The sequence below is a fragment of the Macaca nemestrina genome, chromosome 13 (genome assembly GCF_043159975.1).
Source record: "Macaca nemestrina isolate mMacNem1 chromosome 13, mMacNem.hap1, whole genome shotgun sequence".
Taxonomy (NCBI): domain Eukaryota; kingdom Metazoa; phylum Chordata; class Mammalia; order Primates; family Cercopithecidae; genus Macaca; species Macaca nemestrina.
Genome location: NC_092137.1, coordinates 19,855,169 through 19,969,301, shown reverse-complemented (window position 1 = coordinate 19,969,301; position 114,133 = coordinate 19,855,169). Strand labels below are relative to the sequence as shown.

The window sequence follows — 114,133 nt, the reverse complement described above, 5'->3', positions numbered from 1 at the left end:
AAAAATTAGCTGGGCGTGGTGGTGCGTGCCTGTAACCCCAGCTACTCGGGAGGCTGAGGCAGGAGAATCACTTGAACCTGGGAGGTGGAGGTTGCAGTGACCCTAGGTCACTCCACTGCACTCCAGCCTGGGTGACAGAGCGAGGCTCTGTCTCAAAAAAACAAAAAAAAAAAACCCACAAACCTTTGTTTTTCAAAAGCTATCTTCCTAGTGGACAGGTTTTTTTCATTTGTTTTTGCTTTTTTCTTTCAGTACTTTAACAATGTTACTTCACGGTCTTCTTGAACACATTGTTTCTGAGAAATTTACTGTCCTCCTTGACTTTCTTTCTCTGTATGGAACCTTTTTTTTGGGGGGGGTAATGAAAATTTTCTCTTACAGCTCTGATTTTGAACAATTTGTTTATGATGTTCCTTGATGCTGGCTTTTTGTTTTTTCATGCTTCTTGTTTTAAGGTTCATTGAGATTCTTAAATCTGTACGTTTATAGATTTCATCATGTTTGGAAAAATTTCAGTCATTATCTCTTCAAATATTTCCTCTGTCCTCTCTTCTCCCTCCTTGAGGGATCCTGTCTGGCTGGAAAAGGGAAGGTAAGCTTCCTACAGTGAGCAGATTTGAGATAGGCCTTGAGAGTTGGATAGGACTTGAAATGGTAGAGATGTCAATCAAAGACTTGGCAACTTAATATGAAAGGATCAAGAGAGGAAGGAGGTCATCAAGATTTTTCATGCCTGTATGGTCAGAAGATTAGTGGAATAAATGGGGGATAAAGGAGTGAGCTTTTTTTTTTTTTTTTTTTTTTAAAGAAAAAGGAAGATGAGTTCATTCTTGGTTATGATTGAGCATGAGGTATTTTTGTGACCTTTGAATAGAGGAGTCCAAAAGCAGAGTTAAAATTGTAGTTTTATTGCTCGGGATTAGGATTGGGACAAGAGACAGATCTGGAAATTAGCAATATAGAGATGGTAGCTGAAACCACACTGGTAGGCAAGACTCCTAACATAGATGGTACACAAGGTATCAAAGAAGATCTAGTCGTTTCATCCCTTCCATTTCTAGTAATTTCTTCTAGGGAAATAATAGTAATTCACAAAGATTCACAAAAAGAGATTCAGTGAAGCACAGCTTGCAATTAAAAACAAGTAGAAACTACATGTCCTACAATGGAAAATTGGTTAAGTAAGTGAAATATACAATGAAATATAGTACAGTCATTTAAAATGATGTATTTGAAGAATATAACAGAAAAGTGTTCACTGTATGTTAAGTACAGAAAGCAAGTTATAACCCTACAACATAGCATGGTCTCATTTTTAATAAAATGTATGAATATATAAGCAGAGACAAAAGAGATAATACCACATAGCTTACCTTTGGGTGCAGTCTATGGATGGTCTTTCCATTCTTTTGCTTATCTACATTTTCTCCATTCTATATAGTAAAGTATATGTTACTTTCATACTAAGAAAAAAAATCGATTTACCTTTTTAAAAACTGATTTAGAAAAAAGCCTGTGGATTTCCACACTGCATAGAGTGTGGAAAGAAGAAAAGGAAGTGGCAAATGAGAGACAGTGTAGAATCAGGACTACAGGACAACCTGGGACGAAGGAGCTAACACCGGAGCTCCTACCAACAACAGGGTGGTCTAAACTCTCAGAGGCCTCTGGGCTTGGTGATCTGAGCCATTATGCACTTAGGAGAGCACTTTCCTCAGGATAGTGCAGGGGAGGCAGGAAAAGCACTTTCCCCGAGATGGTACGGGGGAGGCAGGAAGAAATGGGTTAAGAAGTGGCAGCTGTTGAGAAGTGCGGTGTGGAGAGAAGGAGTAGGGAGGATAGTCACTCCCTGGCCCCAGGTGTGTCATGACCACAAATTCAGATGCTCAACAAGTCCCGTTCATAACAAAGACATGGGGCCACTGTGCAGTTTCCTTGCTGGTGGCCATTTCCTTGCACCTGCTCTTACTGCAGATACAGGCCTGTTGCCAAGATCATTTGAACCAGATACTGCAAACTGCAGGACAAACTCCCTCAGCATAGCAGTTGCCTCCTGATATGGTTTGGCTGTGTCCCCACACAAATCTCCCTTTGAATTGTAATAATCCCCACGTGTCAAGGGTGGGGCCAGGCAGAGATAATTTAATCATGGGGGCAGTTTCCCCCATACTGTTCTCATGGTAGTGAATAAGTCTCATGAGATGTGATGGTTTTATAAATGGGAGTTCCCCTGCACAAGTGCTCTTGCCTGCCACCACGTAACATGTGCCTTTGCTTCACCTTTGCCTCCTGCCATGATTATGCGGGCTCCCCAGCTATGTGAAACTGTAAGTCCATTAAACCTCTTTCCTTTATAAATTACCCAGTCTCAGGTATGCGTTTATTAGCAGCATGAGAACAGACTAATACAGTAAATTGGTACTGGTAGAATACCAGTACTGGTATTGGTATTGGTAAATTGCTGCTGAATAGATACTCAAAAATGCGGAAGTGACTTTGGAACTGGGTAACAGGCAGAGGTTGGAACAGTTTGGAGGGCTCAGAAGAAGACAAAAAAATGTGGGAAAGTGTGGAACTTCCTAGAGACTTGTTGAATGGCTTTGACAAAATTGCTGATAGTGATATGGACAATAAAATCCAGGCTGAGGTGGTCTCAGATGGAGATGAGGAACTTATTGGGAACTGTAGCAAAAGTGACTCTTGCTATGCTTTGGCAAAGAGACTGGTGGCATTTTCCCCCTGTCCTAGAGATTTTTGGAATTTTTAACTTGAGAAAGATGATTCAGGGCATCTGATGGAAGAAATTTCTAAGCAGCAGAGTGTTCAAGAGGTGACTTGGGTGCTGTTAAAAGTATTTTGTTTTATGTATTCACAAAGATATGGTTTGGAATAGGAACTTATATTTAAAAGGGAAGCAGAGCATGCAAGTTCCAAAAATTTGCAGCCTGATGATACAATACAAAAGAAAAACCCATTTCCTGAGGAGAAAATCAAACCACTGCAGAAATTTGCATAAGTGATGAGGAGCCAAATGTTAACCACCACAACAATGGGGAAAATATATCCAGGGCATGTCAGAGGTCTTCATGGCAGCCCCTTCCACCACAGGCCCAGAGGCCTAGGAGGAAAAAATGTTTTTGTGGCCCCAGCCCAGGGCCTTGCTGCTTTGTGCAGTCTGGGTACTTGGTGCCCTGCATCCCACCTGTGGCTAAAAGGGGCCAACATAGAGCTCAGGCCATTGCTTCAGATGGTGCAAGCCCCAAGCCTTGTTGGCTTCCATGTGGTGTTGAGCCTGCAGGTGCATAGAAATCAAGAATTGAGGTTTGAGAACCTCCACCTAGATTTCAGAGAATGTATGGAAATGCCTGGATGTCCAGATAAAAGTTTGCTGCAGGGGCAGGGCCCTCATGGAAAATTTCTACTAGGGCAGTGCAGAAGGGAAATGTGGGGTACGAGCCCCTACACAGAGTCCCCACTGGGGCACTGCCTAGTGGAGCTGTGAGAAGAGGGCTCTATCCTCCAGACCCCAGAATGGTAGATCCACTGACAGCTTGCGCTATGCACCCGGAAAAACTGCAGACACTCAGTGTCAGCCTGTGAGAGCAACCAAGAGGAGGCTGTACCCTGCAAAGCCATGGGGGTGGAGCTGCTCAAGACCATGGGAACCTACCTCTTGCATCAGTGTGACCTGGAATGTGAGACACAGAGTAAAAGGAGATCATTTTGGAGCTTTAAGATTTGACTACCCCTCCCCCAGATTTTGGACTTGCATGGGGCCTCTAGCCCTTTCATTTTGGTCAGTTTCTCCCATTTGGCACAGGTGTATTTACTCATTGTCTGTACCACCCTTGTATCTAGGAAGTAACTAAGTTGCTTTTGATCTTACAGGCTCATAGGCTGAAGGGACTTACCTTCTTTCAGATGAGACTTTGGACTGTGGACTTTTGAGTTAATGCTGAAATGAGTTAAAACTTTAGGGGACTGTTGGGAAGGCATGATTGGTTTTGAAATATGAGTACATGAGATTTGGGAGGGGCCAGGGGTGGAATGATATGGTTTGGCTGTGTCCCCACCCAAATCTTACCTTGAATTGTAATAATCCCCATGTGTTGAGGTTGGGGCCAGTCAGAGACAATTGAGTCATGGGAGTGGTTTCCCCCATACTGTTCTTGTAGTGAATAAGTCTCATGAGATCTGATGGTTTTATAAATTGGAGCTCCCCTGCATAAGCTTTCTTGCCTGCTACCATGTAAGATGTGCCTTTGCTTCTCTTTTAGCTTCTGCCATGATTGTGAGGGCTCCCCAGCCATGTGGAACTGTGAGTCCATTGAACCTCTTTTCTTTATAAATTGCCCAGTCTCACTCAGGTATGTCTTTATTAGCAGCATGAGAACAGACTAATACACCTCCAGAAACTGGAAATTCGTGGGTCCAGAACCCAACCATCTGATTCAGGACATATAGGGTGGGGCCCCAGGAATCTGTCTTTGATAAGGCCTCCCAGGTGATTCTCACAGTTCAGTGGCAGGACCACTGCATCAGGGCATGGGGACTACAGGCCTCCTTCCCCTTTGTTTCCTTTGCACCCAGGGTTGGACAAACTGAACCTCTGAGAGATATGAAAAGGCTTCCATTGGAGGTTTCTGTAAATAGCACAACTGCATGTTTTGTCATAAATTAGTAAGTCCAGGATGTGGAAAAAAAATATATCTTGGGATCCATGGCCTTGTGTGTGTCCTGGGAGATTTTAGAGCCAGGCTCTGCACAACCCGAAGTCAAGAAAGGGCATGACTCCTGGGAGTGACAACTTGTTGGAAGCAGATTCCAACCATGCTTCCCATGTGGCCTGAACTGAGAGCTAGCACGGTTTCCCTACTGGCAGGACACTAGTCAACAAGAACAAAGAAATTGCTCCACCAAGGCTATCTACTTACGAAGCTGAAAAACTGTTTGAAAGTGGTTAGGATTCGATCAGCCAGCATGAGTAGCCTCTTGAGGAGAAGCCAACCTGGAATGAGAGACGAAGGGTTCTTGAATCTTCTAAGAGAAGGGCCCTCTGAGGGCACCCATCTATGCCCATCATAAGCAATGTCTAAGTAAATTGTGCCAGATCCTGTTATAGTTTCCAAAATATTTGCCGTTTCTCCAGCAAAAAGTTGATATTAATATTCCCCAACTGCTGCCGTCAGGCTTGGCCACGTGCTTCAGCCAATAACGTGAGTGAAATTGATTTGCCACATTCTTGCAGATGCATGATTCCACCATCTTTTTTCCTTCCTTTGCCTCAAGAGCAGCACATTCCAGATTGGACCTGCTCCTGTGTCTGGGTGCCTGAATGAAGAAGCCATGGAGGAGAGCTGCAGCCAACCTATGCAGGACACATAACACAGCAAGCAATAAAGGTTCTTGGCTGGGCGCCAGTGGCTCGCTCCTCACTTTGGGAGGCCGAGATGGGCAGATCACGAGGTCAGGAGATTGAGACCATCCTGGCTAACACGTTGAAACCCCATCTCTACTAAAAATACCAAAAAAAATTAGCCAGGCATGGTGGCGGGCTCCTGTAGTACCAGCTACTCAGGAGGCTGAGGCAGGAGAATGGCGTGAACCGGGGAGGCAGAGCTTGCAGTGAGCCAAGATGGCACCACTGCACTCCAGACTGGGCAACAGAGCTAGACTCCGTCTCAAAAAAAAAAAAAAAAAGATTCGTTATAAGAACATGAGATGTGAGGCCATTGGTTACCATAGCATAACCTAGCCAAAGTTGACTAATAAATAGTTTTTTAGAATCGTAAGAAACATTATAGCAATATTACAGTGAATTTTTTTTTTTAAAGCAACTCTTATTACTTTCTAGCCTTGGTTAAACAGTTTTAATTTCCACAGATGCTCAGATGCCAATGTGCTGAAACAGACATTACACTTGAGGCTGCGTCTCCCCCGAACTCCTTCCCTAGAAGGAGCCTGGTGTTGGAGCAGGATCTCACTCCACTGCTGGAGAAGGCCAAGGAAGAGATGGTCTGTGGAGCCAATGCCCAGCACAGGGCAGTCTGTCGTCGGTCAGTGAAGCGAAACAGACCAAAGCCTTTCCTCGCCACCACTCGATTCCTGGAAAAAGTAGTGCCAAGCTGTTTCTCTTCCTACAAACAATCTATCATGCCTGTTGACTAGTCTGCCAAGGAAAGGCTGAATATCAGCTCTGTTCTATGATCTCCCATTTCCTGAAGTCTCAGTCCTAACACAGGTTGTGAACCTGCATGTGGTAAGGTAGAATTTCTTGGAATTTAGTAGCAAACAATGCAAGCATTGCCTCTGCCCTCCTGGAGCCTACACTCTAGTGCAGTCTGATGGAATAAATGCATTTAATACATATTAAATAATTACAAAGTGAGTAAGGCCCACTGAAGCAACAAACTGGACACTTGTAATAGATTGAAAGGGCAGAAGCAGCAGAAAAAAAATCTATTTAATACAGGGGTTTTCAAACATTAGTGAATCATGAATTCTATTTAGATGTTTATAGCCAGATTTTTAAGAAAATGAAATAGAAATGAATGGAGTTGAAAAAAATAGGAATCATTAGAGTGCATCACATATGTTGTCAATATTGCTTTATAAAACTCATTTCTGTTGTATATATGTATTATGTATTTGTGCAGTAATTGGCTCATAATATAAAATGTAGTTGTTATAGTGAATTGTGGTAAAACATTTGAAAAACCTAATTTACAATATGGTTTCAGAGAATCTGGGGAAGACATTACAGTGAATTGGCTGACTTGATAATTATATTTTTATTTACCAGTGAAACTTAATGCTCATGCTTGTACTTCTAAAATGAAACAATAAAAATTAAAACCAATCTTTTATTAAAGGAAGCAAAAGTGTTATGAGTTGCTCTTTCAAATATTGATTCTACTATTTTGAATAGAAGTATGTCTTAAGTTGTAAATGTTAGTTAATAATAGTAGGTCATTAATAGCCCTCTTCAGAACTTACTGGCAATGATGAAATGTGCTTGCTATGTTTCAGAAATAGTGTTTTTTTTTTCTTCTTTTTTTAGAGCAAGCCAAACTTTGCCTTCAACCTCATCTCACTCGCAGGCTACTCTCATATAGCTAAGAATTTCATATTAAAAATAGGCACAGGCCTTAATACAGAAGAGTTTAGATTTAGTTTCCATGTTTTCTGCTTATTCACAGAAACATTGACTGACTGATAGATTGAGACAGGGTCTCACTCTGTCGCCCAGGCTAGAGTGCAGTGCTACAATCATGGCTTACTGTAGCCTCAACCTCCTGAGCTGAAGCAGTCCTCCTACCTCAGTCTCCCGAGTAGTTGGGACCACAGGTGTGTGCCACCACATCCGGCTAATTTTTAAAAAATTTTTCATAAAGATGGAGTCTCACTATGTTGCCCAGGCTGGTCTTGAACTGCTGGGCTCAAGCGATCCTCCCACCTCCCAAAGTGCTGGGATTACAGGCATGAGCTACCACACCCAGTCTAGAAATATATATTTAATAGCATAAATATTAGTGTATAGTACCAATCCATAATTTGTACTATCTTAATCCCTGTGGCAATTAAGAAACAAAGATGGCAATACAACTTGTAGGCTATTGAACATATTCATTTTTCATAACTTTTTTTCAGGTGGGTAAGTTGCAAAAAACATAGGTAAAGAGTTCTATACTTTCTGGAAAAGACTTCCACTTTGGGACTGAGATAGTTTTGAAAATAAAACAAATTTTTTCTCCAAGTACATGGTCTGTCATTTATCAGATTTAAGAAGCCTTGGGACATCTTTTGACAACATTTTCTCCAATGCATCCATGGAATCGAAGGCCTTTTCAACTTGTTTGGGGGTAGGTTTTTTTGGTCTAAAGTTGGAAACATATGTCTTCCTTCAATAGAACAGTGGATGTCTGCACACGTATTTTTCAATGTTTACACCTACAAGTCTATGCACATGCAAGACATTGGCAACAGTGGTGTCATTGGCAAGCGTGGTTGGGATAGTTCCTTTTTACTGTATACTGTAATATATGCCACAGGTTAGCTGTCAACTCCCATTCCAATCCATGTTTTCCTTTGCCTTCTTCACTGTGGATCAAAGAAGCTAAAAACTTACCTTCCAAGACTCCCTTGTGGCCAGGCATGGCCATGAGATGTCAGCAGCAAACCTCTTTTGGTCCTTTGCTCTTTGGCCTTTGGCCTTCCCTCTTCCTTCATCCTGGAATGCCAACATGATACTTGGAGTTCCAGCAGCCCTGGGAACAAAATCCACACATTAAGGGCAGCAAAGCAGGAGAAAAGTGCTTCCTTAAGTAGCTTGCAAGTCTTATTCTACTGCTGAAATCTTAGTTGTGAGAAAAAGAATTCTCCCAACATGTTGAATGTATTGCTTGTAAGAAGTGATGCAAAGTTGAAAGTAATCCTAACATTTGGTTGGTTTCTTTTTTCAAAGTTTAGACGGAGTACATGTATTACCTATTTTAAAATAATAAAATTCTAAAAGCAATGTAAAGTGTATATATAAATCTTTATTGTATTTCTTAAATTTTTTAATAGTTCAAAAAACCTTTGTTTGGTTTTTTAATGACCTAAGTCTTTAGGTTATCAAAAAATTATTCTAGTCTTTATCTTGACCAAGTAGTATAAGATAATATGCAGTGGTAGAGAAACATAGCTTTTGCAGTATTCCCATGTAACCACCTGAAAGCAAAGTTACCATCTGGGCCAGCAGCCAGTTGAGTTGGTGACATGCAAGAAGACCCTGCAGCCACCTGAATTCCTCTGTTGGAAGAGCTACCTTTATTTTATTTTACAATCTTTGGACGTCAGATGTAAGACAACTGTCTTGCAGTGTGAACACTGGAGATACAAACTTATCAGACAATTTCTATGTCATTCAAGATGGCATGACTTTCATACACCAGCATCTGAAATTGTCTGAGTTATTGACAACGAATGTGTAGGGACATTCACCTAGGAGCTGAGATTTTTATTTTGAGCTCTTTAAAACAGTGCCCCCCAGTGGTATGCAATAGGAAAATATCACAAGATTAATATATCCTCATTGTTGGTGCGAACGGAACCCATTCCTGCTAGAATAAGCCGAAAAAGATGCTAAGCGTGGTGGCTCACATGTGTAATCCTAGCATTTTGGCAAACTGTGGTGGGAGGATCGCTTGAGCCCAGGAGTTCAAAATCAGCCTGGGCAACATAATTATACCCTGTCTCTACAAAGAATAAAAAAAAATTAGTTGGGCGTGGTGGTGCACACCTGTGGTCCCAGCTACTCGGGAGGCTGAGGCAGAAGAATTGCTTGAACCTGGGAGGTTGAGGTTGCAGTGAGCTCTGATGGCACCACTGCACTCCAGCCTGGGTGGCAGAATGAGACCCTATTTATAATAATAATAATAATAATAATAAAGAATAAACAGAAAAAGTATATATTAAGGGTATTATTTGCCCCACTACTAGCTCAAAGTGCAAATGGAAAAGCCAACCATTCCTCAGAAACATCACTCCCCAGTTGAAGTGGAATTCCAAATGTTATAACCAATATGTATTGACTACGAATGTGAAAAGTGCCCCTGTGAAGTTGTGCAGTGTACACCTGCACCATCCATATGTAGCCCTGGATAAAAGTGGGTCAAATAATTTCTGGAAAGGTTTAAGAATCAAACTTGGAAGCCACACAGTCATCAACCATTCCCAAAATTATATTGCAGGTTTGCTCTATGGGAGACCCAGAGTCACTGCTGCTTGGCATAGACACCACATATGATCGATGAAGTCTGGACCCCTTACGTACATCCCAGCTGCAAGAGACACTGGGGAAGCAAGTTCTTGGAGTCAACTTGGGGAGGTGCTGACTCATGAAGTTGGAAATCCCTAAATTTAGGAAGGTATTTGTGATGGTGAATTTTAATGTGTCATCTTGACGGGGCTAATGGATGCCCAGGTAGCTATTAAGTATTATTTCTGGGTGTGTCTGGGAGGATGTTTCTGGAAGAGATTAGCATTTGAATCAGTAGACTGAGCAAAGAAGATCACTTTCATCAATGTGAGTGGAGTGGGCATCATCCAATCTGTTGAGGGCCTGAATAGAGCAAAAAGACAGTGGAAGGTAAATGTGTTCTCTGCTCGAGCTGGGCCAACCACCTTCTCCTGTCCTTGGACATCAGCATTCCTGGTTCTTGGGTCTCTGGACTCAGACTGGGCCTTATGTCATTGGCTCTCTTGCTTTTGGGCCTTCAGGCTTGGACTGGACCACTGGCTTTCCTGGGCCCCCAGCTTGCAGACAGCAGATTGTGTACTTCTCAGCCTTCATAATTGCATGAGCCAATCCCTCGTAATCTCAATTACTCCCCCCACCCTCTCTATATATGTATGTATATATAAAATTTATTGGTTTCGTTTCTCTCAAGAACCCTGACTAATGAAGGGTTCAAAGGCTTTGGGGATCATCCTAAAAGCAAGACAAATGACAAATGTCCACCGGAGCTTGCAAATACCGTGTTTATCAATCCCTCTTCTTCTTGGCATAGTTTCTTTCAGACTTCTTAGTGTCCTTTTCCCATTATTACAAACTTCTCGTTTCTTCTAAGGTCCTTCTAAATTGGTGAGTTTTCACTGGGAGTTAAGCAACATTTTCTCTCAGGCAGTGACTATCACTGCCCAATGTCATTGATACATTATACAACTAACTCCCCATCCTCACTTCCCCTCAGCTCCTGGTAACCATTCTTTCTGTCTCTATGAATTTGGCTACTCTAGATTCCCCATATAAATGGAATCATACAGTATTTGTCTTTTTGTGACTAGCTTATTTCACTTAACATAATACCCTCAAGGTTCATCCATGCTGTAGCATGTGCCAAAATGTCCTCCCTTTTAAGGCTGAATAGTATTCCATTGTCCGTAGATACTGCATTTTGCTTTTCCATTCATACAAAGAGAGACACTGGGTTGCTTCCGCCTCTTGGCTATTGTGTATAATGCTACTACTAACGTGGGGTACAAATATGAGAAGTGAGGGTTAGGATCCTGCGAGGAGGATCGCTTGGAGAGGGGAAATAGTGAAATAGGACGACCAGATAGGTTCTGTTGGAACTCGCGCTCATTGTTTTAAGACTCGGCTCAAATGTCACCTGGTTTTAGAAGTCTTCCGGTCTCCGCAGGCAGTCAGTGTCTGTTTCCTAAATCCACCACGTTCCCGTAGACAGATACCGCATTTATGCAAATCTCCTTCTCATAGACAGTGAGTTCCATGGGGGTCCCCTGGCAGCCTCCAGCCCTGTACCATGATAACTCTTCCGGAGAGGAAATGGGGTCTCGGGAGAGCCTTTGAAGCCTGCGTTGGTACAGGCTGTCCTTCCAGCTAACGGGGCTCTCTGGGGAATGTATGTTTGACTTTCTATTCCCGGGAATATAAGTTCAAATGTTTGTGGATATTTGAAGCTCGGATGAAAGCGTTCTTATTCATGCCCCTAGAATCTGTGAGGCCTTTTCTTTCTTTTTTAAACCAAGAGCCCACAGCAAAACTTGGGTTACTTGGCTGAGAAAAAGAATGTAGAGTGAGGAACCGGGTTTCATCTTCAGCCCCAGGCGGGCGACCCAGTGGTGGAAGGGAAGGCAGAGCCCAGGGGTCCCCATCCTGGACCTGGGGCGCAGGCCCCGCTGGGGTGGGAGGGAGAGTGGAGGGCCGGGCAGGCTGCAGCAGCGGATGGCTGCCCCCACTGCCCTGGTGTTACTCGGCGGAGGGAGGTTGCGACAGCAGCCGAGCCCACCCAGCTGCAGCCAGCTCGGGGCTCAGGGCAGGGGCGGGAGGTGACCACCGCGCCGCTGGCCGCCTCGCTCGGACATTCCGTTTCTGCCGCTGGAATGCGCGGACGAGGCTCCTTGTTGGCCTTGGGCTGGGTTCCCCGGGCCTGCCTGGCGCTCTAGGCCCCGGGGCGGGGCTGGACGGGGCGGAGCCCGAGGCCGCGGGACCTTTAAATCTGCGCCTCGCGTGGGCTCCCGGCCCCCGACGGACACCGCCAGGCCCGCGGAGCCCACCATGCCGCGCCCGGCCCCCGCGCGCCGCCTCCCGGGACTCCTCCTGCTGCTCTGGCCGCTGCTGCTGCTGCTGCCCCTCGCCGCCCCCGACCCCGTGGCCCGCCCGGGCTTTCGGAGACTGGGGACCCGAGGTCCCGAGGGCAGCCCTGGACGCCGCCCCTCTTCTGTGGCTCCCGACGGCGCGCCCGCTTCCGGGGCCAGCGAGCCCGGCCGCGCCAGCGGTGCAGGTACAGGCGGGCAGCGGGAGGGACGTGTGAGCATCAAAGGAGGAGGAGAAGCCCGGGGCATCCACCAAGCGCGCTACATCCCGGCCTCAGGCCGACCGTGGTGCGGGAGAGAGAGGCCCCTCCCGGATGAATCCTGTAGGGGAAACTGAGGTCCAGAGAAGGGGAGGGAGATGCCTCGTATCACTCATGTGTCCAGGCTAGAATGTGGGTCTCCTGAAGCTCTCACTCCGGCAACCTCCCCTGTGATTTGGCCAGGAGCACAGGGCAGCTGGGGAGCGCAGGGGCTGCTGCCCAGCTCCGTCCCAATCCTGACCTCTCCATTCAGTGAGCAAACCCTTCCCGAGACTGCTGTTAGTTCTCATGGAATCCCTCTATCTCCATCCAATATCAGGGCGTGATCCTTCCTCCCCTCCCACAGCCCTCAGGCTGCCTCAGACTGGAAGGTAAAGGATGGGGGTGTGAGACCAGGAGGAGACCCGAGGAGCCGCTGGATACCCCAGGACCAAGACGTTCTGGGTCTTTGGCGAACAATTCTATTTCTCTTTTTGGTCAGCAATTGATTCTTGAAGCAGAGCAAAGCTCATAGTGCAGCGAAGCGGGCAGGTCGTTTGACACAGCCCCTGACAGCACATGAAGGGAAACTGAGGCGTATCAAGGTGAAGGGACTCTGTGAATCAGTGTCAGAGCCCACAATAAAATTTAGGGCTCCGAAATCCCAAGCAGGGTCTCTTTCTACCGCCCTAGCCTACCAACCTCTTAATATGGTTTACATAAGATTGTATCTTCATTTCCAAAAAGCCCAGCTTCAGTCTTGCTAAAGAGAGTCTGTGCCAGGCCATTTCTGGGTATGCAGTCTCATCTGGCCAGCCACGCTGCATGCCTCAGGCTGATTTGAATTGTCTATCCCCTACTGCATCTTTCTGGATAAGCTGAGAAGGAGCTCAAGGGACTTCTTCCTGACTCAAATACTCAGTCCCCGTATTTGAAGTGGCAGATTTGAAATGGCAAAAGCATTGCTGCTGAGGCAGGAGGTGCTGGGGTCCACAGGGTTAGATTCAGCTGGTGGCTGGTTGCTGCAGGCCGGGAATTGAGGGAAAGTCTTTCTTCTGGAAGTTAACCTTACTCTAGTCCTGACCCGCCTCCCTCTGGGATGGGACTGGAAAAGGAAGGAGAGATTCAGCATCAGGTGGCCATGACCCCCTGAGCTGCACTAGTCTTTTATTACCTGGAATTCGAAACTGATCATGAATGATAATCCCTTAATATATGCCAGATTCCAGCCTGGCGTCGTGGCTCACGCCTGTAATCCAAGCACTTTGGGAGGCTGAGGCAGGCAGATCACGAGGTCAGGAGATCAAGACCATCCTGGCTAACACGGTGAAACCCCATCTCTACTAAAAATACAAAAAATTAGCCGGGCGTCGTGGCCGGTGCCTGTAGCCCCAGCTACTCAGGAGGCTGAGGCGGGAGAATGGTGTGAACCCGGGAGGTGGAGCTTGCAGTGAGCTGAGATCTCACCACCGCACTCCAGCCTGGGCGACAGAGCGAGACTCTGTCTCAAAAAAAAATTTTAAAAAAAGCCAGATTCCACTCTGTTCCAAATTCTCTCCTTTTAGCAACCAGAAATTGCTAAGCTTTGCTATGGAAGCAGGACTATAAGGACTTAGTGGTATTGTGAGTATGGGAACATTTTAGGAGATTCAGATTCTTTCTTTGTTCTTGGGAATCAAATTGCTGCTATTTAGTAAATGGGAGTGAGATTCAAAAACAACTAATGACTGATGCCGAGTGAGTACCAATCAGGAAGGAACCAGATGTTCACAGAATTTTCTGCCACCCTGGTCAAGCCTCCCTCAGGTATTAGTTTTCTACGGCCGCTGTAACAACTTACCGTGAATTTAGTGGCTTAAAACAACACACATTTATTATCTGAGAGTTCTGTGGGTCAGAAGTCTGACACTGGTCTCACTGGGCTAAGATTAAGGTGTTGGCAGGGCTGCATTCCTTTCAGGAGTCTCTAGGGGAGACGCCATTTCCCTTCCCTTTCCAGCACATGAAGGCTGCTGAGTTCCTTAGCTTATGGCTTTTTTCTTCCATCATCAGAGCCAGCTAAAGCAGGTTGAGGCCTTCTCACATTGAGTTACTCACATTTCTTTCCTCTGCCTTCCTCTTCTACTTTATAATTACATTGACTCACTGAATAATCCAGGATAACCTCTCATGTAGAGGTCTTTAACTTAATCACACCTGCAAAGTCTCTGCCCTTTGCCATGTAAAAGCAACACGTTTCTGGAATTAGGATGTGGATGTCTTTGGGGGGGCATTATTCTGCATACCACACCCCGAATAGAGGATTCGGTGTGAATAACCAAGTGGAGAAGGAAGGAATCATGCACATGTAGTTATAAGAACATAGCTGTGATATTTATAAGGACACCATTTGGGTGTTGGTGAAAGCACTGTCAATTACGGAGTTCATATCTTCTTGTTGCCCCCATCCTTTCTTTTTCTAATTATGCAAAAATACTTTGACCCATCTCCAGGAAAGATTTTCAACATAATTCTTCATCCTAGCTCTAGATCTATGGAACTTTCCAGGAATGAAGTAAAATTCTGGAGTTTTTTTTTTTTTTTTTTTTTTTTTTGATATTTGAAGAGATTTATTCTGAGACAAACATGAGTGACCATGGCCCGTGACACAGCCCTCAAGAGTCCTGAGAACATGTGCCCAAGGTGGCCAGGGTGCAGCTTGTTTTTATACAATTTAAGGAGGCATGAGACATCAATCAAATACATTTAAGAAATACATTGGTTTGGTCCTAAAAGGTGGGACAACTCAAAGCCTGTGGTGGGTGGGGGGGCGGGGCTTCCAGGCTATAGGTAAATTTAAACATTTTCTGGTTGACAATTGGTTGAGTTTGTCTAAAGACCTGGGATCCATAAAAAGGAAATGTTCAGGTTAAGATAAAAGACTGTAGAGACCAAGGTTCTTTTGAAGTCTGATAGTGGCTAACCTTAGAGACAATAGATGACAAATATTTCCTATTCAGATCTTTATTATTATTATTATTTTACTTTAAGTTCTGGGATACATGTGCAGAATGTACATGTTTGTTACATAGTTATATATGTGCCCTGGTAGTTTGCTACACCTATCAACGCATCATCTAGGTTTTAAGCCCCACATAGATTAGGCATTTGTCCTAATGTTCTCCCTCCCCTTGTCCCCCACCCCTGACTGGCCCTGGTGTGTGATGTTCCCCTCCCTATGTCCATGTGTTCTCATTGTTCAACTCCCACTTATGAGTGAGAACATGTGGTATCTGTGACAGTCTGCTGAGAATGATGGCTTCCAGCCTTTATGTCCCTGCAAAGGACATGAACTCATTCTTTTTTATGGCTGCTGGAGTTTTTTTTTTTTTTAAAGAAAGAATTTTAATTCCTTTTTTTTTTTTTTTGCTTTTAGAGACAGGGTCTCATTCTATCATCCAGGCTGGAGTGCAGTGGTGCGATCGTGGCTCACTGCAGTCTTGATTCTCTAGCTTTAAGTGATCCTCCTGCCTCAGCCCCCTGAGAAGCTGGGACTACAGGTGCCTGCCACCATGCCTGGCTAATTTTTAAATTTTTTGTAGAGATGAGATCTCCCTATGTTGCCCAGACTGGTCTAGAACTCCTGAGCTCAAGTGATCCTTCTCCCTCGGCCTCTCAAAATGCTGGGATTACAGGCGCAAGCCATTGCGCCTGGGTTTAATTCCTTTTGACTTAACTAAATACATGACGTACAGCGTATTTCAGGGCTGTGGCTCAAAGTCAACAAGCAGGATGTTTACTGAATACATGAGAGAATGTTGACTTTTGTGGAGGAAAATGTTGCCTCAGAGAGAGGTAACTGGGATTCAGTAGCAAGCGCCCAGGGGCTTGGAGTCTGGAAACCTGGAGTCCAATCCATGCTCTACCACTTTCTAGTTCTCACAACTCCTTGAACCTCAGGTTTCTCACCTGTAAAATGGGTATAAAAACCACCTCTGCACCTCCAGTTTCACAGGGTTGATGTGTTGGTACCTTGTGATTCCTAAAGTGTTACTGAAAGGAAGATTTTATTTTTGTTAATTAAATACCTCCAAGCAGCAGGCTAAAAATAAGAAGATAATTTTCTGCTTTTAAAAGAAAACTAGACAGAGACATAAGGTCAGCTGTTCCAGGTAAGGTTTTATTTTTATTTTTATTTTTATTTTTTTCCTATAAAGTGCTTAGTCTAGGCATTAATTTTGAATCTACTTTTTTTTTCCTACTCACTAAGTAAATTACCTTCTTAGAGTAGCATCAACTTCTGCCTCCTTATTAGGAAAGGAAAGAGCCTTGAATGACACTTCATGCCCCAGGACCTCATTTCCATTGAGGGCTGCATGCATGTAACGCCTGTTTGCATGTGCATGTGTGTTGGGTGAGAAGGGGGAATGGCTTGAAAAAGAAGTTTAGGGCTGGGCACCGTGGCTCACACCTGTAATCCCAGCACTTTGGGAGGCCGAGGTGGGAGAATCATCTGAGGTAAGGAGTTTGAGCCAAGCCTGGCCAACATGGTGAAACCCCATCTCTACTAAAAACAAAAAAATTAGCTGGGTGTGGTGGTGCGCACCTGCAGTCCTAGCTACTCAGGAGGCTGAGGCAGGAGAATTGCTTGAACCCGGGAGGCAGAGGTTGCAGTGAGCCGAGACCGCATCACTGCACTCCAGTCTGGGTGACGGAGCAAGACTCCACCTCAAAAAAAAAAAAAAGAAAAGAGAAAAAGAAGTTTAGTAATTGGCTTTTTTCTTGTCTCGTCCTGACTTGTGGATTTGATTTTTGTATCGAGGAGAGAGGGTGTGCAAACAGGGGTTGGGGGAAACAGGAAAGACTGGGAAAGAATAGATGAACACTAAAACGTACTGATGTACTGTGATACTATAGTGTGTCAGGTACTTTTATGTAGAAAAGAGATAAGTTCCTTGAAGGTGGGGAATCTGGCTTATTTGCTTTTGTAGCTCCAGGACTTCGTACAGGTAGGCCCTCAAAAAATGTTTCTGGTGAATGAATACGTGAAAGAGAGATGACCAAGAGAGTTTGATGGGGCAGTAGGGTAGATACCAGATCACAATCCCTGCTTCTTACGAGACATGCTCACGAAGATGGAAGTGCACCAAACAGATACAAGATTAAGTTGGCATCCTTCTTTCTACCTTTTTTTTTTTTTTTTTTTGAGATGAAGTCTCGCTCTTGTCACCCAGGCTGGAGTGCAATGGCGTGATCTCAGCTCACTGCAACCTCCACCTCCCAGGTTCAAGCGATTCTCCTGCCTCAGTCTCTCGAGTAGCTGGGATTACAGGCGCATGCCACCATGCCCTGCTAATTTTTGTAGTTTTAGTAGAGACGGGGTTTCACCATGTTGGCCAGGCTGGTCTCGAACTCCTGACCTCAGCTGATCCACCCAGCCTCCCAAGTGCTGGGATTACAGACGTGAGCCACTGCACCCGGGTCCCTATTTCTACTTTTAATTAGGAAAGGAAAGAGCCTTGAGTGACAATTTTCAGGCTTCAGTCAGCCCCCAAATTCACTAAACAGGAATGATGGCCAGATGGAGGGGGGATTCAGGGATACTCTGGAGCAGTTTTCACCCACTTGGAAGTGGAGTAAAAGAGGGGGGCCACCAGAAGAGCCCCTGAGTGCCTTGCCTCAGACTTCCATTGCCTGAGGCCTGGGCACAGTGGTTGGCAGTGAGGCTGTCCCTGAGGGCCCAAGGCCTTTTACATGGTTCAGGGACACATTGTCCAATTGCTCCAGATAGCCAAGGTGCTTAAGAAACATCTAGAATCCTTTAATTCTCAGGAATCATGAGGGTCCTTGGGAGCAAAACTTAAGCAGAGGGATGAGGTTCTAAGTGAAATTTCAGGGTTCAGCCAGCCTGCAGGTGAGGTATTTGGGGAAACTTCACACCTCTAGGTGAATTCTCACTAGGGAATTCTGAAGTCCTTGGTGCTTTCAACACCCCAATGGTCTTGGGGAAGGTCGCAGGCAGTGGCGATATTGGGGTCAGGAGATGCTGCCTTGCCTGGCCTCCTGGAATCCCAGAGTTCTCTGGAAGGGAGGATTATCGCATTTCTAACTGTGGTCTGATCATTGCCTGGTCTTTTGCAGGTGTTTGTAAGAGCAGGCCCTTGGACCTGGTGTTTCTCATTGATAGTTCTCGTAGTGTACGGCCCCTGGAATTCACCAAAGTGAAAACTTTTGTCTCCCGGATAATTGACACTCTGGACATTGGGCCGGCTGACACGCGGGTGGCAGTGGTGAACTATGCTAGCACTGTGAAGATCGAGTTCCAACTCCAAGCCTACACAGATAAGCAGTCCCTGAAGCAGGCTGTGGGTCGAATCACACCTTTGTCAACAGGCACCATGTCAGGGCTGGCCATCCAGACAGCAATGGATGAAGTCTTTACAGCGGAGGCAGGGGCTCGAGGGCCCTCTTCTAACATCCCTAAGGTGGCCATTATTGTGACAGATGGTAGGCCCCAGGACCAGGTGAACGAGGTGGCGGCTCGGGCCCGAGCATCTGGTATTGAGCTCTACGCTGTGGGCGTGGACCGGGCAGACATGCAGTCCCTAAAGATGATGGCCAGTGAGCCCCTAGAAGAGCATGTTTTCTACGTGGAGACTTATGGGGTCATTGAGAAACTTTCCTCTAGATTCCAGGAAACCTTCTGTGGTAAGTTGGTCAGTCTTTGCTTCCAACTAGAAAGGATGTTATGTTCAGACATTATGTACCCAGAGAAAAAGAGTATTATTCTTTTTGTGTGTGTGTGTGGAAATTTAATGAAAAACTTAAATATATCCTGTGTGTGTGTATGTGCGTGTGCGCGTGCACACATGTGTGTGACCAACCTGAACACACACTATTGGTTTAGGAATATAGAGCTGCATTATATGGAATTTGGTTTGCTCATAAAATCTTCATGTTTGCGTTAGAACTGTGAAGGTCTGCAAATATCCAGGATAAATGACCCTGCTGTTCCCTGTCAGGGTCAGGAAAAACAAAACTCAAGATGCCTGTCCTGTCCCCTCTGCCCCACCACTACGTTTTTTCCCCCGATACATATTTTTTTAGTTTTACCATCTCTAGATCTAACAGAACTCTGTTTGTTCTCCTGCAGAAGACAGGGAGCAGCGTCTGTCCCTGGGGGAGTCAGCAGGCCTCTATTCCAATGTCACCGTCAGCCCGAGCGTGCATTGAGTGAATGCTCTGGTTTTCAGACTGGGCTCTTTATCTGATTACTCTTTTTTTTTTTTTTTTTTTTTTTTTGAGACGGAGTCTCGCTCTGTCGCCCAGGCTGGAGTGCAGTGGCGCTATCTCGGCTCACTGCAAGCTCCGCCTCCCGGGTTTACGCCATTCTCCTGCCTCAGCCTCCTGAGTAGCTGGGACTACAGGTGCCCGCCACCTCGCCCGGCTAATTTTTTTGTATTTTTAGTAGAGACGGGGTTTCATTGTGTTAGCCAGGATGGTCTCGATCTCCTGACCTCGTGATCCGCCCGTCTCGGCCTCCCAAAGTGCTGGGATTACAGGCTTGAGCCACCGCGCCCGGCCTATCTGATTACTCTTTGTTGAAGAACAGGATTCAGGGAGCAGGCAGATTAGGGTTTCAGCTCACTTGAAAGAAAGCAAGGTGATCTTAAAAAATCATTCCGTTACTCTGCTACTCCTTCCATCCTTTAGGATGGAATTTGAATAAGAACATGCTAATTTTATTGGAATTTTTAGCATGAACTGACCAAATCTAGGACTACAGATCCATTTAATACTGGAATTTATTTTTAGTCACTGATCAGAATTATGATCTGTGGGACTCATGCTTTATTTTTTTATTACCTGGGGAGAATCTTTTGATGCCTCTATATGAATATCCAAGCAGTTGTGGACAAATTTCTACTTCAGGTGAATTTTTAAACACAGATACCTTTTTGCAATATAATTTATTCCACACTTATTTATTCAGCATGTATTTATTGATCTCTGATGATATAAAGATAAAGGTAATCCCTCCTTACCATTAAGTAACATTTTGGGGATGGAGATGAGACAAACAAATGAACCAATAATTAATTACAATTGTAAATTTCAAGGAGACTTTTAATCTAAGTTAATGTGAAACCCAGCCATCAATGGTTTGTCAGGAAAAGGGAGATGAAGTCTTGCTCTGGGGCAACGTTTGGCCTCATTGCAGTCAGACTCGGCTGGGATCCCCTTGTCTTTCCTGTCCCAGGACACTGGGCTTTCACAAGCCATCACTGGCTTTGGTGGCATCTACTTGGCATTCATTCATTTCCAAAAAGAAAGTGGCTTTCTTTCTCCCAGGAAATCACTCGTCTACTCCATGCTTGTGGGTGAGAGCTTTTCCATCAACATGTTGGTCTGTGGCAAAGTTGGGTTTCAAAGCTAGCACCTGGGGTTGGGCTTCGAAGGCTATAAAGTAACAAGTGGTGAGTGGCAATCTTTTCCTTCTGGTACAAAAGACCTGCTTGTTCTGGGGGAAAAAATGTCCTCTCTATGGAAAAAAGACTGAGTGGCAGCTTGTTGTAGTCAACGGGTTGGAAAGATCATTCCATGAAGAGGCCCTTCTTGGAAAAATATTAGCCTTGTCCTGTTGCCAAGGGCAGTGGAGGTTGGGTTACCTGCCACAGGAGGGCCCGCCTCCTCCAACAGTCCTCCTTGGTTTCTCAGAAATGACTAAATTCATTGATTCATCTTTCAAAAGCACTAGGAAAAAAATATCCAGTGAGATATAAATGGCTCCAGGAGCAACAAGATGGAGATGTAATTTAGCTAATGTAATCTCATTTATTTTGTTCTTTTAACTTGTTTGTATTAGCATATGAGTTCACTATGAATTTAGCATATGGATGACTTCACCCACCTTACATATTCAGAAGACAGTTACCCAGACTGTCCTCTACCATTTGTATGTTCAAAGATGTACCACTGCCCACCTGTGAGTTTATTCTAGGCTTAGACCCATACTTGTGTGAGAATTCTGTTTAGACACAGACTATAGAACCTTGGAAGTCAGATTCTGGCTGCCATGGGACAAGTAGCTTGCGTCACTTCAGGCTGTGCTTTATTGTTCTCCCATTTCTTGTGGTGGGGAAGCACAAATCTTTTTTTTTTCATGGGGAGGTGGATAAGCCAAATAAAACATCCAATCGCCTGGCCTATGTGCTTGGCTTCAGCTCCAAACTCCAAATTCCCTTTCTCCCTTGAGAAAGTCTATATAGCAAGATGTGTGCTTTTACATTAGTAACATTTCTAGTTTAAGAGGAGCATTTCTAATAAGCCAGAGGCAGAAAACAAATAACCCTTTTTTATAGTGAAGTAAAGATAGACTCAGAAAGGAGCCCGGAGAGCAATGTCTACTGACATGGAAGAAGGTATCTCAGATGTTTCCTAAGTGTCAGTGCTGACTGTTGTAAACTTCCTCTGCACAGCGTTGGACCCCTGTGTGCTTGGAACACACCAGTGCCAGCACGTCTGCATCAGTGATGGGGAAGGCAAGCACCACTGTGAGTGTAGCCAAGGATACACCTTGAATGCCGACAAGAAAACGTGTTCAGGTGAGACCTGTGTAGGGGGTCGTGACTGAATCAAATGCTTGGAAACCTATGCTCCAGGTTTTGGACTGGCCTTGTGCTGTGACTCTTTGACCCCTTTTTACCTAACTGCCTTTTGGCTGGTTTACTGTTGTTCATCAGCAGTTTTCCCTGAAAAGGAGCTTAGGGAGAAAAGTGAAATGATACATAAATCAGCTTATTTCCATACTTTTTAAGTTTTAAATAAAACCGTAGGCGGAAAGGCTACTAAGAAAGAGGTCCGGGCTGAGTGCGGTAGCTCAGGCCTGTAATTCCCGCATCTTGGGAGGGTGGAGCTGGTAGGATAGTTTGAGGCTAATTTGAGATTAGCCTGGGCAACATAGTGAGACCCCCATCTCTACAAAAAATAATAATTAAAAAAATAAGCCAGGTGTGGTGGTGCATGCCTGTAGTCCTAGTTACTTGGGAGGCTGAGGGGGGAGGATTGTTTGAGACCAGGAGACCGAGGCTGCAGTGAGCTATGGTAAAGCCTCTGCTGCACTGCCGCAGAGGGAGACCTTGTCTCACAGAAAACAAAAAGCAAAAAACACACACAAAAAAAGGAAAAGAAAAGGGTCCAAGATTCTTAGTCCTTTTGAGGGTTTGAAATTTTTCCTGGATTTTATTTAATTACATACAAGCTACCCTCTTCCTCTCTATAGTCATAGATGCTCATGGAATCTAGAAGTAGCAAAAAAGTTAGAGGGGTCCTCACTGGTCTGGTACATAGATACGTACATGAAGTAATGAAGAATGGGAATTAGATTTTTTTTTGTTTTTAATCCTAGAAAAAAGTTTTTGGGAGGAAGAAAGCTGAGAGATAACTTAATTTTATAGATAAGGAAATTGAGATGTACGTAAGGGAGAAAACGTACCCATGCCACAGGATCTCTTAGTGAAAGAGCCAAGACCAGAGGGTTGGCTCCCAACTCCCAGCTGCCCCTCCCTTGTTTCATTAGTGGGGGGTGTGTGTGTGTGTGTGTGTGTAAGTGGCGTGGCCCATAATTATTTATTTCTGCCATGCTCTGCATGCATTTACATTTGTCCCAATCATCTTTTGATAGCTCTTGATAAGTGTGCTCTTAACATCCACGGATGTGAGCACATCTGTGTGAACGACAGAAGTGGCTCTTATCATTGTGAGTGCTATGAAGGTTATACCTTGAATGAAGACAGGAAAACTTGTTCAGGTAAGTGAGGGAGGAGTCTTTACGACTGCTACTTAGCTGTCTGCCTACCTACCCAGTGATGAAAGGGCAGGTCACATTGACTGGGAAGTTGGTGTGTTTTCCTCTCTTGCTACCATAAGCTTTTCCCATTTTTAAGTTTTATCCAAAACGTCAGAAATGGTAACATGTATGTATCTCCGCCCAAATATATAAATGTGTTGCTCATTTCCTTCTCTGCATCCAGCCCAAACAATCTTTCCCAAATGCTACAGACAATTTAGTAGGTTGAAATCACATAACAACCCACAAGGTACTTGTTGCCTACAAAGGGAAATACAGTAACTTTACAGTGGAGAAATTGGCAGACATCACCTTAACCAAGTGATCAAAGTTAACATCATCAGTGATGACACATAGTGACATCATGGATGACCTGACAAGCTGGGCTCAATACTGTGGACACAACAGCACACCTGTAGTATTCTTGCTAAAAATTCAGGTCTCTTCATGAGGAAAGATTAGGCAAACCCAACCTGAGAGACATTCTCAGTTCACAAAATAGTTTTCCAGTACTTCTCAGAAGCATGAAAGTCATAAAAGATAAAGAAAGACTTAGGAAGTGTCCCAGATTAGAGAGGATGAAGGAGATGTGAAACTGAATGCAATGTGGAATCCTGGATTGGATCCTGGACCAGAAAAAGGACATTAATGGCAACGTTTGAATAAAGTCTGTAGATTAGTAAATCATATTGTATCAATGTTAATTTCTGGCTTGATAATCATACTATGGTTATGTAAATTACTGTTTGGGGAAACAAGGTGAAGTACAGGAATTTTTTGCACTGTTTTTACAACGTTTTTTTCTTTTTGAGATGGAGTCACCCAGGCTGGAGTGCAGTGGCGCGATCTCGGCTTACTGCAAGCTCCACCTCCCGGGTTCATGCCATTCTCCCGCCTCAGCCTCCTGAGTAGCTGGGACTACAGGCGCCTGCCACCAGGCCTGGCTAATTTTTTTTTTTTTGTATTTTTAGTAGAGATGGGGTTTCACTTTGTTAGCCAGGATGGTCTCCATCTCCTGACCTCGTGATCCGCCCTTCTCGGCCTCCCAAAGTGTTGGGATTACAGGCGTGAGCCACTGGGCCCGGCTGCAACTTTTTCATAAATCTGAAATTATCTCAGATGAAAAGTTTAAAAGTAAAAAATAGTTTAAAAATATATCAGGGCCGGGCGCGGTGGCTCAAGCCTGTAATCCCAGCACTTTGGGAGGCCAAGATGGGCGGATCACGAGGTCAGGAGATCGAGACCATCCTGGCTAACACGGTGAAACCCCGTCTCTACTAAAAATACAAAAAAAAAAAACTAGCCGGGCGAGGTGGCGGGCGCCTGTAGTACCAGCTACTTGGGAGGCTGAGGCGGGAGAATGGCGTAAACCCGGGAGGCGGAGCTTGCAGTGAGCTGAGATCCGGCCACTGCACTCCAGCCTGGGTGACAGAGCGAGACTCCGTCTCAAAAAAAAAAAAAAAAAAAAAAAAAAAAAAAATATATATATATATATATATATATATATATATATATATATATATATATATATATCAGTACAGAGGAAAGTGCATTGAATGAAAATTTGCATCTTGAGTTTTTATGCTGCTCTGAATCAATTGGTCTCCCTTGTGCTCCTTTCCCTCATTTAAAAAAACAGGAGAGGGTTGAACTACAATTTCTTCAAACTCTAATTCTGTGTTTTTCTGAATCTAGCGTAATCAGCCACACAACTGTTGGTGTCCTGCTGAGTTGGGATAAGTACAATAAGGCTAAAAGGAGTGCTTTAGAAAGTATTTATGAGATACTTAGGTTATAAAAACTCAATACTGATGATTTTGAAAAGCAATTGTGGAAGGTCAGAGACTAATTATTGTATGTGCAGGATTTCACTTAACTCAGTTAACTTCTAGTTAGAAAAAAACAGTGCCAATGGCTTTGAATAGTTTCCAGTAAGTTTTCCTCATATGTTTCCAGCTGCAAATAAGGTTTCTATCCATGGGTAATAAAATATTCTTCCACCTTTTATTTCTTGTCTCCTGAATTTTTGTTTCACAGCTCAAGATAAATGTGCTTTGGGTACCCACGGGTGTCAGCACATTTGTGTGAATGACAGAACAGGGTCCTATCATTGTGAATGCTATGATGGCTACACTCTGAATGCAGATAAAAAAACATGTTCAGGTAAGATCCATTCAAAAAATTCTTTCATTCTTGGGTCTTTTACAGTGAAACCAACTTGCAACTAACCAGCAAAGAGGTTTTTAAAGGTAACTTAAGGAATCAAGGTTCAGACATTCAACCACACTTTTAGATGAAGGCACACATTGCTCAGAGGGTGGTGAGCTCACTGGAGCAAACATAGATTACTTCAGAAAATTACTGGGAAATAGGTAGGGAGTGGGGGATATGAGAAAAGCTAATTAAATGTAGGGTCCTTATCCAGGAAAATATTATAGCTCTGTACACTGAAGACTTTTAAGCAAAGAGAAAACTTTAGTGGAAATCAGCTGGACAGTAACTATTTGGTGTAATAGGATGAACTGATCTTTTTCCAGTTAAAACTTGGCCTGGAACTTTTCTGTAGTGTTAATCTTAAAGCTGGATGATTTTAGTAAAGAAGACTTTGTGAATGCATGAATTAGACCCACACAGATCTTCCAGTAAGTTTGAGGCCGGTCACTCCCTGGCAGTTTCTAGACGATCAATCATCGGTGAAACTCAGCCTTATACGTTGGCCAATGAACCCAGGCCAGTGCTGTTAATCCTCATTAAACTGATTTAAACTTACTGGCAGGACAGGGTGGCGTTTATAAATGTAAAAACACTCCCGAGAGAAATTCCAAGCTCTCAAGGTGTTGTTTAGCTTTGGCATATTGAATGTGTTTTAGATTTGATGTTTATTTTCCTCTCCCTTGAGGAGATACAGACTTCATCAAGACAAAGGGAAATGGCATGTCACCCAGTCCCATGGGTGAAACCAATAAAAAAATACTGGGCACCTACTTTGTTCCCAGGATGGCACTAAGCATTGTGAGCATATAAAGAAGCCTAAGTTTCTGCCTCTGAGCAAGTTAAGCCTGGGTGAACAGACAGCCGGCTCCTTAGGAAAGCAGAGACCGAGCCAGGGAGAGGGACGGATGGAAACGAAGGGCTGTAGAGGCTGGGGAGGTGGGCATCTGCGAAGGGCTGGTGTTGGGCCTTGAAGGAGGGTGAAGGTTTCAATGGAGAGAAGTGGAAAGTGGCACTGGCCAGGGACTGGCTTGAGCTAATTTGTTCAGGGCAGGATGACTAAGAAGGTTGGGGTGGAGAGAATTCACCTATGGCTGTATTTCTCGAACTAGTGACAAGTGTCCCAGTTGGTACTTTAAGCTGCCAGGAACATTGAAGACCTGGGAAAACAAACCAAAAACAAATTTCCATTCAAACTAACAGATAGTATGGAATACAGTGAAGCAATTTATTTTTTAAAAAAACATAAATCAAAGAAAATTTTTAGTGAAGGCAGACAACACTGCCAGATGCCAGTATCCCGTATTCTTCAAAGCCTACTGTAGGCCATGCAGGATTCTAGGCATTTTAGCTACACTAATGCCCCTTAATACTGACAGCAACTTTAGAAGGAAACTGATTAAGTAATCTGCCCATGGTTACTCCACTAGCAAGTAGCAGACCCAGGGTTCAAACCCAGGTACTTGCTCTAGTGGTTACATAGGCTGTTAACCACTAAGCCATACTGTCTTAGTGTACAAAGCGCAGGAGAGTGAAGAGGGACAGAAGAGAAAGACATACTAGTGGGAAAGTTAGTTTTATATATATATATATATATATATATTTTTTTTTTTTTTTTCTCTTCTCTTTTTTGAGACAGGGTCTCACTCTGTCACCCAGGCTAGAGTGTGGTGGTGTGATCTCGGCTCACTACAGCCTCTACCTCCCAGGCTCAAGTGATTCTCCCACCTCAGCCTCCTGAGTAGCTAGGACTACAGGCGCATGCCACCACACCTGGCTAATTTTTGTATTTTTTGTAGAGATGGGGTTTTGACATTTTGTCCAAGCTTGTCTTGAATTCCTGAGCTCAAGCAATACACCTGCCTTGTGCTGGGATTACAGGTGTGAGCCACTGTGCCTGGCCTATTTATATGTTTTAAAGTAATAGTGAATACTGCTATAAAGCTGAGGAACATCCCATGGATCGGATCCCTTCTAATGGTCTGCTTTTCCCTTGCTAGTGGTAGGAAGGCTTGTAAATTAAACGTGGAGCCCCAGATCAGGCCCAGGGGCTGGAAGGATGTCCATTTGCTACCTGTAGAGTGGGTACTAAGCTGGAATGAGGTGAAAAAAATGAAACACCCTGCTAGAAGGCATTTTGCTGAAAAAAAAAAATCTAAATTGTAGCACTGAAAGGGAATAGCCATATTAAGGTTAGAAAGGCACTTTATGTATAGATTATATATTGCCTTGCATTTCACACAAAGCTATTCTATAGGCATTAGTAAGCCACAAAAGGTTCTGCATGTGAAATGACATTTAAGAGGAAAGTTAGAGGGAAATAAACTGTTTTGGTTCTTGCAATGGCAGAGGAGGAACCTATGTCTTCTAGGAAGGCTTTCTGGGTTTTAAAGGAGAATTGCTGTTTTATTTGTCCTAGGCCAGTCTGAACATGAGATGAGTATGGCACTTTGCTCTGCTCTCCACTCAAATTTGGGCAAACTGCATTTGTCCCTGAAATGTTATTTGTGATAGATAGTACGTACTTCACTCTCTAATCATACACATCATCATTACTAATACTGTATCATTTTCCCATCTGTGCTTGTGTGTGTGTGCATGTGTCTCCAGGTCAATGTTTTCTGTTCCACTTTGTAAGCTATGAAGGCAGGCACTTGGTCAATATAGTGCTTTTTGTGCAGCATCAAACTTAGTTCCATGTATGACTAGGTCCCTCAAACATTATTTTTGGTGGTGATGATGATTATCCATGAGTAGCTGGGGATGATGGAAGCAGGAAAGGCTGGAGGTAAGTTCTGGAATACAGTCAAGACTCAGTGCCACCCAATGCTGTGGGTAGAAAAAAAGAAAAGGTACCCTTAGATATCTGCGAGAGATATAAAGGAAAGGAATGTGTGTGATGTGAGGCCAAAGGGATGAGAGGTATGGGAAGAGAAAACAGGCTTGCTCCTGCAGCATGGGGCCTGTTGCTGACTACTGACTACTACTGCATTCTCAGCACTTGCGGGGACCAAATGGAAACTTCTTCTCTCAGACATTTGTGTTTACTTTTCTATTTAATGTGTGAATATTTTCTTTCCTGCACCACGTGCGGTCAGTCCGTGACAAGTGTGCTCTAGGCTCTCATGGTTGCCAGCACATTTGTGTGAGTGATGGCGCCGCATCGTACCACTGTGATTGTTATCCTGGCTACACCTTAAATGAGGACAAGAAAACATGCTCAGGTGAGGATCAGCCCTTTAAGCCCATTTCCTTCAGTAGAAAAATTTTTTCAGGAGCGAGCCTTTTTCTTTCTAAGACACAGTTGTGATTCTTTCTCCTTGTCAGAATTCTCCAGTGGCTCCCACTGGTCTACAGAATAAAACAGTGATACCCCTCCACCAGGCAGCCTACCCTCCATGAGCTGTTTCTGTCTTCTCTCTTTTTCACATTTTTCTTAATAATTAAACTTTCTGCCTAAATCTGGATTTTTTTATTGTGGTAAAATACACATAAAATTTACCATTTCAATTATTTTCAAGTGTATAGTTCGGTGGCATTAAGTACATTTACATTGTTGGGCAACAACCACCACTATCCATCTCCAGAAATTTTTTATCATCCCAAAATAAAACTCTGTACCAATGAAACAATAACTGCCCATCACCCGCTCCCCTCAGCCCATGGTAACTACTTCTCTCATCCTGGCTTTTAAAACTTTTCTACTACATTTGCCCCCAGATTCACTGATTCTTCCTGCATCCTGGTCCAGCCACAGTGGGCTGTTTGATGGTCCAGGAGCATGCCCTGCACTCACTCATTTCCACCCTCCCCTCAATGCTTTTGCTTGTCAGAATCCAAGAACCACATTCTTGCCAACATCTGGTTTTGCTGAATTACATTTTTGCCAATCTAGTGGATGCTTTTTTCATTTCCTGGTTACTAATGAGGTGAGGTATCTTTTCCTGGGGAGTACTGCCATTTTAACAGTCTTTCATTCCATTAACATGGTATGTCTTTTATTTTAATTTAATTTAATTTTATTTTAGGTCTTCTTTAATTTCTTTCAAAATTGTTTTGTAGTTTTCAGTGTATAAGTCTTGTACTTTTAAAAATATTTATTCCTAAATATTTTATTCCTTCTGGTGCTATTATAAGCACCATTTCTCCATTTCTCAACTTTCAATTTTGCTACAACCCAGGTTTGAGAAATGGAGTTTCAGATCCATTTCTCAACTTTCAATTTTTCTACAATCCAGGTTTACAATTTTCTGTGAAGTATTTTAATTAGAATATCCTACTCAGCCCATGCCCTCCTAGAGCTTAGAGACTATCAGGCAAGACAGACACTGAACAAGTATTATAAGTACCCGTCTTATGGATACAGGGATCATGGACAGGTAGTTGATATTCAATAGATACTTCCTGGTTTATTGACTGATTAAGATGGGATTTGGACTGGCTGTCCCTAAAAGGTTCAATAGGATTTAGACAGGTGGATAGATGATAGATTATATTTAATGAATTTATGATCTCCCATCCCTATATTGGATCTTTGTAAAATGTTAGAGTAAAAATGTTGCAGCAAAGGACCATTTCCTGTCCTCGGGCAATGGAATTACTCCATTGGAAGATGATACACCAGTCTTCAGACCTGGGAAGTTACTCTTATTTCTATTCAAAACTTTAGGAGGAGCCCTGATACTGAAAAGGAGTAGCTGCCTCACTGAATTACAGAAAGAAATAGGAATTACTTTTATCACCTCTTATATTTGGCTAAATGTCAATACAAACCTGAATTTTCAGTTCCAAAGTATTTATTGGTAAGAACTACGACTCTCACTTCAAACCATTCAATAGAATAACAGCCCTCTACAGGAAATCAGGACTTAACCAATTTTTATCTTTTTTTTTTTTTTTTTTTTTTGAGACGGAGTCTCACGCTGTTGCCCAGGCTGGAGTGCAATGGCGCTATCTCGGCTCACTGCAAGCTCCGCCTCCCGGGTTCCCGCCATTCTCCTGCCTCAGCCTCCTGAGTAGCTGGGACTACAGGCGCCCGCCACCGCGCCCGGCTAATTTTTTGTATTTTTAGTAGAGACGGGGTTTCACTGTGGTCTCGATCTCCTGACCTTGTGATCCGCCCGCCTCGGCCTCCCAAAGTGCTGGGATTACAGGCTTGAGCCACCGCGCCCGGCCTCTTTTTTTTGTTTGTTTTTTGAGACGGCGTTCACTCTGTCACCCAGATTGGAGTGCAGTGGTGCAACCTCAGCTCACTGCAACCTCTGCCTCCTGGGTTCAAGCGATTCTCCTGCCTCAGCCTCCAGAGTAGCTGGGATTACAGGCGTGTGCCACCATGCCCAGCTTATTTTTGTGTTTTTATTAGAGACGGGGTTTCACTATGTTGTCCAGGCTGGTCTCGAACTCCTGACCTCAAGCGATCCACCCACCTTAGCCTCCCAAAGTGCTGGGATTTCAGGTGTGAGCCACCGTGCCTGGCCCTGGTTTTCACCTTTGATACCTTTTGGCCATACAAATAGAGTACTATTGTCCTAGTTTTATTTTATTTATTTTTAAGAGACAGGGTCTTACTCTGTGACCCAGACTGGAGTGCAGTGGTGTGATCATGGCTCACTGCAGCCTTGAACTCCTGGGCTCAAGTGATCCTCTGCCTCAGCCTCTTGAGTAGCTGGGATTACAGTTTTGTGCCACTATGCCTGGCTATTTTACTTTTTTGTAGAGTCAGAGCCTTTCTTTGTTGCCCAGGGTGGTCTTGAACTCCTTGCCTCAAGTGATCCTTCTGCCTCAGCCTCCAAAAGTGCTGGCATTATAGGAATAAGGCACTGCAGCAGGCCCATTTTCCTTTCTTAATTACACAGTATCACATGAACACTGTCTTATCTCTATATCCCTGGCCTCCCTCTATACCAACCATGTTTTTCTAAATTTACTTTTTATCATGAATAATTTCTGGCAATCACAAAAGTACAGAGAATAAAATAATGAACCCTTAGTTAAGAATCACTCAGCTTTGACAATTATAAACATTTTTCCCAATGTCTCCTAAGATGAATTTTTCTGTGATAAGTATTTTCTCATCTTTTTGTTTGTTCATATATCCCTTTAACTCTTGGAAAATGCACTTAGGTAAGTCTTAACGGTGGAAATATTCAGTTGTGGATTTCCTGATTTGTTATGATTCCTATATAGCTATTCCTAGATAGTATATTTGTGTACTGTCGTTGTCTTCAGCCATTGAGGAAGCACGAAGACTCGTTTCTACTGAAGATGTTTGTGGATGTGAAGCTACGCTGGCATTCCAGGAGAAGGTCAGCTCGTCTCTTCAAAGACTGAACACTAAACATATCCTTTCTGGATGGTTTTCTGCTTCTGCCTGGAGCCAGCCTAGGTACTACAATTGAGCCAAACACTTTAAGACATTCCACAGGCAAGTGACTTATTTGTTAGGTTTTAGTATGAGCAGTAGTAATACACAACTTAAAAAAAATTAGAGTTCTTTTCTAATGATTTAATAGACTGTTTCACCCATTCAATATTTACATGTAAAAGCTGCCTATTTTGTTCCCTAGTGCTTTTCCATAACTGTATATGCTCTTACATAACAGATGGAACATTTATGCTAATGATCCCTTAATATGGCTTTCTTAGTTCAGAATCTGTAAATGTACAAGGCAAGTCAGCTGATTAATGGGGGATATCTCAGATTACACAGTTGTACACTTTAACTAGCCAAGTAGTCAAAAAGCAGACTTTAAAATGTAACACGATACAATCTCAGAAACTTTCAAAATCAATTCTTTCTCCAAAGGAGTAACTCGGGACAAGTTTCTCAGAACAGTTCAAGTTAACAACTCTGTTCCTATGTACCCTAGAGGAGCGGAATTCAGATTGTGGTAGGTGCCATCTAGGCATATGCAGAGACTTTTAAGGGAGGTACAGATAATTGGAAAGAATCAATTTCCAAATCCTTCACTTGCTTAGGACACTACTTGGAATCAGTTGGCATCTTCTTTTCCCATCTTTCATTTCGTATCACCATTCTAACTTTTCACAAGAAAGGCATACTTCTCATTTACCCTAGATCTACTAAGGTGCATTTCTTAGAAGAGCAGAATCTTGAGAGAGCCAAACAAAGGGACAACCCAACTATCCCTTTAATCAAGACATCATAAACATTGTTTCCCCCATCCCTCACACTAAGATGCTGCTCCAATTACATTTTCTATGAACAAAAACATCTGAATACTTTTATTGCGCTCTCTGCCAAGAACAGGATGTTTGACTTTTAGACTGAATTCAACTTTTGGTGAGAAAGCAGTTTTGCTCTTTTTTTCCACTTATCATAGGACATTATCGTTTTATCTTGTGTTGAAGTGTTTGAAAGTGTGTTTATATTTTCTAATGTGTAAAACTAAATGGTGTTGGCCTTAACAACTTGCCACTTGATGGCATTTTGGAGAAGTTGCAAGTAAATGAATATGGACAAATACATCGTTAAATTGCTCCAATTTCTCACCTGGAAATGGGGACAGCTTGGTATACACTTAATACTCATGCATTCTTTTGCACACCTGTTATTGCCAATGTTCTTGCTAATAATTTGCCATTACCTGTATTAATGCTTGAATATTACCTGATAAATTGTATGAAGATCTTCTGGAGAATCAGAATGATTTTTCCAAGGAAATAAATATGCAGATCCTTATTAAGAGCAAACTTTAGTGTCTCTAAGTTATGACTGTGAAATGATTGGTAGGAAATAGAATGAAAAGTTTAACGTTTCCTTATCTACTAATTGAGTCATTTAATTTTTAAATGTTTATATTAGACAACCATATTCACGATGGAAACTTTAGGTCTAGTTTCTTTTGATAGTATTTATAATATAAATCAATCTTATTACTGAGAGTGCAAATTGTACAAGGTATTTACACGTACAACTTCATGTAACTGAGATCAATGTAATTTTGAACTATTTAACACTTTTTGTTTTTTGCTTATTTTGTTGCAGTATTATTGAAGATGTGATCAATAATAGCTTGCAATACACATATCTAAAAATAGTTAACACAGATCAAGTGAACATTACATTGCCATTTTTAATTCATTCTGGTCTTTGAAAGAAATGTACTACTAAAGAGCACTAGTTGTGAATTTAGGGTGTTAAACTTTATACCAAGTACAAGAAATCCTAAATTGACTTTATTATTTTGCTTCAGGATCCAAGTGATAAAGTTATATATTTATAAAATTGCTATAAATCGATAAAATCTAATATTGTCTTTTTAATGTTAGTGATCTGCCTGCCTCAGCCTCCCAAAGTGCTGGGATTACAGGCGTGAAAGTCTAACATTTTTACTTATATATTAGATACATATAATTCTTTTGGCTTTGAAACTTGCAACTTTTAGAACAAAACAGTCCTTTAAATTTTGCACTGCTCAATTCTTTTTTTGGTTTGTATTGTCTTTAATAAAAGTTATTACCTTTACATATTATCATGTCTGGTTTTTGATGACTCATCAATTTTGTCTATTAAACATATTTCTTTATACTGAATTAACAATTATTTTGACATTCAACAGTTTCTTATCAAAAGACAGAAGTTTGATACTCCTCCTATAGTTTAACCTCACACTCTTGAGGCTAAAAGTGTAAGTTCAGGTTCAAAAGAAAGGCTTCAATATAAAATTACCTAAATTTGGATAAAATAATGATGACCTTTACATTAATATAAGCTCCTGAAAAGCAAATATAACCTACACATGTAAATATAAAATATAAACTTTAAGGAAGGAACAAAAACTAAATATACCAAGGAAATATATAAAACATCTGTTACTTTTCAAAAAATTTGAAAAGGTATGACACAGAGCTACAGTAGTATTTTCCAGACTTGTTTGAGCCCCACATCAGTAATACGTATTAATATACCACAGAGGAATGGTGGTATAGAAGGAATAAATGAGAGTTCACGTGCAAGAAGGGAAAAATATTTAAAGAGAGGTGAGTTTTCAAGTGTCACCATTAGTAACTAGCTTCAACTAATCATGTCTTGGCCAGTTTATTGGAAACTCCTGGGTTAGATAATACTTATTTGTCTCATGCGTCCAGTATAGGGAGCCTATGGGCAGGGGCCAACGTATCTTCAACAGACACACAAACAATAGAAAACAAACGTATTATCTGAATGGGATTGGGTTAAGTTTGGAAATAATTCCTCAGGGAGACTGATTTGTGTTGGTTTGGCTAGGCACAACTGGCCTGTTAAGAGGGTGGGACCATCACGGAATACATAAAGTGGCTTGGGAAGCAGAGCCGGATGGAAGGTTGCCCCGCAGAAAGCATACTGCCTTACTTAAGGTGGGGGCTCCCTAGTGAAAACATTTAGGATTGAGGGAAGATCTGATTTTGGATGGAGTTTAGATTTGTTAGGAAAGGCACTAGAGACTATTGTCAATTCTGTAATAGATTGTGCTGGGTGAGACAAATCACCGAGGTCAAAGGATTGGAGGATTTTTATGTTTTATTTTTGTCTGAGATGGTAAAAGACTCCAAGTGGAGAAATTAACTACTGATGCATAAATTACATGCTAGAGTATGGTAAAGGGGAAAGCCAGAAATAAAAACATGGGTGAGACCAAATAATTTCATGAGATTGGTTCTACTTGGATTTCTGCCCTATGCCTTATATTTTGAGGCTTTGTAACTCTCAGGCATTCAAAAAGGACAAAGGACAATGAAGAAAGAAATAAGGTAAGAAAAAGAAGAGAATATATAAGTCGACTCTAGACGAGAAAGCATCAAACGCTCAAATATTGTAAAACGAGAGGCTATGCCCCAGTAGCAATTGTATGCTATTAATTACCCAACGTTTATACAAATTCCTTGAAAAGGACCCTCGGGGTTGCGGTATTAACTTAATTAAACTGTTAAAAAATGTCAAAACAAGCGGAATAAACAAAATCTTCTATTCCTAAATTGCTCTAAAGGTTGTCCAATCCCCAAAGACACAGAGAAGGGTTACGCACATTTGCACTTTCATCTGGCCCGGGGTGCCAGCCTATCAAATACAGTAAAAGGTTTTTCCCTTTCAAGAATGTTGGAACTTTGGAACTTACAAAATACTAAATAATTTGCCCTCATTCGAACGGGCGCCTTTCCTCCTAGGTTTATAGTACTGCCACCTGAGGAGCGGCTCCATCGCGATCAACAGAGGTGTGGCGGGAGGGAGGGCGGCAGTGACCACGAGACAGGGCGCAGAGAGCGAGTGCACGGCTGGCAGGGACAGGTGGCGACCCAGCTCCTTGCGGAGAGCAGAAAGGCCGAGACGCCAGGAAACAGGACTACCCAGCTACCTCCTCGCACCCGGCGCCCCCAACCCTCCGACGTCCGCGCAGGCGCACTACGCCGGTACCCGGTGCGAGGGCGTCACCGGAAGTGCCCCGCGGAGCCCCGGATGCGACCGGGCAACATCGCGGTTGCCAGGGCGACGGGAGCTTCTCGCAGCTGGTGGTACTCCGGGTTGGAAACGTAGAACCGTTACCTGTCGAGGGCCTTAGCAGCCGTCGTGACCCTCTAGGGAATCCCACGATGTTCTTCTACCTGACCAAGAAAGTGAGTTTCCTGCGGGGCGTCCTCGTTTCCCCGCCATTCCCGCAGCCTGCGGCGATTCCCGCTGCCTTCCAGAGGAGCCAGGCTGCTTCACCCGGTCCTGATCGTGGCTTCGGCATTCCGCGGCCATCCTTCCCGCCGGGTCCAGCCTCCGACCTCCTCCTGCGGTTCACAGAGCCCCAGACAGACCTTGGCCGAGCCCGCTGCCCTCTCGTAGCTCTCTCCCATTCCTGCCCCTGGCTAGGTCCTTTTGGGTGGCTGGAGGATAAGTCGCCCTGTGCTACTCTATCTTTCTTCCTCCACTTGTTGCTGATCCACGTGATTTAAACCCTTTGGATCACCACGAAACATTGGGCAAGAGAAAAGAAATAACAATAGGATAGCCTAAGTGTTGTGGGTGAAAAGGAAGAGGGACTGGTGGTATGGATTTATACCCGCTCCCCGCCCTCCCTTTAAAAAATCCATCCGGTGACTCTGGCGTTGGCTTCCTCCGCAGTCACTATCCTTCTCTTTTGTGCACTTCTTTCCGTCTTTCCCAAATGCTAGAGCCCGAGTCAGTTCAAGGGACCATGCCCATTTCACAATAGCTCGTTTTTTTCTGCAAGACCATCCGTTTTTCTTCTTGGAAGATTTTCTTCAGCCGTCATCTCCTGCAGACTTACTTCCCACCTCCTTCGTGAAAAGTTGCTAGTGCGGCTATGGTTGCTTTTACAGATTTCCATTCCCAATAACGTGAAGCTGAAGTGTGTATCCTGGAACAAGGAACAAGGGTTCATAGCATGCGGTGGTGAAGATGGATTACTGAAAGTTTTGAAATTAGAGACGCAGACAGGTAAATGAATGCAAGCCCACATGTTTGAAATTGGTAGAAAATTGGCTAATGTTATTTGTTCATGCGATTTACTCATGGTATCTGTCAGTATGCAATTCTGATTATTTTAAAGGGAAAACCAACATTTTATGGTGTTTTTTCTGGAGTATGTTTGCAATAAAGTTCAGAGAATGTTGAATGTAAACATCAGATGGTTTTTGCTGAGTTATTAATGGAGAATGAAAAATAAGGACGAATGAAAATAAGTCACTGTGTTATGCTATGTCTAATTATTGTACTATATTATTAGGAGTCTAATACAAATCCTGTGAGTCAACATTTCAGTAAGAAAATCTGGCGGATTATTTACAGGCCTATCCTTTCTGCTTATTAGATACATTAATAATTATTGACCTAGTGTCCAAGAACAGAAAATGGGATATGTTTTACATTTCTATTAGTGGATCCCTTGTTTTTGCAGTTTGATTTCTTTCTTTATCTAGTTGTCTGGAATCACAGCAAACAGCTTCCTACTTCTTTTTTTTTTTTTTTTTTTTTTTTTTTGAGACGGAGTCTCGCTGTGTCTCCAAGGCTGGAGTGCAGTGGCGTGATCTCGGCTCACTGCAAGCTCCGCCTCTCGGGTTCACGCCATTCTCCCGCCTCAGCCTCCCAAGTAGCTGAGACTACAGGCACCCGCCACCACGCCCGGCTAGTTTTTTGTATTTTTAGTAGAGACGGGGGTTTCACCATGTTAGCCAGGATAGTCTCGATCTCCTGACCTCGTGATCCACCCGCCTCGGCCTCCCAAAGTGCTGGGATTACAGGCTTGAGCCACCGCGCCCGGCCTAAATTCTTATTTTCTACAAATACTTCATAATTTTTCTTGTACCTATCACTCCAGCCCTGTTTGATGCAATTTTCTCCCCTGTTCATCCACATAGGCCTTCTTAGATTTTTGTCAAGGGCTCTAGGCGTCTACCTCAGAGCCTTTACATTGCTGTGTCCTAGCCTGGAATACTCCCCTTCTTTCTCTACCTGTCCTGGCTATCTCCAGTTTACCTCTCAGTCTCAGCTTAAATACCAATTCTTCTGATAGCCTTCCCTGGTTCCCCATCAATCTAAATTAAGTCACTTCTGCTACTATTTCTTATTATGCTTTCACATTCCCAGTTTATAGTTACATTTATGTGTGTGTGAGTATGTATTTAATATTGGTCCCTCACACTGTAAGCTCTGAGGAGAAAGGGGAAATGACTGTTTTGTTTATCATTTTATATGTAGAACCTTTTATAATGCATAGCACAGTGTACACATTCAATAAATATTTGTTGAATGAATGAATAAATGAGTGAATATAAGATTCTGTGTAATCTGGCAAAAACCCATTTTCAAAGTCTATGCTGTTTTGATCCCTTGTAAGCTGTAGAGTTTGCAATCTGTAGGCCATAAATATTTCTATTTGTGGTCTTTTGGAAAGGCATAAAAAGCAGTGATGATTATTAATATATGTAATGTATGAGTAAACAATGTTCATTTATGTGTTTTGCTTTATTTTACCAGAATGTCTTTGCAAGGGGTATGTGTTATTGTTTATGTTTATACCATGAGAAAAATAGATCAGAATGAGGCGTACTTAGAAAAATGATTAATACTGCCCAGGAATACAAAAAGAGTCAAAATCTTATAATATGTCACTTTTATATGTTTATCATAGTAGTTTGTTTTGTTTTGTTTTAGATGATGCAAAATTGAGGGGCCTTGCAGCCCCCAGTAACCTTTCTATGAATCAGACTCTTGAAGGTCATAGTGGTGAGTCATGCAATTTCTTTTAAGTCATGTTTGAGTGGTATTTAGACATTTAGGAAGTTTCTACTTAATGCAGAAATGTCAACATTTTAAATAATGGTAATATTTAAAGTACAGATGCTCTTTGAGTTATGATGGGGATATGTTCCAATAAACCCATTGTAAGTTGAAAATGTATTTAATACAGCTAACCTACTGAACATCATAGCTCTGCCTAGTTTACCTTAAATGTGCCCAGAAAACACTAGCCTACAGTTGGGCACAATCATCTGACATAAAACCTATTTTATAATAAAATGTTGAATATCTTATGTAATTTATTGATTTCTGTATTGAAAGTGAAAAACAGAGTAGTTGTATGGGCAATCGAAGTACGTTTTCTACTGAATGCGCATTGCATTCCCACCACTGAGAAGCCATTTAAGTAGTACCATTGTAAGTTGGGAGCTGTTTGTAATCATTTCTGTTGAGACATAAGTAATACAATGTAGAGTCATTCAACTTTTACATGATTAAACAACATCTTAAATAAATCTAGAAGAAAGTAGCTGTTATTTTATATATTGAAAATACTCCTGTCTATGGATGTTATATATATAATCCTTTTTAGAATCTGTCCTATGATTCCAGATTAAAGGAGACTGAAGAGACTGGGCGTAGTGGCTCACACCTATAGTTCAAGCACTTTGGGAGGCCAAAGTGGGAGGATTGCATGAGGCTAGGATTTTGGAACCACCCTGGGCAACATAATGAGACCCTGTTTCTACAAAAAATAAAAAAAAAACTAACCAGGTGTGGCGCTGTGCACCTGTAGTCCCAGGTACTCAGGAGGCTGAGGTGGGAGGATCCCTTGAGGTCAGGAGTTTGAGGCTGCGTTGAGCCACAGTTGTGCCACTGCATTCCAGCCTTGGCAAGATCTTGTCTCAAGAAAAAAAAAAGACTAAAGATTGAGACGTATAACATATAAATGCATTGTATAATCCTAGATTGGATCTTGGAATGAGAAAAACAAGTGTCTATAAAGGACATTATTTAGACAATTGATAAAATTTGTATATGGACTGTGAGTTAGATAATAGTATATCAGTGTTAAACTTCCTAATTTGTAATATGGTTATGGAAGAGAATGTCTTTATTTTTAGGACATGTACACTAAAGTATTTATGGATTAAAAAATTAAAAGTCATCAATTATTCACGTACCCTGGAGGTTTAAGATATGCTCAAGAGTGTTTTATCAATAGAATGGAAAACAGGGGTGAGGGGTGGGCAGAAGAGAGATTATGGGACATATCTACCAAAAATGATAAAAATTTCCTAAACAAGTACCTAATATTGTGTCCTTTGGACATCATTATTTTTGGGAGTCAGGCCAATTGGGTAAACCATGCTTGTATTTGTTTCTGTCATCAGGTATATGGTAGTTCTTGCAGCTCACCATGTTAGGTGTCTTCACTGGGATGAAATAGGGATAGATATGACAAACAGTATTATGCATTGTTATAGAAAATTAGTGATATCAATAACTGCATCCTATGAATAGGTTTTAAGGAATATTAAAGACTAGTTATCTATGCAGGAACCATATTGATTTTAACATGATCTTGGTGTTTATATAAAAATATAAATTTGAAATCAATTGTAACCTTTAAGTTTCTAAATTGTTTTATAATGTTCTAGGTTCTGTTCAAGTTGTAACATGGAATGAGCAGTATCAGAAGTTGACTACCAGTGATGAAAACGGGCTTATCATTGTATGGATGTTATATAAAGGTATATATTACTAGGAGAGCTTATTTAATTTTTCACATGTTGGCATCTATCTTACAGTATTTGGATGGATAAACAACATCTCCAAAATAGACCCCTTTTACTAACAACAGGAGTTCATCCTGACTGCACAGTGGTAATATTTCTGGATTTATTGCTACCTACTTTTCACTTTTTTTTTTTTTTTTTTTAACTTTAACCCTGTTATTAAGAAAGTGAATTAGGTGATTGTTAGCTATCTCCAAAATGAAGTTAGACTCCTAGCAGAAGAATAGCTTCTACTTGAGATAGCTCTTTTTTTTCCCCCAGATTTCCAATAAGAATTACTTCCTAGGTAGTTCCAGTTTATAATTACATTTATGTGTATGTAAGTGTGTATTTAATATTGGTCCCTGAGTAGACTGTAAGTTCTGAGGGGAAAGGGGAAATGACTGTTTGTTCATCGTTTTATATGTAGAACCTTTTATAATACATAGCACAGTGTACACGTTCAATAAATATTTGTTGAATGAATGAATAAATGAGTGGCTAGAGTTATCTCAGTAGATGAAAACACATTTAGTAAGAAGTCAAAGGGAATAATTCATTTCCTGCATGGGCCAGTTAGTTACCTTTTCTTTTATGGATACAGATTTTATCTCAACTCTGACTACTGGTTCACGGTTTGTGCCTCTTGTCTACAACAGAAAGGGAGAGTAAAAGAAGGATTAACTTAGATATACCACTTTTACGAGAAAAACAGCTCATCATACATGTTCTCCTGAGGCCTGTAGCCATCATCTTCAAAAGGGAAGGGTGCCTTAGTTCATGTGTGCTGTTTTGAAATCTTTATGTGTGCTGTTTTGAAAAGTTCATGTGTGCTGTTTTAAATGGCAGGGCATACCATTTAAAAAGTCTTCATTAAAGATGTGCTATAATACTTTAATTTTTAAAAAAGTGTGTGTATGTGTGTATGTAGGGGATAGAATGTGAAAGTTCAGTGGACTGGAGTAAATTTTGTTTCCAAGGTAGGTCTTCAGGTCTTCTCTGGGTCTCAGTCTGGATTCTGTTACCCTGCTCTGACCAGTTATTCCAAATTACATGATTATTTTCTTGGCTGCAGGCCAGAGTTTCCTATGTTGGTATGTCAAAAAGCCTTTAAGAAAAACAAAAACCGAATAACCTGTTTTTTTTGCCTGTAATTTGGTTATGCTAAAAGACAAGTTACATCTCATTCCTACCCTGCATACAACTAGAATATTTTTGTCATTCAGCATTAGAGATGTGGTATCACTAATGTAATATAAACTGATTAGAATTTTTTCAAGCAGGCTTACTTAGGGTTTTACCTAATATGCTGTATGTTTTTTGGCTTCATTCTCTTTGTGATAGTAACTAATATGCTGTATTTAATATGCTCGTAATTATTCATTGGAGAGTTTATGTGTACATATAAAGTTACTGTTACTTGGAGTTTTTTTCTTGGTTATGATCTGAACCATATTGTTCAAGTGGGAAAAGTTAGGCTTTCAGAAGAAGCAGTAGTTTTGGCTCTGAAAAAGCAGATTAAGTTTATTTTTTAATTGACAGAAAGAAAGAGGCAGGGAAAGAAAGAAAGAGGAAACAGGCCGGGCGCGGTGGCTCAAGCCTGTAATCCCAGCACTTTGGGAGGCCGAGACGGGCGGATCACGAGGTCAGGAGATCGAGACCATCCTGGCTAACACGGTGAAACCCCGTCTCTACTAAAAATACAAAAAAACTAGCCGGGCGAGGTGGCGGGCGTCTGTAGTCCCAGCTACTTGGGAGGCTGAGGCAGGAGAATGGCGTGAACCCGGGAGGTGGAACTTGCAGTGAGCTGAGATCCGGCCACTGCACTCCAGCCTGGGTGACAGAGCAAGACTCCGTCTCAAAAAAAAAAAAAAAAAAAAAAAAAAGAAAGAGGAAACAAAGGATGGGCATTTATTATGTTTTCTGTGATAATCTTTGAAGCAGTTATCAGTTAAGCCCAAGTTAATTTTTCATTGTGTTTTTGTTGGATTTGGAAGTTTTATAGTTTAATGTCTCGGGTTGTAGAAAACTTTGCAGTTATTTATCCCACGGTGTACTTTACAGATTGCTTTCAATTCTTAAGTACTATTTAATATATGTGAAAGTTTTGACTTACAATTTTTTAAATTTGTGAAAACAGGCTCTTGGTTTGAGGAGATGATCAACAATCGAAATAAATCAGTTGTTCGCAGTATGAGCTGGAATGCTGACGGACAGAAGATCTGCATTGTATATGAAGATGGGGCTGTGATAGTTGGTTCAGTGGATGGTAATGCATTGATTGGACATAGAACTAAGATCAATATCTGGCTGACGGTTTTCTTCTTTAGAGATTTAAGTTAGTTATCATATGTTAGCATTCTGATTGAAAAACAGACATAAAAAGAAAATATTTGATATACAATTTGATGACGTTCAAGAACTGTTCTTTGGTTTTAACCATCTGTTTTTATGTATATTCAAGGAAAAAAGTCTATTTTTTATTTTCTGCAGTGGCATTGAAAAAAGTGAATTAACTTTTCAGCATTATTTTAAACATGTCTGCCTTATTATGTAATTTCTCTTTATATTGGTTAGTCTGTACAAATACGTAGACCTTAGTTTCAAAAAGTCTGTGGTCATTTTTATTAGAACTGAACATGTCATTGTTGGTTGTAGTTTATAGCCTTAAAAACCCACATTTTTCAAATTCTAGTAATAGATAAAACTGGGTCTTCTGAGAGTCTGCACCTTTGTTTTAATTTGAAATTCTGTAGAGAAATAATATATTTTAAAATCATTTTTATTTTCTCTCTCGCGTGCGTGCGCGCTCTCTCTCTCTCTCTCTGTGTGTGTGTGTATGTATGTGTAACTTCATGTATTCAACAAATGTTTCTGAGAGCCTATAAAGTAACAGCTATCATTTTAGGAACTGAGAGTACAGCAATGACCAGACCTAGATTAGGAGAGATGGATAAGTAACCAAGAAATTACAATACCCTGTGATAAGCGCTAAGATGGGGAAAATACAGGAGCATGTAGAAGTGGCCACCTAATGCAGACTTGGAGGGATCAGGAAGGGCTTCCTGGAGGGAGTGATGCTGATGCTGAGGCATTAGCCACAAGGTAGATTGGTGTGTAGAATGTCTCAGCCCTAAGAAATAGCATTTGAGGAGGTCCAGAGGAGTTGCACTTAGCTATGTTTGGGCCATTGAAAAAAGATGATTATCAGTAGGGTATGATACTAAAGGTGAAGAGTATTATGCAGTAAATCTAGAGAGAGAAACAGAGGCCAGATCATGCAGATCATAATTTATATTAAGGTGTTTGGACTTAAGTCCAACAGCAGTTAGGAGGCCAATGAAAAGTTTGAAGAATGGGAGCAATGTGATAAGCTTGTTCCTTAGAAAAAGCTCTGTGCTACATATGAAGAATAGAGAAAGGAAAGAAAGATAATGGGCAGCTGTATCAGGAAACTACTCTGGCAATTCAGGTGAGAGATTATGGTGGATAATAGCCATCCAGGTAATGACAAGGGAATGGAAGTAAGTAGATTTTAGACATACTCAGGAGGCAGAATAGTTAAGATTGGGGATGAGAGGATGGAAGTCCCCAGGGCAGTATCCAGAGTTTTAGCTTGGGCAGCTGGATGGATGGCAATGCCTTTCATTAAAATAGTGTGGAGAAAGAATGATTTTAAGGGAAAATTTCTCTATTGGATATGTTGATTTTGTCATGCCATAGGCCATTCAAGTAAATCTATCCAGACCATAGTTAGACATACATATCTGCAGCTCAAAAATATCTGTGCTGAACACAAAATTTTGGGAACCACCAGCATATGCATGGTAATTTAAACCATTGAAATAGTTGAACAAAACTAAAGGGCATTTGTAGAGTTAAGAATCAGCAACATTTAGGCTGGGGATGGTGGCTTATGCCTGCCTGCCTTTGGGAGGCCAAGGCAGGAGGATTGTTTGAGCTCAGGAGTTTGAGACCAGCTTGGACAACATAGCAAGACCTTGTCTCTGCTGAAAATAAAAAAGTAAATTATCTGGGTGTGGTGGCACACTCCTGTAGTCTCAATCACCTGGGAGGCCAAAGTAGGAGGATTGCTTGAGCCTGAGAGGTTGAGGCTGCAGTGAGCCATGATCTTACCACTACACTCTAGCCTGGGCAACAGAGTGAGACCCTGTCCCGGTGGGGGGAAAAAAAATCAGCAACATTTCAGGGATGGGCAGAAGAAGGATGTTAAAAAGTAGGAGTCTTGGAGATAAAGGAGTATATGGGCTAATGGCAGCAAAGAGAGTTCAAGAAGGAGGGAGTGGTGAAAAAAAAAATGTGTCAATTGACTTTAGCAACAGGCCATCAGTGACGTCCATGAAGGCAGTTTCTTTCTTTTTCTTAAACAACAGAAATTTATTTTCTCGGAGCTCTAGACTCTGGAAGTCCAAGGTCAAGGTGTCAACAGGTTTGGTTTCTTCTTTTTTTATTTATTATTTTTATAGATTTAGGGGGTACAAGTGCAGGTTTGTTATATGGATATATTGAATATTGGTGAGGTCTGGACTATTAGTATATAACCATCACCCAAATAGTGTATGTTGTAGGCAGTTTCAATGGAGTTGTGGGGCAGAAGCCAGATTGGGAGGGGTTAAGGGTTGACTCGGAGTTGAAGTGGAGACTATAGGTGTGAAGAACTCTTTCATGAAGTTTGATTGGGAAAGGAATGGTAGAGATAGATAGTAGTTACAGGGGGAACTTGGGGTTAATAAAAGTGTTTATTTTATTTTATTTTACTTTATTTAAGGTGGTGGTTTCAAAGAGAAATAGATCTGCATGTGTTTAAATCCACATAAGAAAGGCCCTGGAGTGAGGAGTTTAATGGGAAAGAGAAAATGAGAGGAGTCAGTAAAGGGCGATCTTTGCAAAGGTAGGAAGGGATTAGATCAGAGAATACATAGAGGAATTAGCCTTAGACAGGGGACTGACTGGGGAAATACCTCTTCTTTTGTATTAGTGGGTAAAGCAGAAAGTGTAAGCATGGATTCAGTTATGTTCTGAATTGTTGAAGATGGGAATGAGGAATTTGTTTTTTGGGTGCTTTTATTTTCTTTCCAAAGTAGAAGATGGGCTCAACTGCTAATTGGGAGTGAGATCCAGCATCAGAGTTTAGAAGAAAGGGGAGAAAGTTTGAAACAGCTACTATTTCAAATGTCTTTTCAGGTATTTGGCACATATAGGTGCTCAGTAAATATTTATTGGCCAAATAAATGGAATGAATGCATGAATGCTGTGAAGAATTTGCAAGATCTTTAGGAAAACAAACATTTCGAAAGCAGTTGTTGGAGGATCATGGCCTTGAACAACTTTTAATAATGTTTTGTTTTAGGCAATCGTATTTGGGGAAAAGACCTGAAGGGTATACAGCTATCCCATGTAACATGGTCTGCGGACAGTAAAGTCTTACTTTTTGGAATGGCAAATGGGGAAATACACATTTATGATAATCAAGGAAATTTTATAGTAAGTATGTGTATCATCAGTCTTATTTATATAATTTTATATGATTGTACATATCATTCATCTTTGTATATACATTTATTTGTTATGATGGTTCGTGTAATTAAAGTCAATTCAGATTTTTTTTCTTTTTCCCAATCATCTAATTTTTTTTTAAATTAAATAAAATTTTGGTTTTCTCAAAGCAAATTAGTGCCACAAGTTAGAGTGTAACTTTTAGTTCCAATTTTTTTTGGTAGGTAGAAAGGACAAGATGTCAGTGCATTTAAGCAGAGGGATAATGAGTAGGGCGATGTGCAGTTTAAGTTTTTTAAGTGTCTTCTGGTATCTGAAGCCAAAGTTTACATGTAGATACCAAAGGGTATTTTTGTAGCAAGCTACCAATGGTTGTTTGTAAAAAGAATGACAGACTTAACTGGTAAGTGAGAAAAATCAATCCCTGGAAAGAAGGTAAAATAGAATAGGATCAGGCAGCATAATCTGAAGAAAAATTCTGGCTTTGCAAGGTTTAGCTATAATCTATGATTACTGATGGGACAGTTTTGTTTTTTAGCAAAGTTTAGGACACTAAGTAAATCCACTCACTGGTGGAAGTAAAATAATGAACTTTTATATGACATTTTGCTGTTTTCAAAGTACTTTCATATACTTGTTATTTGAGACTCATAAAAACTCAGTGTTTTTTAATCCTCATTTTTTACATGTGGGGAAAATGGACATTTAGGTGATTTGTCCATGGCCTGTATACCAGTAAAGTGATTAAGCTTTAATTTGCCACCTGATTTTTAGATTGTATTTTCAGCATTCTTTCTACAATACTCTATTGAGATTGTATCTATACTGTTCTGCTTTAAAACGTAAAATATTAAATCTAGACAATTTTATTTAGATGAAAATGAAGCTGAGTTGTTTGGTGAATGTCACTGGAGCTATCAGCATTGCTGGGATTCATTGGTACCATGGCACAGAAGGCTATGTGGAGCCTGATTGCCCTTGCCTTGCTGTTTGCTTCGACAATGGAAGATGCCAAATAATGAGACATGAGAATGACCAAAGTAAGGAATTTTTCTGTTTAAAAACTTTTTAAAATTTATTTTTTTCTTTTTGAGATAGAGTCTCACTCTGTCACCCAGGCTGGAGTGCAGTGGCACGATCTTGGCTCACTGCAACTTCTACCTCCTGGGATCAAACAATTTTCCTACCTCAGCCTCCCGAGTAGCTGGGACTACAGGTGCATGCCACCACACCTGACTAATTTTTTGTATTTTTAGTAGAGATGGGGTTTCACCATGTTAGCCAGGATGGTCTTGATCTCCTGAGCTCGTGATCCGCCTGCCTCAGCCTCCCAAAGTGCTGGGATTACAGGCGTGAGCCACAGTGCCCGGCCTCAATTTCTAATTTTTAACTTTTTTTTTTTTTTTTTTTTTTTGCGACAGGGTCTTGCTCTGTTGCCGAGGCTGGAGTGCAGTGGTGCATTTTTGGCTCACTGCAGCCTTGGCCTCCAGGGCTCCAGGGATCCACCCATCTCAGCCTCCTGAGGAGCTGGGATCACAAGTGTGCATCACCATCCCTGGCTAATTTTTATATTTTTTGTAGAGACAGAGTTTCGCCATGTTGCCCAGGCTGATCGTGAACTCCTGGGCTCAAGTGATTCGCCCGCCTCAGCCTCCTAAAGTGTTGGGATTATAGGCGTGAGCCATTGTACCCAGCCCTGTTTTTTTAAAAACGTGGAAAGTTTTAAAAGTATTTAAAAGTTGTTGTTAAGAGTATAACATTCTGGGGCCGGGCGCGGTGGCTCAAGCCTGTAATCCCAGCACTTTGGGAGGCCGAGACGGGCGGATCACGAGGTCAGGAGATCGAGACCATCCTGGCTAAAACGGTGAAACCCCGTCTCTACTAAAAAAATACAAAAAACTAGCCGGGCGAGGTGGCGGGCGCCTGTAGTCCCAGCTACACAGGAGGCTGAGGCAGGAGAATGGCGTAAACCCGGGAGGCGGAGCTTGCAGTGAGCTGAGATCCGGCCACTGCGCTCCAGCCCCGGCGACAGAGCGAGACTCCGTCTCAAAAAAAAAAAAAAAGAGTATAACATTCTGTAGGCTACGTATTTTCCCACAGTGACCTCATTTTTCTCTTTTTGACTAGATCCCGTTTTGATTGACACTGGCATGTACGTAGTAGGCATCCAGTGGAACCACATGGGCAGTGTGTTAGCTGTGGCGGGCTTCCAGAAGGCGGCCGCGCAGGACAAAGATGTGAACATTGTGCAGTTTTACACTCCGTTTGGTGAGGTAAATGCATTCAAATTTGTTCTTTCTTTCTTTCTATTTAAATGTGCAGTGAGTAAGGTAGGGGAAAAAAGAACAAAGGAAATGGTATAATTTCTTTTAGGGACATTTCATTTGTTGTATTTTATCATGGAATTTCATAATCTTGTAGTTTTATAATTATAAAATAAAAGTTACAATTTTATACATTCAGAAAACGAGAAGTTTGACATAAGAAGTCACCGTGGAGCAGTTATTTTGAATTCTCTGTGATCCGAATATGTGTCTCTTTTCATAGCCAGCTTTTGAGTAGTATTTAGTGTAATATAGTTGTTTCAGATTAATTTTTCGGATTTTTAGTGTGACATTTTACATGTGTTTAGATGTTAAACATACATATCTGTCTGTCCTTCCTCCAAACTTCTAATACTTTTCATTTGTTGCAAAGTAATCAATTATTTGAAGAAAATTTAATAATTAATCTTCAGTGATGCTACATTAAAATACAAGCATTGTTTTCATAAATGTACGTATGGGTATTATCCTTCTCAATAGTATTTTAAATAAATTTAATTTTAAAAGAGAATTTTCAGAAGTAGCATTGGAAAATGTCAAGTAGGAGAATTAATATATTGTGAATTTTAAATAATTTAGAAAGTGAGAGCTTATTAATAACTAAGCTTAATATGTTTTTTGAATATCTTATTTTCTAACCCAATACTATATTTTGTCCCTTTTGGATACCCTGTTGGCTTTTATAAATTCACCATAGACTACAGTGATATGTATTTTTGGCTGCATAAAAGCCTGTACCAGTTGTTTAAATATTATTTTTGTGTATTTTAATAATTTCTTTTAGGGCAAGAAATGATGTCTTCTGATGCTTTTGAATCAGTATCTCAAAGTTACCCAGTAGAATGTACTGTAGAAAGTAGATGCTCTCTATACATTGTCAAACGACAATATTTCTGGTAGATGTAAAAGTGAAGGGAAAAAAAAATGCATAGTTTTCAAGGTTCCTAGATAATTAAAAATCTGCATTCTAATTATTTCTGTATTTATAACCTCCTTCTTAATTAATGTTCTTTATTGGTTATTTTTGTTGATTGCCATTTACTTATTTATCACCTTTTTTTTTTTTTGTTTGTTTGTTTTTGAGACAGAGTCTTGCTCTGTGCCCCAGGCTGGAGTGCAGTGGCGTGATCTCGGCTCACTGCAAGCTCCGCCCCCCCGGGTTGACGCCATTCTCCTGCCTCAGCCTCCCAAGTAGCTGAGACTACAGGCGCCCGCCACCTCGCCCGGCTAATTTTCTTGTATTTTTAGTAGAGACAGGGTTTCACCGTGTTAGCCAGGATGGTCTCGATCTCCTGACCTTGTGATCTGCCTGCCTCGGCCTCCCAAAGTGCTGGGATTACAGGCTTGAGCCACCGCGCCTGGCCTTATCATCATGTTTTATCTGCTTATTTTTGTTAGTTCAGCCTTCCCCAGGTAGAAAAACATGGGTTCTAAAGTCTGTTTTTTTATCTTGCAAAACAATGTGTTAAGTGTTAAACTGAAACTATAAGTGGGTTTTGGTCTAGCTGTAACTAAAAGTATCTAGCATAGTTCCTCAGGGCATAGTAGTCAGTATTTTCTGAGTGAGTGAATATATGGGGAATTATTTGGATCTGTGTTATTGTTAAGGTAGCAAAGATAACCTGGATGGAAGTTATCTAACAATTTAAACTTAACGATTTAAACTTAAGGAAACCTCAGAGAAGAATTTGCTTTTAAATTCTGAGGGCCAGGGGCTCCTGGTTTTTGCACTGTGGTCTTAGCCATGGTAGGAGATAACAGAGCATAGGGTCTGTAGTCAAGTTGATCTGGCATTGAATTCATTTTCTACAGTGTAGTTTGACATAGAGAAGTTATTTAGCCTCTAAGACACAGTTTAGTTATTTTCAGAAATAAAGGAAATGTGTCATGGTGCTGTTGTAAAGATTAAAGGAGATTACAATGAGGAAATGCCTACACAGTGCCTGGCACCTAATGAAGGCTTACTAAAAGGTGGTTTTCTTTCCTTGCTACTGCCACATCCTGGCTGGTTTGTAGTTAGAAGATGGCCGTATTCTTCTCCTCTTATGGATGTAGAGAGCTTGCTGGTTCCCCTTTAATTTCATACAGGTAGCAAGACAGATAGATCAGACCCTCCTAGGTTAAAACTTTGGGTTTTTTCTTCCATTGGTTTCCTTGGCAAAATGGAGCTCAATACATTTGTCTTAACTCTATTATGTGCTGCTATGAAGAATACCAGACTGCATAGTGTATGTTAATAGAAACTTATTGGCTTACAGTTTTGGAGGATGAGAAGTCCAGTATTGAGCTGCTGACATCTGGTGAGGGCTTTCCTGCTGCATCATTGCATGGTGGAAGGAAGAAGGGCAAAGAGAGTGCAACAGAGAGACAAGAGGAGACCTAATTCCCCTTTGTAAAATGGCAGTAGTCCCAGCCATGAGGGCCTCAGGCGCTGATCACTGCCGAAAGGTCTCATCTCTCAATACTGTCAAAATGGCAATTAATTTCAACCTGAGTTTTGGAGAGGACAGACATTCAAACTATAGTAACATTAAATTTGACCCTAGAGGATATCTGCTTAGAACAAGGGATACCAGCAAAGTTCGTTGAAATTTTGGGATTATATCATTCTGTCAAATGAAAGGTATAGATTAAAAATGTTTGGTTGTTTTATAGCCACATTAAAAAAGTGTTTGTATTCATTTATTCACTCATTAATTTGGTCATAACAAGTACTATTAGTATATGAAAAAATTAATTTGAATGTATATTTATTGGAGATACATATTGACTATCAGTTTATCAAATAATCTATTAATGGAAAGGGAAATAAATGTGAATATGATGCAGTTATATTCTTAAGGAGCACATTCTGTAATTCTCTGGAACCATAGAGTCGGAGAAGAAGGCAGGACTCATTGAGGAAGCAGTATTTGAGCTGTATCTTGATGGATGAATAGGCGTGCTCCAGGAGGACAAGGACCAGTAAGGACAGGGGAGCTGTGAGGAAAGGAGAGGGGGATTTCAGGCAGAAGGGATATTGTATAGGCCAAAGGTGTGGAGGCAGAGTAGTTCCTTCATGAGCAGGCACACAGCAGTTACGGCTAAATAGTGGGATATTAAGCCACATACTATGGTTTTGGATAAGATGGGAAACAGGCATTGTATGCCATGCTAAAGAATGTGATGGTGGGGAGTTACTGATTTTTAAAAGTTATTAAACCTTTTAAAAAGCAGGGTAAGTTATGATTAGATCTGTGTTCCAGAAAGATAGTTGTGACAGCAGAGTAGAGATTGAATTGAGAGGGCAGAGGGAGAGAGTAAGGAAACAGATGAAAGGTAAGACTTAAAGTTAGGAAGCTATTACCACAATTCAATCCATTAAAAAGGTAATTATAGAGAGTGGAAAGGAGTAAAAGCAATAGGATTTGGTGACTAGTTGGGTGTGAGGGGATGAAAGAGAAAGACAAGATTTTATGATTGAATTTGCTAATATAATATTTCATTGATTCTAAGAAATGTAATTTTTTACAACTTAAAATGAGGAGGCATCTTATAATCAAAGTTGCTATATTTTAATTAGCAATGTGTTTTTTCCTTTCCTTAGTTGTACATAAAAATGCATGTTTCAGTCTATGGCATTTTAGATTTGATGAAATTTGCTATTGAATTCTTTGGATATAGTTTGTAAGTTTTTCTTATATGCATGTTTTTCCTTATAAAAATTCAAGAAACGTGATTTTAAAGTGAGTAGTAACTTTTCACAAAATAATGTTCATACCACTTTTGACCTCTATGAAGTGATTGGTGGTAATTTGTATTTAATTGTTATACTTTAGGTTAAAGATAACTTTCTTTTTCAGCATCTGGGTACTTTGAAAGTTCCTGGGAAGGAAATATCTGCACTATCTTGGGAAGGAGGTGGACTGAAAATTGCACTAGCTGTTGATTCCTTTATATATTTTGCAAACATTCGACCTAATTATAAGGTAAATATTAACAGCAGTTGTAAAATAAACAGTGTTTCTTACTATCGCTCAAAGTGTATTCAAAGCTCTCTTGTTTTAGGAGCTAGCAGAAAGGAAGCCTTTTTGTGTAAAGACCTCAGACCTAGTAAACTTTTCTAGAATACTATATATAGTTAGTAAAATTACTCCATGAGTCAATGTCTTAGCCAGAAATAGATGGTACACTCAAAGGAGTAATTGAAGAGAGACTGATGAAAGGCTTATTACAGAGATATGGGCAGGACTAAGGGGAACAGCAAGGAATGATAAAAAGTAGCACCCAAAGATTAGCATCAATGAGAAGCCATCACCAGCCCTGGGCCTGAAGGGGCAAGACAAGGGAGTCAGGCTCCTGGAACCCACAAGAGCTGTGGCTGTGCAAGAGGGGCTGCTCTGCAGGAGCCCAGACCATGCCAACCGGCCAGGCAGAGAGGGATTTGGGGAATAAATATTCCAACTCACCTCTCCACTTGCTGGTGCTTTCTATTGGCGAAACCCAACGGGGAGCCAGATGGCCAGGTAGCCCAGGTGATGGAGTTCATAGAAACTAGGCTGCAAGGCTCACAGCAGGGTAGAGAAGGGCAGAGAATAGATTAGAAGGAGAAAATGAGAATAAGCAACGTAATATATAATCAGTATTTTATCTTGAATTTAACATTTGATCCAAAAGCAAGCTCTCAAATATGAGATTGATCTGGTAGACTATTTGTTATAAAAATCTTCTATATTTAATTTTTAAAAGGTAAAGGACCTTAGAGAAATGGCTGATTCTAGGACTAGGGCAGGGAAAATACAAGGTAAGCCTGAAACAGTTTATAGTCCCAGCAAGTAAGGAAGTGCTCAGACAACAAAAGGATGGGGGAATGTCAAAAGAACATGAAAGAGCCTCCCAATGGCCAAAGCTGGAGCACTTTGAAGAATCAAATAAATGATGTATTATTTTATTGTGACCCAAAGTATAAATGCCCAAGAGTTGATGCTGATATAGATGGATTATTTGAATAAATAAATAAATGGGAGAGAAGAAACAAATCTTCCTTACAGAATTATTCCAGTTTACTTAGGTATTGCCTTCTCCAGGAGGTGGAACATAGTCCCCTGTTCCCCTGGCTTGAGTGTGGCTACACTTAGTTTCCAAAGAGTAGGGTATGGAGAGGGGAAAAAAATAAAGTAGCTTTATATTGGTGAAACTTGGCAATCCAACCTTGGCCAAGTGATAAAGGTTAACATCATTAGGAATGCCATGTGGATATCACATACCCCCTGATATGGCATGATAAAGAAGTGCACTTCAGTTCTGTGCTGGTCTTCCTAAAAACCTGAAGTCCAATCTAAGCATGAGAAAAACATCAGACAAACCCAAATTGAGGGACAGTCTACAAAATACTTGACCAGTACTCCTCAAAACTGTTGAGGTCATTAAAAACAAGGAAAGACTGAGAAATTGTCACACCCCAGAGGAGCCTAAGGTGACATGACTAAGTCTAAGTATCCCAAATGGGATTCTGGAATAGTAAAAGGACATTCGGGAAAAACTAATGAAATCTAAATAAAGTATGATGTTGATTTCCTAGTTGTGACAAATATACCACGGTAATGTAAAATGTTAACAATAAGGGAAATGGATGAGGGGTATATGGGAACTCTGTGCTATCTTTGCAACTTTTCTGTCCATCTAAAACTATTTTAAAGTAAAAAATGTATTTTAGAAAGTAATCAGGATACAAAAAGCTAAACATGGTTTAGCTTAGTTTGAATGGTAGACACAATCATGGTAATATCAACATATTATTTTATTTTTTATATTTTTAATATAATTTATATATTTTCATTTTTTAATTCAAAATTAAATATAAACATGTTGGGAGGATTAGAAGGGAAAGCTGTAAGTGTGTAAGTTCCATAATCAATAGATAATGTGATTCAGAAATAAATGCCGGAGCAGTTGCAGTGAAAGAAGTTGTGCACGGCCATTCCAGACAGGAAATTTGGCAGGGGGTTCTGCATTTGCTTTTGTTTTAAATAAGCCAGGTAGGATTATTTGACCATATATTATGTGAATATATTACTCTGATAAAAGCAAATATAAAAAATATGGATGGGGTAAAAAGGCAAAGTGACTATTTTTGAATTTTGACTTGGAGATCCAGAATTGAAACTTTGACAGGGATCATGCTACCTGTTGTCCCCTCTCCAGCAGCTATTATTGATAATTGAAAATTTTTTACCATTGAAGCTTAAATCTTACCAATTAAAATAAGGAAAGTTAGACAAACTAAATTTATATTTGCAGTACATTCTTTGTTTTATAAATCTCTATTATTTTTATAAAAGGTTGAATCTGTCTTCTATTTCTGAAGAATATATTTTGTCAGCAGTGATAAATATCTGCAATATTTCGAGAGTAAAAATAAAATAATACGATTTTCCTTCCTAATGCTAAATAATTCTTCTGCCTTTCAAACTCCTTCCCTTTCCTCCTTCCTTTCTTCCTAGTGGGGTTATTGCTCAAATACTGTGGTTTATGCATATACCAGACCTGATCGTCCAGAGCACTGTGTTGTCTTCTGGGATACAAAAAACAATGAAAAACATGTTAAATATGTGAAGGGTCTCATTTCTATTACTACCTGTGGCGATTTCTGCATTTTGGCTACAAAAGCTGATGAAAATCATCCTCAGGTAGGTGTTTCTTGATATCTTAAGACATAGATGGGCTAACTGCTTGGCAGAATTGGGTTATATTTTTCTACCTTCTCAAGCATGGCCTCTACACTGGCAAGTACATCAAAACATTGGGTCTGTTGGCCATATTGGTCTAGACCAATTTTGGAAAACTCTGTGACTCCATTGATGCCGTGTCCCTGATTTTTTTTTCTTCAAGCAGCTAATCACACGGCAATTCATACTGACTGGTTCAATACTGAAGCTTTTTGTTTCTGAAATATATTTAAAATACCACAGTCCTTTTTCAAGTTAAAATTTCATGAGCAAAAATGAACATCCAGATGTCTACTATGCATAAATGCTGAAGAAATTATGCAGCAATGAACACTTATGACAGTTTGGGTAGCTTTTGACATTGAGAAATCTACTTTTATTTGGAGTTATATTGCTTTAAAAATTAATATATCATAGCATAACATAAATAATATAAGTATGTCTTTTAAAAAAGTATACTAACAACTTAAATATTTGCAGAAGTATGTAAATATTTCTGAAAAGGACTACCGATGTCTTTAGCTGTGTTATCAATTATTTTATTCCGTTAAAAAGTAAAGAGTTTTTTCTTAAAGGTGACTCTTTGAACAGCCATGTTTGATGGTGTTCTCTCCTGAAACTTGCTAAATGACAGTAAAGATGTTTCTTAAAAAGTCATAAGCCCATAGGGACCAGAAAGGGAAAGGAAATGGCAACAACATTTTGTAGGTTAGAGTAGGTGGATTAGCGGTAATTACCTTAGCAGACCTAAGAAAGCTGAATCATAAGCCATTCAGGGAGAAAACAGAGGCAACTGGCTTATATCACGGGATCCCAAAGAGGCACAGGACTTGGGGGTACCTGGTAGGAGAAAGAAACAAGCATAAAAGCAATTTGGAAGTACCAGAGATTATGCAGAAAAGAGAAAACTTTTTAAAAAAACATAAGAAGGAGATCCCACTCCCCTATACTGAGTCCGTAGGCAGCTGCCCTTCTGCCACCTGCAACAACTGGGGTTTACTCTCCAGAGAGGATCAAAGAGTCTGTGCTGAAGAGCATCAAGCAGAGCTGAGGATGGGGGAACTCTGCTGAAAACAGGACAATTACATTAAAAGTTTCCTATTCAACATGACCCCAGTCTTCTTTTCCTACCTGGTTCCCAGAACACTGGCAGCCAAGCATTGAGCTTTGAGGTGGGAAGTCTTCTCAAGAGAACTCGACCTGTTCAAGAGAAAAGCCTTCTAAAGATACTGAGATCGGGAGTCCCCAAGGAAGTAGCCCTGCCCATCACCTTACATCACCTTACAGTAAAGACACCAGTCAGTGAGGCTCACTTATAGACAACTCTGTTCCAAACAGCGTTTCAATGTCTGAGTCTTAAATATAAGCAGTTAGACAAAGATTACCAGACATTTGAGAAAGGCAGCTAAACACAAGTAGAAATGAACTTGGAAGAAGCAAAGACTATGCAGGAAGGACACGTCTGAAAAACATTATTTTGGGGCTAGACGTGATGGCTCACGCCTATAATCCCAGCACTTTGAGAGATCGAGGCGGGCGGATTACCTGAGGTCAGGAGTTCGAGATCAGCCTGGCTAACATGGTGAAACCCTGTCTCTACTAAATTTACAAAATTAGCTGGGCATGGTGGCGCACGCCTGTAATCCCAGCTACTCAGGAGGCTGAGGCAGGAGAATTGCTTGAACCCGGGAGGCGGAGGTTGCAGTGAGCCAGGATCATGCCATTGCACTCCAACCTGGGCGAAAGTGAGACTCTATCTCAAAAGAAAAAAAATTGTTTCGAAAGAACCATCAGTATTACCTTCAGAGAGTTAAGAGATATTACATCCATCAAATAAGAAAAGGATACTATAGAAGAGGAAGTTTTTGGAAACTAAAAGTATGATGACCATAATGAAAACTTTGGCTGGAGGATTAGAAGGTAAAATGAAGGAAAACACCTGTAAAGTGAAGCAAAAGGACAAGGAAATGGAAAATAGGAGTGAAAGGATAAAATTAGAGGACCAGTCCCGGAAGCTTAGCATTTCAACAATATTTCTAAAAAGAGTGAACAGACCACTTTGGGAGGCCAAGGTGGGTGGATTGCCTGAGCTCAGGAGTTTGAGACCAGCCTGGGCAACACGGTGAAACCCCATCTCTACTAAAATAGAAAAAATAGCCAGGCATGGCAGCGTGCGCCTGTAGTCCCAGCTACTCAGGAGGTTGAAGCAGGAGAACTGCTTGAACCCAGGAGGCGGAGGTTGCAGTGGGCCGAAATCACGCTACTGCACTCCAGCCTGGGCGACAGAGTGATACTTTGTCTCAAAGTAAGTAAGTAAATAAATAAATAAGTGGAATACAGACATTTTTAGATGTGTAACTCACTAAAAATTTCCCTTCCAAGCTTCCCTATCTTAGGAAGTTACTTTAGGAAATAGTCTAACAAAATGAGGAATAAACCAAGAAAGCAGAAGAAACAGTAGAGTAGACACCAGTGAGGAAGAGTGTACCAGCTGACTGTGGTGCAGCATGTCCAGTGAGTCAGATGAGAGAAGGTCAGAAGGCTCCAAGAGAAATTCAGGGGGATGACATTAATAGACTACCTGATATGTTTGAGCCCTTGCAGCAAGATATACATAATTCAGGGATTATTGGGGATTTGCGTTAGTAATAAGCCCCTAGAAGATGAATCAAAGAGAAAAAAATACAGTTATCAACTACAGAGAAAGAATATGCTTGAAAAGAAAATAAATCATGATATACTTGACGACTGAGTTGTGAACAGCATTTACATAGTCAAAATGATGTAATCACCCTTTTAAAACTTAAAACACCTTTTAACTGAAGTATAATAAACATACTCAACCCTAAATTTTGATCTGACAAAATGGCATTAAAAATAGAGAGAGGGATGGAAATGTGCCCCTGTGTGGAAGGGATGGGGTAGAAAAGGGAATGAAAGGAAGCTAAAGACTTGTCATTTGTAGTGGGGAGGCAAGAGCTAATGGACTAAATTGAAATAAAACAAGTAGCAGTGTAAACACGTTACTTAGATTTGTGGAGGTAATAGCAAAAGGATCGGTAAAGGGAGCAGGAAATGTGAACTTAGGGGGAACTGCCATTTTTTAGTAAGAAGCCTTGTGGATCTATTTGATTTTTGAAACTACTAGCATGTGTAACTGATAAAAATGAAACATATATTTAAAAAATGCAATTTATTTGTGGTATTTTGTGACAGTAAATAAGCTTATTTTAAGTAGTAGAAGAGTAAATTATGATTTTTTAAAATATAATTTTTATTATTTGGTTTATATTTATGAAATTAATTCAGTGAGTTCTTTTTAGTTTTTAAAAAATGTTATGGGTAATAGTAGATGTATATTGTCTATGGGGTACCTGAGATGTTTTGAGTAATTAAACAAATTTTAATCGAATGCTGAAAAAAGAAAGTGAGTTAATAGTGCATAAAGAACTGGTTTATTTGAAATTGTTCTAGTCAGGAAAAACATCTAAGTAGAATAATATTCTTAGTACAAGATACAGAAACAGAGACTAACAGTAAGAAAAAGGAAATGATCACTTTAAAACAATATGATGTAAAATGTGCATTATGCTTGATTATTTTCCTAATATTGGTCATTGATGATTATTTGTCTATAAGCCATCTTCATTAGGTTGAATCATGTCTTTTTTGAGTTAACTGAATTTTTCTGAATTTTTCATGTCATTTATATATTGCTTCCAAGGAGGAGAACGAGATGGAGACATTTGGTGCAACGGTAACAAATGAAATTAGCTCTTATATAACTGATCATAGGATAAAAATGAGTTTTGAGGTTATAGCTGATCAGAAACTTTAGAAATATGAGGGGACTTCAGAAAGTTCATGGAAAAATGTAATTAACAGATAAAAATAAAAATAGAAACTTTATTTTTCAACATAAGCTCCATCAAGGTCAAGACATTTTTGTAAGCAATGATACCAGATATTATAGTCCATCCCTAAAGAACTGAGGGTCCTAGGAATTTAACCATGTCAATGCAGTCTTTTTTACATTATTAACTAAAGATAAATGGGTACCCTTTAAGGATTTTTTAAGATTAGGAAACAAAAGGAAGCCTGAAGCCAAATCAGTACTGCAAAGTGGATGCCTAATGATTTCCCGCTGAAACTCTTGCAAAATTGCCCTTGTTTGATGAATAGAATGAGCAGGAGCATTGTCATGCTGGGGAGAGACTCTGGTGAAGTTTTCCCAGGCATTTTTCTGCTAAAGCTTTGGCTAACTTTCTCAAGACATTCTCATAATAAGTGGACATTATTGTCCTTTGGCCCTTCAGAAAGTCAACAAGCAAAATGCCTTGAGCATCCCTGAAAACTGTCGCCATGACCTCTGCTCTTGGCAGTCTGCTTTTGCTTTGACTGGACCATTTCCACCTCTTGGTAACCATTGTTTTGATTGTGCCTTGCATTCAGGATCATACAGGTAAAGCCATGTTTCATCTCCTGTTGCAATTTTTGAAGAAATTCCTCAGGTTCTTGGTACCACCTGCTGGAAATTTCTGTTGACTGCTCTGCTCCTGTGTGCAGCTGATCTGGGTGCAACCGATTTGGCGCCCATTGAGTGGGAAGTTGGCTTAACTTAAATTTTTCAGTCAGAATTGTGTGAACTGAACCAATTGAGATGTCTATGGTGTTGACTATTGTTTCTGCTGTTAATTGTCAGTCCTCTTCAATTAGGGCAGAAACAAGATGAGATTAATTTTTTCCTTGCAAATTGACATGGATGGTCTGCTGTTGCAGGTTTCATCTTTACTTTGTCTTGTCCCTTTGGAAAATGAGTTGTCCATTTGTAAACTGCTGATTTCTTTGGGGCATTGTCCCCATAAGCTTTTCATAAAGGATTGATGATTTCACCATTCTTCCACCCAAGCTGCACCATAAATTTGATGTTTTTTCTTGCTTCAATTTTAGCAGAATTAATGTTGCTTTCCAGGGCTTTTTTTCAAACTGCTACCATCTCCTTCTTAGTGCTTCAAACTAGATCCTGTTCAGACATGTTTTAACAAGTTAGTACACGTTTATTTTGATGCAAACAATTTTTAAATCCATGCATATTTTTTCACAATACACATTTTCCATAAACTTTTTGAAGACCGCTTGTATAAATGTTGAAAAATAGCCAGAGTACTTGTGTTTCTTGTGTCTTCTTGAAAACCATTTACTCCATTACATTGAGAAAGCAGCCTTGGTTTAGTATTAATTGATCTTTAATGCTGTAAATCATTTTTCTTTTTGTCTGCTATTTTTTGTACCTAACAGTTTCATCAGTTATTTCCCAGTTAACAATATTTGAAAAAGAGATAAGCATGATTATATTAAGCACATTTCCTTTATTATTCATAAGCAGGAGATCTGATACTTTTTGTTTTATTTGTTCACAGTTTGTGCTAGTTCTTTGTAATTCTATTGGTACTCCCTTGGATCCCAAATACATTGATATTGGTAAGGAAATGTTAATATTTATTTCTTTTCCAATCAGATTTTATTTGTAACACTAATTTAAAAACCTAACACTGGTATTATTAATTAGAATGGTGTTTTCTAAAACGAGGAAGACCGTACTTCCTACTTTGTCAGATCCAGTACCAGTTTATATCTGTTACCATGATAGAATTCTTAATACCCCATTTTGCTCTCAAAAGCATCCTGGTTAAGACAGTAAATTATAAGGTTACTCTATCTAAAATCCACTATAATTTCACAACTGCTATGGTACCATCATTCGCTTTAAATGGGAAATATAATTGTGTAGGAATTGGTATGCAGTGTAATGATTAGTATGTAATAAACAGGATTATAGAAAGAATTTTGCTATTAAACCACTTTTATTATTAATAAACTGCTTGTAAATACCTCTCTTCCATAAAAACACTTTGGCTGCTTGTAAAAGTGAGTTTGCCCTTTCCAGATTTTTCTAATGAAATGAGTCTATTAATAGGGACAGTTTAAAAAATTCCTGACTCTTTGTTTTCAAAGGACATTTGTTACTTTAGATTTACTATTCCCTCTACCCAATAACTATAAAAGTAACCCATTAAAAATTCCAAATCTTATTCTAAGTAGATTATTAAAAATCATTAACAAGTATTTTGTTGCCATTTCACTGTAACTTCCAAAAGTAATGATTTTCTTTTAATGTGTATGGTAGTATATTGGATACAGTATTGCAAAAATTATTAAATCTAAGAAATTAAAAACCCATTGCATTATTCCTGAGAACCTGAGAACTAGTCATTTTTTTTCAGATTGGACATTTAGCCTAAGCAATTAAATATTAATGCCTGTTGCCTTTTGAGTGTTTGCATTTTGCTAAGCTCTTTGGGTGATAAAAGCAAATATGAGAAATAATGACCTCAAAGACTTTATAGGGTCTTGATAACCTACTCACTTAGATATATTGACACATTTCAACTTCGTGTCTTACATTCATTGCTACATAGACATGTTTATATGTTTTATATATGTATATGTTTATATACACACACATATATATACACATTAATGTTCCTTGTTAAAAAGCTTAGCTTAAAATTATTACAGACTCTCTTCACATAAATATCTCTTGTTTACTAGAAGCATAACAGTCTTTAAGAGGTAAATTTTGTCAGTCTTCAGATTATATACTTTTTCTTTTAATATCTAAAGTTTTAACATAGAATCATAATGGTGATAGGGTTAATCTCAAAGTAATTTTTATCACAGGTAGACTGTTTTTTAAAATAAAGCAAATGTAAATCCTTCTTCATAAAATGGCAAATACTTGAGGGCATGATTATTTGTATTTTTGAGTCTCAAAACTTTTTTTTTTGTAGTCTCGCTGGCTGAGATTTTAACAAACAGTTCTTTCATTGGCCTGCAGCGAACACAGCCAAAGACTCAACATTTTTGTTTCATACATATCCTGTAAAATTCCTTTTTAAAGTTTCTATGCCAAATGTTTATGAGGACTGGAGGCTAAAACAAAAAAAATATATGAGTGCTACTCTTCTAGAATTTAGGATTTATTATTTTTCTTTTACCATCTACTCTTCCTCTTTACAATTTTTGTAGAAACTTTAAAAAAGAACTTTATAGATTGTTATAGAAGTGTAGTTTGTGGTACTCTGTTATACTCTACACATGAGAGTTAGGTATCCTTTTTTGGTGCTCTTTTCTTGAGCACTCATAATACCTTTGGTGTGCTTCCATCCAAAATACCTCTTAACCTGCACCGTGCTTATCAATTTTCTTATCTATCTTCCCCACTAGACTTTGAACTTTTTAAAGATCTATGTGTAATTAACTTCTGTTTCCCCATGACCTAACACTGCCTTGGCCCATCATAAATGTTTATTGAATGCATGGAAATTTTCTATCATGTAAATAAAAAATGATGATTCATTTATTTAGCAAACTATCAATGAGTATACACTGTTTCAGGTACTACTGGTCACTGGGAATAATAAGAAATTAATTATAACATTTCCTGTGGGATTTCTGAACAAATAATTAAAACCTAGTTAATTCATTGAACAGTGATTTACTGCCTCCCTACTGCGTGCGAGGTATTGCCCCGGGTGCGTGCGAGGTATTGCCCCGGGTGCCAGGCAAATGGTTATTGGTGTATAAGGATGTCAGAGACATCTTTCTACTTAGAGAAGGTTTCATTTGAGCTGAAATTCGAAAAATAAGTATTTCTTTAGGTGACATTTCAAGGAAAGAAAACGGCATTTGCAGAGGAATGAAGGCATGGAAAGTGGCCATCAAGTACCCGTTTGCCTATGCTGCAGCCGTTTTAGTGGGAGCACATGGGCAGCTCTCTAGTGATGGTATCTAACATGTGCACTAGGTTTTCCATGTATTTCAGAGAGAGTTAATTTGATGAAAACATTTCAGTGAAATTTCAATTCACCGGCACTTGAAAGGACTGAGAAATGAATAAATGGGAAAGTGGGTGAACATTACAGATGTCGGCATTTATTTCAGGCCTTAGCATTAAAATATTACAAGCAGGTTTTATTTATATGTGAATTCCAAGATTGTTTTAAATTATTTTACATTCTTGCTTGGCTAGTAATGACTGCCTATTAGCATTACAAAGTTCAGTTAATGAAAGCATAATTATTTTCTTAAAAACTTTTTTTCCAAGCTGGGCACGGTGGCTCACTCCTGTAATCCCAGCACTTTGGGAGGCTGAGACGGGTAGATCACCTGAGGTCAGGAGTTCGAGACCAGCCTGGCCAACGTGGCAAAACCCCATCTCTACTAAAAATACAAAAATTAGCCAGGCGTGGTGGCATGCACCTGTAATCCCAGCTACTCGAGAGGCGGAGGCAGGAGAATCTCTTGAACCCAGGAGGCAGACGTTGCACTGAGCCAAGATCGTGCCACTGCACTCCAGCCTGGATGACACAGCAAGAACCCGCCTCAAAAAAAAAAAAAAAAAAAATCCAATAACCTTTCTAGATATTTCAAATTTTTTTCTTTTCAGATATTGAACAGTCAAAAAGGGCATGGAGGGCTTTCATCTAGGCTGTGTTCTTGTCCTAAAACAGTGTATCTGTTACAATTTTGTTTTGCTTTTCGTAGAAGCTTAGTCTAGGTGGGATGAATCTTAATAAAGATCTAGCAAAATATATATAGGTAGGATTATCTACCCATATGAATTTGCTGAAATCACCAACTTACTGATTCAAAAGAACATATTTTTCAGATATATTTGTATTTTTTGTAGTAACTGAGAATTTATATATAGTTTTATTATAAAATCCTATGTAGGTGATAAAAATGAAAAGAATAATAGCAACCATGTCTAACTAATACTTCTTAATCCTTAGTGAGGGTCAGTCTGCTCTAGTAGTTAAGAGCAGTTTCTGGAGCCAGATTGACCAGGTTTGTGTCCAGCTCTACTACTTTCTAGCTGTGTGATATGGGCAAATTCACATTCCTCAGTTTCTTTATCTGCTGAATGAGGATAATAATGCTTACCTTATAGGGAAGTTGTGAGTTAATATATGTTATATATTTAGAACACTGCCTGTTGTATATTTTTAAACATTCAATAAATACTGTCTTTTAAAAGTATTATTAAGCATTTACTCTATGCCAGGCTCTGTGCTATGCTATATGTTTATATGATATTTATATTGTTATCTCTCTTAAATTTTAAAACAGCTCTGTAGGGTTGGCATTATTATTATCTGCAACTTACAGTAAGTAAACTGACGTTCAGAGAGAACAAATAATTTATTCAAGACCACAGAATTAGCAAGTGCCTGTCATTTGAATCCAAGAAGTCTGACTCTTACCTTGAACCACTAACATTTTAATTTTGAAGTAGTCAGGCTAATGATAAACCCTTGTGAGTATTTAGGTTCTATCAAAAAGAAAGGAACAAGAGTGTAATTTATAATTGTAGGTAAACATTGGTTGGAAGAATGCTTTTACATACTTAGGAAAACATGATATTTTATTAGAAAGCAGTTAAGGTATACAAACTTGCTTCAAATTACAGTAAGGGCGTAATAGTTACCAGCATTCGAGTATCCATAGTGGAATTTACTGAATATTTAACAAATGTCTTAAGATTTAGTGAAGACCAGGTCAGGGAAAGGAGAGTGCAGCCTGACCTGGCAGGAGCACACCCTGGAGGCTTTGCTGTCATTCTCCATGCATGGCTTTCAGCAAAGTGCTCCTTCCAAGAAAGGCTTTGAGCTCCCTCCAGAGGTTGGTAATAGTATTTTGAATGAAAAAATCTTGACAGTTACAGTGAAAAAAGAATTTTTAAAAAAATTACTCAGTTGGACTGAGTTATTTAGCATATAAAAATTATTGAATTTGAATCCCTGAGTTGTTAACACACTCAGTTAACATCGAACTATCAGACTAGTTTCTAATTCTTTGTTCAGTTTCTAAGTCTCTTGCTGCCTCACATGCCCTTTGTCTGCACTCTGGCAAGAATTCTATAAATGGTACCTCCTAGTAACATTATGTCTTTATTCCGGCCATATTAATGATTACATTGCATAGTATTTATAATAGAAAAATTAAGTTTTACACTGTTTTGATTGTTCATGAATTCAGAAAACAGTATAATCTGTTTTTGAAGGAGTTTTTTGCTTTTATGTATTTTGCATGAGTGTTTAATTTTATGTTGTTTATTTTGTGTTTTGTGACCTTGGGCAAGTTGTTCTACTTCTTTAAACCTCTGTTTATTTATCTATAAGATGGATTTGATGAGACTATCTACTTCATAAAAGGATATACAGTAGGAGTTCAATTAAATATTCTCTAAGAAATGGGGCAGATGAAAAGAACTATTTGCTTGGGAGAATATATTTCCAATACATATTAGGAATATTAAAAATTATTTGTTTAGAAGAATATATTCCTTAGGAAGGGACTTGGGAGATTTTTCTTTTCTTTCTTGATAGTGTCCCTTGAAGCACAAATATTTTTAATTTTAATGAACTCCAATTTGTCTAATTTTTCTCTTGTCATTTGTGTTTTTGGTGTCATATCTAAGAAGCCAATTATTGCCTGACCAAAGGTCATAAAGATGTACTCCCAAGTTTTCTTTTTAGTGTTTATGGTTTTAGCTCTTGCAATTGAGTCTTTGATTTATTTTGAGTTAGTATTTTTGTATGATTCTACAAGCTTTTGATTCTTTTCTGATTTCAGAGACCGTGTGTGGGTATTTTGAGACTATGTGGGGGTATATTGCCTGTAAAATAAGGCGTTGAACTCCGTGATTGCTAAAGGCCTTTGCAGCACAAACATTTTGCAATTCTGTATAACTGTAAATTATCTTAATGTTATTTTTAACAGTACCACTGTTTGTTGCAATGACAAAAACCCATGTGATAGCAGCCTCGAAAGAAGCATTTTATACCTGGCAATATCGTGTGGCAAAGAAGCTCACAGCATTGGAAATTAATCAGATCACACGGTCTCGAAAAGAAGGGAGAGAAAGGTATATCTTTTGATACATACTTTTTAGTAGCTCAACCATACCACATTTAAGTCAGACATAGTAATTATAAATTGTCATGCTTAATAACTGTAGTGTCTTGATTAGTAGAAATGTTTTTTCAATTAATTTGATTATCTTTAAAATTTATGTGTTTAAATTTATTAAAATAAAGAGAGGTGGCATGGTGTAATCAAAGAAAGCCCTTAGAGATAAAGATTGGAAGGCTGTGTTTTTATAAGGAAATGGCTGTCCTCACTCACCCTTCCCACCAGATTAGAGTTAATATGCTATACTAAAATATGATTGTTTGCTTGAGATCCAAGGATCTAACTAAGGCTTTATTCCTATACGTTAGTGGTATAGGTCTTCCCAAGAGGGTGGGGTGATTCTAATATCAGTGACCAGAGGAAAGGCAGGCCTTTAGACACACATATGGAAGAAGTCTTTAGGTGGGGTGAACTGGGGACTTAGCTTCTTTTTCTTGCCCTGGTTTCCAAGGAGTCTGGAGTTGGAATTACTTCTAGTAAGTGGGGTAAAAAGGGCTCTGCCACATAGTAGATAGGTTAGAAGCCAGGATAGAGGGATTCCCCTCAAACTGAAGAAGCATTTACGGTGTTTTGTAAGTTATGTTGTCTCCATTAGTGATACTCTGTGTTTGCTGTTCTGCTGCTGTTACTCTAAGCCTGTAAGTAAAGCATTTTGTTGAATGTTTTAACCTAAGGATTCTTAATGGGAACATAGGCCTGTGTTGGCGGAAGTGAGTGGTAGAGTCATGACAGAAATGCTAGGTGTTTTTTCAAATCATTATCTTCCTTTACACCCTTGAGATCTTAATGCAGACTCCCCTTGTCTTCCCTTTAAGACTCACTCATGTGCTAGGTTAGGAGGTGGATCCTCAGTAAAAGTATGTTGGGTATGCAAATTCATGTGGAGGCAGGAAAAAAACATTGAAAAATGTTATATCTTGTGTTCTCAGTGTTGCTGGAAGACCAAATGGAAAGAACCTTTGGCTTCTTTGAGGGCAGCATGTGGTAGTCCTCATGCTGGTAGGACTTACCGTGGTAGCAGTAATGAGCAGAGGCCTACAATCTTGTGGGAGAACATAGATCTTAGGACAAAGTTGGGGCAAAAAGCCTATCCTCTCCAGAGTGTCTGCTTGTAGTCTGCTAAAGAGATTCTGACTTTTGTTTAAATCAAGAAGGCAGCATTTCCTTATATTTCTACCTGGGATATGTGTGCTGGTTTGAATAACTTTGAGCAGGTTCCCCCTAGAACTCAGTTTCCTCATCTCTAAAGTACAGTTGATGATGGTGATAACAGCCAACATTTATTGGGTACTTCTTATGTGCGAGACACTTTCATAAATCTAATCAGTGCTCATTATTCTTGTTTTACAGAGAGGAAACAGACACATGAGCTTAAATTATTTGCCAAAGGTCACCAGTGGAAGCTAAATAATGTGTACACATGGACATAGAATGTGGAATAATAGACATTGGAGACTCAGAAGGGTGGGAGGGTTGTAGGGGGTAAGGGATAAGAAATTACTTAATGTGTACAATGTACATTACTTGGGTCATGGTTGCACTAAAAGCCCAGACATCACCACTACTCAATATATCCATATAACAGAACTGTACTTTTATACCCCTTAAATTTATTTAAAAAATAATAATACAGATACCGGTACTAGAGAGACAGTGGATGTCCAGAAGTGATACCTCTTCCTAATACAGGAAAGGGTAGGAAAAGCTTCTTTACTTCAGTGCAGAAGTTCCATTAATTAGAACCTCCTAAATCCACTTAAGTTTACTTTCATTAAACACACTGATAGAAGAGAAATTATGGAGAAACAACAGAGAAAGCTAGTGAATTAGATGTTACTCTTCACTGATGTTCATATGGAGCGTAAGGTAAAATATCTCTCTGGGCTTAATGAAATTCATTGGGAATATATGATTCAATGTTCAGATATGTTTTTGGTACAGCTTTCAGGAGCATATCATTTGTATAACTAGTAAACACCTGGTAGATAATTTTTATCTTCATTAAGATTTAACTGTGTTGAGAATGCTCTAAAATAATCAGAATTTTTATATAAATAAAAGTATTAATTGATGTTATCTAGTCGTTTATTCTAGAGATTATGAAATAGTATAAATTATACTTAAACTTTCTTTGAAATTCTGATCTTTTTTGCAGAATTTATCATGTTGATGATACCCCTTCTGGATCAATGGATGGTGTGCTTGATTATAGTAAAGCCATTCAAGTAGGTGATTTTAATTTTTCTAGAAAATGTTAATATCTGTAGATTTGAAATATTATAATTTTATTTTGAAACCTGAAAAATAATTTGTTCCCAGTGAATAGGATATTATTTTAGCAATTATTTAAAATAATTCTCTTCTGAAAACCTTTTCCTAGATCTTAAAAATTCTTGGACTGAAATAAAGATGGTAGATGGTGGCCGGGCGCGGTGGCTCAAGCCTGTAATCCCAGCACTTTGGGAGGCCGAGGCGGGCGGATCACAAGGTCAGGAGATCGAGACCACAGTGAAACCCCGTCTCTACTAAAAATACAAAAAATTAGCTGGGCGCGGTGGCGGGCGCCTGTAGTCCCAGCTACTCAGGAGGCTGAGGCAGGAGAATGGCGGGAACCCGGGAGGCGGAGCTTGCAGTGAGCCGAGATCGCGCCACTGCACTCCAGCCTGGGCAACAGCGTGAGACTCCGTCTCAAAAAAAAAAAAAAAAAAAAAAAAAAAAAGATGGTAGATGGTGATAAGTGGCTAATATACTACTTAGAAAAGTGTATTATCTAAAAATATTGGAAAACATAACTCCTCCTCCCCTCCTCACACCTTCCCATCTGTCTGTGTCTTTATCTGTCCATCTACCATGGATTGATCTGTCATCCCTGGCGTATTAGTGAGTGCACATATTTTGCAGATAGTTAACTGTTTCTTTATGAAAATGTGCTTTTGTTTAGAAACTAATATAATTTGCTATTTCAGTCAGTAGTTTTTGAAATGGTTTTCTCAGAGTATTTAAAGTAGTGCCTATTGTTTATAAAACTGTTGTCTCATTTCTTACCCGATGCTCAAAACTCTGTAAGTCAAGCAGCATGCCATCTCCTCTCTTATAGGTTAGAAAACTGATAGAGAAGTTCACTGATTTACTCAGGATCATAAAATGATTAAGTAACAAAGCAAGGGTTCAAGCTTAATTTTTTTACAGCAGATCTAGTGATGTATCTGCTAGAACATGCAAGAGTTCATCTAGTCATCTATGTATCCGTCCATTTTTTTAATTAAGTATTTTCTGAATGTCTATTAAGTGTGAGACATTGGAGTAGGTACTGGGAATCTACTGGTGAATAAGAAACAGTCTCTTTGATAGGGAACTTTTGGGAAATTGATTCATCATCAACCAGCTTTTCCCCTGTACCCTCACATCAATTAAAATAGATGCCATCTTAAAAACAACAGAAGTTTCCATTGTCAATCATGTATTTTCTTCCAGCTACGGCGTTCTCTCTTCCTCCTTTCATAGCTGAGTTTCTTGAAAGATTATTCTGTATTCATCTTTCCCCTACTGTGCATTCCATCTGCACTTCATTGCATTCTGGTTTTCAGAAGACTTTGAATTGCCGAGTCCAATAGGTCTTTTTCTGTCTTTGTATTATTTGATCTACACATTACATTTAATATTTTTAATGACTACTTTTTTCTTCTTGGCTTTCATGAAACCACACTCCTGGCTTTGTCTCTAGCTTTTCCTTCTGAGCCTTCTTTGTCAAGGGTTCATCTGTGCATCACTTATTGTGATGTTCCCTAATGTCTAGCCCTAAGCCATCTACCCTTTTTTTTTTTTTTTAAAAAAAAAACCTATTAATACACTCTTCTTAGTGTTCTTATTGAAATCCACCCCTTTAACCATATGCCAATGACTCTAATATGTATTTTTCCAATGTTGAGTTTTTTTGATTTCTGAATAACGTATTTCTTGCTGTCTGGATAGCAAGAAATTGAGCAGCTCAAAAGCACCCCAAGTTTAATCTGTCTGAGGCTGAACTCAGCTTCCCTCCCAATTCATTTCTCCATATATATTCTATATATCAGTGGTTGGCTTCACTATCTCCGCAAGAATCATGAGAACTCATTTTCTCTTGCTTTCCATGTCTAATAAATCACCAAGTCATCTTGATTCTGTCTCTTAAATTTCTTTCAAATTGGCTTTCCCCTTTCCATCTCTGTATCAGTTTGGTCTGCTATTAGTTTCTGCCTACATCACTGCAATAATTTCCATCCAGCACTGCCCAATAGAACTTCTTGTGATAATGGAAATACTATATATCTTTGTTCTCCAGTGCAGTAGCCACTAGCCATATGTGGCTATTGAGTACTTAAAATATCGCTAGTTCAGCTGAAGAACTGAATTTTAAATTGTATTTCACTCTCATTAATGGAAGTTTACATTTAAATGGTGACATCAGGTTAGTGGCTAGCATATTGAACAGAATAGTCTCTCTACTTTCAGTTTTCCCCATCCCCACTATGCCAGTCCATTTATCATACTTCTGACCATTACAACCTTTCTAAAATATAAATCTAATCATGTTACATATAGTTCCTCCCCATTTATAAGCTTTCTGTAAGTCCCCATATTTTTCAGAGTAAAGTATAAATAGCCACAACTACTCCGCCTCCCTGGCCCACTTCCCAGCATATTCCTCAGATACCAGCTGTGGCAAACAACTTGAGATTTCCTGAATATATCACACTGGTTTTTAAAATTTTTAATAAAAAACATTTTATCTTGAAATAATTGTAGGCTAATAGAAAATTGCAGAAAGAGTCCCATCACTCAGCTTTCTTCAGTGGTGACATATACGTGCGGTAGAGTATCAAAACCAGGAAACTGACGTTGGCACAGTACTGTAACTAGACTATGAGCTTATTCAGTTTTCAGCCGTTTTTATATGTGCTAATAGGTGTGTGTGTAGGTTTATCTAGTTTTATCACCATAAGGGATCTTATCTCTTCTTTTCTTTTCTATTTTCTTTTCTTTTTCTTTTTCTTTTCTTTTCTTTTTCTTTTTCTTTTTTCTTTTTTCTGAGACAGAATCTTGCACTGTTGCCCAGGCTGGAGTGCAGTGGCGTGATCTCAGCTCACTGCAACCTCCGCCTCCTGGGTTCAAGCGATTCTCCTGCCTCAGCCTCCCAAGTAGCTGGGCCCAGCCCCATCCTTGTCCCCTCGCAATCACTAATATGTTCTCCATCTCTGTAGTTTTGTTACTTTGAGAATGTTTTATGAATAGAATCATATAGTATGTCACCTTTTGAGGTTGGCTTTTTTCACTAAATGTAATGCCCTAGAGACTTGTCCAGGTTGTTGCAGTGCAATGCCTTCCTACATTTCCTCAATTTAATATGTGCTGACCCTTCTGCTGTCTGTTTCTCTTTTAGGCCTGAGCTCAGCTTTTTGCCTGTCTTGGTGTAAGTTAGATACTCCTTTCTCTGTGCTCTCATAACCTCTGTTTCTACCTCTTCTTTTATCATACTGTCCTGCAAGGAGGTGTTTAGTTCACTGTCTTCCCCAATAGACTTTTGAGTAATCTCTGAGGGTAAAGATTTCATCGGAATATCTCTAGTGCTTAGTTCAGTGTTTGGCACATAGTAGGTGCTCAGTAAATAAATGTTGGTTAAGTTAATAAACATTGACTGCTTAGTGAATTGCATATTACCTTGTACCAGATTAGTTATTCAATAAATGTTTGTTGAATAGTAATGATTGATTAACTTATTTTAGGGCACAAGGGATCCAATTTGTGCCATAACTGCATCAGATAAGATATTGATTGTGGTAAGTTTTGCAAAAACTTATTTTATGAATAATAATTGTTTAAATTATAAAAATACTCTAGGAGCCAGATGTGTGCCCCATGTCTGTAATCACAATTACTTGAGAAGCTGAAGCAGGAGGATTGCTTGAGGCCAGGAGTTGCTAACCAGACTGAGAACACAGTGAAACCCTGTCTCTAAAAAAAAAAAATTACAGTAAAGTTTTGAATATCATCTTATGGGTGCCCCAAGTTTTACTGTACCCTGAATATAAGTTCAGTATAAGAAATAAGAAAGTTTTAAAGCTTTCCTCACAAATTATTAACCATTTGCAAAAATAGCTATTTATGAAAGCAATAGAATGATGACCAGACGAGAAGACAGGCTACACCTACAGTTTCTAACACTGAGTGGAATGAGTCCTGTGGGAGGTTGATGGATGTGGGGCAGATTGCATGGTGGTAGTAGGTATTAGAAAGTTTCTTCCTCTGTGTAGCCGGGTATTTTATGTTGGAGAAAGTGCTTTGGCTCAGCTACTTTCGTAAGACTTAGAATGACGAGGTAACATGTTTGCCAGCCAGTAAAATAGAGAAACCTATGGCAAATTTCAGCTGAATTTTTCAGATAGAATCAATGACATAGTGTCTTCTCTTGACCTCTAAGATTTGAAAATATTAATTTTAGAAATAAATATTTACTTTAATACAGTAATGCTGCTGGAGTTATTGCATTTGAATTATGTAAACAAAACCTTAATAGTATATATTCCAGTTCTAGTTACATTCCTCAGCCATTAGCTAATTTTATGGGAGGAAAATCTTAAGAGCATAATATTTCTATAGTATTTCCTTGTTTCTGATAAGCCCTCATGAGACCCAGCTGCAAAAGCAGTGGTTCTCTGATTAAAAAGAGGAGAGGTAAAGATCAGCTGTGTGGAGGCTTCCACTTTGTCCCATTGCCATGGCCTGAGGCAGCCAAGGTTTAAAACCCACAGTTCTCTCATGGCATTGTACTTACTGTTGATCTGTCAACTTTAAGATTTGCCCTGAGTTGTGTAGACAATTATATGCTGCTTTTTTTTTTAAACATATTTAAACTAATACTCATGGTATCACTGCATTCAGATCATCTTTCCTTTTGCTAAAAACTAGTATCAGATGGATGGCTATAGGATAAAAACCTAGACTTTCATAACAGTTATTTCATATGATCTTCTGTTGATTTTTCATATATGTATGTAATTTAACTCAGCAAGTACTTTATGTTTTAGCTTTTAATGTGCCCTGAATATTAACCTAGATAACAAATATAAATAACTTTAGATTTTTTTCCTTGTGATAGAAGAATTTGTGTATTACTGAAGTATTACATGAAAAAAAATTAGAATACTTCAGCTATTTGAAAAAGGTTTAATTAAATTAGTAGATAAATATATACTTAAGAACATGATTCGTTATTAGAATTGAGAATTTGCTGTGACATCACTTTGGTTTTAAGACAAATGTATAGACATATAGAGAGATAGTTGTAGTTTAATATTATGATACACGTATGCTTAATTAAGTAATCAGAAGTAATTTCCATAGGGTCGTGAATCTGGCACCATTCAGAGATACAGTCTACCTAATGTTGGTTTGATTCAAAAATATTCCCTTAATTGTCGAGGCTACCAGTTATCCTTGAATTGCAACTCTAGGTAAGCCTGAAAACTCTGCTCATGTAGATGTTAGACTTAGGAATTATCAGTTGGGATTGTTAGATTTATATGTAATAAATGTGAAGATGGGTGTGTCTATTGAACTTGTCTTAAAATTCAGTATGGTTTTATTTCATACTGCATTTGGTTTAAGTATCTTTAATGGGGCATATGGAAGTACTAGTATAATTTTTACTCATAAAACTTAAAAGCATTGAGATTATTTTATATTTAATACCCATTGGTTTCATCTCTTTGGATACATTTTCCTCAGAAGAGAGCAAAATGGAGAGCAGTCCATATCTTGTATCAAATTTATTTAAAAAAATTTAAGCCATTTCTACTGTATTCCAGGCTTCTGATAATCTGATTTTGAAGAAGAATGGCTGTAGGTAATTATTCTCATGATTGCTGATAGTAATTTTATAGTTTTTTCCTTTTCTCCAATTGCATTATTTTTAGCCGTCTTGCTATCATAGATATCTCAGGAGTTCTGACTTTCTTTGACTTGGATGCTCGAGTAACGGACAGTACAGGACAGCAAGTAGTTGGAGAGTTGTTAAAATTGGAGCGAAGAGATGTCTGGGATATGAAGTGGGCCAAAGATAATCCTGATTTGTTTGCAATGATGGAGAAGACAAGAATGTATGTTTTCAGAAACTTGGATCCTGAGGTAAAAACAAGCAATGAGTGTTAACAGTCTATAAATAATGAGCCAAATATAAAAACCTGGATGATTCCCCCTTGTTTCTTTAAGAAGTTTGTTGAACAGCAGTGCCAACATGGCTGCATGAATTTCTGAAAATAAATAGGAACATTTCTGTGGATTTTAAAAATATTCGGTCTTAGGTGAGAAAATGCTTATCTATTAAATATTCTCTAGTTTCTCCGAAAAGTACTTCCTAGGCATTTATTTATCTGTTCTAAAAAGGTGGAGCCATGGTCACTAGTCCTTTTTTTTCCTTGTCAAACTTAAGAAAACAAAGAAAGTCAGTAGTCTTATCTACCAGAATTTCTTAAAAGAACCTAATAAAAAAAATACAGTTTTCAAATTTCCTTGTCCATTCATTCTTTTCTGTCTCTTTATTCACTTTATTCTGTGCTTACTTTGTCTTATTTCTGTTTACATTTATCATATTGCTCACAAATCTGTGTTCTTTCTTAACCCAGATATTCTTAAAAGTATGCAAGTCCAGGCAGTGATTAATCTCTTTTTTGGGTATGAGGAAGCCCCCTCTGTTCCCATTTTTAAGGTTATATTTTGATTTTCTGCTTGTGGCTCACATCAGCTAATTTCTATGCTCTGGATTTTCCTGTCACTTAGTTGACTCTGGCCAACTGTCAGCTGTTGTATTTAGGAAATACAAAATAATCTGAGTGGTAATCTAATCAAAATATCATTAAGAAGATAAATCTTTTAAATGACTTTTGAATTAGTAATGGATTTCAATTTGGAATTTTCTGTACTCCTGCTGCACTCTACTCTTGTAAATAATAAGGAATAAGTTAATAAATGCTTTATATCGTTAATTTCCATTTGTTTGCATGTATAGCTTCCTTCTTGGGAAGAAATTGCATGCTTGGGCCCCTGAGCTGCCAAAGGGTTTCTGGAGTAATTTATTTAGTGGTAAACTGTTTGCTCCTTTCATATCCTAAATTATTTTCACATTTCCCCATTTGAGCCCTACTCAGGAATTTTGGATGTAAAATGCCCTGATGTAAAGTGCTGTCAAAGGTTCTGTTAAGGCTTTTGCAAGTCTTAGGATCTTTGTGATTCTTCGACCCTGAGAAATGGTTCAAAGGAAAGGCATTCAGATTCAGAGCTGTTGCATTTGACCTGTAAGCATGGGCTTCTTTCAGGGGTCCAAGGGAAATTTAATCCTTGCCACAAAACAATTGTGGGAATTTGACAGGTAATCACAGGATAACCTTGAGGATGGGAGTAGAATACTTTTTGAATGTTAAGAGTCTTTTCTATCCTTTGCCCTGCTCATACTAAGTCACAAATCATATGCCTGGAAAAGGGAGAATGTTTGTTATATCTGGCTGCTCATAATGTGTCTATAGCACACATGGTCAGTCTGGTACAAGTGAAATTTTTGCCTGGTGGAAAGAGTTTCTTAAGTAGTTTTAACAGAACAACCTTTTAAAAACATACTATTTTTTAATTTGAATTTGTTTTCTGGTTTGGCATGTAGTTCGATTTCTGTTAGATTTAGAGCTAGATGGATTTCTTACAACCTTCCCACTGTCTGGATTTCTTTATAAATGATGCTGTTCTGTTCTTTTCATTCACAAGGACACTGGCTTTCTGTGGTCGCAACTGGTTTAGCTGCTCTGCTCATTTGCTTTTCTAGCTGCTAATTGATCATGTAAGAACATGATCTCTTCAAAACAGAGAAGATCTGTTTTACAGGATCTGCTGAGCTACATTTAATAGTATGTTCCTTCAGGACATAGTATTCTGTGTTATTGTTTAGGAGATAAGTTATTGTTTGACAGGTAATAGTAGAATATATTTTTATCCTTTTGAGTGTTGTTAAGAATTCTAAATTCATACCTTTATTTAAGCTGTAAGTCTTCAGATTATTTGAGAGAAAAAGATGCCATCTGTGTGCAAAGTTTTAATTCACTGATAAAGTACATTTTTTTTGAGAATTAGGAGATGAATATTTAATGTTGATATTCCCTGCTTGATCATTTTCCTCTCCAGTGACCCTCTGAAGGTACTGATTGTGCTCTTTTGTTCTTTTTCTTGGCTCTTCCTTCTCATTGGCACTACAGTTTCATATTCACGTTTCTTTCATATCTCATAATTTCATCAATCAGACTCTCATTTTTGTACATTTGCTTCTTTTTCAAACAAGGTGCTCCCAAACTTTTGAATATATGCTTTTATATATACATATTTATTTAGAAATTATTTACATGACCTACCATATTAATATATTATGAATCATGGGCCAAAATAGAAATTTTAAAAGAATGAGAAAAATAAATTTTACTGGATGATATAACTTTATTTTTATAAGTCATGCTAATTGCTATGGTTCATGCTAATGTTACATTAGCTAGTATGTCAGCATAATGCAGATTTTAGAGCAAGGTTTTGTTAACTTAGTGGATAAAAGTCTCACGTTTCAAATAGTCTACTTGATAACTTTGACCTTGCTGACTTTTGGTCAGAACTGATAGGATTGTCATTGTTTTCATGTCATAATATGACTGACACAAGGATCTGTACTAGGAGTAAGAGAGGTGTCAGTTCTACCTTTCCTTGTTGGCTTGTGCTTGCATTATTAATATTACTTTTAATTTACAAATTCTTTGCAAGAAGCTTTTTAAGCCGCTTGTACAGTTTGTGAGGGTTAGCTAAAATTAGGTAATGTAATCCCTAAATTCACTTAGGTATATGCAAACCTCAGTATGTCACAATACACTAAAATTGTAGGACAAATAAGGGTACTTCAGGATATTCATTATGTGGTACATATTATGAGGCCTTCTGATTTGTGTGCTGAATAAAGGTGCCAATATTTCTTGGTGTAGTATAGATTATTAAAGCTTTGGAAACTTTTTTAATAAAAAGAAATATCTTGTATACTGCTTAGGTGAGACCCTGCTGGTCTGAAACTTCGTATTTAAATGAAGTGTGTGAATAGTTAGCTAATGAATTTTGGAAACTAAAGAAAATTGGTTAATTCCAGCAGAAGTTGAATTTTTAAAATCTGAATTGCATGAATGTGTGTATTTACTTATGCATTAATAATCAGATTATTTTTGAAACTCTTAGTTTTTTATTTCTCTCTCTCCATCTTTCTCCCTTTCTCTTTGGTAGTATTTTTTTTTCCATAGATCAACTTTCGTGAGTTTATCTTTTGATTATCTTGTTTTGTTGCACTGTCTAGCCAAAAATAAAAAAAATTTCTAATGATAAACATGTTTATACAAATATATTTGATTTACATATAGTATCAAAATAATCGAGGTATACAAAAGGCCCCTATACCCTATAAGAAATATCTTATTATATATGCTTCCTTTTTAAATTAAATTTTGTTCTGATTCTTTGTTTTTTGCTCTTAAAGCATATTATTTACGTTTATGTAATACAACCCTTTTTTAAGGTAATAAAGGGGTTTTATGAAATTTTCTTATGTAACTTGAATATTTTATTCAACAATTTGTAATTTTTAAAAGAAAAACAACTTTTTTGGCCGGGTGCGGTGGCTCAAGCCTGTAATCCCAGCACTTTGGGAGGCTGAGACGGGCGGATCACGAGGTCAGGAGATCGAGACCATCCTGGCTAACCCGATGAAACCCCGTCTCTACTAAAACAATACAAAAAACTAGCCGGGCGAGGTGGCGGGTGCCTGTAGTCCCAGCTACTTGGGAGGCTGAGGCAGGAGAATGGCGTGAACCCAGGAGACGGAGCTTGCAGTGAGCCGAGATCCGGCCACTGCACTCCAGCCTGGGCAACAGAGCGAGACTCCGTCTCAAAAAAAAAAAAAAAAAAAGTTATTTTATTTTATTATTTTTTTAAAGATGGTGTTTCACTGTGTTGGCCAAGCTGATCTCAAACTCTAGGCCAGAAATGATCCTCTTGTCTCAGCCTTCCAAAGTGCTGGGATTAAAGGCATGAGCCATCAGGCCCAGTCTGAAAAACATTTAAAAACCCTCAAAACACTTATAGTATGCATACAAGAGCCTCATTCTTAAACATACTAAAGTCAAACTAAATATGATTCCGTTTTTACCTCTTGTTTTCATCTTTTTGGTGTCTTCTTTTTATTATAATTTCTGAATCATATGTGAAGGACCAACTTTCAGAGTTACAAATTTGAAATGTTATTTCATTTGGATTTTGCTTACTTTCTACTTTATGAAATATATACATACACATAGTTTTAAAAATTGCAATCTGATACTGTTTCTATTACCAGACAACATTATTCTATTTTTTTTACAGTATTCTTAGAGGTATTAAGTATATTGGCAGTTTATTTATTTTTGTCTATATAATATTGATACCTTTTTTTCTACTAAAGATCTAGGGTAGCTACTTTACTTTATAATATGCATATCCTATTTTTTACTTCAACAAGCCTGTATAACACTAAGATAAGAGGCAGACGTATAACAGTCTCATGCACTTACATATTGGCAAATAAGTCTTAAGAGTAGGAAATATATCGGGAATGCACTCTGGTTCATGTTACAGAGGAGAGACTGTTCAGTGTGGTGTGGGATTTCTTTGATAGATGGGCTTACATACAAATATAGCATTTATCAGTTTTATGAAGAATTAACTTTAATATTGAATTGCATGAATTAGAATTTTCAAGCTATGTAAGACTTTTTATTAATTGAGAAAATTGAATTGAATATTACATGCTATTAGGGAATTAATATTAATTATATAAGGTGTGATCATAGTAATGTGGCCATGTAAGAGAAAATTCTTATGTTTTAAAGATATGTACGAAATAGTTAGGGGTAAAATATCATGATGTTCGTAATTTACTGCACTTACTTTACAATACTTCAGCCAAGAAGTTAAATGAAGCATATTTACCATAATGTTAATTACTTAGGTTATGGGTATATAGGTTTTAATGACATTCTCTCTTCTGTTTACCTGAAACCTCTGATAATAAAATTTAAAAGCATGATTTGTTAGAAGAGAGGAAATTTTACATAATGAAACATATTATTTGTTTTTGTCTTTAAAGGAACCCATTCAGACCTCTGGATATATTTGTAATTTTGAGGATTTAGAAATTAAATCTGTTCTTTTGGATGAGATATTAAAGGTAATTCCTAAAAAGTTACATTTCTGTTGCTAGCTTGACTGGGGATTATTTATTTCTGGACCAGGCAGTGTAGTATCCTGGTTAGCAGTGTGGACCCAGGAGTCAGATGTATCTCAGGCCCAGCCCTGCTCTCTTATTGTTCAGCCTTTAGGTGGGTGCCCTCATCTTTTTGAGCTTCACTTTCCTTTCCTGTAAATAGTGTTAAAAATGTATGAGTCTCAGTTATTGCCTTTATAAAATATGGATAATACAACTACTTATAGGATTGTCATCATTTAAGATAATGTGTGAAAAGCAATTAGCACAATGCTACGGCCAAGCGAGAGCTTAAAAAAAAGAGTGCTAATTGCTGTTACTGTTTTTGTAGTAATAATGATGTACTGAAGAACTATTTAGGAGTTTAGCCTTTTTCTAGTTCTAAGATACTCGAGTAACTTTTTTTTAGAGATCTGTCTTTCTATTTTTTCCAGGATTTGTAAAATAATTCTTTTTTTAAATTCGAGACATGATTTTGAACCCCTGCATTGGCCTTCATTGACCATCGTTTGAGAATTTTTTTTCTCTAAGAATATACTGAGATAAGTTTTACCTTCATTTTAGTCAAAGCATTAACTTTTTCTATGTAATATATATAGTTTTTGAATTGAGATAGTAGATTTAAAATTTCCAGAAGTTATTGGGTTTGATATGTAAATTATGGCTCTTTTCTTGTGAACCAGTTTCATTTTTCTATATCGTAACCACCATGCAGCAACAGGATGGGCCCCCACCCAAAATTTGGTTTGGATGTAAAGATTGATGATACCATAGAGACACCAAGAACGTATCTTCCATAATGAGGTTTTTTAGGAGAGAGAAGGGCAGGCTTCCCAAGCTGTCTGAAATGTCTGGAAAGCACAGGGACAGGAGACTGGCTCGAGGGTGTTTTTGTTGTTGTTTTGTTGTTTAGTAGTTAGGGAGTGGGTCTGGGGTAAGGATTTTAATGGATAGGGACTTATGTGGTTTGAAACTCACTGGCGCCCCAAAGTAAGGAGCATCTGGACTTTCTCATTAGCTTGCCCCATATGAGGCAGAGGGGAAGAAGAAGGGGTGAGGTTTAAAAGCTGTCAGCAGCCAGCCATCAAAAATGGAGTCTGGGCTGTTATTACCTAGGATTATGTAACCTCCAGATTTGACTATTTGACTCTCCTCTATATGGATAGCACTTTTCTTGTCCTTGTTTAATGTATATGACTTGTAAAACTAATGAACTTATTTCATTGCCTGTTTAACTTGAATACAGTACCACCAGATAATATTTTTTCCTTTTCCTCACATGTGAAGAAAGTTGTCTTTTTTTTTTTTTTCCAGCAGGGTTTCTCTCTGTCACCTAGGCTGCAGTGCAGTGGTGCCATCATGGCTCACTGTAGCCTCTGCCTCCCCAGCTCAAGTGATCCTCCCACCTCAGCCTCATGAGTAGCTGGGGTCCCAGGCACAGGCCACCATGCTTGGCTAATTTTTTGTGTTTTTTTCTTTTTTTTTGTAGAGATGGGGTTTCGCCATGTTGGCCAAGGCTGGTCTTGAACTCCTGGGTTCAAGTGAAACTCTCGCTTTGCCCTCCCAAAATGTTAGGATTACAGGTGTGAGCCACCATGCCCAGCCAGAACATGTTTCCTGCTTGTCTTCTTTCCCAAAATGATTCAGGGAAAGAAGACCTTGTTTCTTTCTTTCTTTTTTTTTCCCCCCCGAATATGTGGTTTTTCCAGTGCCCTTTAAAAAAGCAGTCATAAATGGGTAGAGTCAAACTAAGGTGACTGAAATATTTTGTCTGTTTTTATATATTTAATGGTTTGATAGAGAGTGAGCTTCTTGAATCCCTAACCTCTAGCAAACATCTGATATAGAGTTGGTTTTCAGAAAGTGTTGGTTAAATTGATTTTTAAAAATGAATACTTTATTGCTTAAAAAAATGGCACAGTTATGTAGAATTCAAGCAGTACAGAAAAGTACTGAAAAAAGTTTAAAAAAACCGTAAATCCCACAACTCAGATATTTTAGTTATTACCATTAGATTAAACATCAGAACATCATTCCTAACAGCTGCACGTTATATATGGAAATATGGATTTGATAGATTTAGATGGATGAACAGAAGTAATTTTATAAAAATGGCATCATTGTACAATCTACTTTTTTAGTGTTAATTTAATTAGATAACCTGAAAGTGAGTTTAAAGGAATTCTAGACTTTTTGATAGTATTTTTCCACTACAAACAATACCATTTTCCTGGGTTGAGAAGAAAAATTATGAAAAAACAGGAAGTTATTAGTCTAAATTATATTTTAATTTTTAATAGTATTGTCTTTCCACTCTAAAAGATAACATTCTTACATTTTCTTCTGTTTTTCCTTTTGTGGATATATTATTTTTACATGGTCAAGATTTAGAACATTTTAATTTTGTCTTATAATCCTAATTTCCAGTTGTTTAGTCTTAATATTTAAATGAATTCAAAGCTTTTTACTACATTTTCTCTGTACATAAGTTCTTAATTTTGATTAATCTTTTAGTTGGCTGGATTTCATCATTAGTAGTGTTTTTCAAGAAAGGCTGATAAATTTCCAATTGCCTTAAGCTCTAGAATGCATGAAAATGCCTGTGGTGTTGTTGCTGTAATTGATGATTATATTGAATTTTGTGAAGTTTTTTAGATAAAGAAGGCTCTCAATGGTAAAATGATTTACCCAAAGTTCATCTGTTCATCAATTCAGCAACTATTAAGAGCCAATAAGACACAATTCTTGGCCTCAGGTAGAAGAGTTGAGGAGATGAATAAGTAATTCAGTTGCCGGAAAAGAGTTGGGGTGCTGTGATTCAGTCACGATGGTTTACCTGTTCAAAGTTCTGAAGCAGGAGAGCGTTAGATCAGTTCTGAGATAATGAATATTGAATACTGTAAATAGGACAGCTAGGCATTGTGCTGAATCTTTGAGATATGTTATCTTATTTAAGGTGAAAAATCAATCTGAGCAGAGGGAAACAGGGATGCATAACTGTGAGGGACCCCTTCTGCCATTTTCCTCTGTCCCCTTTTCCTCATAGGCTACCTGATTGCCTCAGGAGGGACTTCACTTGTGGGTTTTGGGTGTTTTTCAAATAACTCAGAAGACCCAAACATGAAGATTTCTCTTCCTTATTTTGCTCACAATACGATGCTGTTTTTTTTCTTGTTTTGTTTTGTTCTGGTTTTTAATATAAAAAAGAAACACATACTCTAACAGCAAGTATTTGAATTTTTTTTTGTTTCCATCTTTACTTTCAGGATCCAGAACATCCAAACAAGGATTACCTAATTAACTTTGAGATTCGGTCTCTGCGAGATAGCCGAGCACTGATTGAGAAGGTTGGAATTAAAGATGCATCTCAGTTCATAGAGGACAATCCACACCCCCGACTTTGGTATTTAAAAAAAAGCAAACTCTCCCAAGATGTCAGGTGTAGGCTTTTAAAGTCTCAGCTCTGTCCGTCTGCTCCCCTACTATCCTCGTGATGGGAACAAACTTCCATTCTTGCTCTTCTTTTTAAAATATAGAAATTTGGCCGGGCGCGGTGGCTCAAGCCTGTAATCCCAGCACTTTGGGAGGCCGAGGTGGGCGGATCACGAGGTCAGGAGATCGAGACCATCCTGGCTAACCCAGTGAAACCCCGTCTCTACTAAAAAAATACAAAAAAAAAAACTAGCTGGGCGAGGTGGCGGGCGCCTGTAGTCCCAGCTGCTCGGGAGGCTGAGGCAGGAGAATGGCGTGAACCCGGGAGGCGGAGCTTGCAGTGAGCTGAGATCCGGCCACTGCACTCCAGCCTGGGCAACAGAGCGAGACTCCATCTCAAAAAAAATAAATAAATAAAATATAGAAATTCATTTTAGATTTGGAAGTCCTCAAAATAAGCAGAATATAATTTGAAAAATGTTTGCATGTGTTACTTTCCACCATGTTTCTCTAGAAACAATAGACACATAATAATTGATAATTGTGATTCAAGACTAGTTTATCATATTGCAATTTGCAATATGCATTTATGTTTTTGTTTCTTTTAAAATAAAGGCGCCTACTGGCTGAAGCAGCTCTTCAGAAACTGGATCTATACACTGCAGAGCAAGCATTTGTGCGCTGCAAAGATTACCAAGGCATTAAGTTTGTGAAGCGCTTGGGCAAACTACTGAGTGAGTCAATGAAACAGGCTGAAGTTGTTGGCTACTTTGGCAGGTTTGAAGAGGCTGAAAGAACGTATCTCGAGATGGACAGAAGGTAAATTACGAAGGTGCAGGCATCCCTGAGTGCTCTGTCAGTTCATCATTGTATTTTTTACAAATGGGGACTATAAATAGATTAGGTGTGTCATACAGTTTCTTTCAGAAATTAATTTTACGTTTGGATTACAACCTAGATATTCTACATGCCCCTCATTTATTTGTGTTTCATAGTCTGGAGGCAGTTTTATTCTCTGTTTTTAAATTTAATAATGGCTGACTATGGGAGGTTTTCTTTTTATTTGGTGGGAAAAAATGATAGAACAACAGAGACTGAGATCTTTCAGATTTATGACATAGCTCATTATTCCAGTTCTTTCTTTCTTTGTTTGTTTAGGTCATTATTTAATTTTCTGTTGTCAAGAGGCATAAAATAAAAATCAGAAGTAGTTAGGGAATGAGATTAGTTCTTTAGATTTCGTTTTTGATTTATATAAAATAATGTATGAACTTCATAAATATTTCTTCTTTTGAATTAAAGAACTGTAAGGCCTGTCTCCCTCGCCAGGAATCAAACCCAGGCAGCTGCTGTGAAAGCAGAGAATCTTAGCCACTGAACCTCAAGGTGGAGAGTCTGTCTGAACTTCATTTCAGCTGTTAACATTGTATCTCATTTTCATTAATGTTATTTATACTCCCAGGAGATCTCTAATACGACTTAGGCTCTGAAAAGAATTATAAAACCACATGTGTTTACACCGTGTTTTGTTTTGAAATAAACCTGATCACGTCTAAGACATTGCTGAAAAGAAATGATTATTATTTAAATCATTATTTTGCTAAATAAATTGAAAGTCCAGGAAAGTAAAGGCACAACATTGTTTTCTTTTCCCTAGTCTGGTATCTTAGACCATTTGGACTGCTATAACAAGATACCTGAGACTGGATAATTTATAAAGAATGGAAATATTTTTCTCACAGTTCTGGAGACTAGGAAGTCTAAGGTCAAGGCATCAACAGGTTTAGTGTCTGTTGAGGGCCCTGTCTTACTTCCAAGATGGTGCTTTGAATGTTATGCCTCTACACAGTGGAAAGTGAAAAGGGCAAAAGGGGCAAATTCTCTGAAGAGTCTTTTATAAGGGTGTTAATGAATTCATAAGGGCAGACATAATGACTTCCCCAAAACCCCACCTCTTAATACTATCACAATGGAGATTAAGTTTTAACATGAATTTTGGAGGGGACACACATTCAAACCATAACCTCCAGGTGCTCCTCATTTCCTCTTACCTAGTCAGGCTAAGTTTCTAAAATGTTTGACATTGTTCACTGCTGTGTAGTCTCAGCACCTAGAACTGTGTCTAACACATAGTAGGCTCTTGGTAAATATTTGTCAAATAGATGAATGAATGAATGAATGCCTTTGTTTGTAGGGATCTTGCTATTGGCCTCCGGCTGAAATTAGGGGATTGGTTTAGAGTACTCCAGCTCCTGAAAACTGGATCTGGTGATGCAGATGACAGTCTCATGGAACAAGCCAACAATGCCATTGGAGACTACTTTGCTGATCGACAAAAGTGGTATGTAACTTACCTGGAGCTCCTCAGTACTTCTCTAGGAAGTAATCCTGGGGAAATTAAGATCATGTTCTTGAATTCTAAGATGCAGATACCTCTAGATTCATCTTGGAAAGGCAGAGATCCTGTGAAGTTGTGAGATGAGCACTACAAAAATTTGGAGTGTATAAACACAAAACTTGCACTTAGCTCCACGCAGTTTTCTCTTTGAGACTACTTTGATAGTAGTCAAAGAGATACTGTGAGTATATAATTCTACAATGTTTTATGACTTATTTTTGAACAAAGTTTAATAAATGTTTTTATTTGCTTTATTATATATTATTTTCAGAAATCATTGACTTTTGTTCTTTTCATTTTGATTAGTATGCTTATTTATGTCGGTGTTTGGGAGTAAAGCAGTGGTATTTCTTAAGAATAGCCAAGGAATGTTACAACTAGAATATGCTTTAGATTTTTTTCCCCATTTATATGTTTGAAAGTTACTCTGGAGCTGAAGATAATGAACAGTAATACTAGCACTGGGAATTCTGATGAAGGAACATTTTGGTTGAAAGGGCTTATTTATCAGGAGATTCACATTAGTTCTAAAAGTTTTTCCTTTTTTCTTTCTGTAGGTTGAATGCTGTACAATATTATGTACAAGGGCGGAACCAGGAACGCTTAGCTGAATGTTACTATATGTTAGAGGATTATGAGGGATTAGAGAACCTTGCCGTTTCGCTTCCAGAAAACCACAAGTTACTTCCAGTAGGTATTGCAAATTTTAGGTTTTGGAATTGTTAGGTTACTTTATAAAATTTTATGTTATAGTCAGGAAATATCTCCCACAATAAAGAAAATTAAAAATCTATAATTTTACAGTTTCTTAGACATGGAATGATGCTTTTAATTATAAAACAATATATAAATTATATAGAATGCTTGAAAATGGAGGGGGAAAGTCAGTCACATTCCTACTACTTTAACATTATCACAGTCTCATGTTGTCTGTTAAGATTTATAAAGTTGCTTTTTAAATGTTAGCTGAATACATGAAATATTTACAGACGAAATGATATGTTGCTAGGGATTTGCTTCAAAATAATCTGAAATTGTTTGAAATTTGCTGTAACTTAAGTTTAAAATGATTGCTCAACTTTTATTATGTTATATAACAATAAAGTATTTCAAGTTAAAAGAGAAATCGAAAGAGTTCTCTTGCTTTCGAATGTTCTTTTAGAGCCTCTTAATTAATTGTTGAATACTGTAAATAAGTTTGTATTTTATGTGTTTAATATGTAAATCACTGAGCTGTACAATACTTGTACAGCTGGCGGCTCTCAACTGCAGAGTCTGAACGTATATCAGTTGTGAGTTCTACTTCAAAGATTTTGCCTATTAGCTAATAGATAAGTATAGAATTATGGCAATTCAGTTTTCCCTATTGTGAATTTGAGAAGTTATCTCTGTAATGGTATTTTCACTCCCCCTTATTTTCAATCCTATGGGTTTTCTTGAGTAGGAAAGAAACTGAAATTACTTAGAACCCTGGGGTATAGCGAAGAGTGTATCCTCCATTAGTGTTGTCTGTTAGATGTGTCTTATGACGCCAACAAACGTTTTGCTGTAGGGTATCCAGAATAGTAATATTCCTGAGTAAATACTAAGTAATTATAACTATAATAATAATTAAATAACTAAAATAGTAAAGATTTTAGTATTATAAGTTTTAAATAGAGTTATAGAGGAATTTTTAATATTGTGGGAAAGTGTACATAATATTTAAATAGGAAATACGGGATACAAAATTATGTATTGTATGATTGTGTACAACATAAACATATACATATATATTCATCGGACAAAGATGTTAAGAAATTACACCAGACTATTGAGAGAGGTTTCTTATAAATGATAAGATTATGAGTAATTTCACTTTTTCATGTTTTGTAATTTTTTTTTTTACAATTAGAATATATTCCCTTATAATCAGAAAAATATAAGCATTGCTTTTAAAAAGATAGTTGGATATAAAATATATTTTCATACTTCTAAAAATATTGTAGAAGGGTTGGGGAGGGAAAACCTCTGGCTAATTAGATATTCTGAAAGAAAAAAAATGGTGTTCTGAAAATGGCCAGTGCAGCTGAACAAGTAAGATTTCTTGTTGTGGTGGTGGTGGTGGTGGTGGTGGTGGTGGTGGTTCTTCCTTACTGCCACCACTTTCCAAGGGAGCTCTGTTTTGGGTCTAGCTTCCTGAATTGATTAATGGCAGACTTCTCTAGGACATTTCTTTACAGAGGTATTTGAGAACTCTATGGATGTGAGATTTCCCTTAAGCCTCTAGTTAATAATTAGCCCTGAGTATACCACCAATTGACATAAAGGTTTTTTTCACGCAGTTGTGGGGGATTTGTTTTGGAGCTTGACATTTCTGTGTACTAGCTACTGAACTGAGAAAAGAAAGGAGTGCAGTGTCTTCAGGGCCTTGTTAAAATTATCACATCCACAGCTTGAGCCAGTGAAGCTCTGGTTTTATAGAAGTGAGGCCTTAGCATCCGTTCTCAATTGTACCCTCTGCCCTTGCGTCTGTTTACAAGAAAAATCTGTAACTACCAGTAAATTTAATACTCATACGTCCCTACGGAGTTTTGTTAAATTAAAATATAAGTAATTCCTTTGCTCTATGAAATCTGATAGTATTGTTTTGTTTGTACAGGAAATAGCACAAATGTTTGTCAGAGTTGGGATGTGTGAACAAGCAGTGACTGCATTTTTGAAATGTAATCAACCAAAGGCAGCGGTAGATACCTGCGTACATCTCAACCAAGTAGGAACTGAAACTTTCTGTCTGTGCAGCTTGTTGTCTTAGGAATTTTTAAGTCAAGCCAAATTAAAGTCACCCTAGTGATCTTTTAAAGATTATTGGCAATGTAAGGGTTGGAGAGCCTGACATGAATTTTATGAAAGGAGCCAGGCAGGTATTCTCTTGAGGACCAAGAAAGTTACACTTACCTCTTAAAGTGCTACCGTGAGGGGTGACCCACTTATAGCCAGCTCAGTATGGGAGCATGAACAAACCCTGTGCTTTTAGTCTGGCAAGTTTTTGTCTGGAAGTAATTTCATAATTTTCTGCATTTTATTAGGGTTGGGTTTTGTTTCCAAAGAAGGACCAGTTAATAGTCGGTCATTGCCTGAGGAAGGAATCGAGTTACTTTATCAATATTTATTTTGGCAAATCTGTTTTCCTTTTCCTTTATAGAAAACATACATTTGATATTTTTAAGAGCTGAAATTAAACTAAAAGTACAGAATTATTACAGAAACTATTGACAATCAATGTATTCTTTTAATATTTTTCTTAAAGTATTTTTAAAACCTCATTTGCTTTATAAAAATAATTTTTAAATGTCAAATCTGGTAGGATTTTTTCACAACTGAAATTGCATATTTTGTTTTATTATACAATGTAAACAAGTATATCTTTTTCTTGCTTGACGTTTTGTAAGATGAGAATTACAAGATTAATATAATTATAAACTTTGAAACTTTCATTTTCACATGTATTTCTTAAGCAAATCAGAGTCTTAGAGTTCACTTAATCATTTTGACGTATGCTTATAGAACTTGTGTTGCTGTGATTTTAAATGCTATTTTAAAAATATAACCATTTTTAATTTGGAAATTGGGCTTTTATTATAAAGTTAAAGCTTTCTTGTGTGAATTTTATGATATATGTGACTGTAAATACTTGGGTGACTGAATGGTGTAATTTTTCTCCTAGTGGAACAAAGCTGTTGAATTGGCTCAAAATCATAGTATGAAAGAAATTGGATCTCTATTAGCTAGGTATGCATCTCATTTACTGGAAAAGAATAAAACTCTTGATGCCATAGAACTCTATCGGAAAGCCAATTACTTTTTTGATGCTGCTAAACTGATGTTTAAGGTAATGTAAAAATCTTGGTGAATATTTGATTTGTTCCAGTCACAATATTTTAATATATGAAAGAGCACATTCTCCATTTTCTTTGGAAACAAATATTTATTACAAAAAAACCACTCTGGTTTTATTGCTTCTGTATACATTATTTTAGTGTTACTGCCTTTTACCAACAAAGATGTTTATTAATATTAGCAACTTACTAATACCTAAACAATTGTATGTTGAATACTGGAGTTAACAAAGAGTTAAAGAAAGTGCTGAAACTACAAAGTACAAATTTCTACAACAGGGAATTAAATTTTGTTGATAATAGAGTTTTGAGTTATTTTAAATGTACAAGTTTTAAATATTACACTTTACATAATATTTATTTGGAGGGAAGATAATTAGTATAGTATTAATGTATACACATTTTACGTTCTATTCTATTCCCATTTAATTTAATGAAAAAGGAAAAATTTCTCTCAAAATCATTTAAATAAGTTTCAGCTTCTGAAGAATGCACCGTGTTAACACCATGATTTCTTTGTGTACTTGGAACATTATTTTAAAAATCTTTGTGTTATGGAAAATACCAGCATATCATCAACACTTTCTTTATTCTGATGTAGTTATCTAACAGCACCTCTCATTTTCTAAGAGTGATCTGAGTTGCAACTCCTAGGGCTAAACACTAAGGAAAGAACTAAATATGTATAGGTACTAATGAAACGAAGATAGGTTTTAAAATATTTATCTTAAATAGGTGGTATTTATATTCCATCTTACTGATTTTCCTCCTTTTCTAGGGAATCAAATTTGTTAGTTTTGGAAATGATTATATTTGTACAAATATAGATAAGAAGTAACTTCCCTCAATTTTTAAAAATGTTTAAGATTGCAGATGAAGAGGCAAAGAAAGGAAGTAAACCTTTACGTGTCAAGAAGCTCTATGTACTGTCAGCCTTACTTATAGAGCAATATCATGAACAGATGAAGAATGCCCAGCGAGGAAAAGTTAAAGGAAAAAGTTCAGAGGTAAAGTAGCAGGTTAAATAACATTAAATCATCCGAAGTGTTTAAGAAAAAAGAGAAAGAGACTGTCAAACTTCTCTTATGGACAGGTCATTTAATTTGCGTGTCTGCATTTGTTTCTTTAAATGATATGAAGAAAAATAATGACTGATTTAGAATTAGTATTCAAATTTAGAAATTTCTACCTAGAAATATTGAAATTGTTTTTCTATAATACTAATCTGTAGTCTTTGCTTTAATGTCTTATTTTTGTTAAAAAATTTTACTTACCTGGAAATCCTCCTTTCTCATCAGTGAGTTTTAAAACTTTCCTAGATATATTATTTTAATGCGTAAAAGAATGTCTGATTAACTTAAAATCTAATTAGTTATATTTTAAAATTTATTCATACCAGTTTAACAAACTATGAATTATACTAAAAAATTAAGTCTGTTTTGGGTGCAGTGGCTCACACCAGTAATCTCAGTGACTAGGGAGGCTTAGGTGGGAGGATCACTTGAGTCCGTGAGTTTGAGACTGCAGTGAGCTATGACCATGCAACTGCATTCCAGCTTGGGTGACAGTAATACCTCATCTCTTAAAAAAAAGTCTGTAATCATAGTTTAGTAATGATAAAATCTGCTCGTTTAGATACTTTAATGACTGTTGTTATTCGGGAGTTGATGCTGTGTGTGTGTTTGTACTGATGCAAAGTGTGGGCTGACTTTACTTGTAGGCCACTTCTGCTTTGGCTGGTTTGCTGGAAGAGGAAGTTCTGTCTACAACAGATCGTTTCACAGATAATGCATGGAGAGGGGCAGAGGCTTACCACTTCTTTATACTTGCACAGAGGCAGCTCTATGAGGGATATGTGGACACTGCACTGAAGACAGGTGGGCATGTCACCTAATGTGTATAGTATGTCTGAATATTATAAATTGAGTGTGAAGGGCCAGCTTCTTCAATTTGCCTTTATGTGGCCTTCAATAACATTTTTTCCTGTGGATTTATTTTCTTACGTTTGAGATTATGCTATATATAATTTGTCTTATGCATACCCATTTTTGAAGTTTTTTTTTTTTATGCAGAGAAAACACATAGTTCACAGAAACGTCAGAAATTTGAGATAAGCAAAAAGAACGTGTATAGCATTCATATGGCTAGCCATTCAAAGTTAAATACTTCATAGCCAAGTATTTTTTTGGAGAAAAATATATATACATGTATATATTAAATATACTTAATACATATATTTAAAATCATAAAATATATTTAATACATACATTAAGATAATTTTATTCTTTACAATATTGGGAGTATAACATGGCATACTTTTATGTACTTTTTCAAAACCATGTTTTAAAATATTTCCATATTTTACATATACATTGCTATAGCATTTATCTTGTGTTTTATAAAAGTGATACTTTAATAATTTCAACCAAAACAAAAATATGAAGAAAAAGTAAAATAATCTAATAATTTATAAAATAATCCTATAACTCGGAGGTAATCGTTGCTAAGGTTTGGGTAAACTTCCTTTTAGATGTTTCTACATACAGGATTATGATTTTTTCCCCTCAGCAGTATATTATAGTTCTTTCCTCATTCTTAAACAGAGATCTATGTAAACATTCTACCTAATATTGCATGGTATTTGTGTACTGTAATTGATAGAAGATTATTTACATGTGGTAATCAGGATCTCAATCTCTTCTTAACAATAACAATATTCTAGAGTTTAGATATATGAACTCCAGAGAGTGTAATTATGATAATTATGTTATAAGCCAAAGCATATGAATGACTAAATCATTACTGGTCTTTCAGCTTGGCTGTGGCAAGCACTGTCATGACATTGGGGTAGAGGAATGCTTGTTATTTTTGCACATTGATTTTATTTCTCCTTTGCTTATGAAGCTTAGTTTGACTGGATATGAAATTCTGGGTTGAAAATTCTTTAAGAATGTTGAATATTGGCCCCCACTCTCTTCTGGCTTGTAGGGTTTCTGCCGAGAGATCTGCTGTTAGTCCGATGGGCTTCCCTTTTTGGGTAATCCCACCTTTCTCTCTGGTTGCCCTTAACATTTTTTCCTTCATTTCAACCTTGGTGAATCTGACGATATGTGTCTTGGGGTTGCTCTTCTCAAGGAGTATCTTTGTGGTGTTCTCTATATTTCCTGAATTTGAATGTTGGCCTGCCTTGCTAGGTTGGGGAAATTCTCCTGGATAATATCCTGAAGAATGTTTTCCAGCTTGGTTCCATTCTCCCCATCACTTTCAAGTACACCAATCAAACGTAGATTTGGCCTTTTCACATAGTCCCGTATTTCTTGAGGCTTTGTTCACGTCTTTTCACTCTTTTTACTCTAATCTTGTTTTCTTGCTTTATTTCATTGAGTTGATCTTCAATCTTTGATATCCTTTCTTCTGCTTGATCAATTTGGCTATTGATACTTGTGTATGCTTCACAAAGTTTTCGTGCTGTGTTTTTCAGCTCCATCAGGTCATTTATGTTCTTCTCAAAACTGGTAATTCTAGTTAGCAATTCGTCTAACCTTTTTTCAAGGTTCTTAGCTTCCTTGCATTGGGTTAGAACATGCTCCTTTAGCTGGGAGGAGTTTGTTATTACCCACCTTCTGAAACCTGCTTCTGTCAATTAATCAAACTCATTCTCCATCCAGTTTTGTTCCCTTGCTGGTGAGGAGTTGTGATCCTTTGTAGGAGAAGAGGCATTTTGGTTTTTGGAATTTTCAGCCTTTTTGTGCTGGTTTCTCCCCATCTTCATGGATTTATCTACCTTTGGTCTTTGAAGTCAGTGACCTTTGGATGGGGTCTCTGAGTAGACATCCTTTTTGTTGATGTTGATGCTATTCCTTTCTGTTTGTTAGTTTTCCTTCTAACAGTCAGGCCCCTCTGCTGCAGGTCTGCTGGAGTTTGCTGGAGGTCCACTCCAGACCCTGTTTGCCTGGATATCACCAGTGGAGGCTGCAGACCAGCAGAGATTGCTGCCTATTCCTCCTTTGGAAGCTTTGTCCCAGAGGGGCACCTGCCAGATACCAGCCAACGCTCTCCTGTATGTGGTCTCTGTTGGCCCCTACTGGGAGGTGTCTCCTAGTCAGGATGCGTGGGGGTCAGGGACCCACTAGGAGATGTCTCCTAGTCAGGATACACGGGGGTCAGAGACACACTTGAGGAGGCAGTCTGTCCCTTATCAGAGCTCGAACGCTGTGCTGGTTGATCCGCTGCTGTCTTCAGAGCTGCCAGTTAGGGACATCTAAGTCTGCTGAAGCTGCGCCCACAACCGCCCCTTCCCCCAGGTACTCTGTCCCAGGGAGGTGGAAGTTTTATCTATAAGTCCCTGATTGGGGCTGCTGGCTTTTTTTCAGAGTTGTCCTGCCTGGAGAGGAGGCGGTCTGGCTGCAGGGGCCTTGCCGAGCTGGGGTGGGCTCCGCCCAGTTTCAACTTCCCAGCAGCTTTGTTTACACTGTGAGGGTGAAACCACCTACTTAAGCCTCAGCAATGGTGGATGCCCCTTCCCCCACCAAGCTCAAGCATCCCAGGTTGAGCTCAGACTGCTGTGCTAACCGCGAGACTTTCAAGCCAGTGAATCTTGAGCTTACTGGGCTCCGTGGGGGTGGGACCTGCTGAGCCAGACCACTTGGATCCCTGGCTTCAGCCCCCTTTCCGGGGGAGTGAACGGTTCTGTCTCGCTGATGTTCCAGGTGCCACTGGGGTATGAAAAAAAACTCCTGCAGCTAGCTTGGTGTCAGCCCAAATGGCCGCCCAGTTTTGTGCTGGAAACCCAGGGCCCTGGTGGCGTGGGCACCGGAAGGAATCTCCTGGTCTGCAGGTTGTGAAGACTGTGTTAAAAGTGCAGTATCTGGGCTGGAGTCCCTAATGGCTTCCCTTGGCTGGGAGAGGGATTTATTTCCCCATGCCCTTGCACTTCCCAGGTTAGGTGACGCCCCACCCTGCTTTGGTTCATCCTCCTTGGGCTTCACCCACTGTCCAATCAGTCCCAATGAGATGAACCTGATACCTCAGTTGGAAATGCAGAAATCACTCACCTTTGCGTCGATCTTGCTGGGAGCTGTTCCTATTCGGCCATGTTGCCAGCCAAGGTCAACTTTTTTTTTTTTTTTTTTTTTTTTTAGACAGAGTCTTGCTCTGTCGCCCTGGCTAGAGTACAGTGGCGCAATCTCGGCTCACTGCAAGCTCTGCAAGGTCAACTTTTTTAGATCCCACATATGAGTGAGAACATGTGATATTTGTCAGAAATGTCCATTTTAGAAATCACTTGTGTATCTGTGTTTCTAAAGATTTGTAGTTTTCTTCTTGTTGGCTCTAAACGTTTATTTTTCAGTTTATTCCTAACATTAACAATGTTAATGATAACATTGTTGTCATTAACAATGAGGTTGTATAATTTTTTTTCTAATTGGTTATTATATATAAAAATTATTTTTCTATTTGTTTATTTTATAACTGACCTTCATTTAGTTTTGACTAGTATATGATATAAATTATACACTTTTTAAAATAGCTGTATCGTATTCAATTTATACACCATTTTTAGACTTAAAAGAACAGTTAGATCTTTAACTTGAGATGCTTCACCTACTGGGTGAAGATCTCTATATGCCTCATTTTTTTTTTTTGTCAGTGGTAAAATGATCTGAAACAATGTATGACCTGTAAAGTATTACCCTTGAACCTATTATGCTTTGGATATGAAATTAGAGGATATTGTTTATTATAACTGAATGATTACATTTTATATACATTTATTCTACTAAACTTTGTTGTAAATACTTGACCCCAGAACCAGTTTATAGGATTCTGATTGTAAAACACTTGAATATATTGTTTTAAGCTTGTTTTATGAAATTTTTGACATACTATAACAAAGTATTTTTAAGATTCCAAGGTCTAGAGAAGAAAAAGATACAAATTGGTTATAAATCTAATGTCAAGTCTAATATTGTCTTAATATTAAATCAAATATTAAGTCTGCATTTTTTAAATTATACTTTAAGTTCTGGGGTACATGTGCAGAGCGTGCAGGTTTGTTGCATAGGTATACATGTGCCATGGTGGTTTGCTGCACCCCTCAACCGTCATCTACATTAGGTATTTCTCCTAATGCTATGCCGCCCCTAGTCCCCACCCCCAACAGGCCCAAGTCTATAGTGCATTTTAAAGAAAGATTTTTATCTCCAGTATAATTGCAAATAAGATGCTGTAACTCGAATTGTCTGAACTGACAACTTGGAGACTCATTTTCACTTTTTCACAAAATCCTATTGTTTCAGTGAGACAAACAACAAAATCAGTAATACAAAAGCAATGATCTGTCCAAAGAAACACAAAGAAAAAAACATATTATTTTATACTGTTTTGCTTATATTGTTTTGCTTTTTTTTTTTTTAACAAAAGGAAACCTGGTATTATCTTGCAGTTTATGACTAACATAGTATAATACTCATTTGCTGTTTCTGAAGTGCCACAGAAATTTCTAACATAAATTGAAGAAAAATTGACACCAAAATTGTGTGTGTGTGTGTGTGTGTGTATTTCTGAGCTGGCACAGCCATGTGTAGCATTTGGTGGTGATTCTTTTCACAGGATGAGCTGTTAGCCAGCTTCACAGACCCTTGGATATCATGTAGCCTAGTTCCTCCTCCTAGTGCTCCCATCTCTCAACACTGTTTGCTTTCAGTTTGTTCATGCAAGTTCAACGAAAACACCTTAACTTAGATTCTTCCTTATGCATGTTTATAATACCATAATAATTATTTTTAAAAACCCACATTGTCCTGTTTTCTTAGCTCTTCATCTGAAAGACTATGAAGACATCATCCCTCCTGTGGAGATCTACTCTCTGCTAGCACTCTGCGCATGTGCCAGCAGAGCCTTTGGGACTTGTTCAAAAGCTTTCATTAAACTTAAATCTTTAGAGACCCTCAGTTCAGAACAGAAACAGCAGTATGAAGACCTCGCTTTAGAAATATTCACCAAACATACTTCAAAAGATAACAGAAAACCTGAATTGGACAGCCTTATGGAAGGGTAGGCTAATTTTAATTAGTGGATGTCATTCTACCTTATTAGAAGCTTGGATTTCTAGATGTACAATGTTTAATGTAGGAAGTAAAGCACTAAATTTTGAAGCAATTCACATTAACATTATACCCTATTTTATTTATTCTTACAAGTGTATTCATGCTTTTATTTTTTCATTGTAAGAAAGGTTTTTTTTTGAAAAAACTTTTTTAAATGATTTGACATTAATCTTGGAATTTTTATTCTTTAGGTTTTTTTAAGTGTATTAAATAAATTAAGTTAGACTAATGAGAAGTTTTAAAGTATAATGAATTGTTTCTCCCCTTGTTTTACAGTGGAGAAGGGAAACTGCCAACATGCGTTGCCACAGGAAGCCCGATCACTGAGTATCAATTCTGGATGTGCAGTGTATGCAAGCATGGTGTCCTTGCCCAGGAAATAAGCCACTACAGCTTCTGCCCCTTATGCCATAGTCCAGTGGCTTAAAGGAATGATAAACTGTATGTAACTGTAAAATATAGGTAACATATATACATGGCTATATGCTGTATGTGTAATAAGGTTTATTTCTATGAGTTTTGTATGAAAATAAGCCTCATTATTTATAGTTGAATTTTTGCACAAAATACATGTTAATAAAATAATTTTTTAAAGCAATACAACTGTGAAATAATAAGACTGATTTTCATATAAATGTATGAAAATCAACCATATTTTCTGTCTGCCTCTCTCTTTTGTCTATCTTGTATTTGGTTACTTGATACCATGGGAATATTCCAAATAAATATTTTTCTCACAATGTCAAGGTAACTGAATTCGTTAAAAAATCTTGAAGGGAGTGGGGAGCAGGGGAGGCATGGGAGTGGGGCAAAGTTGAATTTAGAGAATTTTTATAACCCATGTTACAAGGAAGTTAAACAATTGTAATAGCGAAATGAGCTTTCTCTGTAGCCATAGTTAATTAAATAAGCGTTGAATGTCTTCTTTATTATATATTCAGAAGTGAGGCGATGGCATTTTAAGACATTTTTTACAATCTAAATTGTTTCTAATAGCCCTATTCCTCTATTTTAAAACCTGTCCTTTTAGTTTCATTCAAGAGATGGCATTTGAAATTTACACTTTCATATGATTGTGCAGAAAACTTGGCTCTATTTATAATGAAAATAACAAACAAAAATATCCATTTTGTAGTTATAGCTTCTATTGAAACATTGTCACTAAGCTGGACCCTTTATTTACACAAGTATTGTTGAGGGAGTGATTCTTTCTTGATATGCATCTGTTTTCATGGATTATTAATTTAGAAGATAAACAGTTGTGATCTGTAATGGACCATTTCTTATGTCTTTTATATAGCAAATAATGTTTTCTGTTTATTTCTCATGAATTCCCATTTTGTGGCTAAAGACAGAACTTTGCACTATTTCATCAAGATTATTTTATTGAGGTTTGGCTTACCTTTAGTAGAGGCAATACATAGAGATACGCAACTTTGTTATTGCAGCTACAATACACTTTCTCAATCTGATGTTTTTGTCTTGTAGAGACCAAGGCAAGTTCAGCATGTTGCAGATTGGGAATAGTGAGCTATGAGAAGAGATTTAGAGCCTAGATGAGCTTAGGATAGATAGTGGGCTCATAGGCCTAAATAAAAAGAGGAGACCAGAAGTCTTTGAGGTCTCTGTCTCTATTTATGTACCTTGTGGAAAATTACCTTTGTACAATGGTAGCCTCTAAATACATTACCTAGCAAGCTATCCCAGAGGTCAAGGAACAGAAAGCCTTACAAACCAAATAAAAATTCTCAAAATACATTGGTTTATTAAACCAATTTGCAATACACAGTGAGGAACAAGGAGAAAGCAATGATAGATTAACACTGTTAGTGTAGCGTGCCAGTGAGGTGGAAAGACCACAACACCTGAATCATAGGTTATGTAATGTTTTTATGTCCTGACTCACACTCTGTCACATAAGCTTTCCCCTAATAGTGGGGTTACAAGGAGGACCAGAGTGGCCGTTTGAGCCAGACAACTCAATCAGATGAAATGTGCCTGAGGCCAACGACGTACACTTGTTCTCTAGAAGGGTCTCAGGGGCCAGTACACTTTTACCACAGTAATAGCTTGCCTATTAGTCTGCTGAGCAGCCATGAATTTTATTGTATTTCTTGGGTAAGGACAGGCCAGAATGAGTGTCACTGAATCAACTTCAGTGGGTAACTGAATCAACTTCTCACACATATTGAGGGCTTTATATGTCTCATGCATACTTAGTGTGTCATGAATATTTGATATCTTTGTGGCTTTTCATATTTTTAATGCTTCATGAATATTTGATATCTCTTTCTCCTTTCTATCTGTGGTCACACATACATGCTCTATTAACTTTTGTCTAATATGTCTCCTAAGTTACTAACTTACTTATCTAAATTTAACACAATGAATTTCAGCTTTCTCATTTGTTTTCTTCTATACCAGAATGGAAAATTTCCCCAAATCAGAAAATCACATTCTAACAAAGAAGTCTAAGACAATACATCTCCTGTTGAACTTACATCTTTCCACAGGACTTCTATTTTTAGGGATGAGACTATTCTCTGCTTCATCAAGGAAAGAGAAATGTTCAGGGTTGTAGGGATGGCACACTTACTAGCTTTGCCTGTCTGAAAGGTTCCTGCAGGACAGTTTGGTCAGAGCTGCAATTCTTGGTCCATGGTTGAATGCTTGAGTATTTCTTCCTTCCCTTTCCTATCTCAGGAATCAGCTGAGAATTCATTTGATTGTCATGCCTCTGGCCCCTTACTGTGATTTGTTGGTTACACTTTCATTTGCTTTAATTCTAGGATCACCTGTTGACTCCTCAGACTTCACCTAACTTTGGAAACTCTCTTTTGGAGCCTTCTCATTTCCCCCTAATTCTGTGCTGCCTGAGCCCTAGAATTTTCCCACCAATGAATTACTCCAGGTAGATTCTGAGTTGCTGGATCTAGTTGATATTTAAACAATATGTAGTTGATATTTCTAATTCAGTTGGATCCAGAAACCAGTATCTTTTAAAACAACCTCTCATACCTTGTGGACCTAATTATCATATATGTATATGTGTGTGTGTGTGCACGTATGTATATGGACAGACACATCTTTTTTACTTTTGTAAAAGCTTATGCCTCTTTGGTATCTATATCTGTTAAAGTTTTAATGATCTGCCATAATGTCTTGGGGACCTTTGTCTTGTATGTAAATAGTACTAGAGAAAAAACCTGTATTATGAATTGATCTAGTTGGTTTTATTCGACATGAAGGCAATTTCAAGATAACAACACTAACAAACTCTCCCTTGACTAGGGGGACAAAGAAAAGCAAAATTGACCATAAAAAACAATTACCCGGTGAGAAGTTGCATAAACAGAATTAGGTAGTATACTGAAGACAGCATCATTAAACAGTTATGTTGTTCTCCTTGCAAAAAACGTGTACTGACTCCCTTTGAGTAATGCCAAGTTGTTTTTTTATTATAAAACTTGCCCTTAATTACATGTTTCAAAGTGGTGTGGTGGGCCAAAGTATTGAAATGATGGAACTGACTGATGAAGCTGTACAAATAAGCAGTGTGCCTAACAAGCAACACAGTAATGTTGACATGCTTAATTCACAAATGCTAATTTTATTATAAATTATTTTGCTAAAGTACACTTTGAAATTATTTTTCTGTATTCCAAGAGCTGAGATCTTAGATTTTATGTAGTATTGTGAAAAAATGCGAAAATAATAAACATTGAAGAAAAAATAACTTGTGTTTATTCCACGTTTTCTTTATAACTTATGGAGAACATGGTGTTTGCTTTGTCTTGATTTAAGTATGCTGATGGGGGTTGGTTAGGAGGGTATTGGGCTCCAGAGTGGAGAAGGGGAAGAGGGAGCAGGAGGTACAATAGATATACAGTACCACTTTTGCTACCAAACAAGGGGGAAAAAACCCCAAGAGACTGAATAAATTGCTGTATTATGTCTTTATAATGAGAGCTATCAGCTCCTAAGATATTTCTCTAAAGTTAAAAAAAATTAAATTATACCTCCAGCTGATTGAAGTCCACCCTTTCCACACTGATGTGCAATTATATGAAAAAAAAAAAAAAAAAAAACCCAAAAACAAAACAAAACAAAAAAACAAGTCCATATATGCAGGTACCAATTTCTGGTTTCTTTTTCTGTTCCATTGATCTGTTTGTCTTTCTTTGGCCCAAAGCAGAATGTCTCAGTTATTATAGTTTTTAAAATAGGTCCTGCTATCTGGTACAAGTCCTGCTTTGTTTTTCTTCTTCAAAAATGTTTTGTCACTCTCAGTCCTTTGCACTTCTTTTTTACATATACAACCATATCACCGTGCTTAATGACTGCTTTTTTTAAAAACATACTTCTCAATTGTCATATCTGTTATTTCTTTTTATCATCTTATTGCATTGGCTAGGATACCCAAAACAATGCTGAATAATTAAAGTGATGATACTGGGCATCCTTGTCTTGTTCTTAATCTCAAAGGAAATTTTTCAATATTTTAAGAAATCATTGCTTATTATATTTTCTGTAGACATTTTGTCAGTAGGTTTTAATAAGTATGTCTTCTTGTCCTAGTTTGCTAGGGAGTTGAATTTTATTAACTGAATTTTCTACATCTGTTGAGATTTTTCTTCAATTTGTTGATGTGGTGAGTTAAGTACTACAAGCAAGAATACTTGATAATGCTAAAAACTGCTATTCACAATAACAATGTAACATGTAAGAGTATCTGTAGACATAACACCTAATATCTATGCTCATAGCAACCACCTTTATAAAGCAGAAACTGCAGTGGATGCAACAAAATCAATTAATAGAAATACAGTAATAATGACTTCAATGCAATGTTGTGATGATCTCTTATAGAAAACACACTTGCCACTTGATTTTTCCCTATTTTTTATGTGATGAAATACACATGGCATAAAATTTACTATCTTAACCATTTTTAATTGTTTTTAAATTTAATATTTTACAAGACATGGTCTAGCTCTGTCGCCCAGGCTGGAGTGCAGTGGCACAATCATAGCTCACTGCAGCCTCAAACTCCTGAGCACAGTAATCCTCCCACCTCAGCTTCCCAAAGTGCTGGGATTACAGGCATGAACTCTTGTACCTTGCCTATATTAATCATTTTAAGTGTACAGTTAAAGTGGAATTAACTATATTTATTAAATACATTCATATTGTACATATTTCACCACTACCACCACCACCACCACCATCCATCCATCCATCTCAGAATTCTTTATCTTGCAAAACTGAAACTGTATGCTCATTGAACAATAACTCCCTATCCCCCTTAAAGCTGTCCCTGGCAACCACATTCTACTTTCTGTCTTTATGAATTTGACTACTCTAGGTACCTCATAAAAATGGAATCATTCAGTCTTTTTGTGGTTGGCTTAATTCACTTCATGTAATGTCCTCAAGGTTCATCCATGTTGTAACATGTGGCAGAATTTCTGTTCTTTTAAAGACTGAATAATATTCCATTGTATGAGTATACCACATTTCGCTTATCCACTCATCTGTTGATAGACACTTGGATTGCTTCCACCTTTTACCTAGTGCAAACAATACCGCTATGAACCTGGATGTGTAAATATCTCTTTAAGACCATGCTGTCAGATATTTTGGGTATATACTTAGAAGTGGAATTGCTGAATCAAATAGTAATTTTATTCTTAGTATTTGAAGAAGTATCATACCATGTGATTGCACCATTTTACATTCTCACCAATAGTGCACAAAGATTCCAGTTTCTTCACATCCTCACCAATACTTATTTCTTCTTAATAGTTTCCATCCTACTGGAATGGTGAGAAGTGGTATTTGATTGTAGCTTCGATTTGCATTTTCCTAATTATTAGTGACATTGAGCATTTTTTCATGTTCTTATTGGCCATATGTGTATCTTCTTTAGAGAAAAGTCTATTCAAATCCTTTGCCCATTTCTACATTGGGTTGTTTTGCTTTGTTGTTGTTGTTTTTGGAAGTTCTTTGTATATTCTGGGTATTAATCCCTTATCAGATATATGACTTGTAAATATTTTGTTTTATTCCGTGGGTTGCTTTTTTACTCTGACGGTGTCTTTTATGCACAAAAGTTTTTAAATTCTCATCAAGCCCAATTTGTCTAGTTTTTTCTTTTGTTGCCTGTGCCACTGATGTCATATTCACAAAATCATTGCCAAATTCAGTGTTGCTAAGTTTTTGCCATATGTTTTTTCCTAAGAGTTCGTAATTTAATTCTTACATTTAGGTCATGATCCATTTTGATTTAATTTTTGTATGTGTTGTAACAGTCCAACTTCATTATTTTGCAGTGGATATCCAATTTTCCTAGCACCATTTGTTTAAAAAACTGTCTTTATGCCAATAACACACTTGTTTTGGGTAAGGTAGCTTTGTAGTAAGTTTTGAAATCAGGAGTGAGTCCTTAAACTTTGTTCTTTTTCCAAAATTGTTTTGGCTATTTGAGAGCCGTTGTAATTCCATATGAATTTTAGGATGGAGTTTTCTATTTCTGCAAAAACATCATTGGGATTTTGATAAGGATTCCATAGAATCTGAAGATTGGTTTATATAATATTAACATCTAAACAATATTGTCTTCTAATCCATGAACATGAGATGTCTTTCCATTTATGTCTTCTTTAATTTCTTTTAGCAATGTTTTATAGTTTTAATTGTACAACTCTTTTACTTTCTTGGTTAATTCCTAAATATTTTTTTTGTTTTTGATGTTACTGTAGACGGAATTGTTTTCTTTTTTCTTTCTTTTTTTGAGAGGGAGTCTTGCTCTGTTGCCCCGGCCGGAGTGCAGTGGTGCGAGGCACAGTCTTGGCTCACTGCAACCTCCACCTCCCAGGTTCAAGCGAGTCTCCTGCCTCAGCCCCTTGAGTAACTGGGATTACAGGTGCCTGCCACCACATGTGATTAATTTTTGTATTTTTCATAGATACAGGGTTTTGCCATGTTGGCCAGGCTGGTTTCAAACTTCTGACCTCAAGTGATCCACCCATCTTGGCCTCCCAAAGTGCTGGGATTACAGGTGTGAGCCACCGTGCCTGGCTGGAATTTTCTTAATTTCCCCTTTTGGGATAGCTTCATTGTTAGTGAATAAAAATGCAATTGATTTTTGCATGTTGATTTCATATCCTCCTACTTTCATATCTTCCTACCTTGCTGAATTCATTTATTAGTTATAACCATTTTTAAATAGAATATTTAGTGTTATCTATATGTAAGAGCATATCATTTGTGAAGAGATAATTTTACCTCTTCCTTTCCAATGTGGATGGCTTATTTTTAAATTATTTTCTCGCTTAATTACTGTGGCTAGAACTTCCAGTGCTGTGTTGAATAGGAGTACGAAAGTGAGCTTCCTTGTCTTGTTGCTGATTTTGTAGGATAATCTTTCAGTTTTTCACCATTGAATATGATGTTCACTGTGTTTTATACACGTCTTTTATTATGTTGAGGCAGACCCCTTCTATTCCCTGCTTGAGTGTTTTTGTCATGAAAGGGTTTTGAATTTTGTCAAATGCTTTCTCTACCTAAATGGAGGTGATCATAAAGTTTTTTCCCTCCATTCTGTTACTGTGCTGTATTACATTGATTTTTTTTCCTCAACTGCTATTGATTGATTTTCATGTGTTGAATTATCCTTGCATTTCTAGGAATAAATTCCACTTGGTCATGGTGTATAATCCTTTAATTATGCGACTAAATTCAATTTGCTAGTATTTTATTGAAGATTTTTGCATCAAAGTCATAAATGATATTGATCTGCAGTTTTCTTCTAGTGTCTGTGTTTGGCTTTGGTGTCAGAGCAGTGCTCGCTTTATAGAGTGATTTAGAGTTTTCTTTCCTTTTCAGTGTTTTGGAAGAGTTTAAGAAGGACTCGGCCAGGCGCGGTGGCTCAAGCCTGTAATCCCAGCACTTTGGGAGGCCGAGACGGGCGGATCACGAGGTCGGGAGATCGAGACCATCCTGGCTAACATGGTGAAACCCCGTCTCTACTAAAAAATACAAAAAACTAGCCGGGCGAGGTGGCAGGCGCCTGTGGTCCCAGCTACTTGGGAGGCTGAGGCAGGAGAATGGCGGGAACCCGGGAGGCGGAGCTTGCAGTGAGCTGAGATCCGGCCACTGCACTCCAGCCTGGGCAACAGAGCCAGACTCAGTCTCAAAAAAAAAAAAAAAAAAAAAAAAAAGAAGGACTCGTGTTGGTTCTTACTTAAACATTTAGTAGAATTCATCAGTGCAGCCACCAGGTCCAGGGCTTTTCTTTGTCAAGAGGTTATTTTTAGATTACTGATTGAATCTCCTTACAAATTACAGGTTAATATGGTTTGTCTGTGTCCTCACCCAAATCTCTCTTGAACAGTAGCTCCCATAATTCCCACATGTTGTGGGAGGGAGCCGGTGGGAGATAATTGAATCATGGGGGCAGTTTCCCCCATACTGTTCTCGTGATAGTGAATAAGTCTCACAAAATCTGATGGTGTTATAAGGGATTTCTCCCTTCACTGTTCTTTCATTTTCTCTTGTCTGCCGCCATGTAAGACACGCCGTTTGCTTTCTGCCATGATTGTGAGGCCTCCCCAGCCACGTGGAACTGTGAGTCCATTAAACCTCTTTTTTCTTAAAAAAACAAAAAACCCAGTCTTGGGTATATCTTTACTAGCAGCGTGGAACAGAATACTACACAGGTCTATTCATATTTTCTATTTCTTCATGATACAATCTTGGTAGGTTTTTTGTTTCTAGGCATTTGTTCATCTAGTTTGTCCCATTTTTCGGCACACAATTGTTCATAGTACTCTCTTATAATCCTCTTTATTTCTGTAGAATTGATGGTAATGTTCCCATTTTCATTTCTGATTTCAGTAATCTGAGTCTTTTTTTTTTAGTCAATTTAGCCCAAATTTTACTAATTTTTGTTAATCTTTTTAAGAACCAACTTTTGGTTTTGTTGATTCCATTTTTCTGTTTTATCTGTTTTGATTTTGTATTATTTTATTCCTCTGCTAGCTTTGTGTTTGCCATTGGTTCTTGATATTTAATGTTAACATGTTTTACTTTTTTATAAATCTGTTAATATTCCAACTGTTTTTTAATATAATTGCTTTCCTTTGTAATCCTGTTTTAAAACACTTGAAAACACTGAAACGACATAGGCTTCACCACACTTGCAAAGGTGCCATAGCACAAAAAAGGTTTTTTACTCCTATTTAGAACCCCCCTTCCCAAACCCCCAATTTTCATTACATATACTGCTATTTTCCTCTTAGATCACTGGTTTTTAGACACATAAATATCCCTGTTGTTCCTTGAACAGAACAAAGCATAACTTCTACTCAGGTGCAGGGGCTCATGCCTGTAGTCCTAGCACTTTGGGAGGCTGAGGTGGGCAGATGTCTTGAACCCAGGAGTTAGAGATTAGCTTGGACAACATGGGGAAACTACATCCCTACAAAAAATACAAAAATTGGCTCACTGCCAACCACTTCCACCCAAGTTCAAGGGATTCTCGTGCCTCAGACTGCGGAGTAGGCTGTGATTACAGGCACCTGCCACTATGCCCGGCTAATTTTTTGCATTTTTAGTAGAGACGGGGTTTTGCCATGTTGGCCGGGCTGTTCTCGAACTCCTGACCTCAGGTGATCCGCCCGCCTCGGCCTCCCAAAGTGCTGCGATTACAGGCATAAGTCACAGCGCCCGGCCATCTCCACCTTTTCTTATCTCTCAAAAGAAATAACATCTCTGGCTTTATGTAGAATAGTGTATACTGCCACATCAGTGTTTGAGTCATTCCCCAGAGGAGAGGGGAACTACCACTCCATTTTTTTTTTTTTTTTGGCAACATCTCATCTTCCTTTTGCTGTTGCTTCCCCCCACACACACTTGGTTTTCTTCTATCCTACACTTCAGATTTCTGTTTCGTGTTTTTTTTTTTTTTTATATTGAAAAGATGACACTGCCCCAAGAAGCAAAAATAAATGGGAACTGAAAAAAATTTTCTTAAAAAAATTTTTATTTATTTAATCTCTTAAATCACCTGGAATGAATATTATGTCAACTGGGAGCTTAAATGCTTAAATGTATTTTACCCCAAATGGTTAACTAATCCTCCCAATAGCACTCATTTGAATAATCTGTCCTTTTCTCCATATATGTTACATGTCTTTTACAAAATACAGCCTATTTGGGGCATGTTTCTGGGCTTTTGTTCTATTGAGCTGTCCATTTGCTTACACCAGAAATGCCAGTTTATTTTTTGTAGTTTTCCAATCTTTCAATTTCTATCAGTATTTAATTTAACATTAATCCACTGTATTTGTATTTTTTCAGTGGTGGTAAATGGAAAAAATTAAAAATCTAATGAAAGCAGCCAAAAAGCACACAATTTATGTCCTGTTAAGACTTCTGCATGCAAGTATCATGCTCCAAATATATTTTTCATCTTTACTTTTTCTGACGGAAAGGGCTCAAGTACTTTGGGAAGCAAAACAGAATTGACAGACCCCGAAAAGATACACAGCAGGCATGTAGGGTAGCGTGGGTGGCAACTGTTCTTACATAATTTTAATTTGAATTAAACGTAATGTAACTAATAACTTTTTAGATTTCCCTTTGCCATAAACAGGGAATATAACTAACATCAAAGATTCCAGACTCTCGACACAATATACTACTAATTGTAACACAGTTCTAGAGAATCAAAAAAGGTAGAGAAGTTTAGACCGCGGAACAGACCTGGTGGAATGTCGACCCAAAGCGTTTCAGGGTAGACAAAGCCTGCTGAGAACACCCTAAACGCGGAGTTTTGCTAAGCAGGGGACGCTGAAAGGCAAGGGAGCGACAGGAAGCCCGCAGGCTAATTCGCCATTAAGAAACAGAACCGTGGCTTCTCCCACCTCCAGCGTCATCGGCCCCCAATCCACTGTAACAAACGGATAGTGTCTCGCACCATCAGACAAGGGACTTGGAAATCAGTTTGAGACCACGCATCTGCGCCTCTTCTAACAAACGAGGAAGGCGGGTACAAGCGCGGTAACAACATACTTCACAGGGCGCACGGCAAACGCCCTCCCTGCAGCGGAACAGTTATCTCGCGAGACGACGGGTCCCCAGAAGTCACAAACCTAGCGCCAAGATTGGCTGTCAAAGTAGAGTCCAGGGTGCGGAAGTGGCTTTGTGGTGCCACCTTTGGCCGCTCAGAGGTCAACACCCATTCTACACCGAAAACTAGGCTTTGGCTGCTATGGAAGGACAGCAGGGGGAAAAAAGCCACGCAACCCTAACACTCGCCCAGGCTCATTTCAACAAGGGCGAGTACGCGGAGGCCGAGACGCTGTACTCCGCTTACATTCGCCAGTGCGCCTGCGCGGCCTCCAGCGGCGAGAGTCCCGGGAGGTAACTATCGCGAGACCTGGGGCCGCAGCGATCCCGGGTGGAGGCGACGTTGCGGCTCTCTGGGCTCGTGTTTTCGCTGCTGGAGCTCACGGGCGGCGAGTGTCGTAACCCAGCACTAGGACTGAGCGGGCCGACGTTCGTCTTTCTAGAAAGGCCTAGGCGAGGCCTAGGATGAGGGCGGCGGAGAACGCGGGGAGGGAGCCCACCCGCGAAGAGCCGTCTGCCGCGACGGTGCGGGGAGCTTCCGGGAACCGAACTCCCTGAGGGCTCCTCGGACGCGGGCCGCCGCTTTTCACCCCGCCGTCTCTCCTTCCACGTTCCTCATTCCCACCCAAAGACTTAGGACAGATAGGGATTTTCCACTTGTGATTTTAGCTGGCGGGAAATCCGCGAGCTGGGAAGGGAAGGGGTCACGGCTGCGTAGGGCCACGGTACCGCGACTCCCACCTCAGTGTCACAGCGCTGGCTTTTGGTGGTGGTATGAAAAACGTTTATGTAGAAAAGAGCATAACGAACGTCTAGGTGTTTATCGCTTGGCTTAAGCATTATCAGTTTGCCCATAGTATTCATCCATGGGTGTTTCAGAAGGAACTTCCGTATCATCGAATAGTTACTTAATATCAAGTAGTCAGTGTTGGAACCTTTCTGATCGACTAATAAGGTGTTTTGTTCTTTGGTTCGCTTTTCGCAGTTGGTTCAAGTCAGGATACACAGCAAGTCTTTTTAAGTCTCTCCACCTTCTCTTCCCAACACAGTTTTTCCTTTGTTAAGGAAACCGATTCTTGTGTCCTTTGAGATTCCGCGTTTTGGACTTGCTGACTGAATCTCTTCTGTCATTTAATGTGGTCATCTGTCTCATACTGCTGTGAATTGGTAGTTAAACCTTGAGGTTTGATCCAATTGAATTCAGATTCAGTATCATGGCAAGACTACTTTTTAGGTGGGTACACGTGTATACTTTCACCAGGAAGCACATAATGATTGGCTAGCTTTCTTTTTGTGATGTTAGCAGATTCACCTGCTACTATCTGCTTACCCAAAGCATCTTTTCGGCTTGTGCCTGGATGTGTAGCATTTGTTTATACTCCAAGTCTTGCTTGATGGGGCTTGTTGATGGTACGGAGTGGACCAGGATGAGAAAAGAACAGAGGGGTTGATTGAACAGCTTTTTGAACAGTTGTGAGTTGTCTGTTGTGGAGTTGAGTTTTCTAGACAGGATGCCAGCTTGTCTTTTGTATGAGGCTTCACTGAGGACTTGATTCTTACCCTGTTTGTTACACTTGTATGAAATTAAACCGGAAAGATAAAATTACCTTCTCATTTCAATAACACACGAGAATAATAATAGACGTTTCTGAACAGATAATAAGATGATACCATCTACTTTCCTCAATGCACCTTTAGAAAGCTAAACTATTCATGTTTCGAGCTCTAAGAATAGACTTATCTAGTAGATTTAAAAAAGTATTCATAAGCACCAGGTATACTGATGCTGTCTAGTCTTGTTATTCTTCCTTCTTTGCACATCTCAGCCTAAGAACACAAGTGTCTGTAGCAAATGTAATAGCTATGCCTTACCAGCACAGGAAAGACAGTTTGTCATAGCCCAGTCGAAGGGATTTGAATTCCAGTCTTGGCACTGCCACATGGCTAATGTCTCAGCCTGTTTTTCATCTGTAAAATAAGCTTTGGTAAAATTCTAGGAACTCATGGATTGAAACTGAATTCTGTCATTTCAACTTTTTCCCTTCGATTTATATTCTGGAGCTTACATTTATTTTTTAAGTATTGGGTCACTGAATCATTTTGAAACAATATTTGCAATTTTTGAATGCCTTGCGTTTTGAACAGTTTGTGATGTTTTCTTTTAATATCTAAAGTATAGCTTTAGTCATAAACCTAATTTCCAAAATACTATTTTTTTTGCGAAAGTTAGCAAATCCTAAAAATTCACATTTGGGCTAGGTAACTTAAATGAATTCCATTATAATAAATGCTATCATTACAAAAATTTTAATATTACAAAATATTTCAGCTTCAACTGTTGGTCCATTTCTTTAAAATATGAAACAAAATTTCCACATGAAAAAGCCTTTTAGAAGTTGATTTAATAAGATCTAATTCTAAATCTAACATTTTATGATTCTCTGAATATATTACGAATATATAATTAGTATTAAAAACTTATAACAATAATTCTGAAACTTCGATTTAATGACTAAAACCTTACTGGCATCCTGAGATTGCGTTTTTCTTCAAACTCTCTACTGGGAGCAGTTCAACTAGTGTCATGTCAGACATAGGTGAAGGGGAGTGGTGCCCTCTTGTAATCTAGGTTTTAACAGGGGTGCTTAGTGGCATTCAGAAGTATCCTTACACCCAGTCTCTATCACAGCTCATAGAATAGACAATTTCTAAAATTGCAACAGTTCCTCTCCATCGTTAGCAAACTTGGCTGAAGGAGGCCCTTGGGCTGTGAGTGCCTCTTAGGGTAGCAGTAGTTACAGTGCCTGTCTGAAATCTCAAGACACTACTCAAGAGAAGTACCTTTTACTTACACTAACTGCATTCACAGATATTTTTGGAGGACTATACTTTTTACTACGGGGTATTACAAAGAAGTGACAGAAGAGTTCTGTGTTTGGTTCTAATTTGAGAATTGCTTTGGGAAAAAAGAAAGGGAAACAGAATTATCCCTGACTCAGAGCAGAGCCACTAATGCTCTCTGTGCAGACTATTTGTCCTGTGCATAGAAAGGTTCAGGGCGGCCAGGGGCTGTGACCTGTTGAGCTGGCGGCTGGTCAGAGCTACCTGGGTGTCCAGCCCAGGAAAGGCTGCTAATTTAAAGCTCTTTGGGCAACCTCTAGTGCCCTCAGGTGCAGAGCCAGTTCCGCACAAAGGACATCCAAACTGACTGAAGCCCTGAGGGGGCTAAAGGAGCCCACCCTCCTAGCAGGAAGCCAGCCTGGCATTGGGGAGGATGCCAGCTGAGGCTGGAGGGAGGGCAACTCTGTCCCCAGAGATAACTTCCTGGGGATCATAGCATGTTGAATTTTCACCTAGCGTTAACTTTAGTTCTTTATTGGTGGAAAATGATTTCAAATCTCATTGTTTTAAGATCACTTAAAAATTTGAGAATGAAATTGATTCACATTGTGACATGTCCATAGCATACTTGGGCTTTTCCCTCATTGCTTAGCATTTAACTGATCTGTCTTCTTTGCCCTGCTGGTGTGTGCTTAGAAAAATGAAGAATCATTTTAATGTTATATTCAGCAGGACAAGTTGGTAGTGAACACACTAGAAAGTTAGTATGCTTTTCAGGTTGACATTGTAGTGGTATAACCCTACAAAAGTAGATAACAGGGTTACACAGAAATTGCTTTTAGCTCTTTATTTATTTGTATGGTTTTTCTTCAGCTTGGATTTTCAGTGTTGATGCTGCATGTTATAAGGCTGTGAAGTTTGACAATACCCAAAAGAGAATGAAAGTGGAAATGAGAGGAATTTGGTAACACAGTGTTTTTAATGTGAACTTTTTGTTTAAAGCAAATGCAGCCCTGAGGATTTGGCTACTGCATATAACAACAGGGGGCAAATCAAGTACTTCAGGGTTGATTTTTATGAAGCCATGGATGACTACACATCTGCCATAGAAGTCCAACCCAGTTTTGAAGTTCCATATTACAACAGAGGGTTGATACTGTATAGGCTGGGTAAGAATTTTTTTTCTTTTTGGGTTTTGTCATTGACTGTATTCTGTTACTTCAGAGGTCTCAAATATTGTAAAACTAACGTAGTAATCAAATTTTAAAGTTCTGTGAAATTTAGGTTTAGAGCTTGGAACAAAGGAAGCGTCCCTGAGTTTATTTTAGGCTTTTGATAGGCGTTATAGATCACAGCAGAGCACTGGGGTGGGAATTGGACCTGGGCGCAGGAGCCAGGGTGACCCCATTACTTTGTGCTTGTGCATTCCCAGCTGTGAAATGAAGGCAATTCAGATGATCGCCTGTGAAACTTTTCTGAGTTAAAATCTTTGAAGACACACAAGACAATAGAAAGTGAAGTTTAGATTCTTGGATTAAAGGGACCATAGGTACTGTTTCTCATTTAAAGTGTCAAAAAGAAAATTAGTTTCCTGTTTCTTAATTTTACTGCAGTTATGTAAAACAGGCGATACAGTTTTGTTAAAATTTTAAGATGATTGATAATATTTACCTGTTAAATCTCAATAAATAAACCCATAACTAATTTTAGGTGTATTATTCCCTAAGGGCACACAAAATTACTTTGATATACACATCTCTATATTATTAAGATAAAAAAGTTCCTTTACTAGAAGTGACTGAAAGCTCATAAATATAAAAGCAAAAGTACGTGTATCAAAGCTTTGCCATGAATAATATATAGAAATACTCAGTTTCTTTTCTCTTTTCCATTTTTTGGGTTCTGGTACAGGATATTTTGATGATGCTTTGGAAGATTTCAAGAAGGTCTTAGACTTAAATCCTGGATTTCAAGATGCTACTTTGAGCTTAAAACAGACTATTCTAGACAAAGAAGAAAAACAAAGAAGAAATGTTGAAAAAAATTATTGAGATTTTTAACTTAATGGAAGTATTGATTCATGATCCTTACATCTGCATCTAGTTATCAGTAATTTAAAATAGATATTGAGCTATTTTGATTTATATTTAAGAAATTAATACATTAGCACTGAAAGTTAAATAGTGTGTTTAAGGTAATTTCAGGTTGAATGGATTTTTTTTTATGAAGTGTAAATAATACCAATATATAAGTGTATATTATTATATTAAATATTACAGTAAAAAGGAATGTGTGGTGTTTTCCTCAGTAAAACTATTTTTGTGATTTTTTTATTCTCAACTATTTTAAAAATGTTACATCTACAGAAAAGTTGAAAGTATAATAAAATAAACTCTTCAGTTAAATTCATGAGTTGTTAATATTGTGCCATATTTGCTTTTTCTATTTAAGTATATAACTTTTTGCTGAACCATTTGAAAATAAGGTGCCGAGGTCACAGTACTTTGCCCCTAAATATTTCAGCCTACATTTTCTAAGATTGAAGACATCCTCCTTTATAACCACAACACCATTATAATACCTAATAAAATGAATAATTCTGTAATGTCAGCCATATCCAGCCCATATTCCAAAGTGTGTAGATTTTTATTTGGATCTAGAGTCAATCAGGTTTCATTGCATTTTTTATTTTTAATGTCTCTCTCAGTTCTTTTAATCTAGTCACCTGTCCATTTTCTCCCCCTAGCATTGGCTTTGAGAGTAAGGCTGTTTTATATAGCTAGGCTAGAGGGACATAATATTTAGGGTTAAAAATAAACATGTCCTACCAGAGAACAATTTGAAAGAGTTCAGCTTGAATTACACTTGATTTTCTCAAGTAATCATTGATAAAATGGGTTAAGATTTAAATATTGAACATAGTTTTCTGTCTCTGGATAATGGCAATTGTTATCAACATTTACTGAATACTATAAGCCAAGCACTGTTCAAATCATAATAATTTGGTGATCAGGTAGGAATGTATAAAAAAGTGAGGAAATGACAAAAAGCACTTACTAAATATAAAGCTTAAAAAAAAATCTCTTATTTGGGTGCTGCCAACAATTAGGCCCTTATGAGGCCATCAAACACCAGGAAGAACTTGAAGGGAAAACAAACTAAAGGCAGCCATATGCTATCTATATTTTTTGTTCTTTATTGTTTGGCTTCCAGAGATTTAGACCCTGCATCTCAGATCTCCCAAACTAGTTTATTACTGCTATGGAAAAGCTGTTCTGTAGTGGAAATTACCCTAATCAGGAGAAAGGAAAGTGTCTTTGCTTTGTGTCTCCAGAGGAAGGCGCAGAGTAACTTCTGTGGCCTCAGATGTAATCATCAGCAGCCTTAAAATATTTTTTTTTGTATGTGTATGAGTAATCTCATGAGGCAGAAAAAGTAATTGCCCTGTTTGTAGCTCATAAGCAATATCTGGCAAAATACATGGAGAATTTGAGCTGTAGGTAAGTGAATATTAAGAGGAAATGAAGTTTCATGGCCTAGAAATAAAGTGTGTTTCTGGAATTATCCACACTTTCCAAAATGGTTTATCTTATATTGGAAATCTAAAAAAAGTTCTAAAATTGCATGAAAATGTAGAAAAATCCCTCTTAGGAAAACCTTTAAAAAGTTCCCTAGACCTTGGGAGGGAAAGCTTTAAGCCATTCCACCCAGAGAAGCAAATGCTTAATGTTTAATTTTATTTTCTCTTGACTCATATTCTCTTTACTCTTGACTGGGATCAGATGGAATATGAAAAGGAAAAATTGTTTAAAATTTTCATGTGGTTAGATTTTATTCAAAATTTCTTCATCCTTTATCAGAAAAAAAAAACAGTCACTGAAGTTTAGAATCAGCAGTTGCTGATTGGAGACCCAGGCATTCATTTTCTCTTGTCTTGTTAGTGGAAATAAAGAATAATTCATTTACCTTGTTTAGCATTGAAACTTTAGGCATTATTCAGATTCTAAGTTTCTG

General features: G+C 38.6%; 3 protein-coding genes across 8 annotated transcripts; all 3 read left to right on the top strand.

Annotated features, from left to right (window-relative positions):
- The first annotated feature begins 12,026 nt into the window (after positions 1 to 12,026).
- On the top strand, positions 12,027 to 33,868 carry LOC105479878 (matrilin 3). Its single transcript, XM_011738205.2, has 8 exons — positions 12,027 to 12,290; positions 18,462 to 19,028; positions 21,800 to 21,925; positions 23,005 to 23,130; positions 25,207 to 25,332; positions 28,479 to 28,604; positions 31,609 to 31,719; positions 32,820 to 33,868. Exons 1-8 carry the CDS (start codon positions 12,065 to 12,067, stop codon positions 32,873 to 32,875), a joined length of 1,464 nt encoding a protein of 487 aa, XP_011736507.2. The 5' UTR covers positions 12,027 to 12,064; the 3' UTR covers positions 32,876 to 33,868.
- A 1,959-nt stretch (positions 33,869 to 35,827) lies between these two features.
- Positions 35,828 to 99,881, top strand: LOC105479879 (WD repeat domain 35). 6 transcript variants are annotated; one of them, XM_011738206.3, is made up of 29 exons: positions 35,828 to 35,994; positions 36,706 to 36,823; positions 38,540 to 38,611; positions 40,288 to 40,380; positions 42,545 to 42,673; positions 45,776 to 45,909; positions 46,796 to 46,961; positions 48,049 to 48,194; positions 52,088 to 52,213; positions 54,728 to 54,913; positions 58,677 to 58,709; positions 60,373 to 60,433; positions 65,798 to 65,942; positions 68,145 to 68,214; positions 71,752 to 71,805; positions 73,370 to 73,479; positions 73,942 to 74,152; positions 79,212 to 79,292; positions 82,595 to 82,731; positions 83,376 to 83,579; positions 84,955 to 85,101; positions 85,716 to 85,848; positions 87,800 to 87,910; positions 88,865 to 89,029; positions 89,903 to 90,043; positions 90,757 to 90,913; positions 95,852 to 96,092; positions 96,422 to 96,586; positions 98,935 to 99,881. In XM_011738206.3, the coding sequence occupies exons 1-28, from the start codon at positions 35,971 to 35,973 to the stop codon at positions 96,570 to 96,572; spliced, it is 3,546 nt and encodes a 1,181-aa protein (XP_011736508.1). In that variant the 5' UTR covers positions 35,828 to 35,970; the 3' UTR covers positions 96,573 to 96,586; positions 98,935 to 99,881. The 6 variants fall into 6 exon arrangements, 5 of the variants coding, with proteins under 5 accessions (XP_011736508.1, XP_011736510.1, XP_070932373.1 ...); XR_011611532.1 differs by lacking the exon at positions 95,852 to 96,092; XM_011738208.3 differs by having other exon boundaries at positions 96,422 to 99,881.
- Positions 99,882 to 107,225: 7,344 nt separating this feature from the next.
- LOC105479881 (tetratricopeptide repeat domain 32) lies at positions 107,226 to 112,529 on the top strand. Its single transcript, XM_011738209.3, has 3 exons — positions 107,226 to 107,572; positions 111,122 to 111,288; positions 112,031 to 112,529. Exons 1-3 carry the CDS (start codon positions 107,421 to 107,423, stop codon positions 112,168 to 112,170), a joined length of 459 nt encoding a protein of 152 aa, XP_011736511.2. The 5' UTR covers positions 107,226 to 107,420; the 3' UTR covers positions 112,171 to 112,529.
- Positions 112,530 to 114,133: the final 1,604 nt, after the last annotated feature.

Coding starts and splice junctions, on each gene's coding strand:
- LOC105479878 (XM_011738205.2), top strand. CDS start 12,065: ATGCCGCGCCCGGCCCCCGCGCGCCGCCTCCCGGGACTCCTCCTGCTG. Junction 12,291..18,461: donor CGGCCGCGCCAGCGGTGCAG/GTACAGGCGGGC, acceptor GGTCTTTTGCAG/GTGTTTGTAAGAGCAGGCCC. Junction 25,333..28,478: donor AGATAAAAAAACATGTTCAG/GTAAGATCCATT, acceptor ACGTGCGGTCAG/TCCGTGACAAGTGTGCTCTA.
- LOC105479881 (XM_011738209.3), top strand. CDS start 107,421: ATGGAAGGACAGCAGGGGGAAAAAAGCCACGCAACCCTAACACTCGCC. Junction 107,573..111,121: donor AGCGGCGAGAGTCCCGGGAG/GTAACTATCGCG, acceptor TTTTGTTTAAAG/CAAATGCAGCCCTGAGGATT. Junction 111,289..112,030: donor GTTGATACTGTATAGGCTGG/GTAAGAATTTTT, acceptor GTTCTGGTACAG/GATATTTTGATGATGCTTTG.
- LOC105479879 (XM_011738206.3), top strand. CDS start 35,971: ATGTTCTTCTACCTGACCAAGAAA. Junction 38,612..40,287: donor GACTCTTGAAGGTCATAGTG/GTGAGTCATGCA, acceptor ATAATGTTCTAG/GTTCTGTTCAAGTTGTAACA. Junction 46,962..48,048: donor GAGACATGAGAATGACCAAA/GTAAGGAATTTT, acceptor CTTTTTGACTAG/ATCCCGTTTTGATTGACACT.